The sequence below is a fragment of the Aphelocoma coerulescens genome, chromosome 4, assembly GCF_041296385.1.
Source record: "Aphelocoma coerulescens isolate FSJ_1873_10779 chromosome 4, UR_Acoe_1.0, whole genome shotgun sequence".
NCBI classification, from domain to species: domain Eukaryota; kingdom Metazoa; phylum Chordata; class Aves; order Passeriformes; family Corvidae; genus Aphelocoma; species Aphelocoma coerulescens.
The window spans coordinates 27,038,936-27,183,114 of record NC_091017.1 but is presented as its reverse complement, the minus strand read 5'-3'; the positions used below and the strand labels follow the sequence as shown (position 1 = coordinate 27,183,114).

The 144,179-nt window shown below is 42.2% G+C and overlaps 1 protein-coding gene and 3 long non-coding RNA genes across 12 annotated transcripts; 3 read left to right on the top strand and 1 right to left on the bottom strand.

Moving 5' to 3' along the window:
• Positions 1-3,562: 3,562 nt before the first annotated feature.
• LOC138108994 (uncharacterized) lies at positions 3,563-5,656 on the top strand. Its single transcript, XR_011150189.1, has 6 exons — positions 3,563-3,611; positions 3,945-4,023; positions 4,351-4,468; positions 4,580-4,662; positions 4,788-4,864; positions 5,463-5,656. It is a non-coding gene; the product is annotated as an uncharacterized lncRNA (long non-coding RNA).
• Positions 5,657-7,164: 1,508 nt separating this feature from the next.
• Positions 7,165-37,211, top strand: LOC138109582 (uncharacterized). 4 transcript variants are annotated; one of them, XR_011150621.1, is made up of 6 exons: positions 7,165-7,236; positions 19,237-19,307; positions 32,748-32,877; positions 34,524-34,657; positions 36,013-36,065; positions 36,183-37,211. It is a non-coding gene; the product is annotated as an uncharacterized lncRNA (long non-coding RNA). The 4 variants fall into 4 exon arrangements; XR_011150620.1 differs by lacking the exon at positions 36,013-36,065 and having other exon boundaries at positions 34,524-34,691; positions 36,183-37,210; XR_011150619.1 differs by lacking the exon at positions 36,013-36,065 and having other exon boundaries at positions 36,183-37,208.
• Positions 37,212-62,151: 24,940 nt separating this feature from the next.
• LOC138109583 (uncharacterized) lies at positions 62,152-65,524 on the bottom strand. Of its 2 annotated transcripts, none has more exons than XR_011150623.1 (3): positions 65,462-65,524; positions 64,412-64,524; positions 62,152-62,702 (listed from the first exon to the last, which is right to left on the bottom strand). It is a non-coding gene; the product is annotated as an uncharacterized lncRNA (long non-coding RNA). The 2 variants fall into 2 exon arrangements; XR_011150624.1 differs by lacking the exon at positions 65,462-65,524 and adding an exon at positions 65,131-65,192.
• Positions 65,525-65,675: 151 nt separating this feature from the next.
• Positions 65,676-119,569, top strand: LOC138109580 (mucin-22-like). Of its 5 annotated transcripts, none has more exons than XM_069013242.1 (14): positions 65,676-65,826; positions 81,832-81,891; positions 84,123-84,224; positions 84,624-84,731; positions 85,990-86,119; positions 90,026-90,081; positions 91,650-91,769; positions 98,731-98,763; positions 101,478-101,543; positions 103,088-103,183; positions 104,876-104,900; positions 105,934-105,995; positions 116,537-116,599; positions 117,830-119,569. In XM_069013242.1, the coding sequence occupies exons 1-13, from the start codon at positions 65,766-65,768 to the stop codon at positions 116,593-116,595; spliced, it is 978 nt and encodes a 325-aa protein (XP_068869343.1). In that variant the 5' UTR covers positions 65,676-65,765; the 3' UTR covers positions 116,596-116,599; positions 117,830-119,569. The 5 variants fall into 5 exon arrangements, with proteins under 5 accessions (XP_068869343.1, XP_068869342.1, XP_068869346.1 ...); XM_069013241.1 differs by lacking the exons at positions 116,537-116,599; positions 117,830-119,569 and adding exons at positions 110,351-110,448; positions 110,587-110,751; XM_069013245.1 differs by lacking the exons at positions 116,537-116,599; positions 117,830-119,569 and adding an exon at positions 110,587-110,748.
• The last annotated feature ends 24,610 nt before the right edge of the window (positions 119,570-144,179 follow it).

Genomic DNA, 144,179 nt, shown 5'->3' with positions numbered 1-144,179 from the left:
AGATGCATCTCAGAGTCCTGAGGGAATGGCTGACGTAGTTGCCAAGCCACTCTCCATGATATTTGAAAAGTCATGGCAGACAGGTGAAGTCCGTGGTGACTGGAAAAAGGGAAACACTGTACCCATCTTTTAAAAGGGTAAAAAGGAGGACCCTAGGAACTACCGGCCTGTCAGCCTCACCTCTGTGTCTGGGAAGACCATGGAACAGATCCTTCTAGAAGGTATGCTAAAGTACATGGGAAACAGGGAGGTGATTTGGGACAGCCAGCACAATTCACCAAGGGAAAGTCCTACCTGATCAACCCAGTGGTCTTCTACTGAGTGACTGTATCAGTGGACAAGAGGAGGGTTGCTGATGCCATTTATCTGAACTTCTGTAAAGCCTTTGACAGGGTCCCATAGAACACCTTTCTCTCTAAATTGGAGAGAGATGGATTTTATGAGTGTACTGTTAGATGGATACAAAAGTGGTTGGATGGTCACATCAAGAGGGCAGTGGTCAACGGCTCTGAGTAGTCAGTGGATGTCAGTGACAGGTGTCAGGTGTCTGTAGTGGGACCAGTGTTATTTAATATCTTCATTAATGGCATAGACAGGGGGATTGAGTGCACCCTCAGCAAATCCACAGATGACACCAAGATGAGAGGTGCTGCTGACACACCCAAAGGATGGGATGCCATCCAGAGGGACCTGGACAAGGTTAAGCAGTGGGCCCATGAGAATCTCCTGATGTTTAACAAGACCAAGTGCAAGGTGCTGCACCTGGGTCAGGGCAACCCCTGGTATCAACACAGGCTGGGAATGAACAGATCAAGAGCAGCCCTGCCCAGAAGGAACTGGGATGCTGGTGGGTGAGAGGCTGGACAGATCATGAGAAAGATGGAGAGGGTCTTTTTACAGGAGCCTGTAGTGACAGCCTGTAGTGAATGGATTCAAACTAGAAAAGAGTAGGTTTCAATTAAGTATAAGAAAAAAATTCTTTACTTGTGAGGGTGGTGGGGCACTGGAACGGGCTGCCCAGAGAAGCTGTGGATGCCTCATCCCTGGAGGTCTTCAAGCCAGGCTGGATGGAGCTCTGAGCAACCTGGTCTAGTGAAAGGTATCACTGGCAAAGGCATAAGAGGTTGGAACTAGATGATCTTTAAGGTGTCTGTCAACCCAAACCATTCTATGATTCTATGAAAGTAAGGTTTAACAACAGCCCCGTAGTAGGCATATATGAATGGAGATGATGGCAAACTGAATGGGGTTAATTAGGAAGGTAATTTTGCAGACAATTACATTATTTGTTTGAAATGCTGGATACATGCATTTAAGCTTATTTCAGTTGCCATAACAACCCGATACAAGCATCGTATAATCTTTTATCACATTATCTTGGATATGATTACATTATTTTACAACTTCGGTTGCTAGGAGAACACAGTACCTTCCTGCATACTCCAAACAATTCTCACTTTGCAGAGACATCAGCTTCTGGCAGCTGGCCTCTGAGATCGCTTATAGAATCATTAGCAAGGCAAGAAACTGACTTATACATGTAGGCATGAGTTGCACTGGAAAAACTCTGTGAGATGATGGATGGGATTTTCTCTTGCCACAGGGCTGTCAGGGGATGCTCTTTTTGAAGAGCTGGGAACCAAGGAGGCAGAAGTCTGAGGGGCAGCCTTGGAGGGAACTTCATTTGAGAGTTAGCTTAAGTCGATGAGCTTCCTGTGCTCTTGTGTTGATGAGTTTGCATTACAGAGTACAAGTTGCATTTCCTGCTATCAGTTTCCTTTGATGAAAAGGCCAATAAATGTGTAGTTATACCTACCCAGTTGCTTCTGACATGACAACGTAAGCCAACTCCCTACCAGCAATGCTTCTCTACCTCTGATATCCCAAGGGTTTTAATGCTTTGCAGATTCTGGAGTCTTCTGCCTTATTAGGTCTGTGTGTGGATGGGGGTTACAAGAGGTAATATGGAGGTCTGAAATTAATAAGAACATGAGAAGAACACTGAAATATTTTTTAAATGTATTTAAAAGCCAAGAGTGTTAGGAGGAGCGGGACTTTTATTTTCTTGTCCCTTTTAGATTTATTTATGATTACAGAAGCTCTCTGGGAAGACTTTGTTCTTACATCACACTGAATGGCAAGAAAGGGAAGAAAATAAGTTGCCGTTTTCTTTTTCCCCTTCAATCACCCATGGTCCTGTGTTTTAAATTGAGATTGCAAATTAAAACAAAACCCCAGGTGCCCAAGAAACAAACCAGAAATTCACAGGGCAGCCTAAATATCAGCCTCATCTTGTTTTCCTTTAGCCTTCTGCTCTGGGAGTTACAGCAGCTGGGCAACACAGGCAGCAGTGTCAAGACAGGGATTTGAATAACAGCACGCATGTCTTGCAAGGAAAACATGGAAACAACATGTTCACTGCTCCTTGTGACAGCTCCACCTCTCAGAGGTGTGGAGGGACAGAGATTATGGGCATGGACCTGCAGGAAGAAGGATTTGATCTCCCAGACTATGGTGTGCTTGACAAAGCTGCCAAACTAACATGTCTCAGCAGCATGGGACCCTTCTCCCTCTGCACAGAAATGTCAGGCTTTGGCACCTGCAGGGTATCTTGCTGCTTTGGAATGACAGCACGGCTCTCCAACATGTCACCAATGATCCAGTCCCCAATTAACAGTGTGGCTTTGTGGGTTTCTGACACTATTCTTAAAGCTCCTGTGGGCTGCTGCAGCCTACAAGCCAAGGATCATTTCTGCCTTGCAAGACTCAAAGGAGAGGAAGGGGAAAAAAGCTGGGAAGGGAAAGCTATGGTTTCATTATTCCATGCTAGCAGGATAACAGAATACATTTCCTTTATTACTAAAATGTGCCATTTGAGAAAAGATCCTGCTGTCTGATCAAGCTCTCCATTAGTTATTTTTGCATGTGCATGCACAAATCCAGCAGCTAAGCCTAGAGCACTGCTGTATATTGGAAACCAGAAAATGCTGCAGGGTGTTTCTAAAGAATAGCAATTTGGAGGTTGTGGGTGGTTTGTGGGTGTAATCAAAAAGGCTGCATACCGAGGCATCTGAATTAGGCTTCTCTTTAGACTGCTTACAGACTCTATCAAGATTGTTAAGAACCTCATTCTGCCACTCTTACCCTCACCTAGTAGAATTTTCTCCTGTGAGCAATTTTATTTGAGTACCACCCATTGCATGCAGGGGCCTAACACAGAAGCTGAGCTCCAGTGTGGCTGAACACAAGTGGAAAAACACTGAGCTTTATCATGCATACTGCTGCTCCCCATATTTAGCACCTGCTGAGAGCTGAGATCAGCTGGTGAGCAAACCATGGTGCCCTGGTGACACACTGTGTGTGTCACCCCACTGTGGTGCTCAGCATCCTGGAGGCTGCAAGGCCACCACAGTCAGCATCAACAGAGGTGTAAACCACTCATGGTGGTTAAACCCATGGTGGATGGGCTTTCAGCTTTCTGCTCTGCTGACTCCTGTTACCCCCCACCCACCATGCCACACCCCTGGCTCAATGCCCTGCTGCCCCTGGAGGCTTCCCCCCACTTCCACCCATGGTGATCCACCACAGCCACCACCATTTCAAGATCTGCGGTAGGTCTTATTGTCCTGCCTGATTTGTTGTTGTTGTTGTTGTTGTTGTTTTATTTTGGGTGTTTTCTTGGTTGTGTTGGAGAGATTGTTTCGCAAAAGTCCCCTCCTCTTCCCCCTGAGGATCCTTGTTCTTGCTTGTCTTGAAGGGACCCTGCAGAATGTCATCTGAGTATCTTGCACCTCGGGGAGGCCTGTGCCCTGTGAGCAGCCAGCCCACTGCACAGGCAGCTGACTCCAGCCTTGCCTAATCTGGTTGATCAATTACTGTGGAGGTAAAAAGACCCAGTCTTTAGTCTCTCTGCAGCTAAAGTTTCTCCTGGCTTTTATTTGTAGTAACAGCACACTTTCTGCCCTGTGCACTCCCAGTCCGCATCAGCGCCGGAGCAACACAGGAGCTGGCTCAGCCCAAACTGTGAGTGCAAGAACACATCTAGCAAGTTCCCCCACTCATTTATAGCCCTGATTTTGCAAATGCAGAGTTAATCATTGGTTTGAAACTGTGCAAAAATGTTAAGGGAAAGAATCACAAGATCACAGGAACAACTCTAGTGTGTTTCCTAGTATATCCCTTCCATTTGCCTCTGCAGATTGCAGTTCTAAATACCTTGGGGAGAAATGTGTCTGAGCATTTCAACACCTGGCAAATATTAACTACCTCAGAGCAGGCTCAGACAAGCGGGTTTGGGGGATGCTGAGGTCTTTGGAAATAGTGATTTTTAAATTCTGCCCTTCATTTCAGTACTTTTGTGAACAACCACCACTGGACAAAGTAAAGCCACAGAAGCACTCACAGTACTCAAGGATCCTTCAGTGCTTAACAAATATTACTTCATTAAGCTTTTTGATACTCTTCCAAGGTAATTATGGCATTGTTATCCCATCCTGCTTTTAGAAATAGAGAAAATAGGTATTATCAGAGAGTAATGCAGAGCAAAACTCAGTAAAACTGACTTGTGATGTCTTGATAGTTCTTTGCAGATCCTCTCGGTGCTACCCAGCACTCCTGACCTGTGGTGCAGAGGAACCCACCTGTGTCCTGTAGCTAAGAAAGGTAAAGACCCTGCTCCTTTTAAGATGAGCTTTTTTTTGTAAAAAAGGGTTGAGGGGGAGAGGAAGGAAGTCTGTGCTCAAGAGTGCTGAACAATTTTATTTCTGAAATCTACTTTCCCTGCTTAGAAGTGGTGTTGAATTGACTGCCCATTGGAAGCAAACAGTAACAGGAACAGCAACCCACATATGAGGAAGTTGAACAGGTAGGATTTCTTACAGGTGTGCTCTTATTTCCTAAGATTCATTGCTGTCCTTTCCAGGGAATAGTGGATAGTGGGCTGGATGGACCTCATCAATATGTATCAATCTTAGTGACCTATTTGGTCAAAGGAAATATGAAAACAAATCTGCAAAGTCTTGAAATGTCCTTCTTGGTGGAGCAGGGAGACTAACCCTGTGAACCACACCTGATAATGTATTTCTCCATCAATAAAAACAAAGTCTCTTTGCACCCTCTTTTTTTCCAAGCAATGTTTTCTAAAACAGGAATAATAAACAGCTGGTTAAAGATGCACATGGCAGAGAGAAAAATAAAATTCTGCTGTTTATGCAGAACAAGCAAGAGGAAAATGTGGAAGTACTTACGTGCCTGTTGCTAATATTTTTTTTTTTTTTGTGGGGTTAGGGGTTTTTTTGGATGTTTTTTAGAGAATATAGTCTGGCCACCCATAGAGAACAAACTTGAGCCCTGGTGGATGGGTGTGTTTGCCTGGCAGCGACGCAGCTGTGCTCTTTAAGGAGCAGCATCCCATAGAAACATAACCCACAAAGCAAAACCGGCTGGCTTTTTTCCTTCCTCAGATTTGAACCACTTGATCAAGTTGGGGGGAAGAAAACTACGGAAAGAAGAAAGCGCACCCAAGACAGGATATTGCACACCTGGATCCACATCCCAGACTCTGAGTGGCGGTACTCCTGCCCACAGCATTTTTTTGGTCGTATCCCTACCCACAGCTCCCCTTGGTACATGTCCAGTGAGATGTTTGTCAGTAAAATAGCCCAGATCTGGTGGCCTTGCCAGCTGTCCCTTCCTCAAGCAACCAGTTTTCTCTTTGCAGCAACGCGCATGGTGGAAGGGTGGCTTTGGCATGTTTACATTTTAGCTTGCTTGCTTTACTGATTTAGTATAAATCACAATGATTTCTCTAAACCTGAATGCTTATACAATTAATGAGGCAGGAGAAGCACTCTAGGTAAATGCTAGGGAGCAACCTGTACTTTTGTCTTTTATGGTTGTATTTTTCACTGCATCATGAAAGCTCCCATTGAGGTACAAACTTTTCCATGCTGTAAAAGTTTTAAAACCCTAATAAAAATAAGATTGAATACAATGGCCAAGAACTAGACATTTAAACAACACTTAAACACATTGAAACCAGGCACCGACTCACAAAAGAGTAATTATCTTCCCTGTACTGCTGTGCTCCTTTCTCTCTGTTGAGTGCCAAACCGGCACATGAGTCACACAAGGTAGCATGAGAGCAATCATCTTACTCTTTTGCTGGATTTCATGGCAGCCCTCCTAGAAAGAAGTGGGCATTGATTGATTGTTTCAAAGAAACGATTAATGGGAAGCTTGCCCCTGAGAGGGCTTTATTTGCTGCTGAGCATCAGCCACTGTCACTACGCTAGTCAATGGGCACTCTCCCAGGGCATGGTGATGTGGTTGGGTGTGGGCCTGTGTCCTGAGCCAGACAAAGTGGAGCCAACTGCAATTCAGAACCTGTATTAACTTGGGTCCCAGCCCCATACAGTACCTGGTTTGTTGGCCAGCTGTTTTTCAGGACCACAACCATCTTCCTTACGTGGTCAGAGGGCTTGTGCCTTAGTGCTCTGTACATCTCTGTAACAGCTGCTCCTGGAGAACTTCAGTGTCTTTGTGTGACTTCTCATTTCCATTGTTCAGGCACTGATGAAGGCAGATGTCTACAGTCCCACCAGCCTGTACAGAACACTGGTAAGTACCTGCTGATTCATTTCTTTTGGGAGCAGCCCCCTCCTGCAAAGGAGCAGGCTAACTGGCACTGACTGCATAACATATTCTTTCCATAGGTCACAAGCTGTTTTTGTCTTAGACACAAACAGTAAATCAGTAGATTTTCCCTCACTTATATGATCAGCACACAGTTACAATCATGCCTCTAGAAGTAATTTCTCTGACTGACACATGCCAAAATCTACAAGTGACATGTCACCATCTCATATAAAGTCCCTAGGAAGTAGGCAGCCCAGATATGCTGGCCCTGGGTGTGACCAGCCAAGAAGGTGCCTCACCATGGGAAAATGTTTCCTGGTTTATAACTTTATCTCTTGGGTTTTTTCCAGATGCTGTGGTACTGGCTGAAGCTGCTGTCCCTCACATGCTGTGACTACCACCTCCAACCTGACAGTGTGAGGGATCAGGTAGGTCCTCTCAAACCTCTTTCCATTCAAAGGAACTGAGAAAACAGTTGCAGCTGGTTGTAACTGAGATCTGATAAAAGGCTACTGATCTGAGAGGTCTGTAGCATCTGACAGAGATCAGTGGGGAGCACAGCTCTTGTAGGAGAGATCTCAAACTATGTGGATGCCTGAGGTAAAACTGGTGGTTTTGGGACTGTGGTTTTCAGCCAAGAAATGTACCTCACCCAAGGCAGCCTTTCATTCTTTTCGTCAGTGTTGGCAAAACAACCTCTTGGATCAAGGGAGGCTTGGGTCTAAAGAAACTTGTTTTGGACAATCCATAGCTACTATTTCATTAGATCCTCCTGTTGTGACTTTCTAGAGATTTGTGTCTTCTATTTTATGGTAGGGTGTCAGTGTTGCTGTGCAGTTGGTACAGCTGCCTCTGAATTTAATTTGTTCTCATCTCATAATTGCATCCCAGAGGAAATGGTCAGTGGACAAACACAAGAGTACAGTTGCTTTTTCAGGTCTGGTACAAAGAGGCCTCTGTGGATGCTCAGTCATTCCCAGAGCCCAATTTGTCCCTCTGATCTGATCACAGTTCCCAGTCCTTCTGCTTGAAGACCCTAGACTGTATTTCTAGCCTGTGCCAGACAGGTGCTTTAGCTTAAGACTAGGTAGTTAGACTCCACAGGTGTATGAGCTACTTAAATAGTGTCAGAGGTTTGCTGCAGACTTTTTACTAACACCTGACCTGCTGCCTGGGTTCAGTCAGGAGAAGATGTTTGCTAGTGTGGGTGGTAATCCTAGATTCAGGGCCTTTGTATTTAGGTAGTGACTAGAGAGGTGCAGTTCTTCTAACAAATCTATGTCCAGGTGTCCATCTGAAGTAGAGAACAATTAACTGCTCAGCTAGGGAGGTGTTAATTGCTATGTTGTTACAGCTACAGCTGATTAGTTGAGGCTGCAAGCAGACTGTGCCACAGTACCTTCCACCACCAAGATGGTTTCTGGGCTCCATGTTGATTGCTGCAGCACGGAAACCTTTGCCATGGCAGAAGATTCTCTGAAAGTACAGATAGGATAGAAGGGGAGTGAGTGCCCCTCCAGGCTTGCTGGACTGGCTTTGGCAAGAGGTGTTTGGGCAGCCTGAAGTGGGGTGAGCTGCAGTGGAATGAGCTGCAGGAGTGCCCGCTGAGCCTCTGTACCACAGCCTAGAGGCCATATCTCGTGTTCTATTTTTTTTGAGTCTTGTGCTTTGAAGATGTGATGCTTCAGGTACTGAGGCCTGGGGGCCTCCATGCTGTTGGAAAGTTGTGCTCTCTTGTGGAGGTGTCAGATTTGCTTTGGGGGAACAGCAGCACACAGGGCTTGCTGCTTTTTAAGCCTCACAGTCCCAGCCATCCTCTGGCTGCAAAATAACCAGCAAGTGCTGCCTCTGGCATGTTCCCTTTCCCCTGTGCTGTGTCACAGTGCAAAGATGTAGCAAGCAGTGTGTTTCTGAAGTACTCACTTTGCTCTAATGGTTTCTTAATCTTGAGCAGGAGGGGAGCAGGGGTGGTGTGCTGACACTGTAGGAGCAGCAGACAGCTCTGTCCTCAATACCTCAAGGTACTCTAAATTAACACTGATAAAGCTGGCAGCCTATGCTAATCCTCAAGTAAATGCATGAAAACTTATTAATAAAACAAAGCTTCAAGCTCCAGCGGCTCCTGCATTCAGGTCACTGACCCTATTTTAAGAAACAGGCTTTTGTTTCTGTCACATGGCTTGTCCATGGCTCCCATTCCTAGGATGGAAAGGCAGAAGTGACAGCTAGGGCCACATGCTGGTCTCTGGCATGGTATGGCTTCTCCCAGGTGGTTCTTCCCCAGACAGAAAAAAGTGCCATTACATGCTCTTTTTTACTAAATCCTTCTCCTATTCCTATGAAATGTTTCTTGATGTTTTGAACTAATATTCTCATTATTTAATAGTGACAAAAGAACATATTTTGTTTCCAGGAGAGCAAAAGTCTTATTTTCAAACTGCGTTTATCTCACTTGGAAGTTTATTCTGAATGCGATGCTATTAAGACTGCATAAATTTAAGCCAGGAGTGGTTTATGACATGCTTAAAGTGTATCTCTAATTTGTTTATAGTGGTGAATTGGTCAGGAGGTAAAATGCATATTACTTCTTCTGGACACAATTTGAAGGCTTAGCTATATCCAATTCAGCCAAAGCTAATGAAATATTTCAGCTCAAGAAGGCTCTGACTTAAGGAACTGCACTCAGTGGGGAGGCAATGGCAGTATTTCCACTGCTTTCAGGGCCTCAGATTTAAAGAGCGGGGGCAGCAGCATATTGCTGTTGCCTCCATGGTCTCTTGCCTGCAGAATAGCCAGGAAATAATAAATAGCTGTAGGTTTGCTGTATTTCAAGGCCAGCACATTGGTCACATACCCCTTAAGAACTAACCTCATGGTTGACTGCTTTGCTGTGATTAAGCTGCAAAGAATTTGGAGATCCCACCAATCTCAGTGCTGGGATTTGCCTTTATCCTTAAAGAGGGCTGTTATTATTATCATATTCTTTGGCAGGACAAATTCGGTCAGAAGAGTACAGATCACCATCCCATCCCAAACAATCCAAGTTTGTAACCCATCACATGAACTCCCTCCATCTACCCTTTGGGTCTCGCTCAGAGCCAACTGGAGCTAGCCAGCAGGCATGACACAGGGGACTCTCCAAGGATTAAACACAGAAATTTGCTGGCCAGAGCTTGTATCAGCTGAAGGCTGAGCCTGCCTTCGTGAGCTGTTGTCTCAGCAGAGGTCTTTACTTTTATGAAATGTTTAAAGGCACACATTACTCCTGGGCATAGGAATTCACAGCCATTTTCTTCAGCCTTTGCAGGGAATTGTAAGCTGCAATTTGGATTCTCTGCAAAGTCCTCTGAGTACAAAGCCTTGCACCAGTGGCTAATGTTTGCTCCTGTTGCAGACCAAAGGGTACATTTGCAAGCAAAGGGGCACAGAAAGCATTCATCTCCTAGGCAGTTTATAGATGCTGCTTAGCATCCCAGGTTTTGACTTCCAAGCGCATTCTTCCTTCAGTGCGACATTTATGACAGAAAATTGGATTTCACTGAAGTATGAGGGGTTCGAAACACTCATTGCTCCTGTCTCACTTGAAAAACAGCTCTCTCTCAGCGCCTAATATATTAATATCCTTCCCCTGTCATTTCCCCCAAGTTCAGCTACAATGGGAATGAAATTCAGTGGAAGTTGCAAGTACCAGATCATGTTTGTCAAGAGATGTTCCATGATGATTTGTTGCCAAGTTGCATTTTTCAGAGACTCACAGACTGGTTTTTCCCCCTTCCCTTCTCTCACCAAAGTAAAATTAAGTTAATTTCAGACCTGGATGAACCTTCTGTGTTTGATTAGTCTAGTTTTGACTGGGAAATCTAAGTTAAAATAAGGCTGTGCTGGTCCTGAGCTTGAACCAAGGAAATTGAGAGGCCTAAAGGATCTGTGCACATCTCCATCCCATGTGGCATAGAGCTCATCCCACACTCTCCCTGGGCCCTGAAGATTTCATTCTGTGCCACTTTTCATGGAGATCAGCACTCAGTCCCTTGAAGAAGCTGTGGTGCAACTCATATTGCTCTGTTAGAAGTAAAATCTAAATTAAGATGGTGGAGGTGGTGGGTTTCCAGCTGACGAGAGGAACAGAAAGACTTGCCTCCAAGAGGAACATAACCAGCCAGGCTCTGTAGAAGGATTTCAGGACTTGCTAGACATTTCTTTTTTAAACCTACAAAATCTGAAAAGCAAATTAATAGGCTCTTTGACTCATTCTGTGAAACCCATAGCAAGCTGTGAAATTTCACTCAACAGCTACACTTCTGTGTAGATTGTTTGGGCTATTTTTCCCCCCATAGAGAGGGGAAAAGTGAGACCAGGAGGTAACAAACTGGGAAGGACTAATGCTAAAAGAGACCCTATGCCTGAATTGAATTTCATTCCTCTCCATCATTTCAGTGGAAAACCTATGAATAGCTTTAGTCCCAGAAGGCTTAAGTGGAGGACCATATGTGATACAGTAGTTTTGTATCGGGCAGCTACGTAGGGTGCTAAAAATCATCTTACAAAGCTGACCCTTGGCAAGGGGGTTATAATGACAAGGACAGTCATGTGTGCTGCATCCTCTGGAAAAATCAGGGCAGTGAAAAAAAGGTGCTATGTGTAAAGGAAAATGAGCAGACTCATGCATGGGTTGTCTCTGTTTTATGCTACTTTAGATCAAATCACCATTGTATCACTTTGGCTATTTTATCAGACCAAAATTCTGAGCACTGCATGTCATCAATCATTTTACTTACATGCCAAAACTTTTGCTAGAATGAGAAATAATGAGACATAGTACTGAATCCTGGTGAAAGATACCCTTGTGTTTTCTTGGGATGCTGGAGCAAAAACAGGGACTAGCCCTTGTTCCTCTGATGGTTCCTTACAGCCTCTCTGGCTCCATGCCCTTCTTTTCTTTTAGGAAATCCTGTTTATCTGAGGGTCACTCAATCATCTGCAGGTAGGACTCTCACAGCTGACAAGCTTCCCCCATTTTGGCAATTTTTTCCTTTCCCTAGATCCTTCCACTTTAAATTTACTGCAGGACCAAAGAAACCTCATGTTCTTCAGAAACACGTTGTGTGGTTTTTCATGGGCTAAAAAAGACAGAAAGCCTGATCTCTTCAAAACCTCCTGAGAGGCCTGGATGCTATTGCATGGGAGATCTGTATTACTCAGGCTCCAAAACATCCCAACCCCAGATCTCCACATTTTTTGAGGAAATGCAACTGTCTTCAGAAAGGAAAAAATTCTCTTCTACTGAAGGACAAAGTAGTATCTTCTGTGCTCAGGACAAATTTCTCCTCTCAGATCAGCATGACAGATTGCATCTCAGGTTGGGAGCAGCTCAGACATATGGGGAACGGGATGGGGAGCTGTTTTCCATGCAGTGTGCCTGTAAACCTACAAGGCTGGTGTTAGCGTGGCAAGCCAGTAGTCATCCTCTTGAAGTTTAAGCTGAGTAAGAATTCAGCAGCTCTTGTCATTATTTGAAATTCTTGAACTGGCAAGATTATTCTGATATTTCAACCTCCAGACCCTCAAGTTCATGCCTAGGATTTCTGATACTCGTTATGTCCTTTACTGATGGAATACAGCAAATAGACAAAGCCAGGCATTCTGCTGTGACCTTGTCACAGCAATCCAAGATGAAACAAGATCTGTTCCATGCTTTTACATAAGTAAAATTCAAATTTGGGTTTTAAAAAGTGCAAGGATTGGAGAATCCTCTGTTCTTTTTCTCTCTCTTGCTCATCCCATTATGCTCCTTATTCTGCTTTCCTGCACAACATATGTAGGAGTCTAGCTACTATCCCAGGGGCACAGCAAATCTTTCCTGCCATGATACTGAACCACAGTATTGGAAAATTCTTTAAGCCAGATGGAACTGGTTCAGTTTTAAATAAATCTGAGGAATAATGCTGTTCTGTTAACATAAAAAAACTTTTGTCTTTTGCTATCAATATCTTTGTCCCTTTCTATAAATCATTATAGCATTTCTGTGCTGTGTGGAAAGGCTCATCCTTACACATGGAAAAAATATTCTTTGGGTAAAAAATTTATTGTATTTCACTTGTATCCTTCAACTTACTCTAATAAGAAGTATGAAAGTCATTAACATTATATGCTGTGGTGTTTAAGCAGTCAGTGTGAAATGCCACCTAGGCGTGGGTCAAGTGCACTGACAACCCACTGGTGGCTGCTGAGAACCTGAGGTAGGAGGATGTTTTGCCCCCAACACTCAGCCCTTCTGGAGGTCCCCTCGTGCTGCACAGGGGACAGAAAGGAGAAGGGCTTCCCTGCTTAGCTGAATGAGAGCCTGCAGTTCAGGGCTTGTGCTTTCCACCCAAGGTTTTACCAGAAGCTGTAGCAGATTTCCTTTCAGCACCTTCTGTTTCTCTGTGCCGACTGTGCCCTTCTCCCAGGGGTGGGGGAAGAAAATGTTCCCACATTTCAGACACTGACAACATAGCGTAAAACCACTGATCACTGTTTTGCGTCACAGTAAGACTGTGAACCAGGGTGGCTAAAGGGTGGTCACATAGCTTGGTCTCCTGCCTTCCCTGCAAGAAAAATAATGCTTGCTGGGATGCAGCTGAGGGTGGGAATACCTTTAAGCCTTGCATCTAAATCTTTTAGACTTTGGCTTTAATCACACCTCCAAGAGGCTGAGTAGGAAGTTAAAACAGCCAGAGTCACAATTTCAGTGGTGTTCCTGAAGTTGATTAGTCTTCTGCAGGATTTTTAAAAGGGTATAAATATATCCTGTGAAAATTCAAAAACCTTACCATGGTGTCTGTTACAGACAAGGGAAAACACTTCCCCCCCTAACCCCAAAAGCCCATCTAAGCCTTAAATCAAAGCAAGCATTGTGACATGTTTACATTTGGGGGGTGGGAGGGAGGAAGCATAATTAATGCAAGAAAAGATTGTCTTGGCACTGCTGTCTTCTGCTGGGAAACTCAGCACCTGAAAAGCCCTGGAGCCACTCTCATGCAGGAGAGATGCTGCCATGCTGATGAACTATGACTTGTGCGGAAACAAGTCCAAGGGAGAAGTCTTCAAACCACCCTGAGTTTGAATCTGGTGTTAAGAAAAACAAAAGCAACCTCAGGTATTTCTGCTAGAAAAGAATGGAAATGCAGTTATAGGGAAGGTGTGAGCTGGGGGAGACGAGAGCTATGAAATGCATTTATTTCAATCTTGTGAAGTACCATAGCATATAGAAGCACTTCAGTGAAAATCAGGAGAGATGGATTTTGACACAAATGTGTCTTCTAAATCAGCTAGATGCATGTCTCCCTGCCAAGATTATGCATAGGTGAACTTTGAAAAGTGCTAGCCTCATCAAAATGAAAAAAACAGATCTCTTCTTCCCATCTCCAGACAACCTAAGCTCTGAAGGAAAATATATTGTTAGCTGCGGGAATATGAGTTTTGATGAGCATGTAGGGCTGGATGGACCTCTGGAGATCTGCTACTGATTTTTTTTCCCTGAGAGTAAGAGTAGCTCTACAAGGAAAATGTAATTTTTTTGTTACTGAAATAAAATCAATTTCTCATTTCTTCCCACTTCACAGAGGCCCTAACTTTACCAGCTACTGTTACAAAAATAACTGGAGTGTTCATAACCAAGAATTTAAATGGAATATGAGGTGCTATATTCCGTCAGCACACTCAGCTTTTCTTGCACACAGTGCAGGAGTGTTATCTGGAGTAGAGGCAGAACCTCTCTTCTAAGCCAGGATCCATTGTGCTGTTGTAAGCTAAATTATCTCAAACTACAGGGGTCCTACTGGTGTCAGGAAAAACTTTCAGTTTCTTATCTTTTCCCCTCCGGTTTTCCAAGTGGGTATTTTCTGTGGAGTCACTACCAAACCCACAGCCACACTAGTCAAAATGCTGTTGTGTTGCTTGAGCAGCAGAGAGCTGTGTAAATGGTGTGGAGGAAGATTAGTGGAGGAACTGGGGAGATGGAGACCGAATCATCAGGAGCCTGAACACCATCTCCAGCTACTCTGGAGAGGATTGCCATCTAAATGAAAAGAAACCATGTTCTGTCTTTGCCTTTCTGTATTGTGTTGTGATGCTGGCAAGATTTGTTTGTCTCCATTTCCAACACTTTCTTTTATTTTTTGGATGTTTCTGTGGATGAATTATAATAGAGGAAAAATTATGAACTAGAAGATTTTCTTTTAAACTTAGACCTCAGATCAATGAAAGAATATATTTGAAAATTACGTAAGTAGATTTTGAGTCTGCAAAATACCTTATTTTTCCATGAAAATGATGACTAACATTTCCTAAGTATTTAAATTTGATTCAAAACTCACAAAATCATGCTTTGATGTGGTGCAAAGGAAGTTTTGTAAGATGATCTTCTCTGAGGCTCACACCTGGAGTGGACCTATAAGTAGCTAACTTTTACATGAAGATTCCATCTTCTTGGCTTGCTGTTGCCCATTGGGCATGCTCTGATCTCTAGTGTACATGTTTCCAGCCAAGACTGCACCCTAGGTCTGAAATTTAGGAAACTTCAGGCTCTTTTACCAAACCTAAAGAAAAGCCATGTTAGTTGTCGGTACCAGTGACCCTGTGTTTCCTCAAGACTGTGCCTGGGAGCAATGACCCAGCACCCCTGCCTTTGCTGACGCTCATGGTAAAAAAGAAAAACATTTTTCTGTTGATTTCAGCAAGGCAAGGAGTGGGCCCAGCTTCATTCACACCCACACTCTATGTTTAATTAGAAACTATTTTCCTCTAAGAGCAGGCATTTGAATTTCTCGAGATGTTGCAAAGATCTTGAAGAAGGAGCTGCCGAGAGGTGGGGGTGTTTCACGTGGGTGGAGGCAAATAACTGTTAGAGAAAAAAAATAATTAGGGTCTTGGATCAGCGTAGTTTTGTAATGTTCCATAATTAAAGACTGTTTGTATGTTCTGAAGAAACACAACAAGTGTTTCTTCACAACAAGAAGCAACACAAGAAGTGTTTTCTATCCCCTTTCAGTATAAATTTGATCATTATCTGGCTAAATCTATTTTCTAACCAGAGGTAATGTGGGCTAGGATTGCCCTGCATCAGGGAAGGTACCACAGCCATGAGGAATCACCATCTTGTGCCGAAACTCGCTTTTCTTTAGATGCCCTTTTCTAGCCTGCTGGGACATTTTTCCATTGTGTGCCTTCAGTTTTGTCCCAAAGGGTAATAGTTATTTATTAGTGTTGTAAAGAGAAGGTTTGTGCTTGACTGAATTCACAGAGGCTGTGTCCATAGCCTCCTTACTGCTTGACCGTCAGGATTAAGAAGGAGCCATTAACCATTTGCCTTGTATGTGCAGTTATGTATGGAATCACTGCAGATTACAGCCCCTGTGTGACAGCTTAATGGCAGCAGTAAAACACAGCTCAAGTCAGAGATTTCACCAGAGTCGTTTGTGCCCTAAAGACATCCTTGGAAGTTTGCATTTGTAAATACCCTTGTGGCTTGCACAATGTGCGAAACACGGAACTGGGGATTGAAAGTCAATCTCTGACCACAGGGAGATAATAAAAATTCCTCTCCTTATTACAGCCAACAATATCCAATCCCTACAATGGGAAAGTTGCAACTGAGATGGCCTTTGAGACCAAGGCCTTTGAAAGCAGATAGGAGTATTTAGAGACGTGCAAACATGGAGTGAAGTGTCTCCAAGGCTACTCCTTTCCTTGGAATGTATAAAGGACAAATTGCCTTTGGCCTTCCAAAGAACCCTTTCAAGAACCCACTATGTCCATCTCAGCTGGTGGAACACAGGAGGGATCGTGAGTGCTGACCAAGTCAAGCACTGTTCTCAGTTAAAGGTGTGAGTGGGGATTGCTGGGAGTTAATAGCAATTTCAAGCCTTCTTATTAGGCTCTTCAGAGCACATAAAGACAAGCAGGCGTACGTGAGGAACCATCCCACGGACACAAGATGGACTTACAGCTGTCTCTGAAACCTGGTGATAGGAGTGGCAGGAGGTGCTGGTTTCCTGGTGTACTGGAGCTGCTCAGAGATGCTGTCTGATGGCAGTGGTGGGGAAGTGGGGGGGATAATGATAAGAGAGAGATGTGCAGTGACTCCTGAAGCACTCCAGTGCCCACTGCTTTATTGGATCCTGGCACAGCCCTTCCTTCTGCTGCTTAATTCATTCTGATTACTTGATAGCTGACTAAAATTGAGTAAAACTGTTGCTACCAGCAGTGAAAATTAAGATGTGCTGTGCTACTTGTGTTTATTTTCCTTTCGGTTTGGAAGATAATGTGGTGCTGAGGCCCAGTGGTGCAGTGCCTGTACTGCAGCCTCCCCGTTTCGCTCTGATGGTTCCTTGGCTCCGCTCAGCCGAGTGAGGAGGAGGAGGAGGAACTGGTGGTGCAGCACAAGGAGTTACCCTCTGAGCATCTCTCTTCCGAGGGACAGGATGTTCAAACAAGCTGCTGCAGGCAATGCACTGTGTGCAGCTCGTAAAGTGGAAAATTACTGCTTCACACTGCAGGATGGAGGCTACCTTAGAAAAGATGATGGTGCTATTTAGCCTCAGCATGCCGGCTGTGAGGTCTTTTGTAAGAGGAACCAGAGAGTGGGATGTCACTGGGAATACCAGGGAGGGTTTAAGGAGCATGAATATTTCAAGGGAATGGCAAAAAAAAAAAATCTTTATTGGAGGGGCTGTGTAAGGGACTAGGAGCCAGTGCCACCTCACTCTGCAGTTTGCCATCTATTTAACCCTCTTGCACTAGATATTGCTGTTCTATTATGAAAAACTGTTAATCTGTTACTGGATATTTTAATATCTGAGTAGCCCCTGTTAGGCTCATTGCAGTCCTGTCATTTGCTTGTAAGTGCTGCTCATTAGGAATTTGATGTTGAAACGTAGCTCTTCCACAGTCAAACTTCTACAAAGAAAGAGTTTTGGTTTTCCAGAAAGGAAAATACAAATTAAATTTTTCATTTGCTGTTGGGTTAGCACTGACTGAAATTTCATGTTTGTGGCATAGAAACAAAATTCTTTATTTTGAGTGAGTTCAGCATTGACCTGTATCACCCCAAAGATGCTTTCTGGGTGATGCATGCTGTATTCCCAGTGTCCCCCTACTGCAGGTCCCCAAACCATGCCGGACCTGTCCATCCTGAAAGAAAGTGGTGCATGTAGCAGGCTGGTTTTGCTGTATACTGCTGTCTCAGCAGTGCCCTCATTTTTTGGGGACTGGGCAGCCTCCTGGTGATGACTGGCCCACCATACATTTCTTTATGGAGATGTCAACTGAACCATAGGAAATATGTTTTGCCTGGAAAGCTTTGCTATGGACAAGTACACAGGTGCCACATCCTTGGAAGACTTCCAGGGCTGGATGGGGCTTTGAGCAACCTGGTCTAGTGGGAGGTGTCCCTGCCCATGGCAGCAGGGTTGGAACTGGATGATCTCTAAGGTACCTTCCAGCCCAAGCCATTCTGTGACTCTATGAAACCACAGCTCAGGTTAGGCCATGCAGAAATACTGTTTCACTTTGCACTGAGCCAAAGCAATATATTTTGATTTGCCTCAAAACACTCAACTGAAACATTTCTGCTTCAGTCAAAATAACGTGCTAAAAAATGGCATCTTTGCATTAGAATTTGTATTTTGAAGTAATTTTAATCCCAACATATGGAAATTCCTTTTTGCATAGGATTTCAGATTTTTGCTCAGGTGCACTGTAATCATTGATGATTAGTTTGGGACACTAGGTTCTGACAATCACTGCATCAGTGGCTAAGCAAAATATATTTTACAAATAGCAGCAAACTCGCTTTTGGGGAGGTAAGCTTTAAATGAGTAGAGATTTTTTTTTTTTAGTGTCATTTTCTAGCTGAAAACAGGGACCAGGGTACAAGTTAACTTTGGCTTTCTGACCTGCTCTCATGTTTTCTTCTGGCTTGACCCAGAATTGTTCCTTTCCTCCCAATGACTTACTATACTGTATTTTTTAAATTATGTTTTTGTGCAGTTACTACTTGTGAAAGGGCACTATCCCTCTATTGTAGGGCTTCTGGCACAAGGGGAAGCTAAGAATAATTGCAGCTTAAATATGTGTTCATATTATAATAAGGGTTTTATAATCAGGAACCCATTATAGGTAGAGGTGGGGTTTTATCAAGCTACAGTTAAAAATGTCCTGATTTCAAAAAAAGCTTAAAAAACAGTGTTATAGTGATCTGCTAGAATTTTATTTTGGATAATACTAATTTCCAATATCCCACAGCCAAGATCTACAGGCTCTTTTCATTTAATATAACCATATAATAAAGGCTGTAGCGGTGAGTTATGTGTCCTCTGTGGTGGCAGGATGTGATTAAGGGGAGCTGGATTTCCTCCTCACACTACTAAGAGACCAGAAAAAAGCCACGCTCCTCACATGGAGCAATCTGATTTCTTGCTGTGTAGCACATCCATGACTAAGTAACCATTCCTGCTGATGCTGCAGTCCCAGGGGAAACCCAAAATGAAACCCCAGCCAGCAATCAATGTAGCTAATTTTCTTTTCACTCTTTTTTTCTTTTTTTTTCCTTTTGTGCAGTGAAAACAGATAATTGGATGCCATGGACAACAGCTTGATCCAAGAGCCATATTTTCTTCCTCCCAATAAAGGTAACAGTGAATCCCCTCCTTTTTTAAAAATCTTTTATTGAGCTGCTCAGTGGGAAGTTTTGAATCCTTCATGCAGTATTAGGGAATTTATTCTAGTGGGAATTTTACCATTCCTAAGGATCAGAAGTGTAGCATTAAAAATCACTAAAGCAGTCTGTTTACTCAAGACAATGAGTGTAGTCAAGTTTTACCTTCTCCTGCTGATGAGAAAATTCATGCAGAGGAGATAAGGAGCATGTCTAGGGAGTCTTCAGTGGGGAGCAAAGTCCTATGCACAACTACTTTCCCAAAAATAATGTTGCTCTCTAAAGATATTAATAAACAGGGAGAAGTTCCTCATTCTGGTGAGGTTTATTATATTTTGTTACTGATACATACTGTGAAAACCTTGATTCAAAGGTTCAGTGCCATTCCAGACAAGGGAAAAAGTTCATGAATGCTTCTAAATTGACTCAATATTTGGTTAAGGCCAACCTGTCAGCCAACAAGCTGTCAAGCTTTGATAGGTCATTATCAAGTGATTCTTGAACTGATTTACAGTCTTGGCTTTTCCAGTGCTTGGAGAACTGGAAAATTCAGAACTTGAAGCTTGCTGCTGAATCTAGCCTGCTAAATTACTGAACTTTGAGGAAGATGGCAGTGGAGACTGTATTGCTTATCATCTTCTCACTCAAGGAGTTATGCAGGGGATTTTATAACAGAAGTCAAAATTACAAGCAGGAGTTTAAAATTAGGCATGAAAATGCAAATATATTATAAAAATGAAAAATTCGAGATAATAACCTGGGTGTAGGTTGGACAGATTCTTCAATCTAAAAAAAAAGAACATTTTTAGACTGCTAAGAGTCCTTCAAAATAAAGTATCTGGAAAAACTGTGGAAAGAATGAGGCTGGGTTAAGAAAGGAGGATGGCAGTAAAGCTCAGAGAAAAGGGCCATTTAAGCAGCGTTTATGTTTTTATACCAGATAAGGTATAGATGATTCATGAGAAAAAATTATTCCCTTTATATGATTTTTCCAAATTTGGAAAACAGAGATGAACATGGTGAGGATTCTACACAAGTAGCAGAGAACAGACACCAGCCAGCTGTCCCAGCTGAGGAAACCAACAGTACTGTTTCCAAGAAGGAAATGACAAAGGAAGTCTGAGGCATTATGGGAAAGTTGTATCTGGCAGTTAATTCCTTCAAATATTGCTCAAAAGTTGTTTTCCATAGGACAATATCCCAGACATGAGAATTTCAAATGTATTTTAGGAGGCAGTGAACTAGTCTGTTTGTGGGGGTCTGTAAAATCTTCTGTCTGTCAGAAGGTAGGTCTGATGACAGAACACCAGGATAGAATTCATACAGCATGTGGATAATTAGAAGTGTGAATGGGAGAGTATCCTGTGTCTCGGGTGAATGCCCTTCCAACTGGCATTGCCACCTCTGTGGTTTGCCTCTCCCTTTTTTGAATGCCATATAATTTCTATATGCAGTGTTGCCAGTGGGAGTTTCATCAAAACCAACGCGTTACTGCAAAAAGGGTCAGTTTTGACTTGTCATGCTTTTTTTTCTTAATGAAAAATTTTTGATAGACAATTCTCAAACCAGCTCTTACCTCAAATGTCAATGTCATTCTTTCTGTAAAGGAAATGCTTTGTGGAAGCAGGATTAAGTTTTTGTTTAACCTATTTCCTCCAAATAAGCATTCTCAGGGACAGATCCCTTCAAATGAAAATACTTATTCTGAGCCGTCACAAACTTCGTCCTAGATTTTTATGACTGCCTTGTTTTGGAAACACGCAGTAGCTGCTGATAGTGATACATTAAACTTCAGACTTTGGCATAGCTGTACCCTGAGTTTAAAGTATTAACCACGCATAAAACTAAGAAACAGAAGTGCTTCAGGACAAATCTCTTGTATTCCTCTAGACACAGAGAAGGCAAGGAAGTGAGCAACCCTGTACCCTCTCCCAACTGGCACCCTCATACACTCTTGACATGCAGCACCAGGTAAAGAGGATGTTTGCAGATGAGTCACACAGATCAGGGTCACTCTGGGTAAATTTTCAAATGAGAGTTTGATCATGGTATCAAGACACAAAAAAAAGCTGCCTGGTCATCCAGGCTTTTCAGGGTCAAATACAAAATGTGCATTGCAAGTCTCAGCCATGTGCAGAGGACAAGTTAATGTCTTACTTCAGTTGTTCTCCAGTTTTCTCCTCCTCCTTTGATGGCTGGCTTGTCAACAAACTCACTTGAGCCAAGTGCTTTTCATTTAAAAGCTGACTTTTTGCAATCATTTTGACTTGTTTGGGATGGGATGGGACTTAAGCCTACAGACCTCTAAAAAGTTAATTGCTCTTATATTACCGCAGGCCTGGTTCCTACGGTATAGCACCGTGTCCCGCAGCCATAGGGAGGAGGAGGAGGAGAAGATCCAGCAGGCAGGAGTTGTGCAGCAAGATTGATTTATTTAATTATTTTACAAACTCTTTTATAGACTTTTTTCTTCATAGCCTAATTGGACAAAGGGCCAGCCACCCCTTGGGGGTGATTGGCTAAAATCCTAAAACATCCATTGTCAAAATATTTTTCTACTATACCATAAACAAGACTTTTCAAGGTTGCAGGTGTCTGGGTTGTTTACATTCCCTGCTACCTCTTCTGTGAGAGAGAAGAGTCTCTCACGGACTTAGAAAATAACAAGAAAATCCTCGCTAGCAGCATTTTTGTAACTACACTCTTATGAAAGGCCTTTTATTCTAGCAGAAAGCCCTTGAACTGATAGTGAAAACAAACCTGAGAGTGTTGACTGTACAAATGCCCTGCTTTAGAGAGAGCCTTGGTATGAAAACACTTGCTCAGGTCTGTAATGATAGTGAACTACTGAGGGGAAAGGTGGACAAAAGAAGATTTTATTAAAGACAGCAATGAAGATTGTTCTGACTGTCATAGGCGGAAACCTGAATTAAGGTGTCTGATAGAGCACAGGAAGTAGATCTCCATGTAGTACTTACATGGAAAACCCACTCTGACTTCTGGCAGATTTTCATGTTTAATTTAAAATCCCCAAACAACACATGGCCTTTATATTTGTAATTTAGAGCAAATCTAGACAACAGCCCTAGCAGTTTCACAAATTCAGAGTATCACAGTTGTCCATTACGGAGAGTGCTTGGCTCATGGACGCTGCTGCAGGTGCTCTCTCAGATATGAAGGTGCATGTTATATTTTAGGAGCAGCTTGGGCAGAAATGGGAACCTGTTGTTGCAATCAGCATAGTTCTGTCAGTGGATGTTGAAGTTCTGCGTGACAAAACACAGTGTTTTAGTCACGTATCCTCTTTCTACTCCATCCTCAGCAATGAATCTGTCCTTAAGAGTGGTGTCTCAGTTTAGCATCCAGTGAATAAGGGTTGATGAGTTTGGGTTTTTAGAATTTGTAATGTGGAGAACAGAAATAAAAAGCTTGGTAAATATTAAAAAATTAAAATGTACTGAGGAATGTTCAATTGCTTTGAATTATGAAGTGTATCAGTCACCAGGGTATACAGCCAGTTGTTTAAACTTACTTTTTGCAAGGAGGCAGAAATACAGACTGGAAGAGGAGGAGAATAAATTAAAGAATATTTAGATAAGATGAATGTACTCCAGTCAGCAGGGCCTGATGAAATTCACCCCAGAGTACTTAAGGTGCCGTCTGAAGCAATTGCTGAGCTATTAGTGATTATCTTTAAGAACTCACAGAGGAGAGAGGAGGTCCCTGAAGGCAAGAGAAGGGCAAACACAGTGTATTATACTTTTAAGAGAGGGAAAAGGAGGACCCAAGAAATTACAGACCTGTCAATCTAACTTAAGTCCTTGAAAGATTCAGGAACAAATCATTAAACAATCAATTTTGAAGTAGCCAGCTGATACAGGAAAACATAGGCTTGTCAAGAATGTTTGATGTCAAATCAATCTAATCTCCTTCTTTGTCACAGTAGCATGTCTAGTGAATAAAGAGGAAGCAGCAAATGAATTGGTGCTTGATTTTTAGTAATGCTTTTTGATATATATGACAGACTAAAGAATACGGTATAGATATAATTACAATGGGGTAGGTGCAGTCCCTGTTGAAAAATAGCTCCACAGCAACAGCTATCACTGGATCACTGTCAGGGAAGATGTTTCAAGAAGATCATTTAGCAGTTTCCTTATACTCAGTTCTTTTGAATAGTTTTTTGTTGTCAACTGAACAACAAGCAAACAAAGTCAATCTGTGGATGTCACAATTAGGAGATTATAGAAGTTCTAGGAGGTCAGGATCTGAATTTGAAATGATCTTCAGAGCTTGGAGAAACTACTCCCAAATATTTAAATGAAATTTCTTCAGGAACCGTCCAAAGTGCTGTTGTTGGGAAAGAGATGTAGATACATAACCAGGCAGCAGCATATCTGTAGAAGACTTGAGGACTGAAGAGAATCATGAATTAAATGTTCTGGGTTATAGGGACAGGATCACCATCCTTGAGATATAGCCCATATTTGCTTTCTTCTCTTCACTTCACTTGGGGTACTGCAACCGGGTGCTCCCTTTTCCTGCAGATGAAGAGAAGGTGGAAAAAATCCAGGGAAATCAGACAGAACATAGGGCACTGAGAAGCACAAACTATGAAGAGATGCTGAGGAAATTGGGTTTGTTCACTTTAGAAAAGGGAAGGCTGACAGTAACTTGGCAGCAGATGTCCAGTGTAGAGGTGGGGGCTGTGAACGAAACAGCGAGCAATGGTTCTCTTTGGCTGTGGAGAGGATAGCAAGTAGAAATTTTCTAAATTTACCATTAAATATCAGGGTGAGAAGAGCTGGTGCAGTCATGCAAGGATGCTCCTTGCTGCTGTTTTTTTTCTTTTCCTTAGGGTAAGTCAGACAGAACCTGTTGGGACCTCCTGGCTTTGTGTCAGTGTGGGGGATTCATGCCATGCAGTTTCTCCTGCAGCTGCACATTTCTACTCAGAGAGAAAAAAATATGTAAAAATGTTCTTATCTCTCAAGTTTCCATTTAAATGTTGCTTTGACTATATGCCAGAAATTGTTTGATTTGATGGTCTTACATTGCTCACCATGAAAATGTCAACATTTATTCCCTATTACCATCCTCTGTATTGAAGGTACTGCAGCATTTTAGTTCATAATAAGCCAGCTGGTCCATTACACATACCCTCTTTGTGAACATCAATTACTGCCTGCTTTAGACTCTCCTTCCTTCTCCATGGCAGCATCACTCCAAACCTTATTCCATGGAAGATAAGAAACAAAACAGGCTTATATAAATATTAATTGACTATGTTGTGAAAAAGATTATCTGAGAATCTGTCCCTTGGAGAGAGCAGCAGAGCAGGCTGTTGCATTAACAACATCTTAATGCAGCTCTCCAGCAGAACACAGACACTGCTAATGCCACCACCTATTGCAACCCAGATAGTCCCTTCTTTAAATGATACATAGGCTGTGAGAAGTCCTTGATTATAGGGTACGTGAGCAATAACCCCACAGTTAATATCTGCTGGTTTGTTAGAGTGGCAAACACCCTCAGATTTCCTTTCAGCTATTAATTAACCAACCAGTCATTAACTGCTGCTAACAATTGATTTACAGGGAATTATTGCTTAAATGGCGGGAGGTATTTAAGAGGAAAATAAATTAAAACAAAGAACTATTGGATCCTTGGGCACAAAAAGGACTCTTTGTAATATAGATCATGGCTGCTACAGCACTGTAATTACAGAGTGATAAACAGTGATTGGGAAGTACGTTCCTTTCCAGAGACAATGACATTATGTCTCCTGGAAAGAGCCCTTTTGTCTACATTAATTGAATGATCTGAAATGAATGATGTTATCAGAAACCTAACTGAGGCAACTAATGTTATATTTATGGGTTATCAAAATTCTTTAATCACAGCTGCGGTCTCTCTGAGATGTGTCATGGACACTGCAGCATCCAAAAATATGATTGAAGGCCTGGGTGGCACATTATCTTAATTAGAAAAGAGAATTACAAGTTCATCCATTGGCTCTGCCTCCCTCCATGCTGGCCGAACAAATGAGACCTATTAACCTTAACACAAGAAAGCACTGCCTCCTAATGACACTTTTTCCTCTCCGTGGACAGGGAATGAACAAGTGGTTGTGTAATTTTTTTCCCAGGAAATAGTGACCCAATTCAATTTACAGAGCTTGCAACACGTGAAACCCCACTCACGACTCCTCCTGTTGAATTTGCCCGTGTTTGTGCCACCAAGGTCAGCGTTTGGGTTGACTAAGCAGGCGTTGCTGAGCATCTCAAGGTGCGTTTGCCCTTTCCTGGACAAGTGCTTCACTGCCCTCTCCTGGAGTGAGAGGCTGCCTGCTCCGCTGCCTTCTTTGGTACCTAGGCCTAGGTACCAAAGTACCTGGTGCCTAGGCCTTTTTTGGTACCCAGCACTAGCAAAAATGTATTTAGTACTGGGGGCACAGGGAGAGGGCTGCTGCTTTTTCAGACCTCAGGCTGTGATTTCTCTTGCTCTGAGGCTCTGAGTGGGACAGACGGAAAAGGGATGGGAAGTATTCCTGAAAAAACACATCCTGTGCTTCAACTTTTGGGAATGTTTGCTTTCAATGGATATATGTTTCCCCTTCACCTGCATTTTTGGGAGTTGGTTTCTTGTAAATAGGCTGCTAAAAGTGTGACCCATCCCATGTGGCAAGCAGTGTCCATGGGGGGACTCAGGAATAATAAGCTGTTTTGCTTGAGGATTAGGTTAGTGAAGTAGATAGGCATTAAGGAAAACATTGGACTTGCTGTGGTAAGAAAAAGCACATCATTGGTCATTTTTAGAAATTAAATTGGCAAAGCCCTGAGTAGAGTCCTGTTCTCCTGCCTCCTGCCTGCAGCTATATCCTAACCTGCCTCTCTCACTTTCCTTTGCCTGGATAAATAGGTGGAAATTCTATACCTTAGTTGTGGGGACATGGAATCCCCCCAGGTTTCAAATCTTCTGTCAAAATCTCAGGTTTTGTATCCAAGGTCCATAAGTGCTGCAAGAATTATTTCCTCAGTCCTGAAATGAATGCAGACTTTTCTGAATAAAACTTTAAACTCCCAAGCGTTCTCTCGTTCAGCTTCAGCTGGTTTGACGAGCGTATATATATGTGTGTGTGTGTGTGTATATATATCTGTTTTGGGTTTAGCTTTGTAATGGATATCTGGAAAGGAAAATCCATAGTAACCTCTTCCCTTTGACAGCTCTCCTGCCCTTTCATTCAATACATATAGCTACAAAAATATTTAACTTTTTAATTATATGTAGGATATGTAGCTGTTTATAAAAGGCTGTAATGAACAACAAACATTAAGCAGGAAGCAAGGGTTGGGATATTTTGTGTTTCTTCATCCTACCATTCCTGAATGGCTGGATCTCAGTATGTTTCTGTACCAGGAGGTGGCACTAATAATTGCAGGGATCTGCAGTAACCCAAACAGAAAACTGGCTGGTAAAACCTCTCTGTTGATACGAAGTATGGCTGCAGCTGTGTAAATCTTCCAAAAGGATCTTCATGTGTGTTCTAGCTTTTTTTAGCTGTCTGCAGAAGAATGGGAGACAGCCTGTCTCTAGCCAAAATTCTCAATTCAGTCTCAAAATGGTAGTGCAGGAGTTTTATGAGTTATCATAGGATGTGTAAAAAAGAGAAGCTGCAGGCAAGGAGAGTATCAGTAGCAGGGTTCCCTAACGCATTTATAGTATTTCAAAACATCATCAAACTGTTATCCAGTCAGACATACTTATTCTTTCCAAAATATGCCTGATAAAGTTCTGGTGCTCCTGGGAGCAGCAGAAGTAATACTGGCAGGGTTTTTGGGCTGAAAGCTCTTCTGTGATGATCATAGAACTCGAGCAAAAAAGAGCCTGAATGCCTTCTGGCACTGCAATGCATGACTCCTAGATATCTGGGACAGGGGAAGTGCTTTTCATCTCGGTATGAATAAACAGATACCAGAGTAGGGAATCCTGCTCAAGGTGTTTCTCAGACTTTGATCCATGGATGGTGGTACTCTGTAAGATATCAGGAGGTATCCTGTTTAAAAAATGCAAAATTATTTTAGAACTTTCATATATGCAAGCAAGGAAAGGAACAAACACGAGAATTAAAGTAAGAAGTGAACAATCAGATGTCAGCATGCCCAAGTTTTGATTCTGATGGAAAATATTACAGTAACACTGCAAAGGGTAGTCCTTGGGAAAAACAAATGTTTGTTTTTAATATCTGGTATCGCTTTTCCTTCCAGACTCTCTTCTCAGGGCTGTGAGGAACAACAGCAGCTGCCTGCCTCTTTTGAGTATGGGGCTTTTCCCCCCAGGTCTGTCAGAAATCAGAGAGAGCTTACAGTCTTGTCTTGGAAAATATGAAGGGGACTTGTGGTAACTCTTGCTTGAAGGCATTTTGGATATACTAGAATTGCGTCATTCAAATCTCCTGTCAGCCAAAGAAATTTTAAAGCCATATTTGTGATCCCGAAAGAGTTTTGTAATTGCAAAGCTGTAAGCATGAAAAATTGATGTCTTCCTCAAAACTCATTCTGGAGCTCCCCTATTTAGTTTCCTAAGCCTGATGGAGGCATAAGCATGCAGTGCTAACATACAGCAGCTGTGCACATGTCCAGATGTGAACCTCTCCTTGCACAAAGCCTGCTTCCAGTTCTTGGCTCAGCTGAGGCAGAGTTACCTGGGCATCTCAAGCACAGCTCTCTGAAGGCTTACCCTGGCATGCCTGAGGAGTAAGATGTAGCAGGAAAACCAAATAAACTGTGCTCTGTTGGAGGACTCAGTATTTTTAGGCAGTTGACGTGACTGGTTTTGGAGGGATATAAAGCCCAGTTCCTCTCATTAGACACAGCCTGTCCATCTTGAGGTGCAAATTTCCTAAGGCCAGGGAGCAAGCAGACTCTCTGTTTTCCAATTTTAGCTCTGTGAGTATAAAGGAGCCAATAAAACTAATAAAACAATGATTGATTTAGTTTGTCTAGTGGTGGTTGTCTCTGATTGTATCACCAGCTCCTCTCTAAACAGTTACCATGGTAATGAAAAATATCTGTAAGGATTTAGAGATTTTTAGGGACAACAAATGCATAATTTAGTCCAAGAAATATCCAAGAAAAAAAATGATTAGGAGGAGATCAGACTGGATTACTCCTCTGGATGGTACTTCTCTGTGCACATCAGGACATAACCACAGTCCCTATCCATTTGCACACCTGTTCTTTGCTCTTATATCTACGTCTCCTAAGATCAGTAGGAATTGTTTATCAAACAAATTTGCTTCCTTCTTTAATTAGGCTTAGACAAACTCAGAAGAAAATGCCTTGCCTAAACAGTCAGCACAGTTAACTTTTTATGCTGTAGGAATGAACCTGACATTTATTTAATGTCATCTCTCTTTTTTTCTCACATTTAATCAATATTAATTGATCTCTAGTGTTCCTAGTTCAACTTAATGAAGTATTACATGTTTGAAACAACCGTACAGCTGATCAGGTAGATATGATAATTGCTTTGTTGGGGTTTTTTTCCTGTTGTTATCTAATTAATGCTTTTTCTTCTTTTTTCTAGTTTCCTCTTTCCTTTGGAATACAAATTCAAGGGACTTAACACAGTTAGAATTATTCCATTGCTGTGATGTTGAACTAAAGTATTAGAAAGGCTGCTAAAATCCATGCCAGAGCATTAGTAGCAGCGTTTGAAGTGAGCTTATTTTATGTTCTCTCCAGTCAAATGGGGTTTTTTGGTGACTATTAGAGAATTTAGGTCAAACTACAGTAAAAAGAGGCTCTGAATAGAGCTATGAGCAATTTTAAGACCCTGATTAGTTTGTGGGTTTGAGGTACTTGAATGAGTTTTGTGTGAGGTGTTGCCTGCAGTCATGGATAATTCACAGATTGGTCATTATATTATTCCTTGGGTTTTTTTTTTTAATTTGAAACCCAGAAAAGCATTTATTCATCCTTTCAGTTTTTCTTAAAGGCTTGATGTGTCATTAAGTCCCTGTTTAAGAGTACAAATAAATGTTTCAAGGTGAGTGCGAGCAGGAAAGGTCTGCAACAAGGGCTGTGAGCAGCTCTGAAATTGTCTACAAAGGTTTTTCTTGCTCCAAGCTATGCAAAATATTTGAGCAGAGGAAAGAGGAGAAGGCTGACATTTGGATTAAGAATTGTTGAGCACTGAGTGTTTTTGAGACTGAAGACCTGGCAGCGAATAGGGTGAACCGAAGTGTAGCTTATCTGTTTGGCTGGATTTCCAGGAAGTGTACTGATTCCCGAGGGAGGAGCCGGGATGGAAAAATATTTTTTCACTGAGAATACTTTTACAGGTGCTCTTCCCTTTTGACAATTATTCCCAAGCAGCTTCTTTCCTTCAGCTGCAGGCAAGGCTCACCTGCACCTGGGTGTCAGAAATTTGCACGTGAAGGGCCATTTCTTGATTAAATATCAGGGCAGGGAATTTCACAATAGCCTTGAGATCAGTCTGTAGCTGTCTGGACATTTTATCCAGCACTTCTCACCAGAAATTAATTCTGTTTCACCTACAGGATTTTGTTCAATTTGATTTAATGAAGAACATTTAAGATATTGACAAGTAGTAAGGAATAACAACAAAGCACTGACTGAAAGCCTGGAAAAGAGAAGACTCTGGGGTGACCTCATGGTGTCTGTTCAGGGAGCCTACAGGAAAGCTTGAGAGGGACTTCTTACAAGGGCATGTAGTGATAGGACAAGGGGGAATGGATTCAAATCGCAAGAGTAGGTTTAGATTAGACATTAGAAAGAAATTCTTTACTGCAAGGGTAGTGAGACACTGGGACAGGTTGCCCAGAGCAGTTGTAAGTGCACCATCCCTGGCAGTGTTCATGGCCAGGTTGGATGAGCTCTTGAGCAACCTGGTCTAGTAAAAGGTGTCCCTGCCCATGGCAGAGGGGTGGGAACTGGATGGTCTTTAAGGTCCTTTCCAACCCAAACCATTCTATGGATCTGTGAAAGAGGAAATCTTTCCCTCAACCGGTTTTATTTGAAACATCGGATGTTATTTCTGCGTAAGTGGAACTCTTCAATTAAGAAAACATTTCTTAAAGAAAAAGAAGTGTCACATGGTGTGAAAAGGAGATTGCATTTGATGTCCATGCCAGAAGGAGGGTATAGATGCAAAATACTGGTCTCTGTAAATTCTTTATAGAAAAGTGATCCTGGGGATAGAATGAAAGGCAGAGAGAAATTCAGCTGAAGACTGTTTAATAGACTCTAAAATATTTGTAGGAATGATTTCAACCTTTCAATCTTAACAGTGTTCAGTCATGATGCTCTGATGTTTAATTTCTCTATGCAAAAAATACCTTTCTTGGGAATGAATATTTGATTTCTGTAGCTTATTTCCACAAGGGTTAAGCAGGTTTGTGACCAATCTGGCCATACCAGGTGAATTTGATATTTCAGTTTAAATGGTTCAAAGACCACTGAAGGAATGAGGAGGAACACCCCTCACATCTTGCTCTGTATCTGAAACCCATTTCTATATACAGGAATGACTCTGTGGAGAATTAACACTGGCTGTTAAATACACAGGGGGAAGGGAGACCTTTTAAACACAATGTTCACATCTTTGTGCACATTCTTTTCCCAAGATGTTTTGGCCTCGAGTGCAGGAAGCTTCTCCTGTCACTTTATCAGGAAGCCTGAAGTCCACATAAATGCAAATGTACCCCAGGAATGAAATAAAAAATAAAAATATGCAAGTGACAGGATCCTGATTCAGGACAGGATCCAGGTACCTGCACTGGGACTTGTCTGAAATTGCTTTGCTCTAAGACGGTAGCCCGGCTGTATGGATGGACCCAGGGAAACTTGAAAGGCATTGCTCTGAAGGGCTGCTGGCTTTTCCTACAGTTCAGCACAGATCTGGTTAGGAAATTAAGGAGAGGAAACTGGGCAACTGCTCTGCTCAGCCATGAGGAAATGCACAGTGAGCGTGATGAAGCCAGCAGCTGCAGGACAATGGGAAAAGGCTGGGGCTATTTTTGTTAGATGTGAACAATCAATTGAACATGTGAGACCTTATCATCTTCCCTCCTCGCCTTCTCCCCCCCTTTCTTCAACGGTGGAAATTTTCCCAAAGAGAAACAGCTTTCCTTTTCTCTTAGCAGAGTTGATTACCATTATAATTTTGTCTTTCATCTCAGAGCAGGTTTCTTTTGGAAGTCTTTGATGGCTTCCTCTGAGCACAGTTATTGTCTTGCTGTGGCTGAGTGACTTGCAGCTGGGTCATACCCGGCATTGTGAAACCTGGGAGAGCATTTATCGGTATTTACAAGTGGGTAAGGGTCCCCTCACCTCTCAACTTGCTGGATGTAGAGGCTGGAAGCGTTTCTCCCAGAGTTATCCTCAGGGCAGAAATCTGAATTTGAACTGGGCATAGCTTTCACAGATGGAAAATAAACAGCAAATGTTTCCATCCTATGAGATGTAATGAGAAAAACTATATAATTAAGATGGTAATCAGTGCTCCAATATCTGAATTCTCTTATTTTTATGACTCTTTTCTCAGAACAGTCCTTTTAAATGTCACAGCAATATTAGCTCCAACTTACAAATGGAAAAATAGAAGAACATAAACACATGATTTATGGTGTTAAGTGAAAAAGGAAAGAAAAAACACATTTTTTACTCGCTCTAAACAGAATTACATTTTTACTTTATATTCATATATTTGTATAACCCTCACAGTATAGTTATGTCTAATTTATATCATTACAATGTTCTATGTACCAATACCAGATATAGTACCCTAGATTCTCATACTTCATAAATATGAAAGAAATATTAATTTGTAAATGAGCTTTTCCAACATCTTGTGATATTTCAAGCATGCACTGAAGCAGCACTTCAGGTTAGCTATTAATTTTTTTTTAATCTTCAATTCTTCAATGTGTAAGTTCTTCTCCCTGTATTAGGCAGCCTATTAGTCACATAATATCAATACTTTTTGCACTTCTATCTGTTATCTTGGTATCACTGAGATGTGGCCAGAACTTCGTACCGCAGTTCTTGCTACTACTTAAATTACATTATAATGATATTTTACATCAGTAACAGTTCAATCAAAATTGGATGTGTTTATAACACCACAGTTTAGATTAACAGCTTACTTCCACTTTACTACAAGGAAACTGCTAAACTGACTGTAATTCCTAATCAATATAGCTATAAATCTTGGAATTTAAATAGGTTTTTAAATGTTGCCCATGCTGCTAAAGGTGACATGGATGTCCTGCAATTTGTCATCCAGCTACTGCAGAATCTGTTTCCAAACAGTCGATTGTTTTGTTCTAATTCCAGTTACCAAATGCAGCAAGATTTAATTACTAACTCCTTTTCTTTCCATTTTCCAGTGCCTTTCCTTCACCTAGGCTTGGTTTAATGAACAGCAGTGCTATATCATGAAAGAATCTCAAAACATCTAATGACTCAATCCATCATCATCATAACACATCCATGCCTACTGCAGAGGAGATGCTGCTGGTGAGTACAGTTGTGTGATTCCTTCTTTAACCCCTGAGGATCATAAACTTTCTTTTATCATCCCATATTATCATCCCATTAGAGTGATAACTCAGGGTGATGATAACTCCTCACTCCACTACACTTGTCCAGATATGCTTCTCTGTTCCCGATTTATGTCTACCAGTTTACCATGATTTTTCTCAAAATCAAGCTCAATTTCACTGGGAAGAGCTGCAGTTCAAACTCAGCTCAGTACTTAGAATGAAGATCACACATTTCTCAGAGTGGTGAAGTTGGTGGTCTGCACCTTGAATAATCATTTTCTGGTCAGTGTTTAGCTATGTTTCAGGCCAGGACCCAAGTGTTTCTGAGTGTGCCTCAGGCACGCACTGCTCCCATATCAGAGGGTACCAATCCCTACTCAATATATCCCTCTTTGTTCTCCTGTGGGAAGAAAACTTACCCAGCTGGTACCCAGCGATCTTTTGTGGTAGATCGCTCATTGAAATTGCCAGGCACTTTCTGGGCATACCGTGGGACTTGGCCAGTGCTCAGCTCAAATGTACCCAAAAGAGATTTAACCAATTTCTCTCCCTCTCACAAACCCTCCCTGTTGCCTTCACAGCCATCGCATGCGAGGGAGTTTTGGACTTGTGTGTTTGAGAAAAATCTTGGGTAGATTTAAACACCATTCCATTGCTCAGAGGTAAAATGGCATCCTGAGGGAGACCAGCACTGTAGGCTAGGCAAAAGCTTTCACTGAAAATAGATGCCTAATTCTTATTAATTTAATTTCTCTAGATGCTCAGCTGGAGTGATAGAAGCATTAAAGAAGGTGTTGGCTCAAACCCTGCCACAGATATTTTCTTTCTGGAGGTAGCTCTATTGGACCAAACTGATAAAGACTAGGGAATAAGAGCTTCCAGACAAGTAACCCTCATCTAAGTGTTATAACACTATGCTTTTTATTTCTTGCCTTTTTTATCTCCTGACTGACTCTTTCTGCACAGAATAAAATAAGATTCAGAAAAGCCTTTTAACAGCTTACATACTTCCATAACTTGATCTCCCTGGTTTCCTGACAAAAACAAACAAACAAACCAGAGCTTCAAAACCTCTTCTCTGAAGCAGTTGGAACTAAACTTACCTCTCGCCCCTGTGGCCCTTCCCTGGAAAGACTGCCACCCTCTGACTTAGGCTCTGAATTGCACAGTGAAATGCTCGGAAACTGGAGCCAGCTTTGGTCAGTGCTTCTGAGTATTAAGGAGCTCTATCATCAAGACAAGATGAGAACTTTCTTTTCAAATCAACTCAGAGAAAAAAAAAAAAAGCATAAGAGGAACAGGAAAGATAGCCTCTCAGCTCACACAATACAAAGATTATTTTTGATGTCATTGGAGATGGAGAGTATTTTTAATCTATTTCTCACAAGTGAGTCTGAGGTCAGTAAACCTGGAATCTGTTTCCACTGTCTCAGAAGAAGTGAATCAAAAACAGTTTCCCAGAAAATCTTGAATACGCTGAGCTCTCCATCTTATTGGAGGCAAGGCTGATGGGTCCCCAGTGACATGCCTGACTAACACCAAACCTGCTTCAGGAGCTCCAGTGTGAGCAGACAGGACCTTTCAAAAGCACCCACCTCTCTCCATTCACTTCTTTTGCAGGCATGGACTGCGTGGGTGTAAACAGTGCTCAGGCTGGGCCGACTGGATCCTGTCCCATCTTCTAAGCAGCTTTCATGTATCTAACAATGGAAAAATCTTTCCCATTTCCAGTCCTTGTGCCTGAGATTGTAAATGTGAGTCCTTTTTCCCAGTGAAGAAGTTTGACAGGTTAGCAATGGCAGCTTATTAATACTTGTGATGACTTCAAGTATTAAGGTCATATTGTTGGCTGGCTTGGGGTTTGTCTAGATGAGTTGTTTTATTAGATAGCAGATGGTTTGGAAATTGTTTGCAGTGACAGGGTTGAGTAGAATTTGAATTCTCTGTTTGCAGATCAGAAGGAATAGGGTAGGGAAAATGGAGAGCAAAACTCCCACATTTCCCATTCAGATTGAAAAATCCACATAGATAAAGATTAGGTATAGGTATATGTGCGTATATTATTGAGGGAAATGAGGTTCCCTCTGCTTATCATGGATCCTTAAGCAACTCTGATCAATCACAGGATGAATTTCCTTATGTACACCCTTAGTGCCAATATTGGTATAGTGAAATTACAATCTTTCAGAGTTCTTCACTTTGAGTCACCCTTCTCCTTTTCCCTTCTTTGCCTTTCTCGGTCTCCATTCCACCCCTCTCCACCTGTCTCTGCCTGTTTCCTTTGCCCTTCCTTCGCCTCTGCCCTTCTTCTCTGCCTTTCTTTGTTTTTCTTCTTCCTCCTTCTCTGCCTGCCTCCTGTCTCTGCCTTTCTTCTCATTTGTCTTTCTTCTCCTCCCATCTTCTCTCCTATTCTCCCCTCTCTGCCTGCCCATCTCTGCCCTTCTTCAGCCTGCTCTGACCTTCTCTTTTTTCCCTGATCCTTTGTCCTTCTTCCTCCTTCATCTCCACCCCTTTTCTCCGCTGTTCTGTTCCATCTGCCCAGCTCTCTCTGATCTCTGACATTCTTTTAACTTCTCTGACCTTTTCTGCACTTCTGTTGTTTTCTCTGTCCTTCTTTAACCTCTGCCCATCTCCACTCTTCTTTCTGCCATTGTTCTCTTCCTTTTTCACCCTCTGCCAATTTTTTGCCCTTCTTCGCTCTTCTCTGCAGCACTCACCCCTGCTCTGCACTGTTCTGCCCTTTTTTGACATTCTTGGACTTTCCCTGCCCTTCTTTGTCCCCTTTACACACGTTTTGGCCCCTTGGTCACTGCCTGTCCATCTCTGCACACCGCTCTCATCCCTTTTTTGCCCTTCTCTGTCCTTCTTCACCTCCTCTACTCTACCCTCCCCTGTGTTATAAAATCGTAATTATAGGCCCTACCCCCAACTCCCTTTCCTTTCTTTTCTGCCACCTTCTCTGCTGTTCTCTGCCTTCCTGTGCCACTCTCCACCCCTTTCTTCCCTTTTCACCTGCCTGTGTCATCAGGATACCTGGAGTTAACACTGTTAATTTATTTGGTGCTATTCCCCAGTATGAATAAATGTATTTTTTCCTGTACACTTGAAGCTAACCCTTGATGATACCTGCACATCACCATAGAAACCAGGACAGGTTCTTCTGTAAGTTAAAGGTTAATTTATAATTATTTTTAAAATCATCTTGCTCACATGCATCAGTGTAGACAGGACTTGTCCAAAACCTTCTTCCTTACCAAATAATCTATCTTTCTATTCTAGCTCTTCCGGAAATACGTTACCATGGCTCCTGTTTGCTTAAGGCAGATTCTCCATAAGGTGTTATACAAGATAAATGTCTGGTTTTGAGTGATTTTAGATATGTTTGCAATTGACAGAGTTACTGACAGGCCCAGATCTCTGTGGGATGGCTGTGGACCAGAGCACAGACGAGTCATTGTGTGTGATGTTGTTTCACACCAAAGTATTTGCTCTGTATACTGAACATGTGTGCGAGTCAATAGCAAAAAGTTAGAGAACAAACACAGCTTAGATGGAAATAAATTCACATTGACTTAAATCATTATGCTCAAGCCACAAACAACAATATAAATGTCTTTTTAAAATGGAAGTTTTACTTGGGATGGTTCTTGTGTCTTCTACCAATGTTTGAGGGTCAGGCAGTATGAACACAGGTTTGGCATTTCCTTGCAGCAAAGTCTTTTCATTCTAGAGATGGGCAGAAGGGAGTTTGGGTCACTGCTCAGATTTCCCCCATACAGCAGCAATACCCAATAATTGGGTGCTATTTTTCCCTTGGAAATACAGACTTTTGTCAAAACTGTTTTTCTCCCCACCTGTCTCCCCAGCTGCCTTTCAGAGTTCAGCAGATATCTGAATAGCTGGTTTTGTATTGGGAGCTATTTATTTGCCTTGTTGCCAATTAACCCTCCCCTACAGCTCTTGCACATCTATAAGGTGTAGTTAAAGTCCTTTTGATCTGGTGATGCTGTTAAGGTCCTCCTAGGAACAGCCTCAGTCTCAGGCTGGCTCCGTCATGTGGAGATGTCCCCACAGCTGACTCCTCTCTTCCCAGCTGAACTAACAAGGATCTCTGAGAACAGCACATTACCTCAGTCCCCCAGAATGCTTGACTGTACCTCTGGGCCACATCTTCTTTTATTAAAAAAACCCTCTACAATGTATGTTGGAATATTCCCAATCTGCAGGACATTATATACATATAAAGGCAATCTCCTACTGTAGTGTCCCCTTTATGAAGATGTGGTAAAGGGCACAGAAATATTCCTCTTATCTGGTTGGCAAATAACAAATTGCTTTTGTGGTAGTATAGGAGATTAAACTGTGTAATTTAGTAATAAAATCAGGTTCTCATGGACTATGGGTATAAACCCACAAAGACTTCGGGAATCTTTACTGGGATTTGAACTGTGTCCATAAGAACTTTTTGTAGGTGACAGACTGGTTCAGACAGTGCTGTCCCATAGGGATCACTAGAATGAGACACCCTTACTTATGTGGGGGCTTCCATGTGGGGTAGTGTGCTCAGAGAAACTGGGGAGCAAGGGAAATCCTCTCAGTCATTCCCCCAAAGTCTCTGGCAATGTCCCTTCTGCAAAGTATTTCCACACCCTAGACCAGTTCTTGCAGCCTGTGTGTTTCTGGAGCCAAGTAGCCAATGAAGCCAAGATGTTCATACCCTCAAGGAGTGTCCGAGACATGGCCGAGATTCGTCAGCTGCAAGGCTCCAGATGTGGCCAGGCTGGGACAGACAGAAAAAGACAAGCAGAGTTTGGTACATGCCCTGAAATGCAGGGGTGCCTGAGGAGTATTGCCATCTTCTGTACCCGTCTGCTCAGTGACCGTTTTGTTTGCAAGAGGTTTATTATTCCTGATGTACCTTTAGGAAAATGATACCACAGACCTCTGAAGGCTGGAAAAACTGTGTTTTGATCACATTTAAACATTTTAAGTGTCATCACAAAAATTTTAAATGTATGTGTGTATGTATTCAATGTCCACGAAGTGTGGGCAATGTGTATGGGTGTGGAAGAATCTTCTCAAGAGCAAGAGGTAGAGCAGTTATTTCAGTATTTCATGTGCCTTGGTCAATTTGTTTTTAATGAGAGAAAGAGGGTTTTTTTGTTTTGTTTTGTTCTGTTCTCTTTTTTTTTCCGGTTTCCATAATCTAGTTTGATTTGTCAGTCCATCAGTGGACATAAACAGTGTGAGTGCATGAGAGTATCTGCATGCCAGTGCAGGTTTCCAAAAGAGTACAAGCTACAGTGAGCCATCCTATTTTGCAGTTAAATTCCATGTCTCTGATGGATTTCCCCACACTGTTGCTAGGAGATGAAGGTAATGCCTAACAAAGGATATATTGACAAAATTTTTCCAGAACAAATCTATCTTGTTATGGTAAATAGAGCCTCACATAAAATGGATATTGCAGGATTTATTTCCCTAGTGGTGGCACTGGCAAAATTGCATACATCAAGTGAAGGTGAAATTTCCCCATCACAAATGCATTTTTGTTTTGTTTTGTTGACATAAGGACTTCCAGTGTGTTTAATGCCGAAAGCGCTGCTGCCTTCCAATGTGTTTTGTTGCTAGGCTAATGGGATGAACACATCCTACCTCAGCATTTTTCCTTCTTCCCTTCTCTGCTACTTCTCCCTTTCAGGAAGAAATGTGGCTTATTGTAGTGGTTCCCCTCTTTTCATGGCTTTTCTGGGAAAAATGGATTCCTTCCTTTAAAGCAGGGAAGAAGTGCGCATGACTCGGGACATGTTGAGATTTGGTACAGAAGCAGTTAAACGCAATGGAAAAGCAGATCAGCCTCTTGCTTGATAGCTCTAGGCACATCTACATTAAAACAAAACAAACCTCAAAGTTAAATGGAAATCTAATAAAGAGAGGAACTTCAGGAATTCTCATGGAAAGATTAAATTTCTAGAGAATGACAAATTTTCTCCCTTTCTTGTGGTGACATTATGAACACACAAACAGATTTCAACAGCAAAAGCCAACACGACTTGAGCCAAAAAATTAAAAATATTGCTGGAGAAAAAGTTTAGTTCTGGTGTGGCATTTATATTTTCCCATCCACTGCCATCCCAGCAGTTCCTATGCCACCATAGGAGTCTCTGGCTCTAAACACGTGTAAGTAAATAACTTGCTGTCTAGAAAGATATCAAGGCAGAAAATGAGATTGCCTCTCACCTTTCAGGCTAGGAAAGGAGTCAGGGAGAAACACAATCCCCTTCATTTTCCTATATGCATCATTGCACAGAGGGAACAGACAATTTGAACTTTTTTGAGTTAAAGCTACTGTGTCCCTGACTCCACAACTGTGCAAGTATCGGGCTGGTTTCATCTCAGGTGTGGATCTGCTCACCTTGGCAGGGTGATCTGCACAGACCAGTGGTAGATGTGGTCCCCTCCTCCTCCATTCACATGATGGTGTGGTAGGGAATGAAGGCAGAATTTGTCACTTCTTGTCATCTCACTCCTTGGCTGGTTCCCTCTTGGGATGCATGTTTACCTTCTGCCTTGCAGAGCACAGCGAAGGTGAGCCTACCAGCTGGCCAGAAAAATGCAAGTGGGAAAGGAGGTGACACATCATGGCTGGAGTTACTTGGTACCATCACGGCTGTTCCGTGTTTTGTGGGGAGGGAGGGAAATGCTGTTTTTGTGGTGTTGATGCGAATTCCTTTGAGAAGCACTCTTTCCACAACAGTTCTGAACGTCTGTGTCAACTTTTGTAGCACTGGTAATCACAAACAAAAGTTGCCACAAGTCAGAAATCTGCATTAAATTTTTTGATTTGTTCTTGAAGGGTTTTAACTAGACACAAATGCACTGAGATGTTATCTCTCCTTGTTTTGATGGGTGGGGGAGAGGGGACAGCTGGGAAGAGCCTTGCAGCTCCTACTGTTACTGAACTTATCCGGTTTTCTGCTGTAATATCCTGTTTTTAGATGCTTACATTTTAGCCAAGCATTAACCATTTAGGATGAGACTGACCATGCTGGGATGGCTCAGGCCTGCACCAGTGAAATATAAGTAAAAAGAAAAAATTATGTCATTTTTTTCCACATCAAAGCCAAGTGAGGGGGGTGGGGGGCAATATTTTATTCTATATTAAAAGATCACTGCAATTTCTTTGCTTTGAGATTTGGCATGGTGGTAGCCTTTAGGTGAAAAGGCTGTTTGCTGAACATATGGCAAACCAGGCACATTTAGCCAAAATAAAAAAATAGTAACACTAAGCCCTTAAAGCACAAGCAGAGCACACTTGCATTCAGCAGAGACTTGGTTCTCATGACTGCATTGCTTAAGGATTTGCTCCTGATAGATGTATCCTGTGGGCTTCCCCCAGCTCGCAGCTCTGCAGGGTGTGGATCCTCTCCCCACAGACCTGTCCACTGAGTCTGGAGCACAGTGTAGGAGGCACCTCTTGATTAAATGCAGAGGTGCAGAGGTGCAGCTAGAGAGTGGAAAATAGAGCAGAACTGGGAGCTTGGGCAACCTCCACCAGAGCTAAAATACCACTGCTCTCTGCTAGGTAGTGATGCCTTCTCTGGGCTGGGGCTGACTGCAGTCGAATGACATGTTGCAAACAAAGCACAGCACCAGTACAATACACCAAGCAGCCTGGAGTGGGAGGTTTGGGAAACAATCTGTTTGATGGGAAGAGATGGAGAAAAGATAGCAAAGATGACAAAGGAGATTTTGTGAGGAGGGGAAATTTGCTGGGTAAAATCTGAAGGCAGATTGTGAAAACCAGGAGCTCTGAGGAGGGCCAACAAGTTGCATATTAAAATAGAGCCAAGGCAAAAGAGCAATCACTACCAGGTGACAGTGAAGTAACAACATCAATATATTAATAAAACAGAAGAGGAAAACCAGAGAAGAGGGAGCTTTTCCTTCTTCTTTTACATTTATGCCAAGTGCTTATTTTCTTTATCCAGCTCAGTGTAGTTCATATCCAAGGGTCATTCATGGGGATGGTTAAAAAACAGAATAAAGTTTTCTTGAGCCATTTCCAGCTTTAGGCTGAGCACAGGAGCCACTCTCTTTGCTAGACACACTGGCTTCTGCAATTTTTGTGGCACTGGTGACTTCTTTTTGGAAAGATCAATAGGCAGGTGGTTGTTAAAGCTCCCATTTTCTACTGCCTGTTGTAGAACAGCAACTTGCAGCTGCTCCTGAAAGGCACTCACACCATTGCTCAGCTTCAGAGAGCTCCCGGTGTTGTGAAGGGCAGCACTCTCTGTGACTTTTCGATGTCAGATGAAAGTTGAACACGGACTTGCAAAGCACTCGAGTCCCGCTTAGTTTAAATGGAGCTTAGACCATCAGCTGCGATGGCCACAAACTTTCGTGAAAATGTTGGTGACCAGGGTGCACTCACAATGGAAAAATTTTGACTACCAGAGAATTAATCTGAAAAATGCTCTTATATAGCAGAGACCCTGCATCACTGTCATTTGTCAGGACTGGACTTCAACAAATTGTCTTCAGCAGGCTTGAATCAGCGTTCAGTAAGTTGGTCAAATGTGAGTGAACTCTGTGGCCCCTTAACTGTGAGTCAATTTTTTTTTTTTTTTTTTTTGTTCCACTGAGTATTTTTTGAAAAAAAGTATTGTCTGGCATGTCCCCCATATGACAGGGACTGCCCCTACCCACATATTTATTTAGCTTGTGCCCTGGCAAATTAAAGTGGAAAAAGCCTTTTCACAGAAGCTGCAAATAGAAGAAAATCTTAACTACATGCAAAATTCTGTTTCTTCTGTGGTCCTGCCCTTACAAGGAGCAGCCAGAACTCTTTTTCTATCCATCCAAATTAGATATTTTTCAGGACTTGAACATAATATTCATCTGCCTTGAGTGGCTCCTGACTTTGTGAAGAACAGATGGCCTGTGATAGCAGTGGGCTTCTGCACTGAGTGTCTCAAAGCTCACCACAGAGTGACTTTAACTGCTTTAATTTCTCCTACTTTCCTAACACTGCTCTTCTGACATCTTAGTTTATTAAGCATGTCTTGGGCTATAGTCTTGTTTCCTTCTCTTCTATTTCCCTCTCTCCTGTGCTCACCTATGCAGAGTGTTATTAATTCAAGTATACGTCAGATACCTCTGTTCACTGAAACCATATATGTGTACTATAGGGCTCTTTACAGAAATGGCTGGCTTCAGTTTTGCACTCTGCTCTTAGAGAGCAGAGTTTTCTGTGATCTGCTCAGGTGTGTAGACATAAGAAAAGATTCCATAAATTTTATGAAATCTATAAAGAATATATAAAGTATAAGATAGGAAAATTCTGGAAACATGAACAATAGTTTATAGTTATCTGTAAACTATGAAATATTAGATCATTTCCTGATTCAAGTATGAGCATATACAAATTGTATGATAGTCTTCATATAAGTGATACCGAACTCTCATAAAAGCATTGCAATGTCCCACAAAGATTTTTCTGAGAAAAAAAATTCTCTATTAAGGTAACTTTTTTTTCCTTAACCAGCCAGCATGAGTTAATTGCACTGAAAGAAAAATCTTTCCTAGTATTCCTGCTTCACTCTGCATGAGAGACTGAAATGTTAATAATGGTTAATGACTCAAAACAATCAGCCATTTGTGGAGGCGAGTAATTGGCTCACCTACGCTGACCTGAGAGGAAGTTTTTGTGTCTTAGAAGGGGTCATAAACCATCAAAGACCCTCTAAGTGCCCACAGAATTCTTTCTGGGGCCTTTCATCTCCACCTCTGATGAATCAGGACTGCAACCATCACCTTAACCAACAGCTCATCACAGGATCCACGTGTGGTGACATCTTTTTACTCTCATCCTTTCTCTTTCCTTCATTTTTTTACACATTTTCTTATTGTTTTTATGCTTTTATATTGCTGTATTTCTACAGATAATAACCAAAAGGGCTACATATCTCCTTTCCATTGCAACCAAAATGTTCTAAAATAAACCCTACATATATATATATATATATATATATATATATATATATATATATATATATTTATAAACACTGATCATTCAGTGTTGTTTCACCCTAATTCACCCCAAGGGATCTAATAAGGAGAACCTAAGTTACCCTTGCCTTCAGGGGCAGGTCATAACACTAAGATATGGTTTCTTTCCAAAGAAAAATTTATTTATGAGGCAATAATTAGTTCTTAATTCTTCATTGCAGTTACCTCAGTCAATCTATTAGCATGAACTTCACCATGTGTGAAACCTGCTCTGTTTTTCAAAGCACACACTACAAAAGTCTAAAAGTTCCTTTTGAAAGAAATATTGGTTGTGTTCAGTCACTAAAAAAGTTTCTTTATTGTTTCCTCTTCTACATTCTGAATGCAATTGTACAGACTTTATTTAACATAAAAAGGAATTTCTAATAGTAGAACCATAATGAAGACCTTCCAAGAGAAGGATGCAAAGTTAACCAGATTGTGGGAATATATATTCCAAGTAGATGAAATGGGATGTCAAATGTAATTCCAGAATTTTTTTGACAACTAAGGAAAAATATTCAAAACCGTAGCAGAACCTTTAATTCTTATTGGCACATAACTGTGATAGCACTGTTGTGGTCTCATTCCAAACAGGACATTATAATTAATTACAAAGTCATGAAGATTTTAACATTTATTATGACTGTTATTATTACTATTATTATTATGAGATTATGATCTTCCTTTCTGCCTTGCATTTGTGTCCTGATGATGTGGTTGTCCTTCCATACAGGAACTGCTGTTTAACTCATAAAATATCCAGGACAAAATCTTGTTTGGATCCAAGTGTGGCATGCAGAGCAATCTAGCTGCAGTGCTTTTAATTAGACTACAGCTATTTTGCATATCAAATATATCTGTTCAAATTTCAGCAGGAGGTGATGTAATTTAGATACAAAGACTGTAAAGACATGTGGAGGCCTTTGTGTGTAAAGATACTGCTTAAATGTAAACCACTGCGCTTTGATATCAAGTACACAAGGCGCGATCAACAAACGGGGCTGGGGAGCACCAGCAGCTTTCAGTGGAGATGAAGCCACTTGGATCCTCTCTGAGAGGGAAACTTCTCCTCTCCTTTTCTTCCCAGGACTTTGCTCAGGGTGCTGGGCTCAGGTTCCCAAGAGCTGTGAGCAGTCCGGCAGGAGGACCTAAGGGAGGATCAAGTGATTTTTTAAAATTAATTTTCTACCTATGTTCCTCTCTTTACTTCACACACAGTCTTCACTGTAATAGAAAGAAAACTGGCTTTCTTGCACACTTCCAAGTCCAGCCTTGGACATGTCACTTAGTGGGCCCTTGCACAAAGCCCCTGCTCCTGCAGCTATGCGGCGAACACTTGCTGTTTACATAAGTATTAACCATGAGAAGTTTTTATTTCTTACTTGCCATTTCCTTGCCAGGTTTTCAAGTGCAAAGACAAAAGATCTGGGGACTACACTGTTTTTAAACCTGCAAAAACTCAGAGGAGGAAAACACATCCATGATTCCAGGTGCACACTTCAGTAGAGCAACAATAAGGGAGAAGGGGTTTTTTTCTCACTTGCTTTTCAATTTCTTTAATTTTTCCAAATAGTTTAATTAGTTCAGCTGATTTAATTAACGATTACACTGCTTGGGTTTGCTCTGAAAAGGCTCGACTGAATCAAGTCTTGCCCTTCCTTTTGCATCAAACTAACAATGTAAGATTGCATCGTTAAGCGAGAGGGAGCTAAGAGCAGTCGGTTCACAGAAAATGAAACCTGAAATCAGAGTTTGGTCGCCACAGCTGCTGCCTTTGGCTCCCATCACATTTCAAGAGAAGGGAGAAGGCAACGTGTAGCAAAAACCAGAGAGGATTTTCAGGTATTGGCAAGGAATGTTTTGGGGGTTTGTTTTTTTATGTTACACTCACTTCAGAAGGCCTCATCGTGGGGCTCAGTGCCCAGCGCCGGCTCCCCGCCGGCGCGAGCAGAAGCAGCCCGGCTGGAATCGTGGCTGGAATCCTGGCTGAATGCTGGTGCCACCTGGTGAGGGCCGGGGAAGTGGCAGGGATCTTCCCGCGGGCAGCACTCTTCCTGCGAGCTGCTGTGAGGAGCCAAGAGCATCAACCTGCAGTCTGAGAGCCGTCGTGTGTCACCCCGCGGGGCGGTCACCGTCCCCTCTTCCCTCCCCGGGCAGCGCAGGGCCGGAGGGAGCAACTCCACACTCAGGCTCCTGGGATAGCTGGACGGGCAGAGGGGCCTGGGCACTTCTGGTTATTCACAGCTTCCACCGCTGCTAAGGAATGCTTCAGCACTGTTGGTATTTATTAACAAGCGTCACTCTCCTTAACGTAGTTACTTCGTGGTTTTGTTTCCCAAGGAGAGGCTGAAGGCAGTGGCCGATGGAATGCCAGCTCCTGCAGAGCCCTCTTCACCCAGCAGTGCCTAGGGTAAGGTCATCCAAACCTGGCAGCGAGAGCAGAGGCCTCAGAGACATGCAGTCCTGAAGAATTAAATGAAAACTGGTATCTGGAGAGAGGATGGAGATCCCCAGGTCGTGTCTCTGGTAAGGGAAATTGACACTGCTGAGCTGTGCTTTGCCTTCCCTGTTGTCTGGTCAGGGTGTCTGTTTCGAAGCTGGACTGAGGAGAGGTGCCCAGGCAGAAGAAGGTGGTGCTGGTATAAGGGACAATATATGCTGGGAGCACATGGGGTCAGAATAGGGAAAATGTGAGCATTGGAAGAGTAGGGAAAAGGAGAAAGAGGAGCAACTCAAGCCCTTGGAAGACCAGGCTTTGCTAACACTTCTGCTCACAGTGTGGTGTGTTTGTTTCTCAGACCTACACCATCCTCCCCTCTTCCTTGCCTAAATCAAGCATGGCTAAATCCCTGCAGTTGCAAAGATGTGGTTATTACTGAAGCTCCTTTTCCTCCTGACCTCTGTTTATCCCCTCTCTGAAAGTTCACCGGTATGTCCACACATTACAGATTTTTGTTTGTTTGTTCTTAGGAATTATCTTTATCATCCAGACAATTTGGGATGTGCCAGGAAGGCAGGGACCAGCACTGCTTTTATTTTGCTGACAGTTGTCATGATGGGTGGTGACAGCAGTGTTTCCATCCACTGTGTAGATAGGTTAGTTATTTGTATGTGACATGACCTTCAGATTAGGTAATCATGGGCTGCTGCTTTTATCAGATCCTCCAAGAAAAAAGATTGCTTCCTTTAAAACCAAATTAGAATTCATGAATTTTCCCAAGGAAACTGCATATTTTTTTGGTATAATAGGGAGATGTTTTTGTGACCAAAATCCTTCTTCTCTTGTATGCATGAAGGAAGCAGAGTAAAATATGACCTTGACATTTCTTAATGATGCTCTGCATATGTGATGCTGTGCAAGACAGTGGTTCCTGGGATCCTGGAGCTTTAGATAATGTAGGCACAGGCTTGCACTTCGTTTTAGTTTTGATCCACTGGGCAGTATTACACATGGAAAATATTTATTTCAGAAAATAACCAAAGACCTGCTTTTATTCGGGGATTATTGCAATTCATTCATATGCAAAGAAAGTATTCCAATAGTTGCTGTTCAGTGTTTTTTGGAACAAAAGTCTGGAGTCTGTTAAGGTTGTGTGCCTAAGCATTCTCCCTTCTGTATTGAACATTTTGGTGTAAGATTTGTCAAAAAAAAAAAAAAAAAAAAAAAAAAGAGCTTAGCCAGTTTGTCTGAAGTCCCTTGCACAGTGTGCAAACTGTGGCAGGCTTTTCAGGGAGTATACGTTAACTGCTGCCAAATATTATATTTACATCAGGAAGTGAGATTTCCGCCACTGGAAACATGCACTGCCAAGTACAGCATTCCTAAGTAAATATGGAAGCACAGATCATTGTTTGTGGTCCACCTATTCACCCATCTGAACCTCTGTACCCTGATGTCCAAAAGCAAAAAGGAGTTTCAAAAGTACAAAGGACCACTTTTCTCCTCATTTAACTTAGGCCCTGACCAGACTTCTTATGAAGATGTGGGTGGAGATGCTACCCCTCTGTGGCAGGAGCCCTTTCCAGAAACTTCATTCCTTATTTGGAAGTGGGATGCAATTTAGCACCAGTCTCAGGGTGACTGACCTGAATGAGAGGCAATTTTCACATTATCCTAACTCTAATTCCACCAATTTGAGGCAGGCCAAGGCTGGCCACCTGAAAATTCTCACTGTCATATTTTTTTGGTCTGAATTTTTATGAAAGGTGAACTGTGCAAAATGACTTGCAATTTTTACATACATCTGTGTGTATGCAGTGTAAAACTTTATTAATATAAAACTAATGTTAATTTGATACAGCCTGTCTCTTAAAGTGAACCTGAAACAAAGGAGTGCTTAAATGGCTTAGCACTCAACTCAGTTCTCGCCCTGGGAGAAACCCCCACTAGTTTTGCTTGAGTACAGGACGAGAAAGAAAGCAAGAAAAAGGCTGTGGAAGGTAATACATCTCCACAAACAAATAACAGCTTCACTGACCATATCATGTCCAATCTGAGACTACATATTCTAGATTTATTTAGGCATTGGTCCACCCACCTCAATTGCCATAAACACTTCCATTTAAATATGGAAGGAGCTTAGTATAAAGAAACCTATTGATTATATGCAGAGTAAGGATTACACCCATGTGCCTGCTGTGGGATGCATTTGCTTTATTGGTTCAGACAGACCTGTTCCTGGTTATACCAGCCAAGGAGTACTCTGTTAAAATCTGGTGAAAAGAAAGAGGAGTTTTACATCCAGATGGTTTCTCCTTGCTGTTCTGGCCCACGAGGGCAGTGGGCATTTGGCATGGTGCAGGGTAATGTCAGAATCCCTCCAGCTACTACCAAGCAGCTCTGAAAGAAGGAAACTGTGTTACTGCCAGATTTGCTTTCTTTTCCCACTATGATATGCACCCAGCTCAGCTCAACTGCTCTAAAAGGTCTGGGGCATTATTTCAGTTTCTATCAGTCTCTCACAATTGCTGGCTAACGTCATTTGTTTGTTTGAGGAGATAGTGCATTTTAGCTGCTATGTTGTTTATATCCCATTGGGGGATGTTGCAGAATGTCTTTAAACAAAAAGCATTGACGCTTTGTTTTTACATTCTTTGGGCAAATTAATCTGTTGTACATTTAAACCTTGCACTCACCAATGCTGCTCTTGCATCCACGTACTCATATATTTCTGTAAAAAGTGTTTTTCATCCTATGTTTATTTAATGTGCTTAAATAGCAATGTTTCTATTATATGTTTAATGCACATAAACACAGATATACATGAATATATAAAGCTATTAAAGCTCTTCTCCTTCGGGGGCTGTTACAGTCTGCTTTCCAGTAGACATTTAATATGTTTTAAAGGTCCAATTAACCAGCTTTACCCATCCTGGAACTCCACAATGCAGTTATGCCACACTTTCTGTGCAAAGAGGGTAGCTATTGCTGCATTGTGTGACTTGTTGAGTGTTGTTGAGTGCAGTGGGAGCCAGGGAGGCTGCATTTTGTTCATTACATTTAATAGCATCTGCTCTTTTTTTTGGTGAAAATCAGATGTATGCAGTCCCTTCTAGTATACATCATGTACCACTGTAGTTTGAGCTTTGGCTAAACATGTTTAAATCTCCAGTCTGTGCTTAATGATAGGATGAAGAATGGTGTTTTTCTGTCTCTCCTAGGAGGAAAGCATATCAAAGGTATTATTTGTGGTGGTAGCATGCTTACTATAGACACTATCGTAGAAATGACTTGAGATAATTATTAACTGTGATTTATACTTGCATGACTGGAGAGAAAGAAAATCAATTAGTGCTGGCCATTACATAGCCCTGAGCTAGCAATATATAGGCAACAGATCCTACCTGTTCTTTGGGGATTGCCAATTATCTAGCTTGGACAATACTAATACTATTAGTATTTGGAACACAATTCTGTTAAGAAAATTCCTTCAGGACAGCTTGAAATCTCTGATTTTTGAATAGAAGGGTTACAATAAGAAAAGAAGAGTGAATGAAAAAGAATGAAGCTTAGCCACCATTTAACTAAAAAATTGTCTTTGGAACTAAAAAAAATCACAGTATTTTGTACTTAGACATTAGTTTAATTAAAAAGAAATTAACATACACATCATTGCAACAATGATGCACATCTTCTCTACATGTTTTATAACATCCTGAACCACTTGCAGTGGAACAAGTCAGCTGGATTGGAAAGTGGGTAAGAACTAAAGTGTGACTCACTTAGTGTGACTCACGACTTGCACCTGTAGGGATAGACAGTGTTGCTACTGGTTTGTTGAACAAGTTTTTAGAGGCTGGTATCAAGCAGCCAACTTCTTTAAATGAGAAGCTTCTCACTGTGTTTAGAAGAACAAGTAGCCAACTTTCTCCTTTTCTCAGAATACCTAAGTCATGGGATTGGAGCAGACAGAAATGTTACTGCGTAATTTAATGCAAGTTCTGTCAGTCTGAAATAAGAACAGAGCAAGGCATTCCTTCCCAGAAGCAAGGAATTTCAACACATGAAGTTACACAGAGTAGTTTGGTTTGTGTGCCCTCTTCAACAGCTCCAACAGTATTGTCTTAAACCCTGCTGCTCTGCTGGATTTTTGATGGGCAACAAGTCAGCTGTGAATCTTAGCAGTGGCTCCACTGTCCTGTGGCTGTTGTGTAAAATCCAAGGACATAAGATTCTTCCTTGTGTCCTACCCTCCTGTTCTGGCCAGGGCTGTAGCTACTTTTTAACTTTCACAGCCATAAAAAAACTTTCTCACATGTCGCTAATTCCAGTATCAAGTATATTGATTTGCAGGAAAATATGAGGAAATAATGCTGGGCAATTTGGTGTGATCCAAAATCCACAGAATTACAGAGGACCAGAGGCACCACTCACGTATCCTGGCTTAGCAGTTCCTATCTTACTCACAACATCATTCCTGAGACCTCTGTTTGCAGAACATTATGCCAAATATTTTTTTCTCATTCACCCTTTGGTTGCTCTGTCTAAAGAACCTTGAAGAGCTGCAGAGAGAAAAATCATTTTATCAGGTTTTTTTTTGAAAGCTTTGGGAGGAAAAGCAGAGCGAATTCCTGAGAGCCTGCAGGAATTCAAGGCTAAAGAGCAGAGGGGCTGTGGAGGAAACCTCAGAGTTACAAACCTGTGTCTGATTCAACTTGCAGGGATCTCAATGGAAACGATTTTACTGGTTTTTCTGGGAGCTGAGCCAAGTCCTTTTAAAAGATTGGGTGGAATTATGCCACTGCAAACTGGATGATTGGTCTCTGAAACTGAATATACAGAACTTCGATATAGGGAAAAGTCTGGACAAGAACAGGTGATGAAACCCTGTTCAAGAGAGGGAAAACAGAGCAGCTGAATCATTCTTGCAATGCAAATAGAGGATGTAGGACTTAAGGGCAGCTCTAGCTTCCATTAAAGTCCATAGCTGTTTTGCCATGGCTCTTAACGGGGCAGGTGTTACAGGCATTAGAGGTCAGGTTTTGCCCCTTTCTACATTACTGAGAAAACTCCAATTTACTTTAGATAGTGGGGAATTATGCCACTGATTTGTAACACATAAATTAGGTTTAGTCTATTTGTTTTGTGCAAAAGTTGCTACAAGAAAAGAGACAAGATATATGAGGAATGACAAGTTGAAACATCAATTCAGTGGAACTGTGGAGCTGCTTTTAGCATTTATATGTTAAAACTTCCTTTTGAAATAGTCTCACTGATCTTACATGGGTTGTTTGAAGATAAAAAGAAGACTAAGGGTAGCCTTTCCAACAGGGATTTCCTTCTTAAGTCAATTGGATTTTCACACTGGCAGGTCAGGGAAATGCTTTATAGAGAGAACATAACCTAAATCAAAGCACACTCACAACCCCTAGTCCAGTGGAAGTCCTTCCCCAATGTCAATTACTAATGGAAAAAAAAATTAAAGAAGGTTAGAATTTCTATAAATTTTCTATGGTTGACTGCAGTGATACATCTAATTAGTGGTGTTAGTCTGACCAGTAATAAAAACACACTGCTAGTTAGAGCTTCGTGTACAAGAAGCTTGACAAAAGTTATTCTAGCCACCTTGAACAGCTCTTGATATTCTTTGTTGAAATTATCCTGTAAATAATCGAAGAATTCTAAAAACAGAGGTCAAAATACAGTTTAATTCCCTGCAGGCAGCTGGACTATCCAGAAGCTATTCAGCTGGGACATGAGGATCCTGGTGCGTTTCATGGTTAGGAAATATGCAAAAATAACCTCTGTTTGCTGGGGTGTTTTTTAACAAGCATTGGGGTACAGTTGGAGAAATCTGTTCATTGCAGGACCTTTCCAGTACACTTGGAAACACTGTTTCCTTTATACCCTTGCAGACATCATAAGCTCATTTAGACCTTGTGCACATTTGAGATCCCCTGGATTAAATTATTTTTATTTTTTCTTTGAAGAGGAAATCAGGACTCAAGAGCTAATACTTGTACATAGTGACACCCTATCAGATATCTCTGATCTCACTGAAATAACTGGGTCTCTGTGGGAGGGTTTTGCTGAGTTTATCTGAATTAGTGCAGCAAAAAAATGCCTTGGAGAAATCCTGTATGACAGCTGAGGGAAGAAAACACCTTCACATGTATTTAAAATTTATCTTTTCTTATTTTACAACTTGCTTTTGTAGTAGGAGAGAGTCTGAGCTGGTAATCAATCCCCTTTTTTCTCAGGCACACAGAAGGAAGGGGTCTGTCCGGCCACAAAAGCAGGACAAGGCTGGGGGCCACAGGCATGCTTGCCTGCTGCAGGGCTCACTGAAGGGGAATGCAGAGCACCCCTGAAAGTGGGAGGTGTTCCTCAGAGAGCCCAGTGGGTCACCCGGAGGCACTGGGGGTGTTTGTGGGACAGTGCTGGAGCTGCCACTGCTCTCCCATGGAAGGCAAGTGAGGAGCTGGGGGGTCTCTCCTGCACTGGACATGACTTACTGCAGCACCACACACGTTGCTGTGCAGACTTGTCCAGTAAAACAGTAGCTGAGGATGGAAGGAAGGAAATCAATGAATCACCAGGAATCTGTGCACAGCCCTTCCTGCTTTCTCTTGAGAGGTTTCGTTAAGCCTTTGACTAATGATAGAGCTGAAAACACGTAAGGCCCTGTTAATTACTGTGAGGCTATGGTTTAGGCAAATCATAGGTGGGGTGTTTTCATAATTGTAATAAGGCTTGCTCTTACAGCTTCCTTTGCTGCAGTATTGAACCACTCTTCAATCACAACCAAATCAGACACATTAGGAAAGACCAAATCAAATTCTGCTTTTGGTTACTGCAGATATCTACCACCAAATAGTTCTTATCAGTTTACTAACTTTATTTTACCAGCAAGGATGGTGAAAATAAAGCTAGGATTTGGCCATTCCTGAACTCATGATCTGAGTCTTGCATGCATGGCAATGCTCCAAGGGGAAGCCCTTGAAGATTGGTCTGTGAAGTTTCTTAACGTTGTACTTGAGCACAAGTGTACACTAAAATCCTCGAAGCAACTGTGCCTGGGTGAGCTCTTGAAAGTACAGCTTCAACACTGCACTGTAATTGTTCACTTAATGCTATCTTCCACTGCCAGAGAGTCATAGAATGGTTTGGGTTGAAGTGGTCTCAGAGATCATCCAGCTCCAGCACCCCACCCCCGTGGGCAGAGACACCTTCCGCTAGACCAGGTTGCTCAAAACTCCATCCAACCTGACCTTGAATTCATTCTGGGGATGGGGCATTGACAATTTTTTTGGGCAACCTGGTCCAGTGACTCACCATCCTCATAGTAAAGAGTTTTTTCCTAATATAAAATCTATACCTACTCTCTTTCAGTTTAAAGCCATCCCACTTTGTCCTATCCATCGTCATTTTGTTTTTCACCCTGCTTTCTGCAGTGGATTTCAGAGAATAAGCAGTTTTAGAAGATAAACCCAAAGCCATTCTACAAAGTTGGAGATCCTGTGAAATGATCTCCTGTGAAAATGTTTTCTCCTTTTATCGAGGGAATATATAAAGATTTAAACTCTAAATTCACATGACTTGCCTTTCTGATCTTTGTTTTCTCAGTCCTATCAGTAAAAACGTTTGCCACTTTGCTCTACTCTCTGATTAGGGTGGCTTACAGTTCTAAGAAAGCTTCTTCCTCATGCTATTTTTAGTGCCTCTTTGGATTAATTCCCTACTTGTATATGACCAGTCAACACTATAATCCTACAGTCTGCATTGCAGTCCTGCAGAGGATGACTTTCATTAATTCATCTTACACTAAATTAAATTAAGGAATTCAGAAGGATTTTTACTCCTTGTAAAATTATTCAAATGTATTCACTAAAAAAATTCCAGACAGAGAACATATAGTATGTGCACTCTGAGGACGTCAGAGACAAAAGCTGCCCTGGTGTGTAAGGAATAAATTAAGACAAATCAGTGCAAGGTGTTCTGAGGATAACCAAAAGAATATAAAAGGGCTGTACTAATTAAAATAAAAATCAGTTTCTAAAAGGGGTTAGTAAAATGGTTACAGCTTTTGTGTATAGGCAAGACTTGAGAAAATAAGAGCGTAATTATATTTTTATTTGAGAAGAGGACTTTCTAGGAATAGAGCAACATGTGGTTTTGATTTGTGCTTCTGCTTTGGCTTTGGCTTCTGCTTAAGATTTAGCCTTGGTTTTGATTTCAAGCATGCTCTGGAGTTATGCTTTTCTGTTCTGGAGGGTCTTGACTGGGAAAACAGAACCTCTTTAAAAGTAGCCAATCAAATTAGCATATTTTTGTTTCTATCTTCCAATTCCTTGCAGAACATTCTGTCACCAGTTGCATAGCAGAGGCAGATTCACCTCTTCAGCAGAAAAAGGCAGGTCATTTCAGCTGCTGGAGTGTAGTAAGTCCCTGGGACCTCAGGGGTCCCTTGTCTTGCAGAAGGTGGGAATGGTGCCACTGCATGGGCTGAAAGCGACGTGAGAGCCTGTGTAGCCCTGCTGGAGGCCTGGCAGACAGATAAGCCATGAGTGCCTTTTGCACAGATAAAGAGAGTAAAGGAAGGAAGCAACTGGGGAAAATGCAGCAAGACCTGACACCACTTCACAAGAAGCCAGAAGGCGGAAAGGAAGCAAGGCTGTGGCAACAGAGTTGTTCAGGTGCTCAGTGTTCCTCCATGGGCCCTGCCATCATTCCTCTCTTCCACCTACAGAATATTATGGCAATGGTGACATTGGGGGTTGTATCTAAAGTGGAAGTAGAAAATTAGAGCCCTTCTGATTTTGTGTCTGACCTAAAGTAAAATTCTAACAGTAACTGAAAATCATGCTGCTCTTATTTTAGAAGCCAAAATTAGGTTCCTAAACCTGACATTTAGGTGCCTAAATGAGCTACTTTCCCAGAATCTGCTGGGCAATTACCAGTAGCAAAGATCAAGCTACTAATCCTGGTGGCTAAGAAGGATTTAGGAGTCAAACCTTAGATACCCACTTTTGGAGCATGCTGATGTTGAGTTTTAACTCATTCCTGAATGATGTATTTTTATTTCTGTGAAGTTTTTTTCCAAATACAAGAAACTCCTCTTAATGTCTTGTGTTAATAGGTAGTGTTTTCAATACATTTGCCCAAACCCATCCCAAAGCCCATCACTGAACACCACAGGAGTTCAGACCTATTGACTGAAGTGTGCCAGCAGTTCTCCCTGCTTTACAGATCAAGGAAATGCATTTGGCAAAAAGTGAAAACTGCATTAAACTGAAGGAGGATGTTAGCAGTAAAGTAGCCCCGGCTTTTGCACATCTGAAATAATTCTCCATAGTAACTTGAGGAGGAATATCAGCCAGCAAGAGAAGTGTGAGCACTATCTTCATTTTTCCTCTCCTGGCCAATTATTTATCATTTTTTTGTGATCTCCAAGAGGATAATTTGGCTAGCAAGGCCTTAGTTGTGTCAGTCTGCCAGGCAGTCATATGGCCAGAACCCACTCCAGCTGAGTGTGAACTGTATTGCCTGTTGGATAAACAAGCTAAAATATTGCTTATTTTCAATGCAGGTACAAAGGGGAGGAGAATGTATAGAGGTACAAGATTACAGGGAAACAGAAAGCATGTCAAAACTGTTGAAAACTGGGAAACAAAATGTTAGAAGTCTCACAGAAGTCAAAGCAAGAAAAAAGACATGTTCAGCCAAGCTTTTAGATCCATGTTGTTACGGGGGCGTAGAAACCAGGGACAACTGGCCACCTTAGAGTGCCTTCTCTGTTTATTACCATGACAAGTCTGTATGCAAAAGGGTATATTTGGCAACAGCTGGACACTCAGGTATCTGCAGGTCATGTTAGCAAGGTCACATGTGGTTATAAGAGGCAGTTGATTCTTGTATAAGGAGCCAGCTGAGTTGCAGAAAGGCAATATCAGGTGCTTCATTGATTTATAGATCACATCTGCCTCACCTTTCAAAGTGAATATGATGTGTGCTTGTTGTTCCATGCCCTGGTACTTAGAATTGCATATGCTTGCTTATTTTCATGCCTAGTGAAGGTTACAGGTTAATGGTTCATCGAGTTCACAACTAACTCAGCCCTAGATCTGATCTGATAGAAAATTCCTGTTGTTGTTGGTATTGTTTCTAACTTGCAGGTTCCGTTCTGTCACATAAACTGGGCTAATGCCCAATGGAAATAAAGATTATCCCTATTCCATGTAGTCCCCACCGTGAGTGAGGCCAACACAGCAATATGTATGGGAAAGCAATAAGAAACTGGAGTAGGATTCAGGAGATTTGCAGAAAATAGAAATACAGGACTGCTGTTCACATGCCACTGTTCCTTCTCCCCAGGGCCTGTTTCTATGAACACTCGAATGTATAGCTTTCAATATTAAGATGTCCAGCTGAATTTAGTAGGAATAATGATTACACACTCAAAAACCAGATTTTTTTAACCTGCCATTAAAGTAAGTAGTGAATAGGTATGAGCAGAATTTTCCAAAGTAATCAGACCTATTGCTGCTCACTGAAATTGGTCAAAGGTTGGTTCTGGATTTTTTTTTCATTGACTTCACTGGGAGCGCAGTTTGACTGCTCTGGAAAGATCTGACTAATCTTCCCAGTAACTTTATCTGGAGAGTAGATCTGGCCTGGCTTGAGCACAGATCTGCTCTGGCTGGACACCTGGAAACATTATTTTCAGTTAAAATCCTCAGCAAATGTTGCTATTTGCTCCCCAAAACATGCACTGAAAACATATATATCACAAGCTGTGAAGATGATAAAATATTTTAACAATTCTTTATCACACAGATCTTTTAACAAAATGCAGAAAAACGCACTAAACTTTAAGCTTGATAAATAGTATTCCATCAGCTCTACTGTTTGAAAGATTTGCGAAAAAAATCCATTTTAGAAGAGGGAATAAAATAAAAATATGGCCTGAAAGAAGCATATTTCTAATGCAGTTGCAAGAGTTGTCAGCAACCAGCAATCCAGCCTGAATGAAGACACCTCCCAGACATTGTTATTCTTGAAGGATTTTGTGACTCTTCCTGTTGTTTTGCGGTGGGTGGCTCAGTGACTCACCGCAGGGCCTCCCAGCCAAACAACAGGATCCCAGGGAAATGAAAGTACTTCTAACACGGATTGCTACCAAGAGACTGAAGTGCAGGAGCTCTCTTTTCCCCTTCCCCCTCCAAAAAGAAAACCAAACAAACAAAAGGAAGGTATGATTGCTGTAAAGATGTACTCAATCAAAGTAGGGAGACCACAGAGTGGGGGTTGGCTGTGGCTGCAGGGAGGTGTTGCTCCTCTTGCCCCTTGCTCACTGGTGTTCTGCTGGAGCAGCTCTAATGCCTAGATATTACTTCTATAACAAAGGTACTTTCCAATGCTTTTTTTTCTTTCAAGTACTGAGCAGATCCAGTTCTAGTTGTAAGCTGATCCAAGCATCAGGTTACACAGTGATTTCCAGCAGCTATAAGCCAGGTTGAAACAGTCTCTTCTCATAAAGTTCCGTCATTCAGTGAGGATGACAGAAAATGGTTATACCAAATAAATGAAATAAAAATCTTAGGTTTCCTCAAGGAGTTCTGAACAAGTGCCAATACTTTACAGTTCTCCTAATGCAGATGGAGCTACTCTACAAAACTGAACTTTCTGTCAGTACAGTAATACTCCTGCAAAGGAGGAGTTTTGTGCAGTCATTATATCCACTTCAGTAAATGTGACGATACAGCGTGTCACGTCACAGGTCTGGGCTGTCAAGAGACCCGTCTTTTGCTAACACATGGGTTTGACAGGCCATGTTGAGGAATTGACACCTAGGACAGCCAAAGGTAGACTTTGCACTTCATCTTGTTACTTGTGATGGACTAACCCCCAGGATCCCCAGGTGAGGTCTGCACATGCAGGCTGAAAATGGCTCTCCATATCTGTGAGTGATGACAGAAGTTAGATAAGTAGTGGATTAATAAATTGATAACTTACACATTTATCATTTATCTGATGAAATTCTGACTGAACTTCTACCTCCCGACCGTCAGAATAGTGAGGGTTCTACAGAAATACGAGTCAGATTTCTGCTTCAAACCATGGTGCATTATCTCAGATAGACACTTAACCTGTTTTTACATGCTCCCAGTGATGGCAATTCTCCCTGTCTTCAGCCAAACTATTCAGACAGTAGAAAGTCAGATGAAAACAATATGCTTTGCTTTATTGAGTGCTTACTTCCTTCATTAACATGATGAGGGTACTCAGCCTGAAATGATGGTTGTGTGAATAGCACTGTCCCAGCCTTGACATTGTTCCTCCTTTCTTTGCCCATCCCTCAAGGAACAAAAATGATTGGTCTGTAGAAGCAATTGTTGTCCTCCTGCTACTGCCAGCACTGAACAAAAATGAAAGCTAAGTCTTAGCTGAAGTTTCTGAAGTGCTGGACTTTTGAGTGTGACTCCTCCTGATTTACCAGCATTCACTGGGGTTTCGCTTTTCAGATGGGCCATGAGAATTAACAATCTCTAATCTAATCCGGCTGTAAAGGAAAATAAATTATATTAACTTGTTGGAGCATAACACATAGGTCATATGTGGTCCTGTTCTTCATGGAGAGATGTAGGAGAGAAGCAATTTTTTAAAACTGTTCTTTGCCTAGCCATCTTCTCATGGTGCCCCAAACTTATTTGTATAGGTCTTGACTATAAATCAGCACTTTGTAATGTTAAATTTAGGTAAGGTGTTTTTGCTGCAAAGACCCATGGTGTTAAGTCCCTGAGCATAGTTTTATAACTCCAAATATCTGACAGTGTATACCATAAAGTTAATTTTAAAAGGTGATTGGCATAATATGTAGTGGTTGATTAACAGCTTTTTGTTACTACAGGCAGTTTTCATTGCTACTGAACAGCCTGAAGTGCAGTATGTGGAAGCACAGAATGCTGGTAGTTCATTTTTTTCTGTTGTTTGGTGTGGGGGTTTTTTCCCTTAAAAAGGTTGTGGTCTTATCCTAGCTGTCTGGAACAAAAGTTTAGATGAGTGTAAGCAGAGATGAACGTCAGTCAGTGCGTTCCTGATGACAAACTGTCCAGCAATATAAGAGATTGCCAAAGGCATGGATGTGTGAAATATTTTTTGTGTGTTTTCCAGCTATTTGTGGATGATCTAAAATACCTGCTTCTAGCGGGTGCTCAGGGTGCTTTTATTTTCAGTTGGCTACTTACTTCCTACCTATTACATGCTGTGGAAAGCATTTATTCCCATCTGGATTGCTGCATAAATTGGAAAGTAGAAATGCAGAGAACAGGAAAGTATTTGATATCTGTGAAGGGGCAGATATGCAGTCTTCTAGGAAGCTGGAATGCTGGGGGTATATTTTGGCACAGGGATTTTACCTACTTTTCTTGGCAATGTTGTTTCCTTATCAGACCAGACATGCATTGTATTTTGCATGTGTCAAAAAGTGCTTGCCAGCAGGACTCGTTCTGATAGCGACAACAGGAAGTCTGAAATACACCAAAGGAATGAAGGCTTGGGAAGCCAGACACAGAGGAGCAGCAGTAATAGCTGTTCTGGATAAGGAGGTTAAGCCACAAAGAGTTCAAGACTATCAGTACTGGAAGTTGGATTGCAGCAGATTGTAGGTAGCTGCAAACAAACCAAAAAAAAAAAAAAAAGCACAAGGAAAAATGCCAAGCAGAGAAGAGCTGTCTTAAGTTTGAGAGAGGCTCTGTTCAAAAAAAATGTCTGATAGATATTGTCTTGGAGCATAACTTAGGCTCAGATTCATTATATGTGAATTCTGGCTTCTTGCTATGAGTTCCAGAAGAAGCTGTTCATTATGAAACATCTCTTTAGCTCACTTTTTTGATGGAATAAGAGATGCAGGAAATGAGCATGCTGGCCTGGCTGTTCCTGCATACTCTCTATCTGCCCAACATTAAATTCTGTGCAGCTGCCAAATCTCCTGTAACTCTCCTTTTTCCAGCCCCATGACCTGCGGCTCAGAAGCTCCCAGGGTCTTCCAAGAAGTAGCCCAAGACCCCCAAATTTCACAACATTTATAAACAGAAACAAAACTGAGCAATGAGAAATCTGGACACATTTTTGCCAGTGACTCCTTTAATGAGTGGATGAAAATTTAGGTTTATTAGACATGCTGGGATACTAGCACAGTCATAGCATCGGCTGCTAGGAAGGATATAATACTTGTATTTAAGTACAATAGGCTCTTTATAATCAGATATTTTATAATGTTCTAGGATATTTCTGATGCTAGTGGCCTAAACTGTTAAAAACTATCGCTTAGACAAACAATGCACAGAGTATCCCCTCATAAGACTGATGAGAAATCTGATACATTTTTCCATTGCTTGTGCAGAGGAAACCAAATGGAAAAGAGAAACCACAGAAACTCAGCTCAGCAGCTTAATGTCCAACAACATCTTGAACAGTAAAAATGACAGGTACAATTGGAACAGAAAACACATCTTGCTTTTCAGTTCTGGGGTCCACTGCAGTGTCATACTGCTGCCTAATTTTTAACAGGCCCAAGAAGAGCGAGCTCATTGCAGTTTACCACAATAAAGATGAGGTATATCTCTGGATAGATAGCAGTTGGGTTTATCCAGCCTTTTGGAAAATCAAGGCATGGTTCAAACACATATTTCTGTTTTGTTTCTTCTGAGACATCCAACCATATAATCATTCCATGCGCTTTGAATAACACGAGAAACTGAGACTGACTCACTGTTTCCCATTTCATTAGCTCAGGACAGGATGCAGATCCTATAAACACATTCCGTGTGAGTCTTTATATGACATGAAGTTCCTTGCTCTAAGTTTGCAAACCCACTGGTTTTTATATCCCTAAAACAACTGTTTATGGTCTCTCTCTTCCAGCTCTTCTGCCCCTATCTAAGCATGAAATACAACTTTTTCCCTTCATAACTTTCTTCTCTTGGCCACTGTATTCTGCTTAAGCTTCTCTCTGACTAATAAAATCAAAATATCTACCCATAAGTAGCTCACCAATAGTGAAAGAATGGATCTAGGATGGTGCCTAGGATGGAAGGACCTTGGCTGTTAAGCTGCTCATTGCAACTACAGGTGAGGAGGTCACAAAGTCAAGAGAAAACTGCATGGTGACTAGTCAACAGAAACAGCTTTAAAAGTACATAATCCAGATATAAGTAACTCCTGAAGCCAGTGAACCAATCCATAAGGTATAGGGTAAATCAGTGCCCTTCCATTAAAATATGTCTTCTACTAGATTGGAATATAAGGCCTGAGCACAAAAATGAGACTGTTTTTGTTGATACCCAAGACTCATGAGCTGGTGAAATGAAGTGTGGCTTGGGATGGAAATACAGCTTTTGGAACAGGAACATGAAACATGTGAGTGCAGAGCCCTCCCTCTATCTCGTGGTTTGCTTGCAGCAGCAATGGGAGCGTACAGGGAGAGAGAGGGACAGGTAGCTTGGGAGTGTGAGGTTGCTGCACCTTTATAAGAGTGATGTGTATCTTGTGAACACCTCAAACATGCAAAAACCCTTTGGAATCTGCCACTCTCATAGAGTGGCAACTACATTTCTGCAAATATGGGCCTGATTTATACCTCTTGCAAGTGGACAAACATTGAGCCAGATCCTTCAAACATGTTTTGAGTCCCTGTAGTATATCAGTAGGGTTCCAGGTGTGTAAGGGTGGGAAAGACATGTAGTAGGAAAGAGTAGGAAAAACATGCTCTGTGGTAATGGATATCGTTACAGAGTCTGTTGGTAGTGCAAATAAACAATCCTCTGATAGTCAGAGATGCAGTAATTCCATTGGCCTTGAAAAAATCCTTTGTAAAAAAACCCCACAGACTAAGTGTGTTTTGGTCTTTAGTTGCCTACATAAAGGGACTTAGAGATTTAGTGGAATTTTTCACATTAGCAGCTGGCTCTAAATCAAATCAATGAGATTTAAACAGTTCCATCCTACAAAGAAAAGGTGGCTATCTTGGGTTTCTAAGCACTTAAATACATTTGTGAGCCTGGTCTTTCATATTTTTGATATTATTTTGTGCAGAAGAATTTGGATACTGACATTTCTAGTCCATGAGATATTCCAATGTTTCCATTAAAAATTTCAGAACAAAATATCTACATTTTATTATGTCCCACAGCATGAATTTTCAGAGAAACTTCTATACATAGCCATCAAAATATCTTGGTTTTCTACTGCTAAACTCAAGTTCTTTGAAGTTGTACTTCATATAAAAATTTTAATATATGTAATAGGCTAAAACTCAAGTACTTTTAAAAAGAATTTTTAAAAGGACAGAAAGCATAACTAAACAAAATATTCCCACGCTGTTACAACTGCATTTTTCAACACAAATTTACCCTGTTTATGGAAGTAAGTATAATGAAATATACAGGTAAGTCATAGGTAATTTCTGGTGCAGTATTGCTTTAGGTGTATTTGCTAAAATGCAGATAGAGCAAAACAACAGAGTTTGAGGTTAGCTTGCTCTTTTTTAATCATTTTGCTATAAGACTTAAAATAACCATCAATGGAAAGGATAGCAAGCATTAATGGGAATGGCTGAAAAATTAAGTCAGTGTGTTTGTTTCTTCACTTTAATAAAACACCAAAGACTCTGTATTTTTTGTACCTTTTTATTTTTGCTTTTGTAAAGACTTTGGCAAATTGACTCTTCACACCCACACTGGAAATTGTCAGCAGCCCACAGCAAGGTAGCACTTTGCTGTCCACATTATTACCTGTTTTATGCAGTGGTGCTTCAAGGATATTGAACAATATGTAACATTTTTACATTCTCTAAATCTGAAGGGGATTATTTGAACCTCATAGGAAAACTGTGCATAAAAAGGCAATGTTATGCTCCAAGCAATGTGAACTAAGAAAGGATATATAAATACAGCCTGAGACCAATAAAGCTGTAGCTGCAAATCCACTGTGGCTGTAAATGGTTTCCCCTTAATAATGAAATACCACACTGGCAAAAATGAATATATAACTCATTCTACCCCAACCCTTATTGGACTACAAAATAATGGTATTTTAAAACAGAGAGTCCTTTAATTCTCTAGAGTGCTCTTTGGTCATGTTTCAAGTTTTCTTCTGCAATGAGGAGGGCTAAAATCTTACTTGAAAGGATGTGGAAACTGAGACTGTCACGCAGTCACTTGTTCTGGGGCTTGAAGTGAAACTCCAGATATCCCAACACTGGCAGGAACACCACAGTTGGCAGGAGTACCGATGACCAAATTTCTCTGTAAAACAAAGCACACGTTGGCACTGAAGCTAAGTTTCTTGGTTTGAGGAAAGAAAGAAAAACATTTATTCAATAATTGAAAACTTATTTGCTGGTAGGAAGGGAAAGAAATCTTTTCAGTGAACATAGAAGAATAATCTTTTGCTACAAAGATCTTTAGAAGCTTTTGAAACCTTAAATGATTTCTTTTTAAAGAAAAATAACTATTTCCATTGACAAGAGTTGTGAGGATCTCTTCTGCAGCTCAGATAATCCAAGCCAGAAGCTACAACTCAGCCTTAGCCAGAATTTTTGTTTTAGTGAGTTACTTGAACTGTCCCTCTTCTGTTCCTATTATTTCTTATGTGCATGCTGCTTCTCTGCCCAAGTTTGATCTAGCAGAAGTCAGCTGCCTTTGAAGTTGACATGATTATCTGAGAGGGACATTGTTCTCTTGATGCTTCAGGGAGCAAAAAGTTGCATCAGGACTCTCCAACACAGAACCTGAGTTGCATGACATAGTGTAAGGCAAAGACACTTGGCTCTTTCTCTTTCTTTCCCTCCCAACACCTTGTGTGAGTCTGAGGATGCTTTTCCACACCTATACCTACAATATGGGTGGCTACTGCAGGGCTACAACACTTTGTGCCCCTTCTGCCCTCAGTGAGTTGCAGGGAACCATCACAGTCATCATCTCCAGCTGCAGCAACAGTACACTGAGCACTCCTTGGTGCTGCTATTCAGATGAACAGTAAACCATTACTCATTTAGGTATTCAGATAGTTTCTCTGGGTCTCAAAACCCAAGGAAGGGATTCTGTCCTCATACCTTCATGCCTCTTAGATTTTGCAGAGATTTCATTTTAGTCAATAAAATAATATTCTTTTCTGTATCCTTCTTCAGCATTAACATTTCAGGTGGTGGCAATAAAAGGTTAGAGTCCCTCTTATCACATCAGAATCAGTACTAACCTGGGATGAATTCACTCTCTGTGTTCAGATTTGTCATCTTTATTGAAGGCTTTCTGCTGCAGTGGTTACTGCTTTCCTAGCCCATTCTAACTTTTGGTCCTACGTCAGCAGAAAACAATCATAGAAACAGAGCACTGGCGCTAACTCCCTGCCATATGCTCTGATGAACTTGGCAAAAGTGTCATTGTGTGGCCCACCACTTTCTGAGTCAATTTTGTGTTACTGTGGGATCCTTCTCAATAATGCTGAAAACACAGTCCAGCTAAGGAGAACTTAACATTTGCATCTCTCATGGGTGCAAATACCCAAGTTTGTCCAAACGAAGTGCCAGAAATTCATTGTCTACCATCAGATTTCTGTTGAGCACCAGTCTCTATCACCTGCAATAAACAGGATCTATTGCAGTGTTAACATATAGCAATGTCATTTTTTAAAACAGAAGTTGTGTCAGTCTTCTCCCAATTAACAAGCAATAGGACAGGAGAAAATGGCCTCAAGTTGCATTAGGGGAGGTTCAGGCTGGATATAAGAAAGATTTCTTCACAGAAAAGGTTGTCAAGCATTGAAACAGGCTGCCCAGGGAAGCAGTTGATTCATCATCCCTGGAGGTATCTAAAAGATGTGTAGATGTGGCACTTCAGGACAGGGTTTAGTGGTGAACTTGGCAGTGTCGGGTTAGCAGGTGGACTCAATGACCTTAAAGATCTTTTCCAACCTAAACAGTTCTATGATACCACACATAAAGCCAAGCTGTTACCATTTTCCTCATGCCATGAATAAAACATCACTGTGGCTGGAAGCACTGTGGCTGGAAGCACTGGGAGTTCCTGCATGGGAAGACATTCCAAAATTGCTCCTTATAGCTAGAACCTGTCATGAAGAAAAAAAAAATCTTAATTACTGAAATAAGTAGACTTGACTATTTAATGAGTTAGGCTGTTTATGAGGTCAATTTTCCCACAGTTTTTCCTGAGAGTTGGCAAAGAGAGAGAAGAGCAAACATTCTGCACTTCATTCTCATTGTGGTTGAAGTTTTGTGATTAATTGCCATCGGCTGCCTTGAATTGTTAAGGTGCAGACCACGGGACTATTACAAGATCATGTTTTGATAGCCTTTAACTCTAGAGCTCTGCTTAGGTTTCTTTCACAGAAGTTGGAGAAATTGCTGTGAGAAGGAGAGATACCAAAGTTTCACAGTGGGTCTTGAGAAGGGAGAGAATCTGTGCTGGCTGATTAGACTGCCCAGGTAAGAGGCTTGCTACGGGGACTGCATTCCTATCCCATGGCACAACAGGTACCTAAACAGAAGAATAAAAAAACCCCAAACTTTCTATTACTAAGGGAGCAGATACAGTCAAGGCTAGTTGCAACTTTTCAAATTTAAAAAAAAAAAAGAGGACCCATTTTCATGTAAAGGAAAAACCCCCACCCCTACTCTAACTCTGTTCAGCCCAGAGCCTCTCCCTGCTGGGGCACCTTGTTGGAGCTACTTCCTCTCCCTATTCTGGTGCCCCTTGTATCCTGTTGGTTGCAGGCTGGCAGCTCTCTCAGGGAGACTCTCTACCTTTAATATGAGACAGCTGTAATTTTCACAAAGGCCACTTTACACAGCCCAAAAAAGAGCTAGATGAGGGCTCTTGTTGCTTGTTTTGCTCCTCTGTTCCTGGCTGTGTTATGCCCCTCTACCTGGGCTCCCTTGCTGCTCACAAATTTCTGCTTTAAAAGTATCCCAATCTACAGTATGAAAGCTGGTGATGTATAGAATATCCTAAGGAAAGATTTGCCTCTGTTCAAAAACCTTCCTGACCTCATGACTGAAGAAGAACAAAATAATGTATTAACAAAAACATGATTCACTGCCAAAGAAAAGGAGTTCCTGTAAGGGCTGAAACAATAAATCTCCTCTGTACTGAACTCCCAGAGGGAGTATGTTGTGTTTCCTCCTGTTCTTTATCAAAGTCCCCAAAATAAGCAGGAATGGGCAGTGACCAGGCACAGTCACCACACACCTTTTTCCATGGAGTAATTAAGGCCTGCCTCAGAGTGAGAGAGCACTCCCTGCCCAGCTGCATAAGGGAGAGCTGACAGCACTACCACTGCTACCACCAAGCATGAAACTCCTGGGGATTGCCTCCTTTTTCCTTGCTGTACTCTGTGTTTGCACTGTAGGAGGTAAGTTCTTTGGCTTTTTTGGATAGACTTGTCACATCTCTCGAGTGGCTTGTGAACAAAGCTTAGCTGTCAGTCACTGGGTGCTTTTTTTCATTTCTGCTGCAGTGATTGAAAGACTGTGTGTTGGAGGAGAAGGTACTAACTGGCAGTTGAGTTATATGTGTTCTGTGAAAAACTTTCCTGCCATTGTATTTTTGTGACAGCTTTCTTTCTAAGTGTCATGAAGCTCCTAAATCTGAGAGGAGTTAAAAGCAGAGGTGTATTTACAAAAGTTTTCAGTTCTGTTTTTCTTCTATACATTAAAGCATTTTTTCTAAAGATGGCTTTAAGGGGGGAGTTGAATCTGAAAGATTTTGCAATTTTTGCTCTTGCAAATCAGATCCACCCTGATAGATTTCCCTGGCACTATGCCAGCAGTAAGTTTGGCCAAGACTTTCTCTCACAAATAATCTTAGTTTTGCCTGCAAAGATACAGGGGATTGCAATATTTATCAAGCCTCAGATAATGAGGGGTGCAAGCCTAGGGGTCATATGAGTTACTGGGTGCAATATCTTTTAGGTACAATTCTTAAATGCACACATTTAATCAAACTTTTGGTGTTCAGGTGGTCACTGAACTGATGTTCGCATTATTCTTCAGCTTGAAAGATCATGCTTTTAAAATAGAATTAACAAGTAAAACCTGAAAGGGTGAGAGAAACTGCAACAATGGCCAGAGTCTATCATCACCTTTGTCAAAAGATACATTTAAAGTAAAATCTGCCTTTTGTCTGTGCTTTCATTTCGCAGCCTTCTGGGCCAAAACTTCCACAAATGCCTATAGATTTCCTGAAAAGGATCTCTTAATCAAACCTTTAAAAATTGATAATACTAGATTATACTGATCTAAACAAAGTTAATCAACTTTTGCTCAGGTTATGTGTTGAAATCTAGTCTTTTGTGGTATATCTTATGCTATTGCTTGGGCTCACTGCTCTTAGGAAAACAGATCAATACAGGAGACTAAAAATAAGCTTGTGCCACAGAAAGAACTGCTTTTAAAATTATGTTAAGTAAGTACAAGCCCCAAAAATCTGTGTTGAAGTACTATTTATTCTCTGTCTGTTACTCCTAGTAAAAATAGCCTTCCTGTCATTGTCGAAGCTTTAATTTCACAATTTCTGAAAAGCAAAGTGGAGATGCATCAAAAAGAGCATATTTAACACAACAGTCCATAAAGCTTACCACAAAGCAACATGCAAAGGTGGGAGGAATCCTGCTAATTTTGTACAATCCTTTCTTAAAAAAGGATTTTGCCTCCTCTGCATGATATGAACGTGGCAGAACCAATGACAGTGAATAAGCAGATTTTATATATGATACATTTGTTCTGAACAATTTTGGTTCTGCAAAAGTATTTTTTAACACTTAATTGCAAGGTAGATGTGGTAGTGAAATTCTGTTGGTCAATTCACATTAGAAAATTAAGAAAATTTATGGGGAAATTTGGACTATGTCTTTATCTACCTTGTGAAAGCAAAGTTACAAGCTTCCTTCAGGTTACCCCATGCATCAACCTGTTAAGACAGAAGTGATTTTATTGTCTGTTGTGCAAAGCTGGACCAAAGTATTTGGATTTCCACTTTTTGTAATCTCTAAAGTGCTCTGGACATCTGGGCTGTAACAGCAGGGTCTTGTAATCTGAAGCTGGGAAGTGATGGTCAGGAGACTCACACCAGTCTCCCTTGTGCTCAGTCTCCCTTTTTTGAGCATTGGAGACAGCAACAAGACCTTTCTGCAGTTGTTTTTAGTATTTTAAAATTATGATCAGTAATATTTAGAGAAGGTCAAATCACACCACAGTGTTTTAATACTCCCTCCCCCAGGTTTTGGAGTAGTTTGCCTTCAAAGCTCACAAAGACAAATGTGTGGGCTTGCAAATTTTTCATGTGCTACACACAAGGTGCTGGTCTGTGTATCTTTTGTATATCATACAGAAGTGGACTAGGAAATTTCCACTGTGGTTAGTAAAGAACATACCTGGTCTCCTGTGGGGCTTCCAAATTTCATGCTTTTTCTTTAGCTGTATGCTCAGCTGTATGTCTTTCTATAAAATTTTCTCATTTGTCTTGGGATCTTTCATCCTCAAAAGCCCCTGTTGTTTTGGAGGAGTCTGCCCTCTGTCAGCACATTACTGGGGGCTCAGTTATGTACAGATGTGGAGGCTGATAGCCTCCTGACAACTCATTCCTCCTATCTTGACTTTTCTCAACCTTCTGGGAGTTAAATCACATGCTTAAAACAGGAGTTCCTTCATGCTCATCTCAAGGTGTTCAGTCCTCCTGGCATATTGCCCTCTATTCTTACCTGTTCCAAAATGTAGCTTGAATAAAAATGCTTTCTGGGTGGGTTCATAGAATTTCCAGCTTTAAACAGACAGCACTGGAATGTGGCAAAAGATACGTCAAATTATAGTGATCAAATACAAATGCTCTTGAATCTGCCTTAGGATGTCATTACTTTTAAAATGTGTAAAGGTGAAGTTTGTTCTTCTAAAAGATGAGAGGAGAAGCCTTGGCATGTGCTTATAATGTAAGTGCTTAGATGTTGCATCTTCCTGCGCCTTGGTCTTGTACTGCAGCGTGGCTGTGGCTGCACAGCACAGCAGACGCCCTCCACGAAGTGCTGGTAGCACAGCGCTGCATCCTTCTCACTCAGGCACCCAGGCTGGCTTCCTGCAGCAATGATGGCAGAGGAGAGTGGGTTGTGCTCCTCCCAGCATCGGTCTGGACGTGTTCAGGCTGTGCACCCGAGCGGAGGAGCTGGAATGTATCACCTTGCGTTGGACACGTCCAGGGGGTGGGTTATTAACGCCCGATTGCTGACCCCTGGTGACAGCTAGAAGTAGCTTTATCCGAGTGCTCTGTCAAAATTGATGGCACTACAAAAAAACAAGGCTGTTTTTCTTTTTTGAAAGGTAGGAGCAAATCTTGGCATTCAGAGTTTGGTCCAAATGCCCCTGAAGTAATTTGGACCTGTTCCATTTCACTGTGGATCAGCCCTAAAATATGTGTTTCCCAACCCCCTTCCTCATTAAGGGGACGCAGTGTAGCATCCCAAGCCTACAGCCCAGCTGATTAATCCTGACTCCCAGGCTGATAGCTTGAGAAAAGTTCCACTGAGCCAGGGCTCCTGTAGTGATTACACACATTTGCAGCTGTCTGAACTCTGCTCTTGTTGACGTAAACTAGAGGAGATGGATAGTCTTTTTCTTTTCCATCTGCTGTGCTCTCAGCTCATAAGCCTTCAAGTATTTTAAAAATTAATTTTTAAATTTAAATTCTAACTAAACTGTTTTGAGCAGTGAAAGCTTCTAAGAATGGTCTCCCCTCACTCGGGGTTATTATTAATGTTTGTTCTCTGGACAACCAGCAATGCACAGACTGTCACAGTTGGATCATTGTCTCATTTCTGAAAATTTGAGAAATGTGAATAGGCTTTAGATAAGACTTTCTTACACCTTTAACTTGCTTGAGCCAAAACTTGGAAAGTCTTGTGAATTTGCCTGTTGTGAAAAAAATTGTATTTGGTTCTTTTACTGTTCCTAGCAGTTTGCCAAGACTAGTTTTGTCAAAAATCAAATTATAGTGCTGGAGTTTATCATACCCTTTAATTGAGTATTGAATTTTTATTCCTGTACAGATTTTTTGGTTGGGTGTTTGTTTTTTTTTTTCCCTGCTGCCACATTCCTTTAATTCATTAGATCTTTTGCATATTGGGCCAGTTTTTGCCTAATGGATTTTAAAGGTGTATTTATTACCGGACAGAAGAAAACTGCATGTTGTAGCCCCAAACCTGAAAGCAAGTTTACTGCATTTATTGAGGGTAGAAGCAGATGGCTTGATACCTGCTTGGTTATGATTTACAGCCAAAATAAATGGAAACTGAATATGAAGGGCGAGTTGCCTACAGCATTCAGCTCCAAACCTGGGAACACATAATGCCGTATAACATGCCTCAAAAATGGTTGTCTCTTCTGAAAATTTACCAGAATGTTTTCTTTTTTCTTTAGCTGACTCTTTTTATCTGTATTCAAACCTAGAGTTCTTACTAATGTTTACTAGTTTATAAATTAGGAAAAAAGATCTGCTGAGGTTTGGTTTGGTTTGGTTTTGTGGGGTTTTTTTCCTGAATAGGAAAGTACTTTAAATTTGGACTCAGATTGTTTATACATCTGAGTCCTGCGTGGAAAACCTGCAAAAGTACTTGAATTTATTTTTTTGTACTGTAATTTGTACTGCAAAAGTACAAATTAAAAATAATATTTAAGGAACTCTTAACCTTGGGAAGGGAGTACTTATAACTGGTACTATTCAATAGCCAGAATAAGTTCACATGTAAAGACAGTAACATCTCTTGGAAAACTGTGATTTTTATTTATGGGCCTTATGAAGTGGGGGAGAGGCTGTTGTTATTTGTAATTTTTGCTGCAACAGCTCAAGGAAGACTCTTTAATGGGTTTATTTTGCAGCTCTATAAGTAGAGAGATAAAGTTGGATTTGTGGGTAGCAGGTGTTATTTCCAAATACAAGTCAAGAATCAAAGACGTGGCTCCTCTAGAAGACAAGCATCTACTTTTGGTTTCAACTAGCGCTCTAAAAAACGTGTTTCTCCATTAAAATAGGTTTCCCTTTTAAACAGAAGGGTCAAACCCCTGAGTTGCACCATATCCGGCCGTGCAAGTCACTGTCACGGTTCCAGCAGCTGAGATATCAAGTAGCCATACCTTGGCACTTCTCTTGTGAAAATGGACCCTTGGATGCCCTAACACTGGCATGTGGTATCCGCCAGACCTGCCTGCAATAGGAAGAGGGGTTTGACACTAATTAGTATGATGTTATCTCCACACTCTGCCTTCTGGCCCTCCCTCCCCATGCAAGAAGACTGAGCTGATGATCACTTGCTGATATGATGACTTGGAATAAAATTCAGCAAGTGTGATATGCTGGGGTGTTGTAGAAAGGGGTGGGAAGCTCTCTACTGCCACCCACATATGTACTAGAGGCTGGCCTGGAAGGGTCCAAATTAATTTTAAAAGACTTTTTTTTCCTCAGCAGTCGGAGTAGACAACAACCCCTTTCAGGCCAGACTGACTAGCTGATGGTCCAAAAACATTATGTTTCAAACTAGAAACAGGGCAAGGATTTTCTGACTGCTTTTATGTGGAAAGTGAATGCTTTCCTTTCGTACAAGTGCAAATTCTATCCGGTTTATCAGTAGATAAGCAGAATAGTTTCACAACAATTTTGAATCCCTTTTTTTTTGTTCAGTGGCAGTAACATGCTCCTGGGTGTTAGCTGCATGTTGTAGATAGCAATGCATCTCAGGTTTCTGAAACCACAGAGCAAGTGGCACATAGTTTTGCATCACATTTATCTGCTGTAACCATTCTGCTTGTCTTATCGCTCTAACAAAACTGTGTGTTTTGCTGGGATAGGAGCATTACACCAGCCTTGCTGTCTGAAGATTTCTATAAGATAAGTAATCATTCTAAAAAGCACATTCAGTTTGTCTTAATGGTGTGTTTTCTCAGTGTGGTACTTGCTTTGAGGAGTGTCAGTGTAACTTTAGGGTTAAATCAATTAACATGATGGTATTAATGAGATGTTTATGCTTCTTGCAGATTTCTTCTTTCATAATCTTTAACAGGAGATTAATGTTGGCTTTGGGTTTGAGAAATTTGACTATTGAGGCAACAGCTGATAAGAATGGCAAAAGCTTTGGATTTTAGTTGGTCTGAGGAAAACAGTGCCAGGAGATTTACTAACCTTCCTGGCCAATTTGAGTTATTTTCCTCTGTAAAATACTTATTGGTTGAGATGTGTATGCATTGCGTATTAATTACTTGAAGTGATCAGAACCCCATATATTCCTTAAGTTTTTACTACTTTTCCTACTTTTTCTCATACCCATTGTTCTCATGCCAACATTGAGTCTAAGGTTTTATTTGAAATACAGTGTTGATAACTTGTTAAATGTTATTCTATGGGTGCTATCTATCCCAGTGTGAGGACAGCCTGAAATCGTCTTTCCTAGACAGATAAATTACTCCTCCTCATCTCAGCACGGGTTATGTATCACAACAATATAGATGATGTAAATATAAGTGTTTGCAAACTCATTCAAAGGTTAGAGAAGCAAAAGTATCACCAAATATTTTCAGACAAAATGGCAAAAATAGGTGACAATTACTCTGCAAAGAAATGTGAAATTCAAATCCTTTCCACCCAAATTCCTGGTCTCATGTCCGGTAGAGAGGGACAGCTTTTGACATGATACATGGCTAATTCTTCCATGGCCATTTGAAGTCCACAAAAACAAAAAATTGAGGGTTTTCTTGACCCAGGAATTATAGACACTCTGAAACTTCTGCCAAGTTGTCAAACCTCATTTGCCCTTGACTTGTAAAGATCTTCATAAAGTCAGAAATCCGTGGTGTATTGAAGGAAGTGTTTGGGACCAGTGTGCAGTTCCATTGTAGTTACTCATTCTTGCACAGGACTGTTAAAATCTCTTTCTGAAAACTACTGAATTCTTTGAATTGTGGAGCTTTTTGAACATCCTATGGAGTATTATTCTGTTTTGACTCTCATCACATAATCCTTGGAAATTGTAGCTACACCAAAGGCTGGCTGCCCAGAAAGACTCTTCCAGCAGAGCAAATTTAGGCTCTATTTAGGAAGGTCTTTTCTTACAAGAGTAGTGTATTAATATATTTGCTGTGATTCAGAAGACAGCAAATGTATTTAAGAAACTGTTGGGCTTGCAACAACTCACTTGTTTCCAACATGCAACAACAAAAAGGACTTACTGGAGATCTATGCCAAATAACCTAATCCCTGAGATGTGCTAATGACAGCAAGGGAAGGACACAGCACACATGTAAGAGGCAGAAAAACCCTTCCAGGTTTTTTGGTTCTCTGCACATTTTATCCTAATTCAAATGGCTCTGGAGGATTCCATTACATTTGCAAGCCATTCCCTGTGCTAATGGAGCCATGAGGCTGGCATGTCTTAATGCTCTTGAATTTAGGTGAACTAAGCACAATTTATCTTACTGGCTTGGAGACACTTCCTTGTAGTGCACTGTCTGCTTCTTCCCTAATTGCTTTCACCTTGCATTTCTAAGAGCTGGCAGAAAATGCTGTTTCCAGATGCAGAATGTAAAGTGGGGATTGATCATTCATAGGAGAAAAGCTTGAAGAAGAACAGAAGGGGTTTGGTAGGAATGGAACAGCTTATTGACAATTGTAATAGTTGTAATTGTCGTGGGGAATACAATCACACTAATGGCCAATAAAAGTACAAGGGATATCTGTAGCTGTTCACCTGCATGATATGATCAGCTCCCAGCTCACCATGACTTCCCAGAGCACTGACTGGGAGCTGGGATTTTGACAGGCCTGAGCGCTCTGAGTGTGGGCAGCTCTGTACCGCTAGGAAGCTGTTTCTCAGAGTGGGAGCTGGCGTGGCTAATGCAGCAGTTCCCGCTGCTCTTTGGTAGGATAAGTCCTCAGTGCTGACACTGTTGCAAGTGCTCTTTGTAGTAACAACTTTGTTTTTTTAAAAAGGAATACTTTGTGGCAAAAAGCTTGTAAGAAGAGAGTCTCAGTTTTGCATCTGATCTTAGCAGTTGTATCAGATTGGTAGAAATTCAGAATAACAAGAGTGTTCAATCAGCTTGGCAAGATAAAGAAAAGGAGATCTTCATCTGCTATATGTGGCAGTTAGAGAAATGAGATATTTTCAAAGTATACCCTTCATCCTTGCATGTAAAGTAACTCCAGCGAGACTGTACTCCGCTCAGGGCTTGCAAAGCCTCTTTGGGGCCTTCCCTTTGGGATATTCTGTACCATTTAACCTTTGTTCTAGGCGGAGTGGAAAAGATGAAGAGAGTCTCAATGGGCCATTGAGCGTGGAATTACATTAATTATAGAAGCGATTTATAGTGTTTCCACGGAGTTTTCTGACAGGAACTGCTTTTTGGTGTTCCAGAGGCTTTCAGAGCTTTGTCAGGAACAGAGTGACATGGGCGGGTGTGGCTAAAATGGGTGTCTAGGCTGATCCCGGATGTTCTAAAAATAAATACATCATAGCAGACACTGCTTTCCTGAATTTTACAATTAGTCATGCTGCTGGAGATGCACTGGGATCACAAACACAGCACAGAACTATACGACTTTCCTAACTTCTGCAACACATTGCAAAGGGGAGCTACCGACAGACCCGGGCTCAGCTCTGGCTGTTTTAGATCTGCCCTACCCAAACACACTCTTTCATGGGAAACAAAAATAGGCTTGCAAATAGCACAGTGAAGAAAAAGCTGTAAGCACTGCAGTTTTCTCTCTGCCTTCTGGTGGGGGTGACTTACACCAACACTCTTATTCCTTCCTGTTGCAAGGGAAGGGGCTCTCCTTTATTTCTTTTTCTTGTTCTACTCAGCAATGCACAGTATGTATAGAGCTTTCTATGTAAAATTGCACCCACTAAGGACATTTTTCAAATTTATTTAGCTTGACTAACACAAGGGTGAGGGAGGTGGCAGTTCATTTTTTGTACTATAATGTAGTCCTTAGAAACTCATACCTTTTATGTTACACATGGACAAACAAATATATCACAATCAAAGGGTGGCAATCTGGTGGTTTAAATGGCTTTAAAGGGTTTAATTAAAACCTATTAAATAGTTTTAACAGGTTTAAATAAAGAAAATTGCAGAGCTTTGAGCCTTCATTCAAGGCAGGCTGGAGTGCTGATGAGCATGCTGAGCACATTTATTGTTTTATGCAGTGCGAACAATGTACTCATCCACAGTAATAGAGATATCCACCAAGCTTCACGTGAGCAGAAGGCACACTGAGAAAGCTTGTGATTAAAGCCTTTGATAGGGAGTTTGCACTTCTTCTAAGGCAAACCCCCCCCCCCCCCCCCCCTTAAAACTGGCTAGTTAAGTGCCCGGATTTCTATGTCCACACATGGCAGAGAGGCAAATCATGCTGTGCTTGGGTTGTTTCAAATACTCAGTAACACGGGGGCACTCATCCAAAGCTTCTCATTAATGTTTTGAGGAGGGGAGCCCTCAGCAGCCTACATTGGCAGAGGCTGGTCCTTGGCAGCTGCTTTGTCAATATTTCTCTGTGCAGCAGGTCCCTATGCATGAGCTGTTTGCTGGGTGCTGTGAGCAGGCTTTGTGGGAGCTTTTTGTCTGGGAATTGGTAATTCCCAGGAGCTCTCTGCTAGTGCTTAGTGTTGGGTCATGCTAGCCCCACACGCCTGAGTGAGCAGGAGGAGCTCTGGGGCTGTGCTGGCACTGAAGCTGCATTTCCTGCCTTCTCCCTGGTCCCTGCTGGAAAAATTGTGGCAGCTACCTCCCTTTCCTTCCTCCCCTCAGCTCTTGCTGCTGGCTGCCTCCAACCCACCCAGTTTATGTTTCCTCTCCAGAAACCAAATCCCACATTACCCCAATTGCTGCTGCCTATTCCCATGCCATGCAGGAGGAGCCCTGTCCCTGTCTCCTTTCCTAGCTACCGGGCTTTGCATTTATGCTCTCCCTTCCCTAATATCCATCTCTTTCACCTGTTTCCAGGTGCTTTTGCCTTTTAAAGGAAGAGTGTTATGTGTCTGTGGCCTAGGAGCTGCTTCTTCCTGCATTTGTGTCTTCCCCTATGCTCATGCCTATAAGTTTTTCCCACTCTTTTGCAGCAGGCTGTCTCTGTCGTGTGACACCAGCCTGCAAACCAGGACCAGCAGCTACAGTGAAGAAGTAGAAAGTAGACTTTAAATGTAAGATCTCCACATGTAGGATTTTCATAATGTGTTTTTGGTTTGTTCCTGAAGAGAGACGTGACTGAAAGGAAGGTAGCAGCTTGGCAAACTGGAGGTGGTTTCCCACCTCCCTCGGCAGCAGGAATCACAGGCTTTCAGCTGATTGGCATCAGGCAGCAAAGGATGTGGCCTTTCTCCCTGCCTTATCATTTTTATCATTGCCTATAGTATTTAAATACATCTCACAGGCGTTCACCTTAACCATGGCCAGTGTAACTTTGTTCATGGTCTGCTTTGTCCCTCCAGCTGCTAATGTAAGATATTCACAGCAGATAAAATCCCGAGGTGGAAAACGGCTTACGTTGCAGGAGGCTGCGTTAAGAGCTTTTGCAGCAGTGCAAAACCATTGTGAGGCCAGGTTGGAAAAACACTGCAGTTCTGGCTCTTGACGACAGCGAAGTGGCAGTGACCCAGCATGGGGCTGTTGCTGGGAACACAGCTTTCCTTTCACCAGGTGCAGTCACAGCCTGAGTGGTTGTGTGCAAGTCCTGTTACAGGCACATCTGAACGTGTGCGTGAGGCGTGCCACACTGTGAGTATTGCTTTGCATACTAAAGAGATCTGAAAACATGAGTGTTGTGGGGTTTTTTTGAGTTTGCTTCAAATTAATGAAGTTTTCAAATGGCTTTGTTTAATTTAATATCCTTCACTACACACTGTTATCAGCTTTGGCCATTTACAGGATTACATCAGAACCTTGATTCCCATTTAAAATCTAGTTGATGTGACTATAGAGGGAAAATCTGAAGTGTGAGTCCTTAAGGATTAAATGCATTAGAAACAGTATTACTTCTATAAAATTAATTCTTCCAGAAGAAAATATCGGGGGGAGTGGGGTGGTATTCCTTTTTTAAAAAAAATTTATCTCTGGAGTGTTTCACTAATAGATTTTTTATTTGTGATCTTCAAATAGCAAGAAAGGAGTTGGTGGTTTCAAACAACACTGTTAAAATTGCACTTAAATCTCTTCTAACAGTACATCTGTATTTTTGTTCTTTAGATAATGTATGAACATTTACACAAAAATGCATTACAAAATTAAAAAAATTATCTCAGGGTTTAGGGTAAAGGGTCATGAAGTGGAAAGAAAGACAAATGAGTAGTGAAAACAGAAATAAGAGAAGTGCAAGGACTGTACTGGGCCTGGGGAAAGATCAGGTAAGAGAACGTAAAAATGAAGCAGCATTAAATGAAAGAAAAAATGTACCGGAAAACAGAGCTCAAAGGTAAGAGTAAACAAGTTGTGTACATTGTCAGGCAGCAGCTATTTCTTGGGAACTTTGAGTTCCCAGATCTGTACCAGATTTTCTTAAAAGGACAGCTATCACTTTCTTGAAAAAGGACAATTTTGTTTTTTATGAACTATACAGTCTTTACATGGGTACTGCTGGAACAGTGGTTACAGAGGCTCTTTCATGGTCATGAGGGCTAGCAGAATTATCATGGACTAGAAAGTGATCCCTATTTCTGATGGTGTGGAAAAACAGAAATTGAAAAAATTTTGACTTCTCCATGACTTGTATGTAGTTGCAAAGGCCCAGGGTCACACAAACAACCATAATATAACATCCTGAAAGAGAGTAGGTTTAGATTACGTATTAGGAATAAATTTTTTACTAGAATTAGGGCAGAATTAGTCAGGGTGGTGAGGCACTGGAACAGGTTGCCTAGGGAAGCTGTGGATGCTTCATCCCTGGAAGTGTTCAAGACCAGACTGGATGGAGCTCTGAGCAAACTGGTCTAGTGGAAGGTGTCCCTGCCAACAGCAGGGAGATTGGAACGAGATGATCTTTAAGGTCCCTTCCCACCCAAACCATTCTGTGATTCTATGATAATATATAATAAACAAACATAATATCAACACCTGTAGATTCTGCTTTATAACCTTGAAGCAAGGAATTATCATGTACAGGTTTCCTTAGGACATGTCTTTGGTAATTGTTCCCAGCTACAGCCTGTAGAGCATTGGTCAGGTTTTGAGTGGGAATATATTATATCCTCATCAGCAAAATGGTTAAAACACCAGCTTCTGGCTGTTATGCCAATAGTTTGACACAGGCACTGGAATACCTGTAGAGTTTACAGTCCAAATTTCCCTTGTCCATTACTTCTCATTCAAAACTTCAGTGGACATAAGTTTATTCCTTTGTCTTGGCTGCAGCTCCTCACCTACTGCTGTTGTGCCTTCCACTGATCCTTTCCTCTCTAGGCTGAACAAATGCAATTTTTGCAGTCTTTCGTGAGAGGTCATTTTTCTCTAGACTCTTGGTGATTTTTATAGTTCTCCAGTAACTTCCCACCTCCAGGAATCCATACACTTCTTAACAACATTCTGAAGCTGGACTAAGTATTTCATCTGAATGGAAGGATTTTAATCACACAGTTTTGTCTATCTAGTGCACTGTCAAGTGAAAGAAATGTCAAACAGGCCATTCCACTTGTTATCTGTAACAATAGTGACTTTCCCATAAAAATAATTTCTCTTCAAAGTTAAATATTGATGCCAAACCAGACAGCACTTAAATTCAGTAATTCATGTAATGAATAGAATCAATATATACTTTGAACAATCTACTAATCTTCAAAAATATCTTTGCTTTGGCATTCAGTTTTTGTTATCTGTTTCATGTGGTGTTTTAAACTTTGTAGTTTGTGCGCTGTGGTGTCCTGTAGGGTATAAACAGAACTACTGATATAATAACATGCAGTCATTCCTTTTTTTTTTCCTGTCCTGATTATAGCAATAACAGGCATCTAATTAATACGAGGTCAGAACCTGTTTATCTCTCCAGTGTAAAAGTAAAAATAATAAGAGAGAGAGATAAGAGGTTGTGAGAACTCTAAGCTCAGATCTTAGAGACTAAAGCCTACATCAAAAGCTGTAGTTTTAGGACAACTGTGCCTATTGGTCAGTCCTGTCTAAATTCAGGGACTCCTTCTGAATTTAATAGCAGAAGGTAAGTTCAGTATTTCAGTTCATCCATTTCAAAATCTAAAGACCAATGAATGTAGTGTCGCTTTCATTTTAGAACAAATACGCCATTTAAATCAAAGCTAGAAAAGACAATAAATGGAAATTCTGTGAAACTAAACGAGAAAAAAAACCAAACAAATCACAACAGTTACTCTCTTTTTAGTTTGGTTTTGTGGCCATGTGTCACATGTTCTTGGATCTCTTCTTAATTCCTCCTTATTTTTCCCTGCCACCCTGACCGTCTTACTGTCTCTAGGCCTTTCTGCCCTTCCCTTCTTTTCTTCCTCTCCTTTTACGTTTCTCCTGGTTTGTATTTCTTCTTGCCTTATTATCTGTTTTAAGACATGGTTTGTTCTTTTTTTTCTTTTTGGATGTTACCACCACCATCATCCCTCCTTTGCTTAGCCCAGCGTAGTGTCGGAGAACCTTTTATCTCCATGTGCATTCTCCAGACTCAAGGGTGCTGCTTGCACAGGTTATCTGTGCTTTTTTAGCTGGGTTTATTGCCAGCAAACACAGCAAATAGCAGTGGTTTCTGTGTGGGAGCAATTGCTGGGTAAATTTGGCTACTCCTACATCAGAGTACATCAAGGTGCTCTCATATCAAAGGGATCACTGCATTCAAATTTGCTAAAAAAACATGCAGTTGTAACTTTACTTAGTTGTCCATCATCTGAGGCTGCAGCCGACCTGACATGAGCAGAAAAATGAAGATTTCTGTCCTTTTCTTTGTCTATCAGCAGTCTCTAATGGATGAAAATTATTTTCTCTATCATTTTTAATCTCTTGCTTTTATCCCCCATAGGATTCTCCTTAGTTACAATTTAACATTGCAAATAAGAGCATAGTAAGCCACCAGTTCTATCATTTCTTTTAATCAAACAGTTCCCCCCCCCATCCTGTCAAGTTTTAAACATTCTTATATGTTGCTCTCAACTTATTTTTAAAGTATACTTAATTATGCACCATTTCAAGAAAAAAATTAATTCATAAAACTCTATTGTACTCTGTTAATTGAATTTACCTTCGTTTATCTCTAACCTGTGATAAAATCAACCAATAGTGAGTCATAATAAAACTGTGACTTATATTCACATTTTTTTAGTTTTAAGGAAACCTTGGCCTATCAACATGGTTATTAAATGGAACACCTTTAAAGGATGAATAATCTAAATATTGCAATGAGCTTTCTACAAAGTCGTGCTGAGTTAGAGGAAGAGTTTTGGGGAGAGTGAGTTTGGGAACGAGCTGATTGGCCAGCTGGTACATTTAGCTGGCATTACAGACATGGTAGCTACTGAGGTACGTTAAAACAAAACCATATGAAATGTAGGCACTGTTGAAAAAACATTCTGTTCTACTGCTGTGGCCTTGTGGTGTGGGGGATTACAGGAGCTTTGTCAGCAGCATGTAATGAGAATGAAGAGATGGAAAAATGTTCACTGTTTAGGGAAACAAGATTGCCTTTAGGTCTCTCTGGATAAAATTTGTTTTCCAAGTATTTCAAGTGTGGGCTATGAAGCATTACTGTGACTGGGTAACTAAATGGCAGGAAAACCTGTATTTTAAATGCAGTGTGCACGAGTCTGTGCATGGTGTGACTGTGTTCTGGGGAGTAGAGCTGGGGCAGCAGCAGGCCCATAGGGGACTCATTTAATTTTATATAGGATATGCCCATATCAAACTGGGCCAGCATGTGCTGTGACAAGGCATTATGAAGGCAGCAGCATACCTAGAAAAGATGCCAAGAAAGTAAGACTCACTGGGAAAGGGCTGAGATCTATTGCACACAGGCAGGTGCCAAGAGGGCTGATAACACACTGCTTGGAGAGGAGTTGTAAGGGCTCATTTGGTTAAACCTTAATACATTTCTGCAGAGCCCCTGCAATTGTATTGTGTATTATTTTTTTTTCCAGGTTAGATCTGTGACTCTTGCAGGCTTCGGGTGATGCTTGTGAAATGTTAATCGGAGCGCAGTACACTGAGCAAAGGGAACAAAACTGACTGTTCTGCCCTGTAGCCAAAAAAAGAGAGAATGCCAGCAGATATTACCATGAATGGAGTCACACAAGAATACTGACATGCTGTCCTGAGTCAGTTTAGCATGTCTGTATTACAGCATGCTAATGCAGCCTGACAGGATGTCATGCTTCAAATCTGACAGCACATGCGGATTAGCCGGTGCCATTTTCCTCTCCCATTCAGTTACAGAGCTGATCTATTCCTCCACAAATGTACCTGTACTTGTCTCACAGCCATCTAAAATGGTTGAGAAATGCCTGTTTTCTGAGTCAGTGTAGCTTTTTCACCCCCTTCAACACCCCCAACTTCTTTTAGTAGAAAAATATGAACATCCTAGCAATAAGACTGAAAATCTTGCTTGAAGCCAAAACACTTGTTGAGTTATGCTGTTAGAACCTTTCAACACAGTATGAAGAGACAAAAATTATTTTACTTTTTGTTTGTTGAAGTTTCTTTTTTGGATGATTTATTTGTTTTGTAAGATTGAAGAGGCACCTACTAATGACCTTTTAAGACTGGCATCGTTTATGGCAGTAAAATCCCAATAGCTGGAGCACTGCATTGAGGACAATGGAGAACATCAGTCATTACTCAATGTGGTGCTTCTCAAGCCATATTCTGTGAATTCTCCTCTTCCTCTCACATTTAGGGATCAGGGTGATGCTGAAAAGCCTTCCTGAAGTGCTTATACTAGCCAGGGAGCAAGTACAATCTTGTTACTTCAAGACAGGAGAAGAGCTCCTTACTCCAGTGGCCAGTTATTTTAGTTAATCCTCCACCCTGAGGACTCAGAGCAGCTGTGGTTGTACTCAAGGAGAGGAGGAGAGAGCAAAAAAACCTTTAATTTGCTCCATCTCCCCCCTACCAACAAGTCTGGGAGACACCAGTGGGAAAACAGCACTGTAGTCCGAGGTGGGAGGCAGCAGCAGATGCTCCCCATTACAGCAGTCAGGGCAAAATGAAGGGATTTAGGATACAGCTTGAAAAGGTTGGTAGCAGTTACATGATTTGGTTGCTTCTGCTAATAAGCTTCTGAACTTGATTTTCCAGGAAGGTCCTTGCTGCTCTCTGCTATTATGACTTTGTCGTGCTGAATAGGTCTGGAATGTGCAGAAGTGACGTGATTCTTTCTGTGTTTCTTTCAGAAGATGGCAATCAAACCACTACTGTCAGTGAAAGCACTTCTGCAGTAAAATCAACAGCTGGTAAGAGCTCCAATTTGCTGTTATCTGGTGTTCTGAAGATCCTGTTGTCTTTCTAGCTTTCAGCTTTTCCAGCTTCTGGGCAAAATCAGGTGAATTATTTCTTACAGGATGATTGTAGAGCAATGTATTTCCCCGAGTCTCTTATAAAACTCTGTTGCAAGTGAAGGATTGAAGTATCTTAGTAAGAGCCAGTTAATTTAAGCAGGCTATACTTTTTGTTTCAGGTGAAAAAGATTCTGTGAGTTCCTAAGCTCTCAAGGAGTGGTTCAAATGAGACCAGAGAGTAATAAATTACCAAAGACTGCCAGTTCAAGAAGACTTAACAGAGAAAATACTTGTTTCAGACATTAAAAATCTGTGTTTCTGGTCTACAACTTCGACTGTCACATTCAATTCTCTTTATTGTGCAGCTTTGTTATGAAAATGTATGAAAAATCAATATTGACCACATTTCAATCATGTGAACTCCTTTATTAGTCTGAATGTTGAAGACTGCTGCATCCAAGAAGTTATACGTGTGAGAGAAGAAAACATGGACACAGTATTCTATTTTTTATATGAGTCTGCTGTGGGGCTGAAAGCACTGAGATTATGAAGTATACACTTGAAGTGCTAGTAATGGAGGTGGATAAGATGCAACCAGGTGAAATATGCATGTATTATGTTTGTTACAGCAGAAGATTTAGATCTATTCAAATTGTGTTGCAGTTCTTTCATGGAGTTCTCGAAAACCCTGATGTTTATGTCTGTTTAAAAGACACTTCATAAAGGCCCAACACCTCACAGTGAATTAGCTCTTTGAATGTTTCACTGAAATTTTTATTGCAGCTTTTTTCCATGGAAGGGAAAGCAGTGTTGGTATTTATGCCACTATGAGAAAAGCATTAGAAACCCAATATGAGATTAAAGCAATTTGTGAGTGTGGAACAAGGGGGGCCATTCCTTGAGGCATTGCTATTCTAGGTAAACAGCCAGAAAACTGAGAGCAGAGAAAGGGAGTATGAGTTATATTTTAAAAGTTCCAGTGTGAACGTTGCATTTAGAAGTACTTAAGTCACATGAGAGAAAATTACATGTAATGCTTTATTCCTGTTCCTTTATGTATGCCATCCATTAAAAACGCTAGAAGAGGTAAAAGGTAGGTAGAGGTACTGGTTGTCAGGTATTTACATGAGCCTCTGTAGCTGACAGTAGCACTTCCTGTTTGCCTTAGATTACAGAATTGAAAACTCAACTCTTAAATTGATTTGTTATGGGGTTTTTTAGTCCAGATTCCCTGGCTGTAATTTGGTAAGTCCATTCCTTTGAGCAAGTGCCAGGGGTACATGGGACCTGCAGGATGCCATCCATACACAGCAAGACAAGGTGATTTAAACCTTGCTATTGCTTTAGTGATGTTTGGGCAACTCTGCTCCCATCTGTCCATACCAGCAGTGTCTGGAAAGGGATCCCTGCTGCCTGCAGGAGCCCTTTCCCCTCCTCCAAGTCTCACTTCTCTCGAAGAGAGAAACAGGAGCCACCATACAAAGGGCACCGAGTTCACCCCAAGGAATATAATTTACTAGAGAATACTATTCATATCACCCACAATGTCCTAAGCTTTACTGTACTCCGAAGAGGAAGGCCTGCTGGGTGCTCCTTTTTCCCCAGAAATCTGAGTGCAGAGGAAGAAGGTCTAGGAAAGCTGGCCAATGAAAAAGACTCAAATGTGTCTCAGGGTGGGCAAGCACAGGAAAAAATTGCCCAAACACTAGTGGAGTCTGTTCCCCTTCATCTCTTTACCTGGGATCTATAAGCTGTATTCCCACATGTCACTCACACTTCTTCATGGAGATTTTACATCCCTTCTCCTGCTAAACAGGTATGCAGCAAAGTGCTGCTCAGAGGGGTAGTGCAGCAGCACAGTGAACCCATCCATCCACACCCGGCTCCTTTCCCCTCACTTCTTCCCTTGGAAGTCACACCAAGCACCTCTATATAACCCCCAAAGGTCATGTGCCTCTCCTTTAGGGGCTGGCTGGAAGGTACAGTGGCTACAGTTCACAGGCCAAACCTCCCCCTGAAATCAACCCTTTCAACGTCTTTCAAAATATGTGGGTAACAAAGCTCTGTAAGGGCCAGCCTTTAAACAGGAATTCACTGCCTTGTTAAGAGAACACAGCTAGAGGAATGTGATTTTGTTTTAGGCATGATAAAATAAATCAATAATGATGTGAATGCCTTTCTTGCAGTACCAGTTCCTGTGAATACGACAGCTTCACAGGCAGCATCATTGGCAGGGTCAGTGCTGGCAACAGCTTCAATCAGAGCTGAAAATGAAACCATCACAAGCAGTAAGTGAAAATCTCCAAGTTAACTGATGCTGTTCTAGTGATCATTGAGGAAATTAAGCAGGAGTGTCTCTTGGTTTGGGAATTTGTTTTACAGAGAGTGAACTCTTTGGTGAAACCTTGCAGATGTGTGCAGGAGCTTCCGTTTGGTCAGTCTTAAAGGAAGCTCCAAGCTACGCCTTCTAACTGCATTATCACAGGCTTGTCTTCAGTGGGATGACCCACCTATGGGACAGGGAGTGGCTTTTTCTGCAGTGAGGGGGACCCTGCCCCTGTTATTCTTGAATTTAAATTAAATATCATTTTGATAATTTAAAATCAGGCTGCAAGCAGGGCAGTTAGGTGTGTTTTATGTGTGTTTACAAAATTGAGGAAATAAATTGAATGTCTTTCCTATGTTAGGACCCATGCCTTCTTCAACTGGTGCTACAAAACAAGCAACACAAGGTACAACAACACAATCACCAGAGGTGACTTCTGCAGCAAATACAAGTTTCAGCACAACAAACAGTAAGTGATGATTTCATTGAGCCATTTCTGATTCATTCTATGCTACATTTCTGTAGATCTGCGAAACAGTAAAAGGAGGTCAAAAAGAGAGTATCTTGGTGGTTGGTGATTTGGATTTGGTGATTTGGGGAAGCAGAGCTATTCATCCTACCATATTATATATCTTTAATGAATCTTGCCCTAGAATCCCCCACAAAGAAAGTTACACCTTTAATTTGTAATGGAGGTGATCTGAAGCCATTACACTGGATTTTAATCTCCCATAATTGGGAGAGATGTATTTGGAACAGTTTTAATTTTTTACTTTCTGCTTTGTTTGGGATTTTTTTCCAATAAACATTTAGTCAAAAAAAATTATTCTTTGTGATCAGAATGGTGTCAGAACAACACCCCCTTGTCTCTTACTTTTATAAGAAACTTTTATAAGATACTTTTATTTCCCATAAATCTTCAAAATACCATGTGTGTTGGCCTGGAATATCAGATCGGATTTTATAAAAAAAAGAAATAAAAACCCCACAAAAACAAATAAACAAAACCCCCAAATAAATAAACAAAAACCCACAAAAAACCCAAACAAAAACCCAACCAAAGAAAAAAATCAAACCCACATACCCAGCAAAGTAGTTGGGTTAATTTAAAAAAGTATAATAACATCCAAAAGAACCTTCGTAAACTTAAGATGAAATTCAGTCTCCCTTGTTTGTCTGTGATGTGCACTGTAAATGTTTGCTCCAGTCTTTTGATGAACCAGAGCTTTGAAACACTCATTTTTTTAATATTTAATTAACTAAAAAGTTAAATACTCCAGATATTTATCTTGGTAGTCAGTGGTACACCAATGCACTCAGAATTGATCTTTATAGCATACTGAACTGTGACAAATTATTAGAATGTGACTTCTCTTCCCTTGGCTAATTTGCCTAAAAAGGGACTCCTGTGAAGCAGTCTGCATGCTTTCTTTGTGCAAATTTTCCTTTAAAGCCACCCTTCATGGACCCAAGCCTGCTAAGCTGCCTGGAGAACTATTCCCCTTTTGCTTTGTGGTTTCATTTTCTACTGATGCAGCTTTCCTGCTGTGCATTGTGTAAGGAGTGGTCTGACTGTCAGCCCAAAACCTTTGGGGTTTTGGCTTGGTTTTTAAATGCTGGTGTCAATGAGTCACAGAATACATACAGCCTGGCCAGCGCACAAGCTGCTCAAAGTGATACCAAAGGCCCCAAAGAATCTCTTAAAGCTTGCCTTTGTGACACTGCAGGCCTGTCAGAAGCCCACAGCATGGCACGTTGCATTACGGATGTGATTCCTGGTCCTTTCAGCTTGGCAGAGGTTCCTGGCTTGTGGGTACCGGAGCAGCACAGCCACCTGGAACTAAACCTTGGTGACAGGTAGAGCTCCCGGCAGGGGAAGGAAAGCTAATGAGGAAAGGCATGCCTGCCAGTGCAGCTTAGCTCCAGCCACTGCTCTGCACTGAAAAACTGGTGCTCGGGGTACAGCGGGGCTGGAGGTGTGATGGGCCTGGGCAAGAAGCTTTCAGCAATGTGCTTCCTCTCCACTCCTCTTGCATTCTCTTCCCATCAGCTAGAGTTCAGTCCCTAGCTGTTTGTGTTGTGATTTGGTTTTAAAACTCCTCATTTAAGCTAAGCACCCTCTACCACCAACTTGATAAAAAAATGCTTGGTAAATTAACCTAAAACCAGGGCTTACCTGTCTCTCAATCCCCTTAGTAAGAAGGAAAACTGGGACAGTGTGTCCCGGACATCGGAAATGCCCTACGTTAAAACAACGTGTATCATCTTTTAATGCAAAAGTAGTCCTTGGAAATATCTGTATGTGAAAACCAATCTTAGTGGGTTTTTAAGACAAAATTCTGGTCTACATTTCAAGAAAATCATAGCTTTGGCTTCAGCACAGAGGAGTGGGATGGGGCACAAGGTGTTGGTGTTGGGACAGGGCATGGCACAGGGGCTGTGTGTGTGTGACTGGCCTTGCAGAAAACCCTCAGGCCCCTCAGCCACCATCGGGCTGCTGGCTACAGCTATCCCTGCGTTTCCACCCCCTGCATGGGCACAGCAGGGGTGTCCCTGGCTTCCCTGCATCCTCCCAGCCCCTGCCGGCATCCCTGGCAGCAGCACCAGGCTGGGGGAGCAGTGCTCCCTGAAGCCAGTGCAGGCACAGCAAGACTCCTGCTCTCAAAATGGACAGGAGAGGAAAGCTGGCTGCTCTCTTTTTCACTAGCACTCATTTCTCCCCCTTTTTGCACTGGCTGTATGAAACTGAGGCAGAAATTGGTGGTGCCTTTATGACACTTCAAAATTTACTTTTGCTACATCTGATTTTTAGTAAAAAGCAGGCACCTCTGTTGTTTTGTAATGGAAGTCATCCCTTTCTCTGCTTCAATCCCTGCTAAAAGCTTCAGCAAGTGATTAGATTCACACAACTAAGATTTGACAGGGCTTCCTGTCTCTGCTGCAATTTCTGTGGCTGCTGTCACCTTTTATTATAGATGCAGGAAAAGCCCCCAGTGCTCCATACACTGAAATAATGCAAACATCTTTGTCCTTCATTTTCTTTTAAGACTTCAGTGTTCTTTTCCTCTGCAGGCCACAAGTACAATCTCTCCTTCTTGCCTTCCTGCCCTGTTTATTGTATTAAAAGCCAACATTAGACTGGTCTCCTTAGCCTTTCATTTATCAATATAAGGTGTCAAATCCAAGAGTTCGCATTTAGTCAGTGACCTCACTTGTGTGGTTCAGGCCCTTGAAACAAGAGTTTATATGGTGTCACACCACAGAAAATTGCATCTGCAATCAGGATTTCATATCCTGGGACACTTGAAGTTATCAAAGGGAATAAGAAATGAAATGCAACAAAAATTTCTGTTGTTCCTCCCTTGGATATGGAGCAAGCGTCTTATATAAGATCAGTACTCGAGGTGTTAAGTGACAAATAAGAGTGGATTTTTGACTGTTGTGTTTCTGAGTGATGTCATGCCACTCTCCTGGATAATGATACATTATGGTGCAATGGTATATTAACTATTAAATAGTGACAAAGGGAAACAGTGGAGGATTTTTTTTTTTTTTTAATCAAACTACTGGTAATTGAAAAGGAAGTTTTACTTCAGGAATGCTACCAGAAAAGCATTATACTAACAGGTATTGATCAATTTTCCTCAGGTTGTTAACTCATACTATAGTTAAACACTGAGTATAGTTGGCTGCTGAGACATTTTATGCAGAGACAAGTTTTAAAATATGTATTTTAAAATACTTTGGGGTTTTGCTTACCAGAAAATGTAAAGCTGCAGACAGCAGATGCAATCAACTATGGATGTAAACATTAAAACTGAGATCTGTTTGGTTACCTCCCTAGCCAATTTCCATTCCTCTGAATGGGCAAAAATGTCATTGGGATTGATACAACGGGATTTTTCAAAGCTTTTGTGCGCTCATTAATGCAAGTGGCTTTTCAGGCTGCTGATTATGGGGGCAATGTGTATGTGTGTTAATGCTAAAAATACGAGCTCGAGGGAAGAGCTTTAGTCTTCAATCTAACAAAGCTTTTGTGCTGGTATTTTAATGTGGTTTGGGTGGAGTTCGTTTGGCCCCTTAAAAGTCTTTCCTTGGTTGATTAATTGGTCAAGAATGGTATCAACACATACAATACAGACATCTATATTCTTTGCAGTGCACAGAATATATGCAGAGTATTTGAGGGTTACTTGAAGCATCTTACAATGTCAAAGCTAGTTAGGTAACAGCTTACCGTAAGGAAAATTTTAAGTACTGTCGGGAAATGCCATAATATATGTGGATTATACATAGGTTAAGTAGAAAACCATGCTAAGATCAAGTGAGGATATGTGTCGAATTTCAGCTGGTTAAAGAGAATGAAGTGTTTTCAGAGCACAGAGAGTAAGGAAATTCCTGAAGCTCAGACAGCAGCTTTGCAGAGCAGCTTCAGGTTCCCTGTTGTTGATTATCCCTTTGCCAAATACGTGTTAACACACTGTCATTTATCTTATCAAAGTATCAGCAGGGAGAGCTGCATCACCACCAGAGATTGCTGCTGCAGCAATCATCCCCGTGTGGACAGCTATTTTACACTCTCTACTGCTTTACCATTTTTATTCACAATCAGCTGTTGACAACAAACCCATTGACCGATGATGCGAGCGCTTTTGCAGCAGCAGCAGCAGCTGCAGCCACCCTTCTGCGCTGTGCTGCTTTTCTGCAAGGCCAGGCCTCCCCCTGGCAGCAGGCAGGAATCTCTGCTGCAGCTGGCTGAGGCGAGGCGCGACGAATTACCGCAGCGATGTGTCAGCGGGGCCGGCAGAACGGAGTCACGGCGCAGAGCCCGCCGCCTGCTCCCGCGTGGAGCGCGAACACCGCAGCGAGGGCTTGCGCTATCTCCTGCCGCCGAGATCAAATTAAAGCTCGCACAGAGATGAGTTAGGGGATTTACCAGAAAGGCAGATCTCTAGCAGCATTCCATACATGAGCAGTGGCTGGGTGTAGATGCTTCTGTTCCCACAGGATTTTGGTGCAGAAGCTGTCTCATCTGCTAAATGTGTTGGTGGTAGAGCCTGTGCTGTGCATTAGGCATGAGGCTTGGATGCTGCTTAAAAGCTGCTTCAAAGCCACAAGTCAGCAGAGAATTTGGTTGCTAGGATTTAATCTCGCAGTGGAATTAAGGGAACCGTACCCGCCAGGTTGAGTTTTTCGTCTTGGAAGTGGTGAAAACCGGCACACGGATTTTTGCCCTGTAGCACATCTACTTCACCCCTTCACAGGGAGCACTCTGCCTGTTCTGCAGTCTGACGGAATAAATGCAATAAGCTTCATGCCAAGCCCTAGGTAAAGGTGTAAGTCATACCTCGTGCTACCTGGGTCACTGGAAGAATCTCACCCAAATAAAATTAAAAAAAAAAATAAAATGGAAATGCCATCATCCCTCCCCTCCCGATCCCCTGCCAAGGCATATCCAGTGCACAGCCCGTGTTGCTGAGAACAATCTGTTCTCACAGCTCCTAAACACAAGAGGAGCACCCGAGGCTGGGTTGCTGCCAGGACTGATAAGATGCGTGGAATGAGTGATCCCCATGGGAAAACAGCCCTCTGTGGGGTTTCAGGGGAACTGGCTGCCTCCCTCCTTCTCTCTCCCACACACCTGATTGTTTTGCAGTGTTCACAAAGCATATTTGTGTTTGACTGTCTCTGCACATGAAGGCCTACTGTTATTCCAACTTACTTTTCATTTTCCCATGCAATCCTTTACTAACCTATGACAAGGGAGCCACAAGATGGTTGCTGTTACTGCTACAAGCCTGTGCATTTTGTAGGGAGAGGTAGGTACCTCAGGTTTTTTTCCTTTTTAAAAAATTGATCTCAGATTAAAATTTGACATATAAAATTTGAGTCTGAAGCCATGACAATAAGACTCAAATGTGGAACAAGTTTGCTTTTCAAGATTCATCAAAGCTTCCATGAAGAGAATGTAGAAATTGTTAACATTCTCAGATCCTTGCACTATACCTTAGTAAAAAATGAGGTACAGAGGCTTTTTATACTCATCTCTACTGCAGGTCAGACTTGCATGTTGAAGGGGTACAATGCTGAAGTTTCTGAAGGAAGCTGATATGAAATTCTGCTTCTCATCACTAGAATCCCACTGAAAGTTTTAGGCACTTAAGCTTGTTTTGCATAATTTTCATGCCTCAGCCTTGAAAGACACCATCCCTGGCTGCCCAGCTTCTCTCAGTTTCCAAAGTTATATGAATCCCCTGACTCCAGTGGCTCTCACTCACTCTTTCTTAGCTTACTGGAAATTGAAGCTTGCCTTTCTAAGGTACTGCATCTAATGAACAAGAGGGGAAGGGAAGGGCCAAGTTAAAGGTGTGTGGTGGTAGAATAGGGAGCTTTGGGTTCTTCAAGGGGGCCAGACTGGTAATCAGTTTCTAGATAAATTGTGTGATGAAGCATTCCTCAAGATTTATATATTGCATGTGTGTGATGTTGCTCGCTGACTAAAACATGTCTTAGAGTTGTTTTAGTTTCAGTGTTTAAAATTCATATGAAGAGGCACTGAAAATAGTTTACAGCTCAGTTGCCTCTCTGATTTATATCAGACAGGAAGTATAAGGTTACTCTTGGGCACCTCTATGTTTTATTCAGTAGGCACTGTCTTGCCTGTTGTTATTCTGAGGTTTGAGTATAGATGTAGGAATTATGGGCAATGCTGGAATATTTTAAATTATTTCTCGTCATTCAGTGACCTTCAGTTCCATGGGCTCAGGTTATGCCCTGCACTGTTGCTTGGCCTCACCTTAGGCTGCAAATCTTGTGACACAATAGCCTTGATCTCCTGTTGACTGATTGAGAGCAGAAATAAGACAATTTGTTTTTCATACATTAATATTCAGGGATATGTTATTTCCTAGGCTTTAACAGCACAGAATGAAATAATTAACTCTTTGCTTAACTGCAATCCCTTAAACTTTATACAGTGTCACATTATGTGATAGTTGTAACTGAAGCTTGATTGATTGATTGATTTTTAAAATGAAGGAAAATATGGAGGGCAGTAAGTTGAGCTTCCCTCTTCTGCTCATGTTGCTCTTGGTGCAAGATTGTCTAACTATTCTAGGTTCCCAATTCAGAGCTCAGGGTTGTCTTCTGTCACAGATATGAGGCTGTTTCTCTTGCTACAATGTGCTTTGAAGATGCCTCAGCTATGCCAGTGGTAACAATTCCATAGGGATGATTTGTTCCTTGAGAGGCAGTTACCAGAAGATGTAGTGCTTTCTTACCTTAAGTCTTTTCTGTGATGGTCAGACTGTTTGTCTGAGGAATGGCCCAGGATCTAAGACAGTGCTTATGCAAGTGTATCTTAGCTGAACATCTCTCTAATTTCCAGCTACACAAGCAAGTGGAGTACAACTGGCACGAAATGAGAGTTTGGATGCTGCATCTACTATGGGATCTTTTTCTTCTACAGTCTCTACAGAAGGAAGCACTTCTGCTTCTGGAACCTCAGGTAAGTCTCAAAAACATACACTTTCTCTCTCTGTACAAGCAGTTAAAATGATGCAAATAATTTTGAGTCTTTTCTTCTTTTGCTGTGCTTTGTTCTGGAATGAGGACCACATCTTCTTACTCATGCAGGGTACACTGTGTCCATGTCATCTAGCCCTGAAGTTCTGTTGAGTGATGGGTGAACTTCCAAACATTCAGTTGAGATACGTGGTGTCATTACAGGAGGATATAAATTACAAATGATAATAGTGATCTTCATATATGCTGTGTGAGGTCATTGTGTAGCATTGACTGTCAGAGGAGGTCATTAAGATAAATTCTCTGTCTGCAAGGCAGAGGAGACAAAGGAGAAAGTAGCTATAATTTTTGCAGTTGTTAAAAAAATCTGGAGAGAAATTTAATGCATATTACCAATTAAATTATGTTGTTCAAAGTACAACGTGGTCACATGCAAGGTCAAAAATATATTAATTCTTCCCAACTGCAATTTGGTTTTATTGTTTTTCTGGGTGTGTTTTGGTGTATGTATTCACTAAGAAGCCCTGTGGTGAATGCAGATCCCAGGTCATATGAATGATCGTCTGTTATGCTTCTAGCTGGCTTAGCTTTCCTATGTTTTGAAGAACCACTTGTTCAGGTCTTCTTTAGGTCTCTTGGGCCTTCACTTCATTTAGTACTTACTCTTAGCTACATGTGTGTAAATCCAACAAGGATGCTGTCATTGTTTGAATATCCCTACTATTACTATTAATGTTTAACATCCCCCAAGGGATACAAGACTCTGTTTACAACCCCTGGATTGTGTTTTTGGGAGATAAGCACGTGTGTGTACTGTGATTTTTCTCATAAAGGATAGGTTTGGATTTAAAAGTGGAGCAGTATCATATGTTCAGTATGCATTGAAATGCTTAGAAGCATGGAAAAAGATTATAAGCATTTTAAGGAAGTTAAAGTCAACTCAAGGCCACTGATTCAGAGAGAATTCTTTGCAATTATTTCAATAAGCCCATTCCCCATAGTGCACATACTGTGACCTGTGGTTCCTTGGCTTTCCTATTAGGTTTCATGTCTTTTGGAAATACAGGCATAGTATGGAAACCTCACCATTGGTGTACTGCAATAAAACAGTAAATTACAACATTTTTAATTAAAAGGTCTCTCACACAGGTAAATTCTCCAGGTTAAAATTAAATTGTAATGCATATCTGACTATGTATCATGTGTATTGAATTACCTATTATGCTGTGTGTACAATTACATTTTACATTTAAAATTCATCAAGAAAGTTTTACAACCTTCCTGGGGTCTGTTTGCAAAAGTCATCATCTTACTCAGCTCACTCTGCTGTAAAACCAATAAATCTTCTTGAGCTCAGAGACTACCCAAGATGCCAGACCTATAATTGCCTGGCTGAGACAGAAAGAACCCATCTATCCAGGGGCAGTCAGTCTAGGTATCATTGGCATAGCCAGTGCTCTGAGTTCCCATAAAACTGCCTTTTCAAAATCACTTCTGCCCACAGCAGGATTTCCACGCTATCACCTTTCCTGTCTCCTCACAGCACCAGCTCCTTGCTTCTTTCTTGAAGCTTGTATATGCAAGAAATCCCCTTTCTCACCCTGATGTGTTAGGTAGCTTATCCCAAACGGTTACGCCTCAGACCACCCTTGCTCCCTTATTCTCTGTATGTGTTAAAGGCTTTAAGAAAAAATATTTTGGTTCCTTCTAAACAGATCCCTTCTCCTGTGTGCAATTGCTCAGGCCCAGGGGAAGCCATATGCTGCACCCTGATAACTTTAAAGCAATGCAAGTGTGAAGCCAGTTGTTTCATCCTGTGCTGAGGCTGGAGGAAATGCCACCTCTCTCCCTGCCATTCGATTATTTATTGCTGGGTCTCCATAATTTTGCATCCAGGGGCTTATATAGGGACTAAATGCCTTTTGTTCACCAGAGTAGAGGTTGGCGTGTGTGCCAAGGCTGCAGCCCGTGGGAGATACCTTCAGCTTGCAAGCTATGCTATCTGAGCCACATCTTCTGTGTGGGAGCTCAAAGGAAGACAAATTAATGTGAAATGGATCCAAACCAGAACATTTCTATTTGGTATGCCCAACCAAAATAATTCAGCTGGCTAAATATGTTTAGTTTTGAGACCATTTTCCATTTTTAAAAAAATGCCATTTTGGTGAAAGTTTCCTTTCTTGATGCAGAAAAAAGAGAAAGCACACTTTGCAGAGAAATTTCCAATCATCCATATCAAAAGATCAGGGTGTGGGAGGAGTGCTACAGAGAGCTGGAGAGCGACTGAGATGAGTGGGGGAGCTGAGGAAAGAACTGTAGGAAGCTGTAGGAATATCAGAGAACGGTATTGCTGTATTAAAGGAGATTGAAAGCCCCAGCCACAGAGGAGGTGCTGCGTAGTGCTCACCCAGGCTAGAGGGGGCAATCAGGACTGTTTTTAGCAAAGAGAGCAACCTGCATGTGTACCATTGACACAGGCACTTCTTTAACTTTGGCTGTCATGTGTAATATACCTCCCACTCCTTCTCCACCTCCACAGAGGACTGCTTTGCTAATATTTAATTTTCTCCTTTTGTTTAATTAATGAAAAGTTGGAGATTAGAGTCTAAATACATCTGAGAAACTGCAAGTATTGTGGCTTTTTATTCTGTGATCTAAACAACAAAAAAAAATCCATAAAGCAGTATGAGCTTAAGTTCACTCAGCAGGGTGGTAAGATTAAATGATCTATTATAATAAACTGTCAGATGAATCAACCTGCTTCATCTATTGATATCTTTATTGCACTCCTCCAATTATAAATCCTACTCACTTGATTCACAGGAGGCATCTCCCTAAGAAAATTTTTTATGAGTAAGACTAGTAGGGTTTGACTCTTTCTGTACACAAACTGTAGGAACTCTGGAAAGTGATATTAGATAAAAATTACCCACCATATCTTCAGCTCCTTCACAAAGAGAGAGACACAAAAATAGAAGTTTCTGGGAGATGGAAAACATAGCAAAGTCTCAGTTAACACTATTACAGGTCTATGGTGTGGTCAGGGCAAGAAAGCCTTTTTCAAGTTTTTAATTTTGCTTTGATTTATACTGTGGTATCCCCTCTGAGTAATCAGCCAAATTTATTCGTTTGTTTTGCCAGTGAACACAGTTGGATATGGCTGCACTCCAAAAAACAGAAGTAGCAAACTGCAGGGTATCCAGGCTGCTTAGGTAGCAGTTGTTGGAGAACAGAATAGGGAGAGTTTAGTTTTTGGTCTCTTTCTCCATCTGTCAAGCTTCTCACCAGTGCTGAACTGACTCAGGCAGGTAATTTCAAATAAAACCATGGTCAGGTGCCAAATTTTTTATCCTTGTCCTCCTTACTGCACAAGGAGGCAACCTGCACAGCCAGTGTTGCACACCTCACTTTTCATGATGAATCTGGAAATCTTCCCAGATTATTTATGCAGAGCATCTTGCTTGCAGCCCCAAAGGACATAGCAAGCTCTGTACAGGCAGCTAGAGCAACTACAGTAATTGTTACCCAGTGAAATGCTGCTTTTCCTTCTGTCCTTCTCTTTCTGGAGAACAGCAACATGTGAGGCCCCCCCCAAAAAGGGCACTGGATGGTTATTTAGAAAATGCAAACTGAAAGCACCTGCTGAATCACTCCGATAAGCCCAGCTTTGTTTGCATGGCAGGATTAAGCAATCTCTGCACAGAGGGTGAATTGGTGCCTTGCTTGCATACTGGAGACAGGGAGAGAGAGGAAGCCATGAGAATTTTCCGATTTAATTTTTCATGCTCTAGCAAAACCTGGGTGAGATACCTTTCAGAAAGATGCTGGTAGTTTTATTGTGTGTAGGTGTGTGCAGTTGTTAAAAAATAAGAGGCTCAGAAAGAGAGGGCAGGGGCTGCTGTCATGTTTCCTACCTGGGGTAATTTCTGCTGTCTAGATTTATTGAAGTGGCAAGGTCTGGCCAGGAGGGCTGCATGGCTTTTGGTTGTGCCTGTGGGTACTGAAGCATGTCCCGCAGCCCCTCCTGTCTGCTGAACCTTATGTCACCTGCATTCAGGTTTGACAAGCCTTAAATCTTTGGGGTGAACTTGGGTGTCAGTCTTGGGCTTCATATGCTTTTTCTATTTATTTATTTGTTTTACTTTGAGCCAAGATGCTTCACCTTGTTTGCAAGAGTGAATGCAAGGGAAAATGTATAATTATGTTAAAATGTTCTTTCAAAGGAAAGTTCCACAGACTTGAGAGAGAAGGTTCAAAGTCACTTCACCGACCTATTTGTAAGAGCTGACAAAGTCTTCTGCCTTTCTCCAAGAATATGCACACATAGGGCCTTACAGTTTGCTAGTTCGACCACATCCTGTGGGATCACACGGTATTTTTATCATGGCATCCCACGTCTTACAGGCTGAAGGAAAGGCAGTATTCTGGTAACCAGCAATCATGTCATGTTTGGATGTTTCCTTAATGCCAGGTATGTGTTCTGCTGCATTCTGTACTGTGTGTTGTTCCTTTGACAAGTGATTTATTAACTTCCTGAAAGCTTTTGCTTGGTTTTGTTGGTAATGTTGCCCAAACATGCTACAAATGTTGCCTAATGATTTATCACAGAGATCCTCTTTGAGCACAGTGATATTGCTATTTGCAGATGGATTGATGAGACGACAAAAAGCTTAGGAAAACAGTCTCCTGTGCATTCTAGGAAGCCAGGGTGAGGTAACGGTATATTCAGGATACTTAGCATTACAAATATTTAGTATGTTCAAGAAGAGCTCTTACTGCTGACTTTTAAGTACTTAGCTTTTTAACCTAAACATACTTTTCATGAATGTGATTAAAATGCAGTTAAAATCCTGTCACATGTACTATTAGCAAAAGCAGTTATTTGCACCCCAGTGGCTGAAGTGATCCATGGTTTTAATTGGTCATAGAGAGAAGGAAAACGAGCAGCATTCTGGTTTTCAAAGAGTATATTCACAACAATAGAATAATGTGCATTACAGCTCTGCTGATAGGAGCTGTCTTTGTGCAAAGCATCAGTCCATAGCTCAGAAAGTGCAGTGAGGGTGTAAGAGTGGATTTGTACTCCCTGGGGAACCTGGTTTAGAGGAGCACTGCAACCTGGGCAGTTGGGGGAGAGGCTTAATGCTTGCCTGGAGTTACAGCTGCCTTCATGATGTTGCCTCTGTGATCCCCCAGCCTGGCACAGCTGGGACGTGGAGGCCACACTGGTGGGTCATATCCTCCCATGGAGCTCTTGGGACAGGGTCAGAGGCACCACTCCCCCACAGATGCTCTGGCAGCCCTGAATAGACCCAGTGAGGGGGACTTGTAAAATGTTCTCTAGCCTTGAGAAAGGTAACCAAATGCTATGATTTGGTGCAGGTCAACAGCTGTCTGAACATGAGCCAGTGTGTGTGCCCAGGTGGTCAAGAAGGCCAATGGCATCCTGGCTTGGATCACGAATAATGTGGCCAGCAGGACCAGGGCAGGGATTGTCCCTCTGTACTCAGCACTGGTGAGGCCACACCTCAAATCTTCTGTTCAATTTTGTGCCACTCACTTCAAGAATGACACTGAGGTGCTGGAGCATGTCCAGAGAGGGGCAATGGAACTGGGGAAGGGTCTGGAGGGAGCTCCTATGAGGAGCAGCTGAAGGAGTTGGGGGTGTTTAGCCTGGTGAAAAGGAGGCTCAGGGGAGACCTTATCACTCTCCTCAACTGCCTGAAAGGAGAGTGTACTCTGGTGGGTTTGGTCTCTTCTCCCAGGCAACCAGGAACAGGACAAGAGGGTTGCAACAGGACAAGAGTTGCATGAGGGGAGGTTCAGGTTTGATATCAGGAGGAATTTCTTCATTATAAAAGTTGTCAAGCATTGGAATAGGTGGAAGGTGGTGAAGTCTTCATCCTTGAAGGTGTCCAAGAAACAGCTGGATGTAGCACTTAGTGCCATGGTCTAGCTGTCAAAGTGAAGATTGGTCAAAATTTGGACTCCATGATCTTGGAGGTCTATTCCAGCCTAAATGGTTCTATGATTATATAGCTAGATATATACAGAGTGGCTGCTGAGGATATATAATGCCTGAGGTATTTTTTCCCCTGGTAGCTCCTGTAATCCAGTGTGAAAGGTCTTACCAGGCAGGCAGAGTGTCAATCACTTGTCCCTTGCAAAAGACAGTCAGTCTTGTACAAGCAGATAAATATTTTGCAGCCAGTTCACACAGGTGGATATTCTCAAAGACAGAGAGGAGTTAGATGCTTGTCTCCCTTTGACTTGAAGAAATTTAATACAATGTAATAAAAGTCCTTATGGGAGTGATGGTTGTCCACAGCTGGCCTATGAATGCGAGGTGTTCACAGCTGCCCTAATTTCCAAGCCTGCTACAGTCTAGACACACAGAAACAGCAGCATGCTAACAAAAAATATGCGTTGTGCCCCAAAAACTTGTGAAGTAGCTAGGGGAAGCTGACAGTAATGAGACAGTAAGCATCGTGCCCAGTGCTCTGTAAGGTCAATTTCTTCCTCGTTACCAGTGCCTCTTACTCCTGCTGCTGGGCAGTCTGCTAGCCAAAAACACCAAGGTAATAAACAAAGATTTATTTTTAAAGGCTTTTGTGACTCTTGAAGATATGTCTCAATTAATTTCTTTTATTAAAACACTTACTTCTCAGTTAAAGGTCAGCTATTCATTCCCAGGCACTTAACTTGGTTTTGGAAGGAGGAGTTCTTTAAGAATGTATCAATTAATTCACGATTTTCTTGAGCAGAATAACAACCTAGCATAGGCTGGGCTTCGGATTCTGCTCCCAGAATAAGGGATGTCACAGCTCAGAGTTTCTGGGCTTGGGAATGGTGTTGGCATGTTGCTAGAGCCAGTTTGCATGATGTGAAGACTCTGGACGTCTAAAACAAATACTAACAAAACTATTCCTTCTGTTTTATTGCAGGCCTTCCCGTGAGCTCTCCAACAAGTTTAACAAGTAAGAGCAATAGAGAGTTTGCTCTATGCACACCGATGGAAAAAGGCTGGTGTGGGTGGGAGAGGGGCAGTCTGAGGAAAGGAAATGTTCAGGGAGCAAGAAGGATCTAGGGGAATAATGAACCTGACACACAGTACAGAGAAGCAGAAGAGTGATGTTCAGCTTGTAGCATTGAGTAACTTTGCTGTGATTTCAGCTGAGTACCATGTTGGACTAGCTGATACTGGAAAGAAAACACGGTGGGACCACAAAAAAAATCAGGCCTGGCATATTACGTGATGCCATGGGAAGCTCATATAAATAGTGTTTACCAAGGCACTTGTTCTTGCCAGGCTCTCATTCCTCACCCTGTAGTTAGAAGCAGCAAGTCCCAGAGTAAGGCAAGTTTCCTGTGCTAATGAACCTGTATTGTCCTATTTTCCTTTCTCTGGGCTTATCAGGAAACAGTCTCTTCTGTACTGGTCTCTGCAGTTCTTGCTGCTGCTGCCTGCAGAATCTTGGCCCTCCTGTTACCATGATGGATGTATTTCTCCAATTCATTTTTATTCTGATCCCAGATTATTCCATAACTGGAAAATACCTTTGAGATTCAGAGAAACTAGACAGGAGTGGCTGACTTGTGAGACACTTTAATGAAAGAAGTGGGGAAATGAGCTTAAGGTTTTAGTTCCTCACTCTGTTTTGTTCAGTAATGTTTCTTTTCAGCTGTCATGTTTCTTATTGATGGTCACAAGTAGTTAAAATGCTGACCTATGTTTTTTTCTTTCCTTCATTACTCACATCTTGGTCCATTAACACATAACCAGGAAAAAAAACCCAGTGGATTTCAGTCCTCAGTTTTTCTCCTGAGGAGAGGCACACATCTCCTGCACAAATGCAGGGATACGTATTCCTGTTTTTCAGTGCAGTTTGTTTCTGTTGGCATTTCCAGTCAGTATCCAGGGTAACTCATTGCTGTGATAATTGCCTGCTTGCCCTCTATATCATGTAGTATAATAGATAAGGTAAAAAAAAGGCAGTAGTATTTCCTTGGGAAATCTGAAGCAATCACATGGAATTAAGAATTCATAGGAATTATTTTAGTCACTTGATGATGGCTCAGTTTCCAACCTTACATTATCACCCCTCAGCAGACAGGCACCGAGGGAAAGAGAATTTCTGCTTTAAAGAAACAGTCATTTTTCAGAGATAAAGTCTTGGGCAATGATTGTTTCCTGCACTATAGCATCAGAATGTCTCAGTTATGACTGTATTTTTTAGGCACCACACAAGCACTTAGTAAGTGATAATTTTTCCCCAGGAGGTTTCTGACTGTGTCCAGACAAATAAGGGTAGAAGAGTGGGGAAGGGGGAAAGAAAACAACCACAAAACCATTTTTTAATAGTGGGCATGAGTTTAAAATCAGTTTTGCAAGGAAGGGGAATTCCTACACGGTTGGGAAAAACAAACCTTATTTGTTACTGTAACTCCATGGATTAGAGTTACATGTACTGCCTATACAAAAGTTTCTGTAAAAACAGGGACATGTCTTTCAGAGACTTAGTAGAACAAAATTGTATTCTAGACCTCAAAACGGCCGTAAGAAATTGGTTTTAATGACTTAACTAATTTCATAGCTTCCACCCAACAATTTGAGCCCTCTTCTGTTCTTTGGAAGAGGAACCATGCAATCCTACAGGTGTGGGTTGTGAGTAGGTACCTGAGTAACAAAACCTCAGTGGCTGTTACCATGTTCTCACCACTTATATATGGAGCTATAACCTCTGCTAGGACCCCTTTTCAAGAGATCACCTTCCCCAGATGCCTTTGTTTGAGAGCCACTTCTGATATTTAGCCGGGCAATGGAAATGCTTGACCTTGCATCGCATCTGTCCAGCCAGTCAGCTCCTTCAGTGGCAGTGAGCACTTGTCTGCTCAAGCCTCCATCCAATATGGAATGCAATCCCATGTGTTATACATTACACCCAGGGAAACACCGATATATGCAGTTTCTGTTTTCTCTCTGGAAGTTTAGTCATTGTTTTTTCATAGGCTCTATGCAGCCAGGTAATAAATATTTTGTGTTGTTGATACCTGACTCAAATTCACATTAGCACCTGAAGGTAGAAATGCATTCCTTTAAACCCAGCCCTAAAAAATGTCCCAGAGGCTCACAACAGTCATTGCTCTCTCCAAATGTGGCAGAGAGCAGACACATTCATCTATAACAGCACTCAAGAAACTTGCTATCTACAAATATTGCACCTCTTTGGAATTCTTCATCTACTATTAGCACTTTTTTTTTTTTTTTTTTTAATTAGCAGTGAATATTTTGGTCTTTCTTCTGTTGGAGACAGGTCTAATTTTCACTCTCTTTCATGTTTATTTACTTGTTAAAAGTTCTTTTCAATGTTGAACAGTACCATAACCTCCTCAAAGTGAAAAACTTTGTAGCTCACAACCTGTAAGTGGACAAGCAGATGATCCTAGGGAAATCTGCACCCATACAAAGTGTGTGTTTCTTCTAGGCCATGCTAGATAAACTTTTCCACCCCTCTTGCCAAGTTTTCCAAGTATTATTGAGAAGAAATATAGATGTGAAGCACCAAGCTGAAGCTCCAGAACTGGGGGCACAGAAGTTGTTTTGGGAGGGTGATTCTTTCAGAGGGAGTTGTTTGGGGAATTCTGGCAATACATGTTTACCTGAAAGGCAATATTTCTTTTGCATGTCTAGCTTCTGGAAATCCTAAAAGCAGTTCTGGAAACCAGACTCAGACAGGGAGTGATATCCGCTATTCTAGTGAGTATTCTTACTTAACTGTATGGCTTTTGAGTTTTAGCTGGTCAGTTTTGCTTTTGATGAGTGATTGGCACAGCAGACAAATTAAACTGGCATTTTTATTTGTAGCCTTACTGGACTTAAGCCCTATCACAAACCACTTAAATGCTGGTTACAAAACTCCTCTCAAAGAAAAACAGAGCTTGATAAGTTGACACCACTCTCACTGTAGAGCAGCACAGGACTGATTCAGAGTGGTAAAATTGAAAAAAAAAAAAAAAAAAAAGAAAAAAGAGAGAAGAAGAGTCATCCCCTGTGAGAGAAGACACAAGGGAACATACAAAAAAGTTGCTCATATACATGTTGTACATATTATATGAGCGTGTTGTTGTGAATGTACGATACGCATATACTATTCCTATCGTCATGGGAGGGAAGGTCCAGGAGGCAGTCTTCTGCAGACCCTTTAAGCACTTGATATTTGTGTGATGCATGCTACTTAATCTTTCATTTTAATATTATGCATCTCTGGGGCAAGAGTGTTGCTGCAGATTTGCTCTTTCCTACCCAGCATACTGACTAAGCAAAATATGTTTGATGTTTTCCCCCTGTAAACGGTCTCCCTCTAGTTCCATAGATGCACAGACACATCTATATGAATATTAAACATTAATTGCATTGAGAGCCATTGAATGCAGCCTCCCCCTGACACAGGGCTTAGGCCAGCAGGTGGAACAGTGCCTGATAAGTTTGAATGTGGCTGGTCGCTGCCAGAGAAAAGATAAAAAGGGAGAAGCTGGGTTTATATGTTTCCCTGGGAAAGCTCTTCTTCATTACATAATTCTTTCTTTTTTTTTTTGCTTCTTGGCTGGGAAACACCTGTCAGGAAATGGCAGATGGTGGGAAATAATAAAAGGAAAGAAATGTCCTCATTTTAAAAGGAGATCTTGCATTTTCTATCCCAGGTTGTAAGTGCTGTGGGGAATGTTACTGGATTATGTAATTCCTTGGTGTCTTTCTGGGTGCACAATGCTAAAAGCAAAACAATCACTTCAGTTGCTGAATTTCAGACAGGTCTCTCTCTTTTTTTTTTTTTTTTTTTTTTTTTTTTTTCTTCTTGAAAAAGAGGAAAAAATAAATTGCATGTTCAAAAAATTTGTTTCTGGAACACGACTTTCTCACAAAACCTTTGGAGGCCATCAGCATTGGGGTTGAATGACGAGTGTTTTCCTCAAAATTAGGATGGGCCCAGTGGAGCAGGTGCTGAAACTTTGTTCTTTTACTGAAAAATGGGTGAAAGCAGTTCCACAGGGCAGCATGAGTGTCAGGGAAGGGGTAAGGGTGGGAGAAGGAAGATGCTTCAGTCTTCCCTCCCCAGAGAGTCCAAGCCTGAGGCTCAGTGGTTGCAGGAAGAGTAACAGGAGCAGCAGGTTACCCTGCTCCAGAGAAATGGGTAATGTTTGGTGAAATGGAGCTGGAGGTGCCTCTCAGTGTGTGTAAGTGCCTATACACAGAGGCAGTGTAAGTCAGAGGCAGCAGCCAAAATTGTTCTCCCTCTTTTGCAGATGTTATCTTGCCAATTGTCATCACCCTGATAGTCATTACCCTCTCTGTCTTCTCACTGGTGGCTTTGTACAAGATGTGCCAGAAGAAAACTCCAGGTATTTGGTTTGCTTTCTCTGCAGGGGATGGGGGGGAAATCAATGTGCTTTTCATTATTAAAAGATCTCTTTTAGATTACCTTAACCATCACTGTTGTGGCAGTCTGGTGGGAAAGCCTTTTGTATTTTGAAGTGTTTTGCCTAATGTGGGAAACTAACACTTCATTTTCAAAATCAGGAGGAAGAGCAGAGTGAGCAAAAATGATTTTTGGAGAACATATAATGCTGTAAAGCCTTTTGTTCATGATTTTGCAGCTACAAAGAGCTAACAAACACCTGTGCTAACACAATCAATCAGATAGAAATAGACAGTGAAAACTAAATTTGAAGATATTCAACAAAATCCCTTTATGTATTTTATCTTTCTTCTAGACACAGGCAAAGAAATATCAATGTTTTCTTTTGGGATATACCTGATACATACACACACACACACACATGCACATGACACATGAGTAAAATTTTCCAGTTACAGTATAATGTGCAGGGAACAAAATCCCTGAGCAAACAGTATTTGCAGAAATAGTCATTTTGACAGAGCAGCTAAAGTCAGTATCTCTTTCTTTGTTGTCCATTAAATACTTAAGATAATGGGTTATAGTTCCATCAGAGTCCATTTGACGAATATTTCAGGGCTGCCCAGGCAGGCCACAGGTAAGTGTAAATCTCCATTAAGTGAAAACCCAGATCTGAATCCAGACTGTGGTTTTTCTGTCCCTGTGAGCTGGTGTGAGTTAGGAGACCTGTGCAGAGCTGTGAAATCACCTGGCCTTGGAAATACAAAATCACAACAGGGTATTGAAACTGTAAACCAAGACAAACAGTGTGTCACAACCAATTTAGCCAATGACATGGCAAAACAGACCCAGATAAACAGAGGAAGGTATGATCCTTACTTAGGAAATTACTGAATATTCAGAGTCGGGAGACAAAGATGTGAGATGGAGAACATTTCCTTACCAGCCTCCCCTCTGTGCAAATGTCATCAGGCACTGTATTAGCAAATTCATTTTGAAGATAGAGTAGATACCTGTGGTGCTTCCTGTAGGATTTGCCCAGACCCATCCAGTGCACTTCCCCTGCAGATGGAAAGCCCTGTACTTGGTGCCATGGAGTTGGTGCCGTGTCTCTGATGTAACCCCCGGCCCCTTGTATCTGCCCACACTTGCACGTAAGCATAAAATACATTCAGCATATGATTCATTTTGGAGACAAACCTGTTCCTCATCGATGGGGATGACAAACTCTGTTCTCGGATGTCGTGCCAGGTTGTACCCCACAGGGGGTACGGCCTCAGGAACACCCTTGTTCCCTCAGTCCCCTCACCCCGTATCTTTTAGCTCAGTTGTTGTGTACTCAAGAACCATCGCATGCTCATGTCCTCTGCGCCAGCTACCCAGGGATTTGGGAGCTGCAGGGAAAAAAACGTGCTTCTGTTGTGCTCTTGGGCAAGTCCTCTGTCATTCTCCCTGGTTTCCAGAAGCATCAGTAGGAGCAGCATCAGTTCACTTCCATAGATGACCAGAAAAATAGCAATTACTATTCAAGCTGATTGATTGTGTGAATGAACTTAATGCAATACTGCAAAATTAGAACTGAGCCTTGTGCCAGCAGCTGCAATAGTCATGTCTAAATGTCTGGGGTTTGAGTTCCAGCAGTCAAAATGGTATTAACTTTTTTTTCTTCTTCCAGAGAGACAAGAGAACGGTGCTGAACAGTAAGTTGAATCCTTTTCATTGCTTTGAGATCTATCACAGGGCACTTGTAAATGTAGCAGATTTTGCATAGGATCTTCTTTCATCTTTCTCTGTTTAAATATAATAATCAGTTGCCAGCCCAAAGAGAAATATCCTGTTGAAAGTGCTGCACTTGCAGTTATTGTAGACCTGTATGCATGATAAGCAGCTGTTTCAGCATGGGTAGAAATGTGGTGACTCTCAACTGTTTTGCAAGTGGTCATTTTGAAATGGATAAACAGCTTATACTGTGCCACAGGACTCACTGGCCCAGTCTTTTTCTTTTTTTTCCCACTTTTTTCCCCATTGATCCTTCCCCTCTCCCCCCACATCTTTTCCCACTCCCCTTCTTTTGTTCATGTTTTCTTTCTTTTTATTGTGTTTCCTTTTTATTGTGGGTTATTTTTATATTTACTTATTTATATTTATATTTCTTTTGGTCCCCATTATATCATGTTCCTCTGTCCCATCTTGTTTCCACTAGACCATTTGCGTAGGCTCAGTTGAAATAGTAGCGGCATAAGGAGTGTGAGGAGAGGGAAACTGAGAAAGATCCATTAGAAGATATGTGCTAAAGGCCATTGAGCTTGGCAGTGGCCACTTCTATGACCAAAAGCAACATTTGGGCTGCTGATTTACTTGGTAGCCTTGACTCCCTGGGCATCTGAAGTGGTCCTTCTTTGCAATTCAATATGTCTAAAGGGCTTGCATTGACAGAAAAAGTATGACTCCTTTTCCCCAGATGTATCTCCTCTGTGAAGTCCTAGATTAAGCCTGGAGTCATTAAACGTGATTTATTACATATTGTAAGAGAAAGGTATTTTCAGAGATACTGTTATATGGTGTTTTCCACCACCAAGATTTCCACTTCATGACCCCATGCAAAGCCCTTTTTAAGCCTGCCAGTGTAGACTGGAGTAGATGCTGCCTCCTTGGGACCATCATTTTAGAGTTTTGTTTGGCTGACCAACATGTGTGCTGACTGTCTGCTTAAATGTTTTCTGACTTCAACAGGGCCCAGTCAGACAAAGAAGGAGTCAAACTTCTTTCTGTGAAGACAACTTCTTCTGAGACTGGTGAGTGTTGCCTTTGTGTGTATGTCTGTTTCCCTGTCTGAGCTCAGAGAAGAGCAGTTTTTGGGATGTCATTTCTTATAGCAAGCCCATGTTCACTTCCTGTCAGGTCAAAGTCGCTGCAAACAATTCCTCTACAGTGCAAATCCCCAGACTGGGAGCCTGTAGAGCTGCAGTTCAGCTGTTCTGTGTGTGCTGTCAGTACTTGGGAATGAGAAGTAGGACTGGTTTAGGAAAACATTTTTTAAAATCATTGATGGTAAACGATCTAGCGAGGCATGTTCAGGAGTAAAAGTGATCACGGTATTTATCAGCTAGATCTGGCTGTAAAAGGAGGTTTGAGGACTGGTAATATCAAAATCACAGAATGTTCTGAGCTGGAAGGGACCCTCAGGTGAATTTAAGTGAATGGCCCACATGAAGATCAAACCCATAACCTTGATGTGGTTATTACCATGCTCCAACCAACTGAGCTAATATCCCAGGGATCAAAAGGTTTGGAGTCAGTGCTGTATGTAATCAGGGTTCTGTTGGAGTTGGTGTCAGTCAGTGTACAGTGACTGAGCCCTGTACTCAGTCACCCTTTGCATTCAAAATCCTACTCTCATTGCAAATCCCTCTGTCCTGTGCTTCAGGTTCTTACAAAATAAGTGATATAAAGCCTAAAGGAGCAAAGGTTATTCATAACATGCACAAAAGAAAGCAAAGTCTCAAAGGAAAGAGATGGATGGAGTAATAGATTCTGCAAAAAAATGGAGTAGCACAAAATAAGACTGAGGCAGAACAAACTTCTGACTAATGAATCAAAATCCCTAAATCTCTCATGGTAGAGCTAGCCATGGTGATACTTCACACCTTCACCCAATGCTTTCTCAGTCATGTAGGTCCCCCCTCATCTGCAGAAGTCTTTCCATCGCTTACTTCCTACTTTTTAGGTATAAAGCTCTTTTTTTGTCTTTAAGCTTTTTGGCCATCTGTTTCTCCTACTGACATTTCTGAGGTTGACCAATCGCTGCTTTCTCCTTTTGTCCAAATCCTTGGGAAGTCCTCTGAAATACAGCACTTGATCTGAACTATCCTCTGCTTGCTGGACAGGCACAATTTAGACTCTCCAGCCTTCTCTGCAACTCCCAGAAGTTTTCATGCAGTCTAAAACACCTACAGGGCATCTCTGGCAGCCGTTGCAACAAATCAGAGTCGGGCAAGGTCCCTCCCCATGGCCTCATGACACAGAGCTAGGGGTAGAGTGGGACAGGAAGGGCCTGCTCCACCACAGGACACATAATTCTGCCCCACTGTTGGGTTTTTTTGTTTGTTTGCTTGTTTTTTAAACTGAATTAAGTTAGAAACTAATTAATGGACATTTTTTGATTGATTCTGCCCTCATGCCATTTCAGAAATAAAGTGACTTCATTGACAGTAGCAGAAATGTTTGTGGCTTACAGCAGGGTAAACGAGAAAAGACACAGGCTCACTTTTTTTTTCCCCAGATGAGCTCTGGTGCTTGTTAATCAGCTACTGGCTCACGGATTATCTGAGCATCTTCCATCCAGAGGATGCTTGATATTCCTTTATACTGAAGTATGATTTGTGCATGCTATAATTAGAAGGTTTGAGTCATAACCACTTAGAAGACAAGATTCTTGCCCTCTTCTCATTAATACAATTCATATTTAAACTAGCTGCCATTTTCTCTTGAATTCTTACATCATCATATGTTTCAAAATTAAACATGCTTTCACAGAAATTGAAGTCCTGCTTTGCCCAGGTTTTTAGACCCACTTACTTCTTAAATTAAAAGCACTCTGGCAGAGGGGTCTCTTTCTTCCAGAAATATCTGTCACTCATACAGGTATTTCAAATATGTTAGGATGCCTCCCCATTGGAATCAGATTTACTTGCTTCGTTAAAAGCTCAGGCATAAAGGCAAATATTTCTTATAGTACAGACACAAGAACTGTCTGACTCATGGGCCTTCTCACAGCTACTGACAACAATTGCCCTGCATAAAACTTCTTTGCCTGTGTTCTTTCCTTGGTCCAGCTGTTTAAAAAGTGTGTGTTGTGGCTGTCTCTGCACATACCAGCAAAACTACAAGGAGCTGTGAGTAGAAAGACTAAAATTAGAAAGATCTAAAGAGCAGCCTAAACTTTACAGGCAGGGCTACATCATCCTCTCACTATCAATAGGCAGCTCCTCCCTAAGGTCAAGCATATATACAGTGCAATTCTGCTTTGATATGTATTCAAATTAAGCTTTATTAGAAGTATACATTGGGGTTTTTTTTCATTTTTGCTTTTTATTCCAAACAGAAGACTTTGAGATTATATAATTTTGTAAAATATATACAGGACAAATACGGACCTACAAACTGTTCAAGCTAGCAACTTAGAAAGACCCTGTGTCAGTGTTGTGCATAGATCTTGATCAAAGGTTATGGTGAGTTTAATCTTGCCTTATTTTATCTGTCTAAAAACTATGCCAGCTGCACATAGTTGAAAGAGATGTATGTGTCCAGAGGGCTGTTTATCCCATCTGCCTTGAGCTGGAAGGGGCTGACCTGTGGCAGTCCATGGACTACTGAAGGATCCTATTTCAGGACTTCTAAAATTAGGTTCTGAATATGAAATGAAAGGAAAAGGAAAGACTCCATTTTCAGAGACACAGCTGAATTCAAGAGTATTATTTCAAATACCTACAATTAATGTGAAAAGAGTACAGGAAAAGAATGGTTTTCAATTAAGCCTGGACTTATGTAATGTTTTTAATGGTATTACACTAGGTAAAATGGAGCTTTAATATTCTCATTTTTTATAAGTCTTCTTAGAAAGATGGAATTGCTAATGGCTTTGAGCTCTAAGGCACAACTGGTGTAGAATTGATGTAAAGTAAAAAAACCTGAAAACTAAACAAGACTCAGTAAATTTTTCATGCATGTTTGTCAGTGAACTGCAACACCTGATGCAAGATAAGTGCCTCTTCTTGCATCTAACTTGAAAACTCGTCTTGGGTAAAAATGCTCAGGATGCTGAATCGTCTCAGAAGTTTTACACTAAAGTACAAATGCAGGACTTATGGCAGCCATTTCATGTTGGCTGTACAGGCAAATTTAGGGTGACTCTCCCTAGGGAGAATAAATGGTCTTCTACAATACAGCATTCTAGAAAATCTACCTGCAAAAATATTTATTTGAGATTCAACATAGCCCACAGAACTGCACATTTTGCTTGTCAGTGACAGTTATATTTCCTGAGAATATAAGATGAAGGGTTTTAATTGATGACTAAGAGATCAATACCATCAGGCATGAGGTTAAAGTATTGCCTGTCTTGAAAACAGACCTAACTTTTTCTGTAAGGGTTCTTGTGTATTACACTGAGAAACAGCAAGGGTATTGATCACCTTTTTAGGACTGATGAAAAACATCAAGGAATGAAAATTGTTCAGTTACAGAAAGGATAGTAAATAGAAAATTGGGTAAGGCTACTCCATACAGGTGTATGATGCGTGATAGAAGTATTGATACCTGAGTAATGACTTGACAATTTTGTTTTATGGCCCTTGCCTGGAATAACTATTCTAGAGCAGGTAAAATGTATGAAAGGCCTTTTAATGGAAGCACACCAGTTCAATATTCAATGTAAAGTCTTGCAGGGATGTGCAGGTGACATAATATTTCCGGCATGGGTATAATCTTGGCACCTAAGCATAAGCTGATCCAATAAAGCGTGATTTATGACCAGACTGAGCTGTTTTGAGGTGAAAGGGTAGGATATGACTTACTTGGCTTGTAGGGGTATTGCCTGTTCTGCACTGAGTTTGCTGAAAGGCACCTGAGGCTGGAGAAGGGTCTGTGGTACTTGTCTGCATTAGGGCTTCCAAGGATACCAATTGTGGACAAAAATGAAAATTCAAGTGTTGCTACTAAACAGAGATGAGAAAACGTACCAGGCAAAGATGGATATTTGGGAGACACTTAACCTGGTCCATTTGAAACCCCTTTAACCTATTGCAATCGTGCTGGGGAAAGAGACCGTTTAATACCTAGAGGTGCTCTGAGATGGCAGTGCAGTGCACGATAGCATGAACCGAGGAAGCAGAAAAACTTGCATTCTCCATACGCTCCACATCTCTTCCAAAAGCTGCTGCTGTTCAACAGGAATGATGGCCTTAGAGCTGTTATCTGCTGCTTCAACTGAATGTACCTCAGGACAACCCACTGTGGTGCTAGGGCTTGGACATGGAAAATCCTGTGATGTTCTGAAACAATGTGGTGGGATGACATTGTCTTTGTCACTGCTTTCCACAACCCTCCAAATGCTGAGACTAATTGTTCTGCCTCACTCATCAAACCACAGATGTGGTTTTGGAACAATGGGACAAATCAGGAGCTGGTGCAGACCTTGTTTCCTGTTATGTTGAGTACATCTAAGCACAGACCGTGACATTTAAGAAGGTAAGAAATCTTTGGGGCTTACCTCATTATGGACCCAACCAAGGGAAATTTACCCCTGTGAGGGGGTATAGTTCCATAGTGGGCCATGAGGTTTCTCAACATGCATTGGGACTTTGACCTCTTTTTCTTTATATCTAGGATCCAGATGTCTTTAGGAGCAGAAGAATCTGACCCCCTAGATGAGACACTCTGTCAATGGAAATTCCCTTCCCTCTTCCAATTACTTGCAAGATAAGCAGTGTAGGTCAGTGAAGAGCAGTCTGCTGGCATGCTGCATGCTTAGGAACAGTAAGAGTGGGTGTTCCTGCTAATGTAGGATATGATACTGATTTTTTCTGTTTCCTATTCTGAGATGTAGTTTCAGGGTCTTATGTTTTTCCCCCTGCAGGTAGAACACCTAGATGCCGCTTTGTAGGAAAGGTTCACCTTGCAACAGAGAAAGATGTCAAGTACCTCCCTCCCTTTCCTTTTCTTTCTCACTTTCTGATACTCTATTTTTTTAACCTTGTATTGTATAATAGCCTGAAGTTGTGTTTCTTTCTTCACAGAAACTGTGGAGTAAACTTTCTTAGCTCCTTACAGCTTGTGGTTGGACTCTGTTTGTGTTTACTCTCACCACCAAGTTCTGACTGCACACACTTCCAGCTGAAACTTTTGGACAAAACCATAGTCAAAAACATAGTCAAACTGTAGTCAAAACAGCATATGCTTCCTGCTGTATTTCTAATTTGACTTGTGAGCTGTGCATATTTTCAAGGGTTTTTAAAGCAGTCTTAGATTCAGACTGCTGAGGGTCAGGTGATGTTTTCCCCTGTGAAGCATTTGCTGACTTTACAGCCTGCAGTTTTCTGAGATGCTCCTCATGAGGGAGCCACCTCCCACTCTTTGCTGCCCATTCGGCAGCAATTGCCTTCCTGTCCTTCACCTGAACTTTTCCACACACCCTCTCTCTGCCATGGGGAATTTTTCAGATCCTTCTGTCGTGCTAGCCATAGCGAGGAGCAGTTTGCAGGGAAATGGTGAAGTGTGTGGCAGGGGAGCTGCAGTACATTGCAGGTGCTGGACCCACTGGCCCACATCAAACCTAGCTACTGGTTCCCAGTTAATGCTGTTCTCCAGCATCTGTAATACACCCCTCTTTCTTTTATTTCAGCATGGTAAAAACAGACATTTTTTTCCCTGTGTCTGCAGAGGTAGTTTTATACTTTTATAAAAGATAGGCTTCTGCAATCAGATTTTATGGAAAGCTTGCTTTAATTCTTTGCTCCAAACCTGAGTGCCACTTACCAGCAATTTCTCAGCAGCAGATATTACAGTGAAATAACAGCACAATTAATTTCTTTCTTACAGACAATGTAATTTGAGATGCGGTACAACCTATTTTTTATGTGAAAGACTGTTTTTACATCCTTTTTCTTCCAGCTTTCCCAGTAATGTCAGAGGGCTTTACCCAGGTCAAAGGCTTTCTGTACTCATAGTACTCAGTCTGTACTCTCTTTTATGTCATGATGTTCTGCAGTGCGTGTGTATTCTGAATACTATATTCAGATTCTGAATCAAATGTGGAGGGGCAGGGGAAGAGGGCCAGTTGTAGTGAGATTAATCCAATATCCTTCCACAATGGTGAGACAAAGAAATGTTTGTTTCAGAGCTTCAAAACTGACCTTATTGTAATCTGTAATTTCAGTTGATTGTACCCATTACTTATTCAGGTACATGGGCATCAGGATGCAACATTAATAGTTAGAAATGGATATATTTGTGAGGGAAAAATCAAAACAAATACTGCACAAGTGAAATTTTAATTAGGAATAAAACCCTGCATTTTCACTGCAGCACTATTTCTTTCCTGGCTATCTTTCAGCTTGGAACAGCCCTCAGTATCCATGTACTCAGTCTACCTTCCATGAACTCAAAACAAGTATGTTGAAGGATGAGGATTTATGAGTACAAAAGTTGTTTTTTTTTTCTTTTATGTCTTCCTTATCTTTATCCTTTTGAACCACGGCCTTGTTTTAGAGGAGAATGTGTGCAGGGTGTATCGGATCAGGCCCAGTGCTTACGCTGCCAATTTCTTTGGGTGGATCAGTGACCAAGGCTCTAGCAGAAGTGTTCAAAGGGTAGCCACATGGAGGCTGTGTGTATGAAAGACCTGTGCTGTATTGTAGTGGTTGCTGCAGCACTGACTCCTTTAGTACTGAGGCTAAGAAACCATCATCTGAGCCAGCTGTACCTGCTCGGACCTTGGATCTATGTAGCCTCAAATCCTGTCACTGAGGGTGGATCACATGAGGTGTGAAAGGAAGCGTGACAAACAGGAAAGGACTCCAATAGCCTGTCCTCCACCATAGTCTTTCAGCAGTCCGTGGCTTGGAGACATCCTGAATCAGACTTTGTATCCTTGGTGTTTCACAGATTTCAGTGGCTATTAATTCCACAAATTTGTCTGGTTTGCTGTGATATCTGCAGCCTCCTGCAGCAATGAACCTGATAGTTTGACTAGAGATCTGTCTGTTATATGACAGTAATAGTTAGAGACCTCATGATGCCTATGTCTTTGTTTTTGCAATCCAATTTCAGACAAAAATCAACAAACAGATGCAACACTGGAGTATGAGAGGGAGAATAAAAGGTGTAATGTGAGGCTTTGCATGTCAGCTAAAACTTCCACATCAGTATCTGACTTCATTTTCCAAATATTCTGCCTAAGGCCTCTTTCTCAAACTGTGCATCATTTCTTTCAGTTTTTGTAGAAGTGCGTGATATATGTGAGGTTGGCTTCTCACTGCCCTCTGCCAACCTATCTGAGCCCACAACTCCTCCTCCATCAGGAGAGGTGTCACAAGGCAGGACCACAGGTAAAGGGGGTCACGTAGCACTTGCAGCTGTGCAGTTGGTAGCACTTTAAATGCACCAAATACTTTCTTCCAGTTCCCTTCATCTCCCATTTTTCTGAGGCTGCACACTTACTTTTCAAGGTGGACAAATGTACAGTGAATTTTCAACCCATTATCAGAAAGTTATTGCCATACTATCCATCAAATTGGATCAGAATATCAGAACACCAACCAATACCTTTATTCAAGATGCTGAATACCTATATAGTGAGCAGCTGACAGTTCAGGTTTCTCCTGATACCTTCCATCTCCTGCTGCACAAAACTAGAGTTTGTGTATCATCTTTCTCTAAATGCATAATTCAGAATAAATAAAATCCCAGTTTTTCACTGACGATGTTGTGCAGCAATTTTGCTCTTGTTGGTATATTTTGTGGAACTGCACCCTTTCTCTTTCAATGATGGCCTCAAGTTGCACCAAGGTAGTTTAGATTAGATATTAGGGAAAAATTCTTCACAAAAAGGGATGTTGTTGAAACAGGCTGTCTAGGGCAGTGACAGAGTCATCATTCCTGGAAGTGTTCAAAAATGTGTAGATGTGGCACTTGAGGACATGGTTTAGTGGTGAACATGGTGATGTTGCTGGGTTGATGGTTGGACTTGATCTTAAAGGTCTTTTCCAAACTTAACAATTCTATGATTCTGTGACAGCCTTCAAAGGATCCAGGTAATCTATCTGGACTGGTTGAGCACCTCCAGTGCACCCTCTATTTTCTCAGTCACCAAAAACTTCAGTATGAAATAATTTCTTCAATCTATTAAAATGCCGTCTGTTCTAACAAGCTACTGAACACAAGTATTTAGTTTTCATTTCCTTTATGGGAAGCAAGGTTTAACCCATTTGTTTTGGTGGGTGATGGTTTGGGGGCAAGTTTGGGTTTTTTTCAGTCTTGGAACCTGTTTGTGTCAGTTAAGGCTGTTTTGAGATCAATATAAATGTCTTCTTACTTGCACCTAGTCTGAATGTTCTTCTTGGTTTGCTCTTTGAGTTGCATCTGGATATTTAGCAGAACATCAAACTGCTGAACCATTGAACTCCCAAACTGATCTGGACACGTCTCTGTGCAGTCTCCGGGCATACTGCAGCCCTGTATCTAAACCCATCCATTACCCTTTTATCTCTTGAACAGAGAGCATCTGTGACCACTTCTTCTCCAGTGTATAATCATTGTCTCATCGTCACTGAATTGTTGGCTGGCACTAATGATCACAGACCTTAGGACAAAAATATCTTCAGGCATATTTGCAACCATGGAGCAGCCATAACTTGGTTTCGTTTCACAAGTCTTGCAGGCTCCTGCCCTCTTGGAAGTGCAAAGCAACATAGAGCATCCCTGCCTGCATCCATTCCTCACCAGACATTGATATTATAGGGGACACTGTTCACTGTTCCAGAGATAAAGTGTGTAGCACCAGGAAATCTGGATAGGGCGTGAGTGTCTGTGTGCTGCAGTCTCAGGGTGTGCAGAAAGGCAGAGTCACCCTCCCTGGCCTGGCTACCGCTGTGGGCAGGTACCACTCAAACACTCTGCCTTCTGCAGCCAACGCTGCTTGCCCATTTCATACTCTGATCCAAGGTCTAGTGGCATAAATGGGATGTAATCAGGGAGCTACGTTGACTCTGGAGCCTGCCCTTAGACATGTTATTCTCCTGGGGTGCTTCCATGTGAATCTGTCTGCAGAAAAAACAGCTGAGAGTGGAATTGATAGAAAAGTACTGATATTTATTACCACTATTGAGTATCTTCTGCATGGTAATATATTTCACAATTAATTTCTCCATCGCCTTCTTTTTTAAATAGTTTTGCCAACTTCTCTCTTTCATTCTCTATTTAATCTTCTATTTCTACATATTAAGCAAGGAAAGTAGAGACATGCAGAAGGGGAAAAGAACTAAAAAAGAAATGAGCGTTCTTGAAAATATCATTCCTTTGTTAGTATAAAACTGTGCAATATTTGAACTGGTTCACTTTATTTTAGCTTTTCAAAACAAGATTTTTATCTAACAAAAAATATGCCTTGTTAAGATGTTTCAGTTTTTTTCCTAGAAGAAACCTGTGATTCCCTTTTCTCTACCTGAAATGTGACATGATCAGAACTTCTGAAGCTCTATCTTAGCAACACTTCAAAATTACTTTAAAATATTTTTTTCCAAAATTGAACCCTTGGGAAGTGAACACAATTCCAGCACATTATTGTTGAACAGTTTTTAGCAGATACCAAGTCTTGTACTCATCTCCAAAAAGCTGGACTAAATTAAAGAGCCTTTTTTGCTGTGAAGAAAAGCTGTTGGAAAACTATTGATAAGTCTTTTCCATTCTCTTCAGGAGTGCAACTATTTAATTTGGCTGCTAATCATTTAAATGCCTAATCAGTGAATTTTTCTATAATCCTAACTTGTATTACAATTTGCAACCCCAGGCCCTTGATCATTTGTAGCTTTTTAACACATATTCACTTCTCCTGGAATGTAATACATCACTTCCTTGCCTCTCATGTGTGCATGAGGAATTAAATTGTCTCCTGCAGGTGAGCAGGGAGGCAGAAGGCAGTTTCCTGGAGGCATTTGGGTTTTCCCACCCTCATGCCTATCTCCATGTGGCTCTGGACAGTCTGTGAATGCCACTCCCTGTTCATCTCCATGTACAAATCTCTGACACAAAGTAATTCCACTGCCATTCCTGAGTCATGCCCTTGGAAACGGGACATCTGTAAACACGTCCTCATCTGGATTCTTATTTGCCTGCCTGTAACTGCTGGTAGTGCCTCTGCTTCTCCAGGGAAGGAGGATTGAGAACTGTGTGAAGTTCTTAAATATTCATCCTTCTGCTTTGGAGGAACTGAGCTGATGTCAGTGTTACTGGCAAAAATTAATTTTATAGTTCTATCTTCTTATTTTTATAGTTCAATGTTCTAATCATAGCTATAAATTAATTAAAGTCTTATTCCTCTTCAACCTTGGAAAATACATTGTGGTAGTAACCCACCATTTTTGAGCAAATCACAGGGGAGATAATCGATAAACTAGGAAGAGTACTAAAAATCTATCGTGTGAACAATTTTTGGCATTAAGTAAATCTGACAAGGAGACTGGCTGGTTTGTACAGTGGTCAGTGATGTGTTCCTGCTAGACTCATTGGTCCTTTTGTCTTTCCATGTTTATCTGATGCAAATATATTTTCTGTTTCTTAGGAGAGCACTCATCTCATGGGAAGAATAAAACTCGGCAACTCTTCACATCTCAGCAATAAATATGTAAGTTCATAGCCTTTGTTTTCCATCCCATAACATTAGTGATTGTCAGTCCCTTTAATACTTTTTAGTCTCAGTATTGTGCCACATAACTAAAAAAAAGGGTTAAAAATGCAAACCAAAAAGAGCAATGACTTAAGTTGGCAGCAGCCTCAAGGAAAAATGTCTTAAAGAAAGCTCAGCTTGAGCACACCATCGTGACCAGATTCACAGGCAAACTGAAGAAGCTTCCAGCTCCAGAGACAGACCTATATAGGCAAGAGCATGTGACTTTAACTGTTCAGCATTTCCTGGATGTAAATCCCTGAGTGAATTTTCTTTCTGTTTGTGTGAGAAAGAATAGATTTTTAAAGGCAGATACCTATTAAAAAAAAATATTTGGTACCCAGAAATTTTTTGCTCCTTTTTTTTTCCATGAAAAATCGGAATCTTTTTCACTTCATGAAAAAAGCCAGCACTTTGATTGAGGTAGTTTATTACCTCTTGAAATCCTTGGTGGTTAACATACACAGCAAGTGCTGGATGCTATTTTTATGTGTGAGAGGGCAGAGAGCATCAGAGCACCTCTGAAACCCAGGTTTTGATGTGGGCACTGCATTGTCCTTCATGTATGAAGCTTTCTCAGGCACCACAATATCCACTTCCCATGGAGCTGCTTCTGTCGCTTGTGGAGAGCTGTGGTCCTTTGCTGAGGGAGAAGGAAGCAGCTGTGGGAAGGGTCCTATGTGACCAGGGTAGAGCAGGAGGTAGGGGAGAAGGATGCTCTGAGGAGCTGGGTGTCCCAGCATGTGTGGGATGGACCCAACAGAGGCTCTGGCAAAGCCCAGCCTCCCACCAGCACTGTAGGATGAAGCCCCTCTAGAATGGGTCCCATCACCCTCCACTGAGAAATACCTGGCTGACCAGAGATGTGAGGAACATCTTTGATGGTTTTGACCTATTCTCATTTCCTCTAGCATGCAGAGACCGAGCTTTCCTGATGCCAATAAAAAGGACAAAATTACCTCCTTTGTTCCTTGAATTAGAGCAGCAGAACGCAGTTTTGCCTACATTATTGAAAACCCAGAGGTGGTTCAGTATGTGTGGATGCAAGACAATGGCCTGGACAATGAATTTAATCCTTATTGTCTAACCCATATTGGATTTATTCTGTGTCTTCCATTTTAGCTTGCTCTTATGTTCCTGAACAACCTTACCTGGAATAATAATCCTGAGATACTCTTGTCATTTCAGATGTGAAGCAGCCTGTTTTATCACGATATCCAGGAACATCCCACCAAAGTTGCATTTCAATGGGAAATGTGGAGCAGCTGAAGCTTTTTACCATCAGGGCACTTGTGTTAATGACCAGGTTTTGACTTCTAAATCTCAAGCATCTCCTTTCCCTTCTGGAAAGACATGTAATTTTTTGATGGCTTAATTACTGGTATATCATATATATTTATTATTTTCACATATAGTAAAAGCAGGGAAACAGGTTGAAGAGAATGTAAAAAGAAGAAGGGTGAAGATAATGTAAAAATTAGGTGATGTTTGCATAGTAGCTACTAAAAATGTTTTCTGCACACAGAGGAAGGAATATGTCAGTATACTTTGTTGAACTTATGGTAGCTAGGGATCTTTTAATTGTATGTAGCAGAATACAAACAGGGCCTGACCCTTGAAACAGGACTGGGCAAACAGCCACTATGAAAATTAATTCAGTGTTTTCCATGAGACTCCTCACTGTAGCACATGCTTTGCTTGTCACAAATGTTTACAGGGTGGGATGCCCGGCTGAGATGCTGAAGTGTGTGCTTGTTTTCTGTGAAGGGAGGAATATACCTTGCACTGAGGCTCTTTTAAATTCTGTAAATTACTGAATATAATCCTTGTAATGTAGCAGGCAATAGTTGGTTTTCACCTGTTCCTTGGCTAATTGCATTATGTGTGCTACAAATATGACTCCCATATAGCCTGGGGCACACAGTGGGAATCAGCAAGGGAAGCAATTTCACAGATGAACCTTCGTCCCTGTGTTCTGAGTAATGCATTGGATTCCTGTGGGTTATTGAATAACTCTGGAAGTTTAGAGAGTGTTTCAAGTGCTAGTTACAGTAGCTCTTAATTTGTACAGAGCTGGCAGTTCCAAAATATCAAGTAGTGCTTCTATCTGCATGTACCCTACCTTTCTAGAACTATAAATGTTTGAAAGTTGTATTACTGTGAGCATCTGCTCAGTCTCAATCCACTGACTGGTAGCATTCCAAGAATTACTTTTTTTTAAATTGAAAATTGAAAGAAGACAACTGTTGGTCTAAGTGTAGGACCACGATCCAGGATGATCATCTAAGTTTTGTTACCTATTGATGCAACACTTTTGAGGAACTTCTCTCTCCAATTTCCTTCTCTGAAATATTAAAACTTGCCCAGCATTATGGTAAGAGACTGAGCAGATTTATTAGTTCATGTCTATAGACAAATCTGAAAAGTGTTTTTTTCCCTGTGCTTGGCCATTGCTCTTACTTCCACTTTGTTGGATCTGACAATCTTCTGTCTTAGTGGCACCATGGAAGACTTTTGATGAAGCTTGATCAAAGATGGGGAACAAACAAGTGTCCATGCTTCAGCTGAACTTACGTGGTTCATTCAGGTATTCCTGGATCACTTGTGTTCTTCAGGAGCAGAGGAGTCTTGGATGCCTACTTTGGAAAGGTCAGGCCATCTGAAATATGCTAGTTGGCATCTACAACTATTCTGGTTCCTGATTGATGAAGTTTCCTTCAAAAAAAAAGCAGTCACTGTGGATTTTCATGTTGATTAAAAACCCAAGATATTTTGTGGTATGTTGTACAGTGAAAGGACAGTAGAAAAAAGCAGAGAAAGATTGTGAAATACCTGTTTGTGTTTTTGTGCAAAATACTTTCAGAAAATACCATGTTGCGTCAAGAAAAAAAAAATGTACTGCCTATTAAAATGTATTATCTTTATTAAGTAGCTATCCTTTTCTGTTTGCAGAAATGTAATCCGTTACCCGTGTCTAGCACAACTATTGTCCATTACTCCACATTCCTGTATCACAGAATGAGCTGGACCCTTTCTGACAAGCCTGGAGAGCAGGCATTAGATATTCTGGGCATGGTGGTGGCAGGAGCGCCATGAAACCTTGCAGAAGGCATGCTGGAGGTGGCAAGTGGAAACTCCTCCTCATTACAATCAGTGATGGGGAGAGAGCAGGCCTCTGCAAATCCTGATGCTGGAAAAGTGAAAAACACCAAAACAGGGAAGGTGTTTGGGCCCTTCATGATAAGGGGCACGGCAGACAACCAACTCATCAGAAGGCTGGGAAACATCTCTCAAAGGGACTGACTTGTGCTGAGTGTGTATCAAGTAAAAGAGGTGAGTTTAGTGGAGAGCGGAAATAAGAGCCTGAGATCCTCTTAACCCCTGAAATTACAAAACTTGTAGTAAAGGGAGACATATGAACTTCCATGCTTGTTAAAAATCACAAGGGAATTAATGTTGGTATGAAGGAGAGAAGACAGATTTGCTTGAAGGATATCTGTAAAGCACAGAAAGGATTTGAAAGAATATTTGGGGCACTTCTGCAGGGCTGGAGGTGCTGGAATTGGCTTTAATGGGAAGTGATGAACTGTCTGCAGAGAGAGCTCAGTATTTAAAGAAGTTACATGCAATGGATCAGGTAGATGAAAAAGAAATGAAAAATCAATTCAGGTTGTCTGGCTCAACAGCTCCACTGTAATACATGTCTAAAAGAGCCACTACAGTTTTTCTAGCCACTAGTATGGCAAAAAAAGCCCCCAAAAGTTAAAGTTGGTCCTCCACTGTGAGTTTCGTCTGTATGAGAATACCAGGAAAATGGATCTATATTTGTAAAAGTCTTTTCACTAAAGTTTGGTTAAATCCTCTGTGGACAGTCCTATTTAAATTTTGTGTTCTTCAGCTTCTGTGTCCTAATTTGCTAAAGCAGTAAATGACATCCACTTCACTGTGGAATGAACATGCCCACAGAAATGTAATTGAACTGGATCTGCTTACAAATTAGTTCAGCTCGTGAGTTACTTGTTGAACAAGTTTGTAGGTCGAGTATATAATTCTGATCTACATGTTACAATCCAAGACTAAAGAACGTATTTGGGTGGCAAAGACTTTGGGGTATCATTAATCACTGCCAGCAAAGTGTGCAGGGCTCAGTTTTGCCAGGAGAAAGTGTTTTCAGCACTGCTTATCTCAGGCTCAACTTGGGAAAGCCAAGTCACTGTTTTCAAGCACAGAAAAGTTTCCCTGGGCTCTTCCCAGAGTCTAACCCTGCTCAGTAAAAAGCTTTGCAATATTTTGGGAGTGACCAGTTGCAGCATGCTGGGATTTCGGACCCAGCTCTAAACAAGACAAGTGGGCACTGAAGGAAAAGAACCAACCAAACAAAAAACCCCATGTGGCACAGTCTATTGACTATTGGCTTTCTACCCTAAGATGCTGTATCAAGTAACTTATCTGACTCACAGACAGAAAAATGCTTTTGTCATTATTTACAGGGAAAAGGTCTAGAAATGAGAAAAACAACATAGAAAAGTTGAAAATAATTATTTCTAAAAGGTAAATGCTGAAGAGGTAGGCATGAAATGCTTTTCAAGCACAAGCAGCTTATTAGCCTTCTAAGTACTTACATTTTATTCTCACACGTTTGGCCGAGGGCCTCATGTTGGCTGCTTGTGAATGGGCCAGTCTTCTGGGGTTTATTCTGCTTATTGGATCACAGGAATGATTCTGATCCTTGACACTCCATTGTTTGTGGACAGAATTATTTCACAGGCACTGCTCAGAAAGTTGTTTAAATGAAAAATATTCCTTGGCCTGTTTGTTGTGGGAAAGTTGTATGGCCTGCCAGCAAGGCTGTTGCAAGGGAAAGCAGTAGCCCTGTCAGGATACTTCACCTTCCATAAGCCCCAAAGGCACCTGTGGTTTTGGAATGACTCCACCCCACTGAAGAGGGGTGAACCATTTCACTGCATACCAGTGCACAGTAGACTTAGAGAAAGGCATAAAGCACATCAGTCTCACTGGCTCGGGACAGGGAGGCCATTGGCAGCATCTGTGACACTCCTTGGTTGTCAGCAGCCAGCAGATATGGCTTTTCTGCAGTGCCCTGTGGTGACAGCACTGCCTTCACAGCCGTCCCCTCAATTTCTGGGCAGAGTGCTGGCTATTGATTTGCTGTTGGATTTCTGCAGTGCTCCTGGGAGCTCACTCACCAGCGCTGAGTGAGCCTGGCCTCAATGCTGTGCCCCGGCATGCTGGGCATCTCCAGCACGCTGCCTGCAGCAAAGCACTCTCCTCAGGACGCTTTGAACATACATCTCAGGACCTCTCTGGCACCATTAATTACGGCCCTCAATTTTTTCCAATTAGAACCCTATATGTAATAAAATAAAAGAGCTTAAAGATTGCTCTATTGATTTCCAGTTGAGGCAGCTTTTCCGTTTATGGCCAAGGACAATCTATAAAACACAGACTTTAATTAACCCTGGTGAGTGCAGCTGACATGAAATGTCAATACCCTCAAAATTTTCAGCATAGACAGCTGAAGGATCTTCTCAGCTCCCTCACATCCACTCTGCATGTTCCCTGGGTGGAGAGCCACAGTAGAGGCACTTCCCTATCAGGCTGCACTGGAACAAGGACAGAAACCTCTCTGCTACCACAAACATGTTTATTGCTGGCTGTGCTGGCCGTGCCTGTGGATGTGCCTCTGTCTTTGCTTCATCTTGAGGGCTGGACAAGACCTTAAAGGTCCCTTCCAAGCCAAATCATTCTGTGATCTTCTCCCCCCATGGCTTTGCAGGTAGGCAAGACAAAGACCCACAAGTAGCCTGGTGGTGGCCTACAAGGGACACCCAGCAGGTCCTGCTGGGTCCTGGGGACCCTGTGCCATGGTGGGCAGCTCTGGGGCTGTTCTTCAGGCATCCACAGGTAACCCCTTCGTTCCGCGGCTGTCACATTGTGGCCGCTGCGCTGTGCTGGGCCTGTTCCCTGGAACAATGTCCTGTAATTTAAAGGTGTTAAGCTGCATAGAGCTTAGTCTGTTATTTGAGGTCAAAGCTACTGAGGTGCCTCAATAGGGTAGCCTCATCAAGAGTTCTGATGCACTTCAGGACCTGCGTGGGTGGCAAAATTCCAAAGAGAGGAGCAGCAATCAGGACCTCTGGCTGGTCAAGAGTGAAACACAAACCTGCCTGTGGGAAACTGCCTCACTGCCTTGCATGGAGGGGCTTCTGTAGCAGCAATGTCAGCTTTTGGGGCCACATCATGGCACTCAAAGGAGCAGCACTAAACAGTGCAGCTACAGAACTCAATACCACAAAAAACCACGCTAAATAAAACTGGGAAGAAAGGTAGTGCTATGTGGGCAAGGAGCATTTCATCGGTTTCCATCTCTGCTTTCCACAGAGCATTTATTTTCTCCAGATTTGGTGCTTTCTGATAGAAAAGCAACTGTGTTACTGTGTTCTTTATTATTATTAACAACTTTCACCTTTCTCATGTCATCAGTAGGACACTTCCCTGGTCAGGGCTGCTGTTTTTCTAATGAATGTGGCTCATTTGTCTGTTTCCCTCCCTCCCCGCTCTGCTTTTTGTCTGCTTGCTCTTTGGGTAGTAATTTGATGTATTGAGCTCTCACCACCTCCGCTGCCCCCGGGGCTGAAGTTCTGACAATGCTAAACAGTTAAAATGCAATGCAATTAGAGGCAGTACAGAACAGCAGAGAATAAGCCAGCAAAAATTCAGTCGTGCATAACGCTGTGGAGACTGTGTGGCTGTCAGTCTCCAACTCCAGGAGATAATTTGGGCTTTTTAAGAAGCAATAATTGAGCCTTTTGCATATGCTGCGGTTATGAACTAGTCAAAAGTCTGTTTGCTCTGCACCCTGGAGTACCAGATGGATTGGATTGTCCCTGCAGGTCTTCGGGGGCTGCCAGCTTCATACTTCAAGACTTTTCTAGCTCCTGTACTTGTAAGTTGTTCTTCTGACAACTCTTATGCATACAAGCACCTTGTCTGAATTTAGCTGGCAAAGTGAGGAAGGAAGGGTGAGGAAGAGCATACCAAACTAAATCCACATAGCTTGGGGAGTTCAGAGCCAGAGCTGAACTCTGCTGCCACATCATCCAAAGAAAAGCTGCATGTGAGAGAGAAAACCACCTCAGACCTTCAGCCCTCAGAGTATGGTAAGTGCTGTGTGCTGCAGGTCAGGCTGCAGCTGTCCCATGCCAGCCAAGCTGGTCACACTCGGAATCTTTCAGTCCTGTTTTCACAAATCCCACGTGCGCATTTCCAAAGAAGACTCGGTACTAGGAAGCTCAACAAAGAGCTGCTACTAGAAAAAAAGTAATCGGAGGGAGACTTTTCCCTTGGGATTTAGCAGCTGACCTCAGTGGAGCACGCACCTGATGGAAAGAGCAGAGAGCAGCAGCTGCTCTGCTGACGATCGGGGATGATTGGAGTTGCAGGTGAAATCCCGAAGGTGAGTTACAGAAATGTCTAAATGCCCCCCCCCCCTCAGTCAGAGCCCCTGCTTATGGAATGGGGAGCAGGAGGCAGGATGGGAGGAAAAGCACCTACTGGGTACAAACCCCTTATCAGCCCCAGGCTTGCTGGGCTTGCTTACCACACTCTCCCTAGGTCGCTTCCTCACATCCCCAAACCTGTGGGCATTCATTGCAGAGAGGGATAGAAAAGACTTAATCCTACTGCACTATAGTTTTAGTTCTGCTCAGTGCTCGGCATGAAGGGCCTGGCCTAAACCTCTGGAAGATGGAGATCAAAGGGGCCAGGATATGAACCAGATTGCACTTTCATGCTGCTTAAGCCAGGTGCTTTTAGGAGCCATGGCAAGCTGTCACACACCTGTGCCAGACTGTGCATGGCCAAGGGGCTGGGAGAGACACCAGGGGCCCACTCCACAGGGAAGCTGGCCCTGAGGCACTTGTGTTCCCCATCACCCCAATAATTTCTTTCAGGTGCCACTACTGTGTATTAACTGGGAAGATTTTGCCTCCCATCTCACCCTCCCTCTCTCCCAGGTAGGTTTCTTATTGTTGGGTCTGCTTTGCACCCTCCTAAATGCTTCTCTTGGCAGAGGATGGAGGCTTTGGGGCATCTTCCATCCTCCAAAAACCTGGACATATTTGGGTCCCCTTCAGTTGCCCAAGCTTGGCTGCCAGCTTAGGAGCAGGAAGGCTGAGCAGTGGGAGGAGGGGTTTGCTGGGGGTCTGTGCAGTAGTTCAGTACATTTCAGTTCCTAGTGCTTGGCACGGGATGATGATGGGTCTCAGTGAGGGGGAAAATTGTTACTGTCCTGTTGCCGCGTTCCTTCCCTTTGGAGAGGTGCTGCTTTCATCTGCTCCCTCAGGCAGGCCTCTTCTAAAAAACCACAGTGTTACAAAGGACAAAACATCCACCCCTCTCCAGGCTGTGCCTGCTGCCCTCACACAGCCATGAAGGTGTCTGCACACTGAGAAGAGCCCCCTCCACACAGCCAGCATCAAGCTCTTTACCTAAAAACATACGGTTCAAAACTCCATTTTAAGATTGGTGTTCAAGGTGGGTACCCAACTCCCTGTTCCCAGTGCCCAGCTTCAAAACCTGTACATGATGCAATCCAGAGTGATGCTTGCCCCTTCAAACAGTTCCTCACAGCTCATAATTTTTAGACTTCTTTTAGACAGCATTTTAGCGGTTCTTTGAAACTTTGCTGGCCTGAAGCAGTAGCATGCACAGGACCGCAACACAGTGAAGGTGATGGAAGAATGTGGAATGAGAAGCATAAACAGGAGTTGGGCAGGTGGGGAGGGGCCAGCCTGCTGCTTCATGCAATGTCTTGAGAGCAAAGGTAAGGGGTGGCTTTTGATAAATGAAGAATGCCAATATGCTGCATCTCTGCTTTCTGGGCTTTCAAAGCTCCAAAAAAAACCAATTCTCCTGTGCCTACAGATCAATAATGGAATGAGCTGTTTGGGGATTGTCCCCTTGGTGAGGTGTGCCCCACATACTCCTTGGAGGAACTTCCACAGAAGTCATCCCTGTGCCATCTGTAGTCTGGAAAACACATCCCAGCCTTCCTCCACGTGGCTTTGTTAAATACTGCCCTCTTCAACACAGCAGGGCTGGGTCAGCTGTGATGGTGCTTTGTGCACACACTCAGTTTTCTACCTCCACACAGGTCATAAATTAAAGTATAAGGAGGAGGAATCCTGACACTGAAAAAGTCAGTGGGGTCCTGAATCCCTGGGGCAAGCGGGTGTGAATTTATGTACCTGTGCATCGTCTTGGGGAATGAAATTAAAGTGTGTCGCCCTCTATTTTCCTGGAGTGCACCAGGTGATCTGATAAGATTGTAGCTGTCTCTGAGGGACTGCAAGGCAGATGCGTGGGTCTGATGGGGAGATAAAGAGCCTTGCTTTCTTGCACTTGGAAAAAACTTGTCTGAAAAAACTGCAGCTTTCTGAGCCTTGCCATTGATTGCAGAGTGGAGGTGACTTCTAGATCCAGAAATGCTTGGTTTAAAATATTCCAGACTTTTTTTATTTCCCTCCTCATTAAATGAGGACACCTAATGTGCTGGTTTACTGTACCAGTTTTAGGAACAGAATCATTAGGATTCAGCTGCAGCACAAAGACAATGCACTAACTTCAGCTGAGCCTCAGTCATTAGGCACATATGGTTTCTATTTTCCATAGCTGTGTCTGACATATTAAATTAGTTATTTTGCCCCTGTGTGTTGGAAGCAGCAGGAATTAGTGTAGAGTTTAAACAACATACCTGGTAGAGCGAAATAAGGAAAAGTTAATGACCACAACTACTGAAGAATTTTAAGTATTCAAGGTTGTGTTCAGGGAAGAAGAAACCCTACTATGGATCAAATAATCTCATGGCTTTCAGAGAACTCTTTCCAATAGAGCACATGAGTATTTAGAGTCTGTGTTTTGTAAGAGAAAATGAGTGACCTTATTCTCACGTTACCAAGGGAAAAAACAAGACTGAAAGTTCATCACGTTGCCAAGGCATGACAGGTGCCTGTGGTGGGGACAGGGACAGCTGCCATCCAAAGGTGACTCCTGTTTTGCTGTGCAGGTTTCATGTCCAGGGAAACACCTTTCAAGCCTGAAGTCCTGCAAGTGAAATAGAAACCAAGGGAAGCTGCAAGGGCCAGTCATCCAGGCTAATAGTGGGATAATGTTAACCCACCCTGTTTTATTTTTGGTTTTTTTAATTTAAATGTAATTTAACTTTTTAATTGTTCACCCCTCCATGTTTTTGTGGCTTACCTGAAGCTACATGACAGCAGGTGCCTTACCAGAAATATTTGGCAATCAAACTTGTTACATCAGCCCCCAAACTGCCTCTTGCCACCTCAGAGCATCAATGCCCCAACCACCACTCCCATGCCATTTGCTTTCATCTCCCACATTAATCAAAATTGGTTTTAGCTAAGCTGACTTGCAATCTCCAGCACACCATAGCAAATTGCTAGAGAAATACTGAAAACTTCTGGGGCAGGTGTAAAACAAGCAAACAAAATCAAAGCAGTGGTTTGGATCTGTTGGAAGAAGTAAATGCTCAGCACACAACCTATGAAATCTATAAACTTGCAATAGAGAACTAAAGAATTCTATCCTAAAAATACCTGTTAAAAAGTTCATTTACAAAAGGAAGCAGAGCTTTTTGTATTGGACAACTTGCAGCACATGTCTCTCTTTTAATCCAGAGAGACTAGAAATGTCAGTGTAACAAAGTAACCATCTTTTTCTTTTCTTCCTCCTCAAGCAGCAAGAAATTTGGTGTTCTGATTGCAAATGCCCTTAGATGAACCCTGGGTGCCCCACTTGCAGTGGTGGTGGGTAGGTAGCAAAGCCTGTGGTGGTTTATTTTTCCTTGGGGTTTCCGTCCCCTGGAAGTGAAAAGTCTGCTTATAAACTGAAGAATTTTTCAAGGGGAAATGCAAGAGGAGCCCTTGTGCAGGGCTGCCATGCAGGGAAGGATATTGCAGCAGCAGCAGCAGCCCCTGAGCTGTGAAGTACCATGGCCAGCTGGTAGATGGAGATGTTCACCAGCCCTGAAACCAGAGCTTGGGAAGTGTAGGTCTCACTTAGCCCTGCAGATAGTTAAAGAGCTGTGCCTTCAGCATGATGCTTTCTCCCAAATATATGGACAGGTACATGCCATTGGCACTTGCTGGCCATGTCCCATGTAACTCCCTGTGATGAATGGGGCCACTTGCTGCCAGCCCACATCAGCACCCTGGGTCTAGGAGCTGCTACTGGCTCCTTGTCCCCCCTGGAGACAATTTGCTTTTGCAGTGGGAAAGGTAAATGGTAATGATGAAGATGATGATGATAGTGATGGTGACGCTGATGGTGGTTGCTTTATTTCTTTACCTCACTACTTACTTCTGTCTTCTGTTTTGCAGGCTAAGTGTGGAACACAGCAGTCTACACATCCATGTTCTTGTGATTGCCCTGAAGCTTACAGGCTTTTTAGAAGGGCAAAGAGCTTCAGAGAAGCTGGCAGTGCTCCTGTCATCAGCTGGCAGTTATCAATGGGATGCTAACCACAACATAATGGAGCAGCTTGGACCATAGAAAAGCTGTCTGGATACCTATTCTCAAAGAAAACTGTTTTCTTTGCATGCGTGCACAACCTGCTGTTCTTTCAATCTTCAGAACACCGAAATCATGACATTTTCACCAAAACATCCACCAGAGTCTGTCCTTAGAAATACAAGGCCTCACACCCCAGCAGGGCCTGTTTCTTTCTCCCCATACAACACACACTGGCCACAAGGACTACAAAGCTTATGTCTTTAGCACATTTCCCCCAAACCAATGACTACAGTGGGATGAAAGGAACGAGCTTCTGACTGCTCAAACCAAGAGCCTTATTTCCACCTGTTAAACAACATCTCTGTGTCAGCAGAGTCCAGCATAGAGGAGGAGACAGACTATATTTAAATCAATCATTTCTCATTGAATTAAATGAAACTATATACAGGAATAACTATATACATGAAGAAACAAGTCTCGACATCGCCTCTTCTCCAGGATCCATCTGAGTCTGTTCTGAGCAGCAGAAGTACTCATAGATAAATGGGATGATACAGTCCTGGACTGAGGTCCACCCTGCAGGTTGGGCACATGTCAGCATTCTCCAGGGCAATAGGGAGGCACCGACTACAGAAAACATGGCCACAAAGAGTTGACACAAGCTGTCGTTCACTTTGCACAATCTGGAAGAAAGAAAACCACAGCATGTATTGGGAGGAAAGAATTTGAGTTTGCTGCTCCATTGGCACCAGGCAAATGAGACTTTAGAGCACCTGCAATCAGAATAATGAGGGACCCACAGATCTGCCAGTGCCATCTTGGCCAAGGCTTCTCCCTGTACGTTCACCACCAAGAAGGGACTTGTGGAGCTTCACAGCAAGGGCTCTGCTTCCAGCAGCTGCCCGCAGCATCCCACATCAGCCCACCGACTTGAGCAGCTCCCCTTCTGTCCCCTTCCCCCTCCCACAAAGCAGAAAGGATGACATTGTGTGGGTCCTCACCTCTGAGTAAGTATCCATGCAAATTGGACACCTTATAACAACTCCTCTCTGGGCACTAGAGGGAACAGAACGAGAAAGAACATGCAGCTGTTAATATCACCACACTGCAGTGCTTATTGAGACATAAAAGCTCACATAATCCTGCAACTGCACTGACCAGCCATGACACATTTCCTCTGAAGAACCCTGCTGCCTTTAACTCTCTTTGCTGCACATGATGAGCAGTTAGGGTCTCCCTGCCCTGACAGAAAGAGTGTCCTGGTCTTTCACCAGGAGAAAGGTGCAGCCAGTCATTCTGCTCTGGGATTTGAAGTAACAGCAGTCTCTAGCAGTTTATGTATGGCAGCTTTGACTTCCACCAGGTCATCAATAACAGCTTTGGAACTACAGCATCCAGCTTTCTGCTGGGAACTATTCACCCCAGAATATTCATTCCAGGACCCAGGTCTAACGCTACAGAGTAACACGGCTCTGGCCAGCTCCAGCCCCAGGAAGGAGCCCTTGGTCCATGTTAAATGCTGCAGCACTGAGCTCTTTCAGCCTTACCTAAACAGAGCAGGAAGGCTCATTCAGTAACAGAGAAGCTTGAGACTGAAGGAACAAAGTATTCCTTTTTTATATTAATCAAGTGGTGGGATTTGTTCACCGACAGACTAAACAACCAAAACTTAAACATCTACAAATTCAATAGCAAAATGCATTATGGTTTAGAATAGAAGAAGCCCTTGAGGTGGCATATTTAAGACCTGACACCTAAAAGTTCCATACTCAAGTGCTCTCCTACGTTGCCTTGCCAAAAGGCTCAAAGCACACCAGCTTCATTAAAACCTGTGTCTTTCCCCCCCACCCCAAAGAAACACTTCAGAAAACCTTATACCATCATTCTCATCTCCTTTGTCTCCCCTAGTGACATGGACACCTGATTTAATTTCACCAGTCTAATGCACTGCACCTTTCTTATCCTAATGGAGTTCTCCTACAGCAGGACTTTCCTGTTTCCCCCTGCAGAATGGGGCTTTTACTGTGCAGGCACCCAGCTTGGGCTGCAAGATCCCCATCACACGTGCAAACAAATCAGGCCTTGTGACAGCCAGGACTGGCCATAAAAGCATGACCTCCACAACCGCCTGTGTGCAAGCCTGCCCTGGGAAGAAGGGCTCCAGCTCCAGGAGAGAGGCAGCCAGCTGATGCCACGTGTGAAAAAGCAGGGAATTTCTGCTGGAATTTGCCCAGCTGCTGCCTGCCGGTCCCATGATGCCAAGCCTCATCGATAACAATGGAATTATTTCCATATCTAACAGCGCTACTAGAGCTGGTCAGAAAAAGTAAATGCAATACATTATGAGCTGTGGCCAATCCCCCTTCCTTGCCATACCCCCGCACTCGTCTCTAAGGTTGTGTGCAAAGTTGTACATCTGCCTTGGGCTGCCCTTTTCTCCCAAAATGCAAAAGGTCTCATTTACTCATCATGCAACACGGGAGAAGGAGGGAAATAACTAGAGTAAGGGAAGGCTTCCCAGATAAACCAGGCACAGCAGTATAACTCAGTCCTGTACAGAAAAGGAAAAAAGGCACAGAATTCCGTGTTTGGTAGGGCATGAGCCATACGTACTCTGAACTTGCAGTGGCCTCCTCCTCTGCTCCCTCTTCTGCAGGGGCTGCATCAGCCACAGGTGCATCATTAGCTCCTGTTCTATCAGCAGAGCCATCCACCTGCCCGTGGCTGTTCAGTGCGACATTTACCCTTTGCTGTTCATGCCCTGTAATTTAATTTTCGGAAGTTATATGTAATGCAGAATGTAGAATATGTAAAAGATTTCTTAAGGAAGGATACTGTTTGTATAGATATATTGGATCTTTGTATACTTTCAAGCCAAATCAACTAGAAGGGAGATTTAATCCATGAAATAGACAGCAACTAAGAGGCAAGCTCTAAGTGATTCCATGGGTTGGAAAAACAAATTCCTTGTTGGTAGAAGTGCCTTGTAAAGGTTCAGGGCTTGTCATACTTCAAGGAGCTCACACCTAGGGGAAGGTTAACAAAGCTTGCCGAAAAGGATGCCCACTGAGAGTGGACACAAAGAATGCAGAATTGCTGCGCCAAAAGGACACCTGGCACAGCTCCCGAGACAAGGGAGAAACTGAAGAAAGCAAAAATCCCAGCTGTCCTGCAATCAGCTCTGGCCGGTAAAACTAATTCCGGCAGGGGGAGATTGCGACCACCGACTCATGGAGCAGCAACTCAAGAAACTCCCCAGCCCAAAAGAAGAGAGAGACTGAGCATGCGGACTAATTACCAGGAGAAGTGAGACAATCATTAACCAGGAGAAGACAGAATACTAACTAATAAGATAACCATGTAACTTGTAACCAACAATACTCATTCCTTTGTTTGCTAAAATTTATAAATAATGAAAAGTTTTGATAGTGGGTGTGCCTGACTTGTGAAATACCACTGAGCACCCAGACTTGTGCAAGGCTGGAATAAACAATCACTGTCTGTCTCAAGTGTATAATTATTGACCTGTTGCACCCCAGTAACAAATTCAACTTTTGTGGACAATGTACTGACCAAGTTAAAGGGAGATCAATTTTTAATGGCCTGGTCAGATACACCCAAAGGGTCACAAAATGCTGTTTGCCTTTTACCCCTCAGAAACCACAGGCAGCAATGACCTCTGCAACTCCAGTGTCCGTGTAACACTAATCAATCACTAATCAATTAAAACTGCAGAAAGAGCCAGCAAATTAAAGTTCTTTCTGCATAAGTCTTCCGCTACAACTTTTACTGCAGGGATTTTCTGCCATGACTGCTAGAGGCCATCACACACACATTGGATCCATTCTCTAAGACACTGGCCAGAGGCTTTAGCCCTGGCCGTTGCCGTTTGCTAAAAGTAGTTTCAATCCCTGCTGCTCGAGTTGCTTGGAAAAGAACAACAAAAATACCTATAACACTTTAGATAAAATCCATTTTCAACTGTAAAACTTCAACTCACCTTGAAGAAGCTTCCATCGATGCATAAGGGAAGGGAGAGAAAAGAAGATACAATTAGGCTTTGGTGCGCACCCCCGTGCTGCAGGCAAACCTCAGCTCAGCAAGCAGCTATAGCACAGGAGGTGAGGAAGGGTGGCGTATCGCCCTCTAACTTTGGTTAAGAACATTCAAAGCAGTAGCACAAAGAGCTGCTGCCCTGAGAACAAATAAGTGGGTGCCACTGATTCTGCTCTCGCTGCTGCAACGGGGTAGAAATGGAGGCACTTAGGAACTACCTGAACACAGTACTCCCTGCTCCCCTGTATCAGTCCCTACTTGGATTGGGGCTGGAGCTGTTCCCTTCCCTCTTTCTCCCCAAACTGGCTAATTCTGCTATGATAACCCTAAACACTTCATACTGGGTTATCAGCAGCTGAAGAATGGAAACCACAGAAGGGATTTGGGACTAAAGAATTCCATCAGTCAATGCTAGAACTACAAGGAACACACAGATCTGCCGGTGCCATCCTGACAAGGGCTTCTCCCTCTAGGGATACCACCAAGAAGGGACGTGGAGGGACGTGCAAGTTGGAGCTTCAGAGCAAGGGCTGTGCTTCCAGCCAGCTGCCCACAGCATCCCACCTATGACAACTGAGTTGTGCAGCTCCCCTTCTCTCCCCTCCCTTCCCACAAATCTGAAAAGACAACAACATGTGGATCCTCACCTCTGCGTTGTCATCCTCCCTAGTTGGAGTGCTAACAAGACCTCCTGGCGGTTCACTAGAGGGAGCAGAACCAGAAGAACATGCAGCCGTCAATTTCACAGTGCACAGAGGGTTACCAAGACATAAAATTGCAGAAATCAGAACATCCCCTTAGTCTCATTTAGCAACATCCCAGCCCAGAAACACAGCCCGTGCAAGAGCTTTTATGTACTGCAAGCATTTCAGTCTGTCGCTATCCATAATGTAAGAAACATTCAAGAATGACTTCCTGAATGGAGAAGGAAGGTTTCTCCTGGATTTTGCTGGGTTTAGGGCTTTCTTTTCCATTACTTCTCTTCCAGACAGACCACTATGTTCAAGTCAGAATTCTTCAAGCAGAATCAAGCAAAACCCAAAAGATTGGCAAAATCCTGTGTCAACTGTATATCAGAAATTATGGATGCTGAGAAAGGCTAGCAGAGAAATTTTTCAAGCTTTTTACACCCTCTTGTGAAAGTCTCTGTTCTCACGCAAACTAGCTGAGAAACCGTTTGCTATTTTGTAAATTATTTTTGCAGGTGCAGGTTGTTGGGGAATACTGTGGATATTGTTATGGCTCATTGAGGATAGTATTTTGAGAATGGGTGTTGTAGCATTCAGCCAATCATTCTAGGAGGTGGATGGTCAAAGGACCAATGACCTCCAGCCACTCTTTTGGACCAAAGTGTATAAGCTGGTCTGTAAACAAATAAAGGAAGCTATTCTTCCCTGGAATTATGTCGTGATTCTTGCCGCCGTCCCTGAGGACAACAGCGACAAGAAATTAGCCTTTGGAGAGACACTTTATCTGTCACTTACAATTCAGTATTTCTTGGCTCCAGAAAAAGGAATCTTGGCAGAGGTTCGGATGAAGTATCTGATGAGATGGAGCCGAGCGAGTACTGCTGGCTCCGTTCCCAGTCCTGTAGTGGGGTGAAAATGGAGACAGATTAGGATCTGCTTGAAGCCACTCCGTCCTGCTTCCCTGTTTCAGATCCCTGACTGGATTTGGGCTAGAACCTTTTCTTTCCCTCGTTAGCCCCCAAAAAGGCAACTTCTGCAGTCATAGCCCTAAACACTTCATGTTAGATGAACAGTTCCTGAGGAACGCAAACCACAACTACAGGAATTTGGGGCAAAGAATTGCAGATAGCTGCTCTATTGGCACCAGGCAAACAGAACTTGGAATATGTGCAGTCTGTCAGTCAATGCTAGAACTACAAGGAACACACAGATCTGCCGGTGCCATCCTGACAAGGGCTTCTCCCTCTAGGGATACCACCAAGAAGGGACGTGGAGGGACGTGCAAGTTGGAGCTTCAGAGCAAGGGCTGTGCTTCCAGCCAGCTGCCCACAGCATCCCACCTATGACAACTGAGTTGTGCAGCTCCCCTTCTCTCCCCTCCCTTCCCACAAATCTGAAAAGACAACAACATGTGGATCCTCACCTCTGCGTTGTCATCCTCCCTAGTTGGAGTGCTAACAAGACCTCCTGGCGGTTCACTAGAGGGAGCAGAACCAGAAGAACATGCAGCCGTCAATTTCACAGTGCACAGAGGGTTACCAAGACATAAAATTGCAGAAATCAGAACATCCCCTTAGTCTCAGTTAGCAACATCCCAGCCCAGAAACACAGCCCGTGCAAGAGCTTTAATGTACTGCAAGCATTTCAGTCTGTCGCTATCCATAATGTAAGAAACATTCAAGAATGACTTCCTGAATGGAGAAGGAAGGTTTCTCCTGGATTTTGCTGGGTTTAGGGCTTTCTTTTCCATTACTTCTCTTCCAGACAGACCACTATGTTCAAGTCAGAATTCTTCAAGCAGAATCAAGCAAAACCCAAAAGATTGGCAAAATCCTGTGTCAACTGTATATCAGAAATTATGGATGCTGAGAAAGGCTGGCAGAGATATTTTTCAAGCTTTTTACACCCTCTTGTGAAAGTCCCTGTTCTCACACAAACTAGCTGAGAAACCGTTTGCTATTTTGTAAATTATTTTTGCAGGTGCAGGTTGTTGGGGAATACTGTGGATATTGTTATGGCTCATTGAGAATAGTATTTTGAGAATGGGTGTTGTAGCATTCAGCCAATCATTCTAGGAGGTGGATGGTCAAAGGACCAATGACCTCCAGCCACTCTTTTGGACCAAAGTATATGAGCTGGTCTGTAAACAAATAAAGGAAGCTATTCTTCCCTGGAATTATGTCGTGATTCTTGCCGCCGTCCCTGAGGACAACAGCGACAAGAAATTAGCCTTTGGAGAGACACTTTATCTGTCACTTACAATTCAGTATTTCTTGGCTCCAGAAAAAGGAATCTTGGCAGAGGTTCAGATGAAGTATCTGATGAGATGGAGCCGAGCGAGTACTGCTGGCTCCGTTCCCAGTCCTGTAGTGGGGTGAAAATGGAGACAGATTAGGATCTGCTTGAAGCCACTCCGTCCTGCTTCCCTGTTTCAGATCCCTGACTGGATTTGGGCTAGAACCTTTTCTTTCCCTCATTAGCCCCCAAAAAGGCAACTTCTGCAGTCATAGCCCTAAACACTTCATGTTAGATGAACAGTTCCTGAGGAACGCAAACCACAACTACAGGAATTTGGGGCAAAGAATTGCACATAGCTGCTCTATTGGCACCAGGCAAACAGAACTTGGAATATGTGCAGTCTGTCAGTCAATGCTAGAACTACAAGGAACACACAGATCTGCCGGTGCCATCCTGACAAGGGCTTCTCCCTCTAGGGATACCACCAAGAAGGGACGTGGAGGGACGTGCAAGTTGGAGCTTCAGAGCAAGGGCTGTGCTTCCAGCCAGCTGCCCACAGCATCCCACCTATGACAACTGAGTTGTGCAGCTCCCCTTCTCTCCCCTCCCTTCCCACAAATCTGAAAAGACAACAACATGTGGATCCTCACCTCTGCGTTGTCATCCTCCCTAGTTGGAGTGCTAACAAGACCTCCTGGCGGTTCACTAGAGGGAGCAGAACCAGAAGAACATGCAGCCGTCAATTTCACAGTGCACAGAGGGTTACCAAGACATAAAATTGCAGAAATCAGAACATCCCCTTAGTCTCAGTTAGCAACATCCCAGCCCAGAAACACAGCCCGTGCAAGAGCTTTAATGTACTGCAAGCATTTCAGTCTGTCGCTATCCATAATGTAAGAAACATTCAAGAATGACTTCCTGAATGGAGAAGGAAGGTTTCTCCTGGATTTTGCTGGGTTTAGGGCTTTCTTTTCCATTACTTCTCTTCCAGACAGACCACTATGTTCAAGTCAGAATTCTTCAAGCAGAATCAAGCAAAACCCAAAAGATTGGCAAAATCCTGTGTCAACTGTATATCAGAAATTATGGATGCTGAGAAAGGCTAGCAGAGATATTTTTTGAGCTTTTTGCACCCTCTTGTGAAAGTCTCTGTTCTCACGCAAACTAGCTGAGAAACCGTTTGCTATTTTGTAAATTATTTTTGCAGGTGCAGGTTGTTGGGGAATACTGTGGATATTGTTATGGCTCATTGAGAATAGTATTTTGAGAATGGGTGTTGTAGCATTCAGCCAATCATTCTAGGAGGTGGATGGTCAAAGGACCAATGACCTCCAGCCACTCTTTTGGACCAAAGTATATGAGCTGGTCTGTAAACAAATAAAGGAAGCTATTCTTCCCTGGAATTATGTCGTGATTCTTGCCGCCGTCCCTGAGGACAACAGCGACAAGAAATTAGCCTTTGGAGAGACACTTTATCTGTCACTTACAATTCAGTATTTCTTGGCTCCAGAAAAAGGAATCTTGGCAGAGGTTCGGATGAAGTATCTGATGAGATGGAGCCGAGCGAGTACTGCTGGCTCCGTTCCCAGTCCTGTAGTGGGGTGAAAATGGAGACAGATTAGGATCTGCTTGAAGCCACTCCGTCCTGCTTCCCTGTTTCAGATCCCTGACTGGATTTGGGCTAGAACCTTTTCTTTCCCTCATTAGCCCCCAAAAAGGCAACTTCTGCAGTCATAGCCCTAAACACTTCATGTTAGATGAACAGTTCCTGAGGAACGCAAACCACAACTACAGGAATTTGGGGCAAAGAATTGCAGATAGCTGCTCTATTGGCACCAGGCAAACAGAACTTGGAATATGTGCAGTCTGTCAGTCAATGCTAGAACTACAAGGAACACACAGATCTGCCAGTGCCATCCTGACAAGGGCTTCTCCCTCTAGGGATACCACCAAGAAGGGACGTGGAGGGACGTGCAAGTTGGAGCTTCAGAGCAAGGGCTGTGCTTCCAGCCAGCTGCCCACAGCATCCCACCTATGACAACTGAGTTGTGCAGCTCCCCTTCTCTCCCCTCCCTTCCCACAAATCTGAAAAGACAACAACATGTGGATCCTCACCTCTGCGTTGTCATCCTCCCTAGTTGGAGTGCTAACAAGACCTCCTGGCGGTTCACTAGAGGGAGCAGAACCAGAAGAACATGCAGCCGTCAATTTCACAGTGCACAGAGGGTTACCAAGACATAAAATTGCAGAAATCAGAACATCCCCTTAGTCTCAGTTAGCAACATCCCAGCCCAGAAACACTGCCCGTGCAAGAGCTTTAATATACTGCAAGCATTTCAGTCTGTCGCTATCCATAATGTAAGAAACATTCAAGAATGACTTCCTGAATGGAGAAGGAAGGTTTCTCCTGGATTTTGCTGGGTTTAGGGCTTTCTTTTCCATTACTTCTCTTCCAGACAGACCACTATGTTCAAGTCAGAATTCTTCAAGCAGAATCAAGCAAAACCCAAAAGATTGGCAAAATCCTGTGTCAACTGTATATCAGAAATTATGGATGCTGAGAAAGGCTAGCAGAGATATTTTTTGAGCTTTTTGCACCCTCTTGTGAAAGTCTCTGTTCTCACGCAAACTAGCTGAGAAACCGTTTGCTATTTTGTAAATTATTTTTGCAGGTGCAGGTTGTTGGGGAATACTGTGGATATTGTTATGGCTCATTGAGGATAGTATTTTGAGAATGGGTGTTGTAGCATTCAGCCAATCATTCTAGGAGGTGGATGGTCAAAGGACCAATGACCTCCAGCCACTCTTTTGGACCAAAGTGTATAAGCTGGTCTGTAAACAAATAAAGGAAGCTATTCTTCCCTGGAATTATGTCGTGATTCTTGCCGCCGTCCCTGAGGACAACAGCGACAAGAAATTAGCCTTTGGAGAGACACTTTATCTGTCACTTACAATTCAGTATTTCTTGGCTCCAGAAAAAGGAATCTTGGCAGAGGTTCGGATGAAGTATCTGATGAGATGGAGCCGAGCGAGTACTGCTGGCTCCGTTCCCAGTCCTGTAGTGGGGTGAAAATGGAGACAGATTAGGATCTGCTTGAAGCCACTCCGTCCTGCTTCCCTGTTTCAGATCCCTGACTGGATTTGGGCTAGAACCTTTTCTTTCCCTCGTTAGCCCCCAAAAAGGCAACTTCTGCAGTCATAGCCCTAAACACTTCATGTTAGATGAACAGTTCCTGAGGAACGCAAACCACAACTACAGGAATTTGGGGCAAAGAATTGCAGATAGCTGCTCTATTGGCACCAGGCAAACAGAACTTGGAATATGTGCAGTCTGTCAGTCAATGCTAGAACTACAAGGAACACACAGATCTGCCGGTGCCATCCTGACAAGGGCTTCTCCCTCTAGGGATACCACCAAGAAGGGACGTGGAGGGACGTGCAAGTTGGAGCTTCAGAGCAAGGGCTGTGCTTCCAGCCAGCTGCCCACAGCATCCCACCTATGACAACTGAGTTGTGCAGCTCCCCTTCTCTCCCCTCCCTTCCCACAAATCTGAAAAGACAACAACATGTGGATCCTCACCTCTGCGTTGTCATCCTCCCTAGTTGGAGTGCTAACAAGACCTCCTGGCGGTTCACTAGAGGGAGCAGAACCAGAAGAACATGCAGCCGTCAATTTCACAGTGCACAGAGGGTTACCAAGACATAAAATTGCAGAAATCAGAACATCCCCTTAGTCTCAGTTAGCAACATCCCAGCCCAGAAACACAGCCCGTGCAAGAGCTTTAATGTACTGCAAGCATTTCAGTCTGTCGCTATCCATAATGTAAGAAACATTCAAGAATGACTTCCTGAATGGAGAAGGAAGGTTTCTCCTGGATTTTGCTGGGTTTAGGGCTTTCTTTTCCATTACTTCTCTTCCAGACAGACCACTATGTTCAAGTCAGAATTCTTCAAGCAGAATCAAGCAAAACCCAAAAGATTGGCAAAATCCTGTGTCAACTGTATATCAGAAATTATGGATGCTGAGAAAGGCTGGCAGAGATATTTTTCAAGCTTTTTACACCCTCTTGTGAAAGTCCCTGTTCTCACACAAACTAGCTGAGAAACCGTTTGCTATTTTGTAAATTATTTTTGCAGGTGCAGGTTGTTGGGGAATACTGTGGATATTGTTATGGCTCATTGAGAATAGTATTTTGAGAATGGGTGTTGTAGCATTCAGCCAATCATTCTAGGAGGTGGATGGTCAAAGGACCAATGACCTCCAGCCACTCTTTTGGACCAAAGTATATGAGCTGGTCTGTAAACAAATAAAGGAAGCTATTCTTCCCTGGAATTATGTCGTGATTCTTGCCGCCGTCCCTGAGGACAACAGCGACAAGAAATTAGCCTTTGGAGAGACACTTTATCTGTCACTTACAATTCAGTATTTCTTGGCTCCAGAAAAAGGAATCTTGGCAGAGGTTCAGATGAAGTATCTGATGAGATGGAGCCGAGCGAGTACTGCTGGCTCCGTTCCCAGTCCTGTAGTGGGGTGAAAATGGAGACAGATTAGGATCTGCTTGAAGCCACTCCGTCCTGCTTCCCTGTTTCAGATCCCTGACTGGATTTGGGCTAGAACCTTTTCTTTCCCTCATTAGCCCCCAAAAAGGCAACTTCTGCAGTCATAGCCCTAAACACTTCATGTTAGATGAACAGTTCCTGAGGAACGCAAACCACAACTACAGGAATTTGGGGCAAAGAATTGCAGATAGCTGCTCTATTGGCACCAGGCAAACAGAACTTGGAATATGTGCAGTCTGTCAGTCAATGCTAGAACTACAAGGAACACACAGATCTGCCGGTGCCATCCTGACAAGGGCTTCTCCCTCTAGGGATACCACCAAGAAGGGACGTGGAGGGACGTGCAAGTTGGAGCTTCAGAGCAAGGGCTGTGCTTCCAGCCAGCTGCCCACAGCATCCCACCTATGACAACTGAGTTGTGCAGCTCCCCTTCTCTCCCCTCCCTTCCCACAAATCTGAAAAGACAACAACATGTGGATCCTCACCTCTGCGTTGTCATCCTCCCTAGTTGGAGTGCTAACAAGACCTCCTGGCGGTTCACTAGAGGGAGCAGAACCAGAAGAACATGCAGCCGTCAATTTCACAGTGCACAGAGGGTTACCAAGACATAAAATTGCAGAAATCAGAACATCCCCTTAGTCTCAGTTAGCAACATCCCAGCCCAGAAACACAGCCCGTGCAAGAGCTTTAATGTACTGCAAGCATTTCAGTCTGTCGCTATCCATAATGTAAGAAACATTCAAGAATGACTTCCTGAATGGAGAAGGAAGGTTTCTCCTGGATTTTGCTGGGTTTAGGGCTTTCTTTTCCATTAGTTCCCTTCCAGGCCACTATGTTCCAAATCAGAATCCTTCACACAGAATCAAGCAGAATCCAACAGTTTGGCAAAATCCTGTGTCAACTGTATGTAAGAAATTACACTTTGGAGAGACACTTCATGTGTCACATACCCATCGTTGTCTCTTGGCTCCTCTTCATTGTAACCTGCCCACAGCTCAGCTGAATTCTCTGCCTCCCTGGAACCAAGTGGAGACTGCTGGCTCTGCTCCCTGTCCTGCACCTCTGAGTTGTTGTCCTCCCTCGTCACAGGAATAGCAGGACCTGCTGGCCATGCACTAGAGGGAACAGAACCAGAAAGAACGTGCAGCCATTTATTTCACTGGGCACCAAGGGTTACCAACAAAGAAAACGGTGGTACTTAAAACCTATTGCCCTATTCTGATTAAGCAACATCCCAGCCCAGAAACACAACCACTGCAACAATTTCTATGTACTGCCAGCATTTCAGCATGTCGAGCCTTTCTCTTCTATACAATTATGGCTTCACAAACAGAGAAGAAACGCTTCTGCTGGATTTTGCTGGGTTTATTTTAATTCTCTTCCAGGCAGGCCACTCTATTCCGGGTCTGAAGTATTTGCACAGAAGCCAAAAGCTTGGTAAAAACTTATTCCTACCACATATCTGAAGTTGGAGTTTAGATAGTAGACACTTTCTCTCTCACATACCCATCATTTTCTCTTGGTTCCTCTTCATCATCCCTTGCCAGGGCCTCGGCTGAATTCTCTGATGCTCGGGAAGGATGTGGCTGCTGCTGGCTCTGCTCCCTGTCCTGCAGGGCGATAGAAATGGAGGCACTTAGGAACCACCCTGAACACTGTACTCCCTGCTCCCCTGTTTCAGTCCCTACTTGGACTGGGGCTGGAGCTGTTTCTTTCCCTCGTTCTCCCCCAAACTGGCTAATTCGCCTGAACACTGCTTAGTACATGAAGAGCTGCTGAAGACATAAAACCCCATACCCAAAGCTGCTCTTCAGGAGATAGCTCCCATGCTATGTTTGCTGCATGTTTCTGTTTTGCACAGCAGCAGCGGCACCCCAAATTTGAGCAGACACACTGCCCTGTGGGCTGGATCAAAAATATTCTGAAACATGGATTTTAAAAGAAACATTAAGATTTTAGTTAAGGGATAGCTTTGTTGAAATTAGTTAAAGTAGATGGCCCAGCTGGAATTGATAAAGTGTTAATAAGTAGTTAAAGAGAGCCAGACCTGAAAGAAGTTTTTAGATGTAGGTAGCTAGTTGCCTGTCACTTTTCTATTTGTTTAGCTGTGCTTTTAACGAGAAACAGAAACCCTGATAAATAGATTCAAAGAAATGGAGACAATTTCTAATTTCCACCTCTGAGAGCCTATTCAGAAGTCACAAAAGGAGGAACTGGAAGTCCCCTAAGAGTGATTTGTATTGTCAAAAATCAGAAAGGTAGAAAGGTCAAAGTGAGGGAGAGTAGCTTTACTTCATCTTTTAAGACCACTCCCCAAATAAAGAGACAACCAACGCAATTCAAAGAACAAACTACGCATGCTTCATGACTTTCAAACTAAATACCATACGAAGAGGAGAATGGAAGGTGTCAATGTTATAAATATGCATTTGTATTTTGAATATTCAAGACCTCTTCAATTAAACAGACTCTGTGTTTGGCTAGTAATTTTGCAGTGCACATCAGGGAGCTATCCTGCACAGCTGCCTGGCACTGGAATAAACATACACTTTCTGACTCTACTCTGTTAGAGAGTATATGTCCGTCTTAGTTGGGTGTCGATATTAGATCAATACCCATATTTTGGTAAATCAATTCCTTCCAAATAGAAGGGGAAAATTTAAAAAAGCAAACAAACGTGACTCTGTTAAAGGCTTCTTGGAATAAGGAACAGAACTAGTTTGCACCCCAGTAAGGTGCAGTTGTGTTTTACACCTCAGTGGGAGGGGTACCTTAAACTGATGTTGCAGCTAAAACACTTCTCATTTGAGAAGTCAAAGACTTCCTGTGGTCTCCTTTAAATCACTGAAGCAACAACCTCTCTTAGGTTGTTCATCCCCTCTCTGCAAGCGATTCTCAGGGATGCTGATGTGTTCATGAGTGTGTTTGGGCTCGACTGGGAACTGTGTCTAATGTGGTAAATCAGAGCCATGTTCCAACCTTTGAGGCCAGGGTACTTAGTAAGATGCCAGAAGACAGGCAAGAAAACTAATTTGACTGCAAGATGGAGGGGAGTGTGCCATTCACTACTTACCACATCAGACTCATCGTCACTGATAACGATGACTTCAGGCTCAGAAGATTCGCCCGTGAGATCTATGACGACTTCTTCATCAGCTGAAAAACAGAACGTTAGAATCAAGATCAGAGATTGCAGAGGAATTAAAAGGGCTGCCAGTGCGGAGCAGGCTGAGGTTGGATTCACTGTGCCCTGGGTTTCTTTTTTTCAGGAGCACGTCCAACATTGCACTCAAGCTTTGCCCCAGCAGTCCACAGGGAGCACTACCAGCCCTGTCCTCTGAAGGGGCAGTGCAAGAGGAAGAGCAGCTGAGCCCCTCACAAGTTCTGTGGGATGTCAACAGCTATGGGAGCTTCACAGCAAGAAATGATTCATCTCACACAGGGGAATGTTTAGCACACAAAAGGAAAAAAGCAACCAACCAACACTAGAGGGGATCCTTTTTTTTTACAGTTTTACCATACTGTAGATTGTTCCCTTGAGGGATGGGGCACAGCTAAAGACAAACTTTTCCTTATCTTCATCCACTTTGGGAGATCCCAAACTCAGCTTGCCACCCTCCCCTGTGGCATCTATGGTGACCACCAGCTCATCAGAGCACACATTCAGGTGTTTGAGCAGCACTGGAGGACCTTTGCTGCAGAGCTCATCTCCCACGAGCAGCCAGTGTATTGAGCTCAGGAACAAACCAAAACAGTTGTCAGAAGGCTTGCCGTTAGGGATGCCATATCAGGTGCTTCCTAAACCCCAAGGTTTCCCTTCCTCCCCAGTAAAGGGCCTAGAAACTGGCAAAAGCACACATTCAAATGAACCCAAACCTTCCAGAGGCAACTGCTGTTCTTACCAGGCTCAAAAGCAAGTGTACCACTTCCTTCAAGGTCTACTATCTCTGCCTGCGAGGTTCCACCAGGACTGGAGGGCAGCAGCCTGCTCCGTTTCCGAGCTTGAGTGGAATCAAGCGGTCCTCCAGGGCGCTTTCGCTGATGCTGAGAGAGAACAAAGCCTTAGCATTTTCTGTGGCAGCAATATTAGCACGGCCCTCGGGTTCTGCAGCACCAATGACAGCACACGAGGATACCGAAAACACTCCCGCAAAGGCTGGAATATGCATCAAATGGTGCTATGGACCATTTTCACCGTAGCACATCGCATCAGGGAAAAGACATCGCCCCTCATCTCCTACATGTTGCCTCACCAACAAATAGCCTGTCCAATGGCTTGAAAATGAGGAGACCAGTTCCCAATTCCATCATGTTGTTACTCACACTGTAAGCATTTCTGAACTATTGCCAGCACCCACAGAGATTCAGAACCTTCAGTATCCAAAAGCGGGAACTCACAGGAAGTTTGGAAAGATTTCTGTTTCTGTGCATTTGCTCCA

Bases quoted from the DNA above. Each gene is read 5' to 3' on its own strand.
- LOC138109580 (XM_069013241.1), top strand. From the start codon at position 65,766: ATGAAACTCCTGGGGATTGCCTCCTTTTTCCTTGCTGTACTCTGTGTT. The intron at 81,892-84,122 runs GTAAGAGCTCCA...CCTTTCTTGCAG, and splicing joins TGCAGTAAAATCAACAGCTG to TACCAGTTCCTGTGAATACG. The intron at 101,544-103,087 runs GTGAGTATTCTT...CCTCTTTTGCAG, and splicing joins GAGTGATATCCGCTATTCTA to ATGTTATCTTGCCAATTGTC.